At 42.6% G+C, this 137,317-nt stretch overlaps 1 protein-coding gene and 1 long non-coding RNA gene across 4 annotated transcripts; one reads left to right on the plus strand and one right to left on the minus strand.

Annotated features, from left to right (window-relative positions):
• Positions 1–37,205: 37,205 nt before the first annotated feature.
• MTCL2 (microtubule crosslinking factor 2) lies at positions 37,206–104,429 on the plus strand. Of its 3 annotated transcripts, none has more exons than XM_075846051.1 (15): positions 37,206–37,887; positions 52,822–53,046; positions 55,913–56,071; positions 64,157–64,210; positions 68,436–69,668; positions 74,872–75,000; positions 78,969–79,094; positions 80,532–80,762; positions 83,410–83,499; positions 84,987–85,139; positions 89,285–89,530; positions 92,977–93,036; positions 94,662–94,732; positions 94,994–96,434; positions 96,607–104,429. In XM_075846051.1, exons 1-15 carry the CDS (start codon positions 37,408–37,410, stop codon positions 96,751–96,753), a joined length of 4,845 nt encoding a protein of 1,614 aa, XP_075702166.1. In that variant the 5' UTR covers positions 37,206–37,407; the 3' UTR covers positions 96,754–104,429. The 3 variants fall into 3 exon arrangements, with proteins under 3 accessions (XP_075702166.1, XP_075702167.1, XP_075702168.1); XM_075846052.1 differs by having other exon boundaries at positions 96,657–104,429; XM_075846053.1 differs by lacking the exon at positions 74,872–75,000.
• On the minus strand, positions 43,616–53,403 carry LOC142666118 (uncharacterized). Its single transcript, XR_012851640.1, has 4 exons — positions 53,281–53,403; positions 51,430–51,531; positions 49,457–49,660; positions 43,616–43,888 (listed from the first exon to the last, which is right to left on the minus strand). It is a non-coding gene; the product is annotated as an uncharacterized LOC142666118 (long non-coding RNA).
• Positions 104,430–137,317: the final 32,888 nt, after the last annotated feature.

Raw genomic sequence — 137,317 nt, forward strand, 5'->3', positions numbered from 1 at the left:
GTACTTGCTTTGTATTTCCGCAGCGTAAACATACGATGCTGAAAACTCTACAATGTATACCTAAGGGAAAAATATTCAGCAAAAACTAAAGAAATCTGTCTGAATTACGGAATATTTTTCCCATAGGCATACGTTGTAGTTTTCCGCAGCATAAGAGTACAAAGCAAGTATGCCACTGGAGAATGCACCCGAACTACAATATAACAGGGATTGAGGCAGTTGTTAGACCTTTCAAATACACCACATGGTATCATACGGTCAATATAAAAAGGTAAATTGGGTCCTTTGGAGTTGCCAGTTGACAACTTATTTGGAACTGGTTCTAAACATCCTTGCAGACAATGGATGACCTTGTTTGGGTGCCCACACAGTGGATTTTTTGCAGAATTCCCTATTGTAAGTAGATTTAGCAGTAATGCATATTTATTTCTATTTAGTGGCTTAGGTGACATTGGTGTTCGCAGTGTGCTGTCCCCATTTTCTTGTATGCCGAACACAGAATGTAGATATTAACTCTGCCTGTTTGTAAAATATGGGATTGACTATTTTGCTACGTCCTCATGGTATGGATTGACTATTCTCATATTTCTGCCCGCCCCTTTTAAATTTTTTTAACCAAAACCCTGGTTTCCACAACTTTTTGGTTCCATTTGGGGCATTGTCATGTCCTAGTTGTATGTTTTTAGGATTGGAAACGCTTTGAAATCCTAAAATAACAAATAAAAAAAAAATAAACCTGCCAAGGACATATGTAAATACGACATAACTATATAAAAAGGGCAAGACCTTAAATATTGGCATCATATTGAAGTACAGAATTTCCTGTTTTCAAAGCTCTAAGTGTAATAGTCAGGGAGTAGAACTTGTATGAACCGGGGGACGGACGGACGGGCACGCGCACTCTTTGAATTTAGCTTGGTCTACCTTTGCGCAAGTCTTTCTTTGGTCTTCTATTCAGTTGCCCAGCTGGTCTCCTGTCCATTACATGTCTTGTTTTTCCTTAGGAGGTTTATAATCTATTCACACAACAAAGTCGGTGTTCATTAAATCCTTAACTGTATCTATCAGGAGCTGAAGTTACTTATTTAGATTAAGAACATAGTCAAGTGTTACAATAAGTTTAAAGATAACAGGATGGATAATATCTTATTATATGGCCATTCTACCACAGCATTTTTCTGTATGGATCTTCAGCCAGTGTTGCTTACGAGACCATTTTGCTCATCCATGTTCATAATCCACAGAAGAGCTGCTAAGAATTACCTTGTTCTGTTTCACTAGTCTGCCAAAATGTGGACATCCCGAATGTATCAACTGGTGCAGAAAAAGAATGACAAACTGAATGAAAATGTTACTTCAGACTAATTTACTACAATATTTAAAATGCGACAAATCCAATAGATTATTTGATACAATCTTCAGGTTTCTTCCAAATAAAAACAAAACTCATAAAAAAAAAAAATTAATAAGTCAACTGTAGACCCTCGTCAATTTTCTGGAAGTCCATTTCATATCACTTAAAGGGGTTTTCCAGGACTTTTAGGCCGGATTCACACGAGCGTGTGCGTTTTGCGTGCGCAAAAGGCACTTAACAGCTCCGTGTGTCATGATCATATGGTGCGTGGCTGCGTGATTTTCACGAAGCCGCCATCATTATGACACTCCGTTTGTATGTTTGTAAACAGAAAAGCACGTGGTGCTTCTGTTTTCATTCATACTTTTCACTGCTGTTGCGCGAATCATGCTTCCGTGTGGTGCGCGTGATTTTCACGCACTCATTGACTTCAATGGGTGCGTGATGCCCGAAATACACACAAACGGACATGTCGTGAGTTTTACGCAGCGGACTCACGCTGCGTAAAAATCACAGACTGTCTGCACGGTCCCATAGACTAATATAGGTACACGTGAGGCACGTGAAAATCACGCGCGTTGCACGGACGTATATCACGTTCGTCTGAAGCCCTTAGATTGATGGCCTACTCTTAGGATAGGTAATTATCAGATCAGTAGGGGTTCAACTCCTGGCAACCCCCCCAATCAGCTGATTGAAGAGGCCGTGTCGCTTTGGGGAGCAGTGGGTTCCCTTCATTATTTTCTGGGCACAGCTCTGTACATTTGGTAGTAGCCGTGTCTGGTATTGCTGCTGTGTCTCATTCGTTTGAATGGGACTGAAAAGCAGTGAGCTGCAATACCAGGCACCCCACTACCAAATGTATGGGGAAGTGCTTGGTAAACAATGAAGGGAACGTAGTCCTTGCTGGAGTGCCACGGCCACTTCAATCAGCTAATCAGTGGGGTATCCAGGAGTCAAACCCCCGCTGACGTGATATTGTAGGCAATTCTAAGGCTAGGCCATCCATATCAAAGCCCCAGAAGACCCATTTAGGGAAAGTTAGTCAAAGAGTTTTATGTAAAGTATGGATTCTCCTACCACTGTAAGATAGTGATAAACTAGGTCAGCCTCAAAGCAATGCATTCTATGAAAAACTGAAGTTTAGAAGATAGTAGTCGCAGGTTCTCATTGGTGTTGCATTGATTTTCATAAAAATAACATTTGCAAGACCAAAACACCACTTTCATGGGCAAGACCCATGTACACTACGACCCCCGCAGCCACGGTCCCAGAGATCAATTCTTCGGAATGTGAGCACCTAATACAGATGTGGTCAGGGTCTGGATGCAGCAACTCAAGATAAATGAAGCTTTACATGGCACCCAATTACATCAAAGGGTCATTTGTGTAATGCACAGATGTGCTAGGTTCTTTCCACAGCTGTTCACTAATAAAGGGGGATCCTCCTTATAGTAACGTGCTTACACATTATCTCTGACGCACAAATGCTGAGACAATGCCTGTAAGTTAAACATGGTGCATGTTTATTTGTTGAAGAAAACCAATGCACACACAAGATCGGAGTTCATGGATTAGTCTAAATTTGTTCAAGACTAGGTTGAAAGTTGCAATGGATGCAGCATGCAGTTTGCAGCTACACCCATAGACCTTTATGAGCAGTCCCTCCACCCTTTGTTTCTAAATGGACTAAAAAAAAAATAGCAAACATTACATCAATATTTAACATCTTTACAGCTATGGCTTTCAAGAACTGGTGTACAAATCTGGGGCAATAAAAACAGTCGCCCTTCTGGTACCTTACCCCGGGCCCTCATCACCAGAGTTCTGCAGCCTACACAGTATGGACGCTGCAGAACAAGTGGTGCCGGCATCTATTTCTCTATGACTTAATCAAAAGTTTGATGACATTATTAACTATTATTTCTATTGTGTTATTATATTCCGTGATAATTTACAATGCATAGGAACCAATATTAATTTCTTAGGAAAAACTACTCCCGCGAAGATGTTTTAGTTTTACATAGGTGTCTCCTGTTCTTTCTAATGACATGTTTATTGCTCTGCAGATGGAGTGAGTGGGAGAACTGACATTTTATTATCAGTGAGGTTATTTTTATGCATCCTTGTAGGATATAAATACTACATGTGGCATCCTGGACTGTGGCTTACACTGTGGACATTATACAGATTAGCTTGACACATCGACTGATAGCGCAATGTGCTCCTCAAAGATACAGCTGGTGCTCCACAGAAAAAGAGTGCCTTCAAGTGTTGATAGTTTTAAAAATCTGCCATATGTGATTACTTACAGTATATACACGCATGTATATATTGTGAGATCTTCTATATAACTTTCAGGTCCTTAAAAGAGGATTAAATGGTCAATATGACGCTAGTTTAGTGGCGCCGTTACAGTGAGACCCTTACAAATGGCAGCCATCTGGTTTTAGTCATGAAAACTTCTATTAAAATACTACATGACCTATTATGTGCCGGCAACTCTTTATAGATTCTATCCCCTTGTATCCTCAAGTTTCTTTAGGTGGATGTTCAGGCAGGGGTGACTACTTTCCATCCTGAGGTGGCCAAACTCTGGAAGAGCATTGCCCACATGATATTTGCACTAAATAAAAAAAATAAATCACTCCCCCCCCCCCCCCCCCCTACGATCCGGATGTTGGGGGAAAATAAGCCCCTTGTGGTTAAACTCACAAAACTGATAGCTCAGCATGCTGCACTATTGTTTCCAATAGAACCACGGACACCCCGACTGAAAGACGGCATACAACGGAATCGGCGCTTCCGGTATTTTCATTGTTCTGCTCCTCTGACGGAGGAGAAAGGAAAGCCAAACGCAGATGTGAACAGGCCCTTGTTGTTAACCACCAGGAGATACATAGAAGCCAGTGGGCTTATTCTATTGTGTTGGAATGCATCAGTTATTGAGAACGGACACTAGTCTCACGGGAGGTCCTGCTGCTTGCACTTGTGCTCTCCCTTATTGCCATAGCTGGTACTTTGCATCTTTTTCTTATCAAATAGATTCTGTGAAAGCTGGGGAAATTTACCCATAAGGGCCTGTTCACATCACCGTTCATTTCCGTTTCGGGGTTCCGTCGGAGGCTTCAGTCGGGTGAAACCCACAACGGAAAGTAAAAGTGAAAGCACAGCTTCCGTTTCGGTCACCATTGATCTCAATGGTGACGGAAACATTGCTAATGGTTTCCGTTCGTCACCATTCCGGCAGGTTTCCGGTTTTCCGACGGAATCAATAGCAGAGTCGAAGGTCCATGCGTTTTACGGCTCCATACAATCTGAGACGTACGAAGATGTAAAACTGCACCCATACAGGTTTATGGGCCGTTTTTGTACCTCCATATGCCTCCGATTTCATATTTTTCGTAGAAATTTGACAAAAGAAAAATGGCGGCATTTTCCATCAGATTCCAAATAGACATAAGTATGCTATGCTAGTAGCATCTCTGTATGTACGACACCCAACAGAGCTTGTAGTGCAGCACACAGGCCACACGGTCTCCTCACATTGCTGTACAGGCAGAACTGTGTGCACATGAGGTCACACCACCATCTTCTTAAACGTGTCTTGTCCCAGGTGGAGCATAGCCTGAATAAAGTATGTAGAGGCCCTGGGGCAAAACATTGGAGCTCCCCTCTTTTTTTGGTGCAAAGGAAGGGACCCGAGCTCTTAAAACAGATATGATACAGCTACAATATATTAGACAGTAGAACAATCACAATAGTCTTTCATAAACTACCAGAGTGCACTAGTAAGAGTAACTTGCAGTGTTCAAGTAATCCCATCATAGGGTCTGTTCACACTGAGTTTTTTGGCGCTCATTTTGACGAGAAAACAGTTTCTGAATCAGCAGCAAAAAAACAAAAACTTCCGAAATCGCCCCCTGTTGATTTCAATGGTAGGCAGAGAATTTTTTTTTCCCGGGACGGCTTTTGGCCGCTCACAGAAAAATAAAAGTGGCATGTCCTTTCTTGCTGCTCTTTTCTGAGCGTTTTTTGCCCGCGGTCCTTGCGTTAGCTTCAATGGCCGTGGGCAAAATACAGAGCGAGAAAACTAGGAAAAATAAGTGCAGGCAGTTCCAAATCTGCCTCAGAATTCCTGTGAAAAAACTGTGCCCAAATAATTGTCCTGAGGAGGGCAGTGAAGGGTACCTGGGCAGTGGAGGCCCCAGGGAATTTTCCCTTATATTCCAGCTCCAAGTTGAGTTGTGTATTATAGGAAATAATGTACCAACTACAACAAATTCTTACAAATATTAGACGTCACTTAAAGGGGTTGTCCACATTCAGCAAATTGTATAACTTAATACTACAAAAAATAATTTTCCAATATACTTTCTATATTAATTCCTCCCAGGTTTCAAGATCTTAGCTTGTTGTCATTAAGGAGGAACATTTATTGTTTACTTTCAGAGAATAAAATTCTGTCCATGGTCATGTGATGGACACAAGGCCAAACTGATACAAGGGCAGGATAAAACACCAGTTCCCAGCAAGATGCAGCCAAGCCTTAAAGAGGCTCTGTCACCAGATTATCAAATCCCTATCTCCTATTGAATGTGATGGGCACTGCAATGTAGAGAACAGCAAAGTTTTTTTTTTTTTTAAAACCATCATTTTTGCCCAAGTTATGAGCAATTTTATATTTATGCAAATGAGCTTTTCAATGGACAACTGGGCATGTTTTCTCGTTTTACCAACAGGGCGTGTATTGTGTTTTTACCAACTGGCCGTGTATTGTATTTTTACCAACTGGGCGTTGTGAATAGAAGTGTATGACGCTGACAAAATCAGCATCATACACTTCTCATCGTTCCCACCCAGCTTCTTTCACTGCATACACACAGCGTAACGTCACCCACAGGTCCTTCAACCTTGGCGTCGGACAGAGAAGATACATCGGCTCCAGGCGTCCAAAAGGTTAATATGCTCGTCTCTAGGGAGTTTGCTATGCTTACCTGCACATGGTGATGCTGCTGCAGATTCAACTCTACCCTCTGACGCATGGAGCTGATGTGTCTTCTCTCTTCCGACGCCAAGGTTGAAGGACTTATTCAGACGTTGCAGTTGGGGTGCGGTCAAAACCCCATCTTAAAAACAGAGGCGGTTGTTTTTTATACCGCAGCCACTTCAAAAAACTGACCAAATTGCCGTAAAAATACATGCAGTGTTTGCTTTGTTAAGGTGGCTTTAACCGCAGCCTGAGGCCTTATTCACACGAACGTGATTTTCACGCGCGTCGCACGGATCTATGTTAGTCAATGGGGCTGTTCAGACATTCCGTGATTTTCACGCAGCGTGTCCGATTCGTAAAACTCCCGACATGTCCTATACTTTTGCGTTTTTCGCGCATCACGAACTCATTGAAGTTAATGGGTGCGTGAAAATCACGCGCAGCACACGGAAGCACTTCCGTGTGTCTCGCGTGATTCGCGCAACAGTAGATCAAGAAGTGAAGGGAAAAATAAAACCACTTCATTTCTTTTTCTAAACATCAAAACCGTGTGTCATAAAGATGGCATATGCGTGAAAATCACACAGCCAAGCAGCAAACACTTATGACACACGGAACTGCAACGCTCAAAAAAATGCAGCATTTTTTGCGCGGAAGATACACAGGTGCAAAATACTGATTAACATCCACTAACACACCCGCTTAGTATTAGGCCTTGTTCACACAGTGCAGATTTTATACAGATTTTGCATGCATTTTTTAATCCAGAATCGGATCCAAGAGACGCGACTTTAAGGCCTTCTTTTATATACACAGGCTTGGTGGGTATACAAGGTGCGCGACAGGCTGTCTAAACTCATATCACTCACTCTTGCCATGGGTAAAAGGGAAAATTTATCAGAGTTGTAAAAAGGGATGATTATTGGCCTTCGGGCAAAGGGTTGCAGTATTTCTCAAACAGCGCAGTTTGTGAACGGTTCACGTGCTGCTTTGGTAAAAGTGTATCGTGAGTGGACAAATGGCAGCACGGGAATAATGGACATGGAAGCCGCAGAGCACCATGTGCAATTGATGTGAGAGGTGAACTCTGGCAACAAAGGCGAACGAGGGCCGAACGACACGCTACAATTGGAGCAGCTCACCGCGAAAAATCAACCAGGGGGCTATCAGACGTGTGTCTAAAAGAATTCAGCAAAACCTACTGCGTATGGGGCTCCAAAGCAGACGGATGGTGACTGCTCCTATGCTAATAATTGTGCATTGGCAAAAAAAGCTTCAATTTGCACTGCAGTATTGAAATTTTACCACCAATGATTGGCAAAGGGCTGCCTTCTCTGACAAGTCTTGTTTTCTGCTTCATTGAATGGATGGATGTTGGCGTGTCAGGCGAGAAACATCAGAGAACATAACACCCTGCAACCATTGCTGGAAGAACACAATCTGGTGGCGGCAGTGTTATGGTCTGGGAAATGTTCTAATTTTTTTCATGGCATCCTCTGGGCCCACCATGTGGAAGGAACTCTGCGATTTGGGTATGAATCCATCGTTGCAGTTCACATCCACCCATACATGTGGTTTGTCTTTCCCGGGGCAAATGGAACCTTCCAGCAAGACAATGCGACATGTCACACGGCTAGAGATGTCGGACACTGGTTGGAAGAGCACGACCAAGACTTTTTTTTGTTGTGTTCTTGCTGCGATTTTCACATAACCGGGTCAAAATGCTGCGGTTTTGCAGTACTCGCGGCAATAAACCCTGATTTGGCTGCACTATGTGTATATATATATATATATATATATATATATATATATATATATATATATATATATATATAGGCCCTTATTTATTAAAACTGTATAAAAGAATAACTGGCCTTTTTGCCCAGAGCAACCAATCATAGTGAAGATTTTAATTTTCCACAGTAGTTTAATAAATGAATGCTGCACTATGATTGGTTGTTATGGGCAAAAATAAACCGTTTTTCTACTAGGCTAGGATCACACATAGTTTTGATACAGCTTTTGGGCTCAGGTTTGAGTCAAACCCAGGAGGGGATTTACAAAAAAAAAAAAAAAGGATGTATTAGTAATTTCTTTATACCTTCCGTTCCTTTTGGATCGGCTTCTGGGTTTGGCTAAAAAAAACAAAAAAAAAACAGACTGAACAAAATACTGCCACAAAACCTGCAAGTGTGATCCTGGCCCTACACAGTTTTGATAAATGAGGCCCACAGACATTTTGTTGTAAGATTTTTAACTATTGAGCTGCATTTCAGAGGAATACATGCACTACTACGAACTGCAGTAGTCACTCGATAGTTAAAGGATAACTAAACGTTTGACAAACTTCTGATATGTCTTAGTGACATGTCAGAAGTTTTGCTTGGTGAGGGTCCAAGCACAGAGACCCCCACCAATCGCTAGAAGGAAGCGGCAGAAGCCGTTTCATGTGTACCGCTTTTTCAAGAAATCAATGTATCAGAGCACGGGTTCAAAAGAAAGTCTATGAGCCCATACTCCGATACATCGGCTTGCAGGAAAAAGTCGAACAGACACGAAGCGGCTGAGTGCTCACACGAGCGCTTCTGCCGCTTCGTTTCAGTGATTGGTGGGGGTCTCAGAGCTGGAACCCCCACTAATGAAAACTTCTGACAGGTCACTATGACATGTCAGAAGTTTGTCAAAAGTTTAGTGACACTTTAATATTAGAAAATCAATACAAAAAGCCTGTGTATGAGCCCCTAGCCTTAGGCCACGTTCACACATAGCGTAAACACTGAAAAAAAATCCAACAAATTTTCTGTGCAGAAATTCCACCGCATATTACAGTTTCTCAACAAACCTCATCCACGTGCTGCAGAAGAATCCTGCACCAAAAAAAGTGCAGAAATTGACTTGTTGCATGGATTTTCAATTTGCAGCATGTCAATCCAGGACTATTCAGGAGGGGACAGACGCTAACTGTTATATACAGATAAGGCTTAGGGTATGTTCACACCTTATTTTCGGGCCGTAAGCAGCAGAAAAAAAATAAGCAGAACGCCTCCAAACATCTGCCCATTGATTTCAATGAGAAGAAAGGCGTTCTGTTCCGAAAAATACCCGTGAAAAAGTGCATGTCACTTAAGCCGTTTTTGGAGCTGTTTTTAACTGACTATAGAAAAACAGCTCCAAGAACGGCCGTAAAAAAAGACCACAAAAACCACGAGTTGCTTTAAAAAACGGCTGAAAATCAGGAGCAGTTTTCCCTTGAAAACAGCTCTGTATTTTAAGACATTTTTTATTAAGCGTGTGAACAAGGCAGCACAGCTCTAATGTGACCATAATACTGGCACCCAGAGGTACATTCACACTAGGCAGTAAGGGCAGGGCAGCAAAGACAGGAGTTTAGAAAACCACATCAAAAACTGCATGTATTTGCATTTCGTTTTGTGGCGTTGCCATAAAAGGGACAGCGCTCTGCACCGCCATCACTGCCACATAGAACACTAAGCAGCCTCATGGACGATAGGAGAGAGTGGCTGCTTATAAGTATTATACGCTACCGCCTCCATATAACCTGCTCTTGTATAGTATGTGTGACCTCTTAATTTCAGCAATATTTAGTTATATCTTTAACCCATCATGATAAAATACAGCTAATGCGATAGATTTACCTGCAGCCCTATGTAACACTACATATAACATACAGGGATAGCACAGAGTACAGATAATGATACGTTTACCTGCAGTCCTATGTAACACTACATATAACATACAGGGATAGCACAGAGTACAGATAATGACACATTTACCTGCAGTCCTATGTAACACCACGGCGTACAGATAATGATAAATTTACCTGCAGTCCTATGTAACACTACATATACCACAGGGTAATTCACACACAATCCCTCTCACATGTGTCTTGAAGCACCAGCAGGTTTCTTCTCCAGAATTTAACTCCTCTTCTCCTCAGTGATTGGCTGCCTCTCAGGTGTTTGTCCCCACCCCTTTTGATGATTGTCCACCTGATTTATTTACATATGTATAAGCTTGGGCCCTAGTCACATCAGGATTTTGCTCTATGTGTTGTGTGTACATTGGGGAAGCTCCCAAGGTCCACACTAAAGCTGGGTTCACATGACCTATTTTCAGGCATAATGGAGGCGTTTTACGCCTCGAATTATGCCTGAAAATACGGCTCCAATACATCGGCAAACATCTGCCCATTCATTTCAATGGGTTTGCCGATGTACTGTGCCGTCGACCTGTAATTTTACGCGTCGCTGTCAAAAGACGGCGCGTAAAATAACAGCCTCGTCAAAGAAGTGCAGGACATTTCTTGGGACGTAATTTGAGCCGCTTTTCATTGACTTCAATGAAGAACAGCTCCAAATTATGTCCATAATGGACGCCTCGCAAAACGCGAGTACGAGCAATTACGTCTGAAATTCAGGAGCTGTTTTCTCCTGAAAACAGCTCAGTAATTTCAGCCGTAATTGACGTTATCGTGTGCACATACCCTAATAGTCTCCTTAGAGCCCTATTATCCAGACGGAGGCCAAAATGTGTGTCCTTTTGGCTTTGATTGGGCTGCTTTACCTTACTACGCTATTCCATACAATGAGAACTTGCAAAAAGTATACAATGTGGAATATGTGGTTTTTTTTAATACATGGGAACCTTTGGGTGGCATATGCTTCTGTATGATAGACGTCACAGGCATCTTTTTGATGTATACATAAGGGTGCATTTACAAGAGACGATTTTGGCCACGCAGTAAAAACTGTGGCAATGCGATTTGGTTTTCACCCGTGCGTTAAACACGTAAAATAAATGTGTTTCACCTGTAAAATTTGCAGAGAAAGCGTAGAAGAAATCCGAGGCTGACGTTAAAAATGGAAGTTTTTTTTCCACGCAGATTAGCCTATTCAATTTTATTCAATTCTTATTTTTCAACGAGGCAGTTTGCAATTCAGCAAACTAAAACCTCCATCTAACCAACGAGCCGGCTTCCCATTGAAAGAAATGGGAGGCTTTTAACAAGCGTTTTTTCACGCTGATTTTCACGTTGGAATCAGGGTGAAATTTCCACTATGTGAACAGGGCCTAATAGTCTATGGGTGACAGATTCCTGTGACTAATGCCTAACAGTGTCACTCGTCACCCATAGGCTATAATGGTATCCATTTAACGTATACATCATGAAAAGGGTCAATAGAGTTCATGACGTATCCATTCAACGCATAACCTATATTTACCGTATATGTCGGGAGGTTTTTCCAGCGTATATGCTAAAAGTAGGCTAAAATAATCTAATGTGAACATAGTCTGAGAGTGGCACTTAGGGTGTATTCACACGCGCAGGTTTTCATCTGTTTTAGGCCTCATTTACACGAGCGTATTATACGCGCGTGCGACGCGCGTGCTTTTCACGCGTGTCGTACGCACCTATAATAGTCTATGGGGCTGTTTAGACGATGCGTGAATTTTGCGCAGCGTGAGTGCGTTGCGTAAAACTCACGACATGTTCTATATTCTTGCGTTTTTCACGCAACACGCACCCATTGACTTCAATGGGTGCGTGAAAACAACGCATGCCACACTGACGGTCCTGCGTTGCATGCGCGAAAATCACGCAAGAGCTGTCAAAAGGATGAATGTAAACAGAAAAGCACCACGTGCTTTTCTGGTTACAAACATCCAAACGGAGTGTCAAATTAGAGATGAGCGCACCGAACTTCACCGGGTTCGGCCGAACTCGTTTTAACCGAACCCGGCAAAAAATGTTCGGGTACGCGACGTCAGGAGACAGTCACTGCCCACGGTGCTGAAAGACTTAAACTGTTTCAGCACCATGGACAGTGACTTTCGATCACAATATACATATACGTGTAAAAAAAAAAGAAGTTCTGACTTACCGATAACTCCCGGCTTCTTCCTCCAGTCCGACCTCCCGGGATGACAATTCAGGCCAAGTGACAGCTGCAGCCAATCACAGGCCAAGCACAGGCTGCAGCCAATCACAGGCTGCAGCGGTCTCATGGCCTGCCGCGTCATCCTGGGAGGTGGGGCCGGATGACAAGAGAGGGACGCGTCACCAAGGCAACGGCCGGGAGACCGGACTGGAGGAAGCAGGCAGTTCATGGTAAGTGTGAACGTCTTTTTTTATTCACAGGTTGGTGTAGATTGTGATCGGCATTCACTGTCGAGGGTGCTGAAAGAGTTACTGCCGATCAGTTAGCTCTTTCAGCACCTTGGACAGTGACGGGCGTCGACTACCTCATCTCTATGATGGCGGCTGCGTGAAAATCACGCAGCCGCGCATCATACACGGATGACACACGGAGCTGTCAATTGCCTTTTGCGCACGCAAAACGCAGCGTTTTTTTGCGTGCGCAAAACGCACACGCTCGTGTAAATGAGGCCTAATTCACATTTTTGATGTTGCAGTTTTTGAAGCCAACCAGTTATAGCTCATAAAGGGAGAGAACGTTTAGAAGACAGATTCTGCTACCCCCCCCCCCCCCTATTTTGAATCCGCTCCTGGTTTTGGCTTCAAAGACTGCATTAAAGAAACCTGATAAAAACCTGCACGTGTGTATACACCAGAGCGGCTCTTCTGAGATGTGGCAGAATAAACTAATTTGCAGTCTTGGCCTGGTGACAGATGTCATCAGAGAAAAATAATGGGAGAGATTTAAACAAAATGCAAGATCTAGGCATAGGGGTGTAGTTTAATAAAATGTGCCATATTTATTAGCGCTGTGTGTACTTTTTTCTGCACAAAATACCTATGTAAAATACACAGGTCATGATGAGAGTAATAAAAAGTCAAGTTTATAACAGGTCTAGCAAGTTGTGCCAAATTTATCATGCCCAGTACGCCATTTTGATAAACTCTGCACAATTAGCATTTTTGCCATCACGTACAATTATGTATTATCTTGGGGGGACTCGACCAGAGGATACCCCCCTCTATGACATTCATTTGAGGGCATTCATGAGACAACCCCTTTAAATGCATTATTTGGCCATTTCTACGTATATTTATATTAAAATGTTCCTCAAGTCAAATACAAAAAACTAGATTGAGCTTCTGAAGCATTATCCTTTAGGCTGGGTTCACACGACCTATTTTCAGACGTAAACGACGCGTATTATGCCTCGTTTTACGCCTGAAAATAGGGCTACAATACGTCGGCAAACATCTGCCCATTCATTTGAATAGGTTTGCCGACGTATTGTGCAGACGACCTGTAATTTACGCATCGTCGTTTGACAGCTGTCAAACGACGACGCGTAAATTGACTGCCTCGGCAAAGAAGGGCAGGGCACTTCTTTGCAACGTAATTTGAGCCGTTCTTCATTGAACTCAATGAAAAGCAGCTCAAGATATACGAGCGTCACAGACGCCTCGTATATTACGAGGAGGAGCATTTACGGCTGAAACGACGCAGCTGTTTTCTTCTGAAAACAGGCTGTCATTTCAGCCGTAAATGCCTGCTATCGTGTGAACATACCCTTAGGGTATGTTCACACGACAGCCTCCGTTACGGCTGAAATTACGGAGCTGTTTTCAGGAGAAAACAGCTCCGGAATTTCAGACGTAATGGCATGTGCAGGCGCTTTTCGCTGCGTCCATTACTGACGTAATTGGAGCTGTTTTTCTATGGAGTCAATGGAAACCGGCTCCAATTACGTCTCAAGAAGTGACAGGCACTTCTTTGACGCGGGCGTCTTTTTTACGCGCCGTCTTTTGACAGAGGCCCATTCAAAAAAATGACCTTCGGCACATAACAACGTAAAGCCCATTCAAATGAATGGGCAGATGTTTGCCAACGCTTTGGAACCGTATTTTCGGACGTAATTCGAGACTAAAACGCCCGAATTACGGCAGTAAATAGGGTGTGTGAACCCAGCCTTTGTGTGGTCTTTCTCTTGTAAGCTTTGCCTTTCGTGCTCCAGTCCTCTGTTATCAGCTTCTGACATAAGACTCTGGGGCAGATTTACTAGTGTCTGTGTCTAGAATGTGTCAAACAACATGCCAAATTTCAACACAATTTGGCACATTTAATTTTAGACTAATTTAAGACCAGATGTTTGCGCCTTAGGCCTCATGCCCAATTCAGGTTTTTTTCGTCAGGGTGCTATCCGTTGTTTTTTTTTTTAAATATCCTTTTTATTACCAGTTTTCACATTTTCTTACAAACATTTCTCGTAACAGTTACATCATGAGTGCGCAGCACTCTACTGTCATGGAATTAACTTGGAATTAAATTCAACATAACATAACATATAAACATATAAACATATGAACATGGCGTAATTGTCTATCTTCAGATGGACCGAAAGCATGACTTCCCCCAACCCCGACACGACCTAGGTCATTAATAAGTTTCTACTCATCCTTTTTTCCCCCAGCTGATTCAGAGTTGCAACCCCCCTAAAGTGCCTGCCAAGAGCTGTGTACAATACCACTTTGTGTACTGGAAGGGCCTAACAATTTCCGCTATTTCGGCTGCTGTACATTGCGATTCTATGAATATTTGCCACTTATCAAATAGCTTCTTGGTTCCCGTTTCCTTCCGCCTTTCCACCTCCACCCTCTCAAGAACCAATAACTGTTTCAGCCGCGACACAATCATTTCTAATCCCGGCGTGCCTGCCTCTAGCCATTTACTCAGGAGGCATCTCAAGGCTACCAGTAGAACCGTGTGCACCAGCACGGGAAGTGATCTCACTCCTCGAACACCCTCTTCCTCCGGCGGCCGTGCCTGATGGAATAGTAGCGCTTGCGGCGTCATTGGGAGATTCGTTTTCCAATGGTCCTCAATATATTTCTGTACCATCCCCCAAAATCGTTTCGTATGTACACACCCCCACACTCCATGCCACAAATTCGTCAGTGGTTTATTGCACTTGGGACAACTTGTAATGCGGTCAGGGAAGGATTGTGAAGGCAGAATATTAAAGCCATATATAGCTGAATGCATCAACTTAAAATAGGTTTCCCTCCAGCTCTCATTTATCACACTCTTCCGTACCGTCTCCCAACCCCCCAGTATGATCTCTCCTATACCTGGATCCTGAGTCCACCGTTCCCAGCTTTTAAAACTAATCCTTCATTGCGGCCGAACAAAACCATCTCTCAGTGCTCTATACAGCCCCGAAATGGTCGCCCTCCCAGTTGTTGGACCTATGACCTCATCTAAAGTGTGCGAGGTAGCTTCCTTGCTCAAATCCCTGAGCCTGGAGGTGCAAAATGCTCGTACCTGAAGTACTTGCAAAAAATTGACCCTCCCTGCTATTTGTCTGAGTTTAGTGGTGATTTCCTCCCCAGTTAACCACCTCTTTTCCTCTGTGTGCATAAGATCCCCTGCATTTCCCATGCCTACCCTCCCCCATGAGGCAATTCCGTCCCCCTTGTCTATTCCCGGTAAAAACTCTGGATGTCCGCTTAACGGCATATATTTCGAGACCAGGTGAGGCAGCCCAAACTGTTTACATACCACTTTCCAAGCTAGAACTGTATCTCTCAATACAATGGAGGTTTTGAGACGGCACGGAAGAGAAGCAACTCTACAATGTAACAAAGCTTTTAGGTTCCAGGGTGAGGCATACTCCCCTTCCAGATCTAAGTTGGAATAATTGCTTGTCTCATGAAGCCAATCTACTACATGGCGAAAAAGACAGACCACGTTATAACCCCTGACATTCGGAAAGTTCACACCCCCTTCTTGTTTACCCATCATAAACTTGGTAAGTGCTATGCGCAGCCTTTTTCCTGCCCATATAAATTTAGTGAATGAAGCCGTCAGTTTCGAGACATCCACATGCTTCAATAATAGAGGAAGTGTTTGAAAGGGGTATAGCAATCTGGGGAAACTAACCATCTTAATCAGATGGCATCTTCCCAGGAGGGACAACGGCAATTGGCCCCATCTAGTGAGTTCCGTTTGTATTTTTTTAATTAACGGGGGATAATTTAGGCCATACAGAGTGTCTGGTGCCTTCCCTATTTTGATACCCAGATAAGTAATGCAGTGCTCAACCGGTGATATCCCGCAACCCAAGGATTGCCAAAAGGTCTTAGGCAATGGCCTGCCCAACTCCAGCAGTTCGCTCTTAGCTATGTTGACTTTATATCTCGAGCATTGTCCAAATTCCTGTAAAAATTGAAAAACCTTCCCTAAATGCTCTTGAGGATTCGACATAAAAAGTATGACATCATCAGCGAACAGTGCTAATTTCACTGCACAAGACCCTACTTGAATGCCTCTGAACATATCCGATTCCTCCAGGTATCTAGCCATAGGTTCCAATGCCAGATTGAATAACAGGGGTGATAGGGGGCAACCCTGTCGTGCTCCTTTATGTAATTGGAAGGGATCTGATAGGAACCCTGAGGAGTGAACACGTGCTTGCGGGCTATTGTAGACTCCCTTCAGGAAGACCCGGAAGTCTCCCTGAATGTTCATTTTGTCTAGCACCATCCCCAGCCATTCCCATTGTATGTTATCAAAGGCTTTCTCTGCGTCTAGCGCTAAAAGTGCCGGCCTGGTACCTGGCTGGGGATCATGCCTGACTGTTTCTAGCACCGTCAACACTTTGCATAGATTCGTCACTGCTGCCCTGCCCTTTACAAAGCCTACTTGGGACTTTCCCACCAGTATGGGTAGATACATAGCCAGCCGATTGGCCAGAATTTTTGTGAGCAATTTCTGATCTTGGTCTATCAGCGAAATGGGACGGTACGCCCCCGAGTCAAGAGGATTCTTCCCCTTTTTGGGTAGCACCTTTATATGCGCTACTTTAGCCTCTGCTGGTAAAGCCCCCGTGCCTAGTAAAATATTATAGTATGCCACCAAGGTAGGACTGATTTCCTCTCTCAGAGATTTAAAAAACTCCCCTGTGAATCCATCCGGACCCGGGGCCTTTCCGTTAGATAAGGTCTTAATGGCGCTCCAGACTTCCTCTAATGTAATCTCTGCGCTCAAGTGACCATTTTGCTCCTGGGTGAGCCGTGGTAGCTTCACCTTCTCCAAAAATTCCCTCCCTTTTTGGAGATCTATGGGTGTTTCTGAGTAAAGGGCTTGGTAGTACTTACTTAATATGGTATTGATTTTTTTTGGGTCTGAAGTAGGAGTTCCATTTGATTCGTTAAGTGTTGATATGTGCGACGGTGCATACCTCCCTTTTGCTAATCGCGCTAATAATTTGCCCGCTTTATTGCCGAAACGCATTAAATCGGCATCAAATTGGGACCGGTAAATACTCTCTCTTTTGTCTAACCACTGATCAAACTGTCGCTTGGCTTCCCTCCATTCCTCCCCCAATGGCAGTGATGGAGAGTGTAGAAATGCTGTGTATGCACACCGTAATCTGTCGCTCGCTGCCTTGTATCCTTCGGTCGTCTTACGTTTAAGATTAGACATATATTTGTAAAGGATCTGCCAGGCACTGCTTCAGGGTTAACTCCCAGAATTAATCAGTCAACACCTGAGTGTACATCCCTGAGACAGACACCAGCTTCCTCCACTCAGGCTGGCAGGCTTAGGAGTGGGAGAGCCTATCGCAACCTGGCCAGACTCAGCTAGCTCCCGCCCTCGGTCTATTTAAGCCTGCTCTTCCTGTCCATCTGTGCTTGTGAATTCTTTCCCTGAGGTTTCCTGGCCCAGCTACAGCTCCTGCTACTTTTTGATCCTGCTCCATACAGACCCCGGCTTACCGACTACTCTTCTGCTTTTCGCTTTGTACCTCGCACTCTCCTGGCTTGACTCGGCTCGTTCACTACTCTGTTGCTCACGGTGTTTCCGCGAGCAACTGCCCATTTCCCTTGCTTGTGTTCCCTTGTTTGTTTGTCGTGTTTGTCATGCACTTACTGAGCGCAGGGACAGCCGCCCAGTTGTACCCCGTCGTCTAGGGCGGGTCGTTGCAAGTAGGCAGGGACAGAGTGGCGGGTAGATTAGGGCTCACTTGTCCGTTTCCCTACCCCCCCCCACCATTACAAATTCACAAGCCCTATACCTAGTCTACCCTGGTCCCTGACACCATTATGGAACCCCGTGAAACCCTGGCTCAGCAAATGCAGGGTCTCTCCCTACAGGTCCAGGCCCTGGCTCAGAGGGTCAACCAGCCTGAGACTACCTTGGTAGTTCCCCTCACCGCACCCCTTGAACCCCACCTCAAGTTGCCCGACCGGTTCTCAGGTGACCGGAGGGCTTTTCTCTCCTTTCGGGAGAGTTGTAAGCTTTACTTTCGCTTAAAGCCTCACTCCTCAGGTTCTGAGAGCCAGCGGGTGGGTATAATTATGTCCCGGCTCCAGGAAGGGCCCCAAGAGTGGGCCTTCTCCTTGGCTCCTGGCGCCCCTGAACTTTCCTCCGTTGATTGTTTCTTTTCTGCCCTCGGACTTATTTATGACGAGACTGACAGAACTGCCTTTGCCGAGAGTCAGCTGGTGACCTTACGTCAGGGTAAGAGACCTGTTGAGGAGTATTGCTCTGACTTTCGGAAGTGGTGCGTAGCTTCTCGGTGGAATGACCCTGCCTTAAGGTGCCAGTTTAGGTTGGGTCTGTCGAACGCCCTGAAAGACCTGCTAGTTAGTTATCCCTCTTCTGACTCCTTAGACCAGGTTATGGCTTTAGTGGTACGACTTGACCGACGTCTCAGGGAACGACAACGTGAACGTTTATGTGTTTTTTCCTCCGACTCCCCCATGATGCCTCCCGAAGTCCCGTTGCTTCGTTTCTCCCCTAAAGACTCAGAAATACCTATGCAACTCGGGGCCTCCGTGTCCCCTCAACAACGTAGAGAATTCCGCAGGAAGAATGGTCTCTGCTTCTACTGTGGGGATGTCAAGCATCAAGTAAACAACTGTCCCAAGCGTAAGAATGCTGCCAGAGAGCTCCCGCGTCTAAGTGATCATCGGGGAGGTCACTTGGGCGCACAGGTATTTCCCGTAAATATGAAACGTACTAAGATATTGCTTCCCTTTCAGGTCTCGTTTGGTGGTAGGTCTGCTACCGGCAGTGCCTTCGTGGATTCAGGGTCCTCTACTAATATCATGTCTGTGGAATTTGCTATGTCTCTCGCTATGCCTCTGATTGATTTGCCTAAACCTGTTCCGGTAGTGGGTATCGACTCCACTCCTCTTGCTAATGGTTATTTTACACAGCATACCCCTGTTTTTGAACTCCTTGTTGGCTCCATGCATTTGGAGCAATGCTCTGTACTATTGATGCAGGGATTATCGTACGATTTGGTTCTAGGTCTTCCCTGGTTGCAGTTGCATAATCCTACGTTTGACTGGAATACTGGGGAGCTAACCAAATGGGGTAATGAATGTTGTACGTCATGTTTTTCTGTTAATTCTATTTCTCCCCCTAAGGAGGTGAATACGCTACCCGAGTTTGTTCAGGACTTCGCTGATGTTTTCTCTAAAGAGGCCTCCGAAGTATTACCGCCTCATAGAGAATACGATTGCGCTATCGAATTGGTACCAGGAGCTAAGCTTCCTAAGGGTAGGATATTTAACCTTTCTTGTCCCGAACGTGAAGCCATGAGGGAGTATATCCAGGAATCCCTGGCCAAGGGTTACATTCGTCCCTCTTCTTCTCCGGTAGGTGCTGGCTTCTTCTTCGTAGGGAAGAAGGATGGGGGTCTTAGGCCATGCATTGACTACCGTGGCCTGAATAAGGTCACGGTAAGGAACCAGTATCCCCTTCCTTTGATTCCTGATCTCTTTAATCAGGTTCAGGGGGCCCAATGGTTCTCTAAATTGGATCTACGGGGGGCGTATAACCTTATTCGCATCAAAGAGGGGGATGAGTGGAAGACTGCGTTTAACACGCCCGAAGGCCATTTCGAATACCTCGTCATGCCCTTTGGGTTGTGCAATGCCCCTGCGGTCTTCCAGAACTTCATAAATGAGATTTTGAGAAATTACCTGGGGATATTTCTTGTAGTGTACCTTGATGACATATTGGTGTTTTCCAGGGACTGGTCCTCCCACATAGAGCATGTCAGGAAAGTGCTCCAGGTCCTTCGAGAAAACAAACTGTTTGCCAAAATCGAAAAATGTGTATTTGGGGTACAGGAGATACCATTTTTAGGTCAAATCCTCACTCCTCATGAATTCCGCATGGACCCTGCCAAGGTTCAGGCTGTGGCTGAATGGGTCCAACCTGCCTCCCTGAAAGCGCTACAGTGTTTTTTGGGGTTCGCTAACTATTACAGGAGATTTATTGCTAACTTCTCGGTCGTCGCTAAGCCTCTTACGGACCTCACTCGCAAGGGTGCTGATGTCCTCCATTGGCCCCCTGAGGCCGTCCAGGCTTTTGAGACCCTCAAGAAGTGCTTTATCTCGGCCCCCGTGCTGGTTCAGCCCAACCAAAGGGAGCCATTTATTGTGGAGGTTGACGCGTCCGAGGTGGGAGTGGGGGCCGTCTTGTCCCAGGGTACCAGCTCCCTCACCCATCTCCGCCCCTGTGCTTACTTTTCTAGGAAGTTTTCGCCCACGGAGTGTAACTATGATATTGGCAACCGCGAACTTTTAGCCATTAAATGGGCATTTGAAGAGTGGCGCCACTTCCTGGAGGGGGCTAGGCACCAGGTAACGGTCCTTACCGACCACAAGAATCTGGTTTTCCTAGAATCTGCCCGGAGGCTAAACCCGAGACAAGCTCGATGGGCGTTGTTTTTTACCAGATTCAATTTTTTGGTTACCTATAGGGCCGGGTCTAAAAATATTAAGGCGGATGCACTGTCGCGTAGCTTCATGGCCAGCCCTCCTTCGGAGGAAGATCCTGTTTGTATTTTGCCTCCAGGTATAGTCATTTCCTCTATCGAGTCCGATTTAGTCTCTGAAATTGCTGCTGATCAAGGTTCAGCTCCTGGGAACCTTCCTGAGAACAAGCTGTTTGTTCCCCTGCAATTCCGGCTAAGGGTACTTAGGGAAAATCACGACTCCGCACTATCTGGCCATCCAGGCATCCTGGGTACCAAACACCTCATTACCAGAAATTATTGGTGGCCTGGTTTGCCTAAAGACGTTAAGGCCTACGTCGCCGCCTGTGAGGTTTGTGCCAGGTCCAAGACTCCCAGGTCCCGACCAGCGGGCTTACTGCGTTCGTTGCCCATTCCCCAGAGACCTTGGACACATATCTCCATGGATTTTATCACCGATTTGCCTCCATCCCAAGGCAAGTCGGTGGTGTGGGTGGTGGTAGACCGCTTCAGTAAAATGTGCCACTTTGTGCCCCTCAAGAAACTACCCAACGCCAAGACGTTGGCTACCTTGTTTATCAAACACATCCTGCGTCTCCATGGGGTCCCCGTCAATATTGTTTCTGACAGAGGGGTACAATTTGTTTCATTGTTTTGGAGAGCCTTCTGTAATAAGTTGGGGATTGATCTGTCCTTCTCCTCTGCCTTCCATCCTGAAACCAATGGCCAAACGGAGAGGACTAATCAGTCTCTAGAACAATACTTAAGATGTTTTGTCGCTGACTGTCAATTTGATTGGGTTTCTTTCATTCCCCTCGCCGAATTTTCCCTTAATAACCGGGTCAGTAACTCGTCAGGGGTCTCTCCCTTTTTCTGTAATTTTGGGTTTAATCCACGGTTCTCCTCCGTTTCACCTGGTTGTTCCAACAATCCCGAGGTGGAGGTCGTTCATCGGGATCTGTGCACAGTCTGGGCCCAGGTTCAGAAGAACCTAGAGGCGTCCCAGAGCATACAGAAGGCTCAGGCCGATAGAAGACGTTCTGCTAACCCCCTGTTTGTGGTCGGGGATCTGGTGTGGTTGTCATCCAGGAACTTGCGTCTCAAGGTTCCGTCCAAAAAGTTTGCTCCCCGGTTTATTGGGCCGTATAAGGTCATTGAGGTCCTCAGTCCTGTCTCTTTCCGGCTGGAGTTACCCCCGTCTTTTCGTATACACAATGTGTTTCATGCCTCCCTCCTGAAACGCTGCTCCCCGTCCTTGGCCCCCTCGAGGAAACCTCCTGTTCCCGTCCTCACCCCTGAGGGGGTGGAATTTGAGGTGGCCAGGATCGTGGACAGCAAGATGGTCCAAGGCTCCCTCCAGTACCTGGTCCATTGGAGAGGATACGGGCCCGAGGAGAGGACTTGGGTACCCGCCCGGGATGTTCACGCTGGGGTATTGGTCAGGAGGTTCCACCTGCGTTTCCCCAGTAAGCCAGGTCCACTTAGAAAGGGTCCGGTGGCCCCTCATAAAAGGGGGGGTACTGTAAAGGATCTGCCAGGCACTGCTTCAGGGTTAACTCCCAGAATTAATCAGTCAACACCTGAGTGTACATCCCTGAGACAGACACCAGCTTCCTCCACTCAGGCTGGCAGGCTTAGGAGTGGGAGAGCCTATCGCAACCTGGCCAGACTCAGCTAGCTCCCGCCCTCGGTCTATTTAAGCCTGCTCTTCCTGTCCATCTGTGCTTGTGAATTCTTTCCCTGAGGTTTCCTGGCCCAGCTACAGCTCCTGCTACTTTTTGATCCTGCTCCATACAGACCCCGGCTTACAGACTACTCTTCTGCTTTTCGCTTTGTACCTCGCACTCTCCTGGCTTGACTCGGCTCGTTCACTACTCTGTTGCTCACGGTGTTTCCGCGAGCAACTGCCCATTTCCCTTGCTTGTGTTCCCTTGTTTGTTTGTCGTGTTTGTCATGCACTTACTGAGCGCAGGGACCGCCGCCCAGTTGTACCCCGTCGTCTAGGGCGGGTCGTTGCAAGTAGGCAGGGACAGAGTGGCGGGTAGATTAGGGCTCACTTGTCCGTTTCCCTACCCCCCCCCACCATTACAATATTGCATGATTTTTCCTCGTATTACCGCTTTAGCTGTACGCCAATACAATGACGGTTCCAAGCGATGCGATACATTATCCCCATCAAATTCCATCCACCACCCCTTAAGCTTCTGTATAAAGCCCTCATCCTTTGCCAGAAAGGCGGGAAACCTCCAGATAAAATCCGTTCCTCTAGCTACTGTGTCGGCCAAGGTAATGGTAACCGGAGCATGATCCGAAATAACTAGATCTTCAATCGCCGCTTCACGTAAACGCCGCGATAATGCGTCACTAACTAGCAAGTAATCAATATGCGACCATGACTGATGAACATGGGAGAAATGTGTATATTCCCGCGCATCTGGGTGAAGACTCCTCCACGCATCTATTAGGGCCGTGTGTCTTAAAAAGTCGGGCAAGATCTTATCTCTATTTCTCTGCGAACTAGTCCCTGCGCTCCTATCCTCCTTTGAAGATCTTACAGTGTTAAGGTCTCCCCCTAGAATCAAAAACCTAGTGCGATCCTGCTGGAGTTGGGATTCCAAATGACCAAAAAAACCAGTGTTAATCGTATTTGGGCCATACACATTATGAATACTGACGGTTTCCCCTGCATGCTCCATCACTAGATCGATCCAACGGCCCTCGTCATCCCGCTCCTGGGACACCAGTGTAAACACAAAATTTTTATTTACCAAAATTATAACTCCCGCCTTACCCTCCCTTGCCGACGAGCCAAAAACCTGACCCACCCAGAATTTTTGCAAATACTTAAACTCCGGCTCGGTAAGGTGAGTTTCCTGCAATAGGGCCACATCTGGGTGCAATCTTTTCATGTGTCGTAAAAGTTTGGTCCGTTTCTGTGGGGATCTCAGCCCTTTAACGTTCCAAGAGACTATTTTCATGTTATTGGGCCGTGCATAAGATGAGCTAAAGTGCCTAAAAGTCGTGCTAAGTTCGGGGAGTCAGATCTGTCTTTTTCCAAGAGCCATGTATAAACATTAACAACATAACCAAAACCCGGCTTATAAGCCAGAACCAACAAGGCCAACCGGCCCTTATCTAACGAAACCCTCAAATCACCTGCGGCAAGGGTTAGCAGCCCCTTCATACCCACTGGTGTACGTGACTTCACTTTTTTCTGTTATGTCAGAACACGCCCCTCCCTCCCCCTCCCCCCCCAGACCTGCACATATGACTCCTTCCCTGAGGAAGTAACACCTGCCCTTGCCCCCTCATTACCTCTTTGTCGCCTGTGCACACTCTTATACATTCCCATATCATCAATTTTAACAGCCTAGCGTCCGTTTGGATTATATCTTCATGACTTTTATGCAAACAGACTTAAAATCACATATCCACATGAATCTTGCTTCGCCTCAAGGTTTCCCTACCTTCTTTTCCCATATCTTCTATCACAATTTCCCCCAATCTGCCATCTGTGACAGATACAGCTAATCCCTTGCGTGGGGGAGGCATTGTCTCATTCCCGGTCAATCCCACCCACAAGGAAAAATCTCAGAGCCTGATCTAACTCCCTCACTGATCTTCTGTAGTGAAAATGCAGGGAAATACCAGAGTGCATACATTTCAACCTTATAACCTTGTAACATTATAACAATATGCCAGCTGTTGACCGGTACAGAGTGCCGTATACTACCGCCAAATATCTCCCTCAAAACTTTCAAATTATCTGTAAACTTATCTGTATCTGGTCGGAATCTGCAATTGGTCTACAGCGTCCACAAAATCATCATCACATCAGCTTAAATAACATGTGCTGAAAAGATCTTCGTCCGTCAATCAGGAGACGTAGATCGGGTGCGGTCCCGCGTACGCCTCTGCGGTTTCGGAGAATCCCCTCCATTTCCGGCTCGACCCCCCCGGGATCTTCCAGGTGTGGGCATTAAAGCTTCTGCCCAGGTTCGCTCCATATTTAGTCGGTTCCGTTTGGCTTCTCTCGACTTGCGATTCGGACTGTGTACTGGACTGTGACTCTCCTCTTGCTGTGGTCTGTGCCTACAAAGCTCCGTAAGTGTGTCCTCCGCTTCCTGTGGCGTGGTGAAAACCTTGTTCCGCCCGTTCTCTTGAAACACCCGCAAGATGGCTGGGTACTGCAGGTTAAAACGTATTTTCGCTTGGAACAGCGCGGTGCAGATCTTGCTGAAAGCCCGCCTTCGTTTTGCAACCTCCGCCGAGAAATCCTCAAAAAGTAGCACTTTCATGCCCATTATTTCCAAGGGACGCGATCTGCTGCGGAATGCTTTCATAAGTGCCACCTTATCATTGTAATCCAACAGCTTAAAGATTACTTGTCTGGGACGAAGCGAACTGTGGTCGTCTGTTGCTGGGAGGTTTCTGGGGTCCGGCCCCACTCTGTGCGCCCTCTCCACCCGGCAGGGACGGGGAAGACCTAAAGCTTCTGGCAATGTCCTCTCACACACTCGTTGCAAATCAGAAGATATCACCGCTTCTTTCAGCCCCACTAGTCGCAGGTTGCTCCTCCTGGAGCAGTTTTCCAGATCCTCCACCTTGTCCCCCAACTGCGTAGTAACAGACCGCACCCCTCTGAGTTTGGATTGCAGACGCTCATTTTCATTCTCCAGCAGCGTCATACGCTGCTCTAACTCATCAGCTCTGATAGTGACTTGTGCCAGGTCCGCATGCACGCGGTTTAGGGAATCTTGCACCGTTTTTTCCAGCGCCTTTTGCAGGTCTGGCGCTATCTGTTTGGCTACTTCTCGGGCCAGGGCTACATAATCAATGGCTGCAGGAAGAGCAGACATTATGTGCTCTGTCGGGCTTGAAAGCTGGGACTGATGGTGCTGCAGCTCATCTTCCTGTGTGTATAGCAGGGTCGCAGTGGCGGGAAGCGCCGCCATCTTACCTCCCTTTACCACGGCCGCGGCTGAATCTTCCATGGCTGGCTTCTGCGCGCTTCTGAGGAGGTACCTGTCCATACAGGCACCACCTGTGATGATTCCGTGTGCAGGGCTGGTGACTTCACCGCTGATTGTCGTCGCCGAAGCGACTATTGCAAGCAGATAGGCTGGACGGGAGCGGGAGCTCAGTCACTCGCGTCCTGCATCCCCAGCGCCGGAACCGGAAGTCTATCCGTTGTTTTAACAGATAGCACCCTGACACATTCATTTCAATGGGGCCATGCACACATCCGTTGTTTTAAAGGAACCATGTGGCCGGTCCGTCAAAAATAAGACAGGTACTACTCCTGCCCATTTTTGACAAAACAGTCTCGGCCTTTTCATTGATTTGGTCAGTGAAACAACAGACTGCACACGGAAGCCATCCTTGTGCGGCCCGTGTTTCACGTAACCGTCATTAGCAGCCGTATAACGACCGACGGAAGTGTGCATGCAGCCTTACTAGAAGCTTTTAAAAGTGTCTAGAAAAGGAGGTGTGGCTTCGTGGGAAGGGGCGTGCCTTAAAATGCAGCAAACAAAAACTAAGCCAACTAAGAGTTGGTATAAGGAGAGTAAGTGTCTACCAAGATGCACCAAATTTATCATGAAGTGTGCACCACTGTGATCAATTTAGCGCATCTTCAGACTACCTGGTCTAAATTTATGCCGTCTAAATCTTACACAGCTTAGTAAATCTGCCCCAATATTTGCTGTCAGACATACTAGACCTCAGTCACCCAGTTAAATATCTCTGAGGGCAACATGATGTTCTCCTTAAGTTGGTTTTTGCGATGTTCTTTTGCCGCAATATCAGTAATTGCTGAAACACCCTGCCTTTTTTTGCAAACTGTCACATTTTACGTCGAAAGTTATCGGTTGAAAAAATACAACAATGTTGGATTTTTGTATCTAGAATTGCTGCCGCACAAAACATCATGTAACAGCATGTACGCCATAGGTTGAATTTAGCGTTAATCCAAGATACCTTACTGTGATATACAGCGATCAAAAGTGCGATAACCTTAATGCGCAAAATCGCCGTGGAGCCCTGGTAAAGACATGCGTTATTGAATAAAAGTGTCACTCCTTTCTATTTTCCCTATTTAAAGGCCATGTACACTTTTGAAATGCTTTTGTTTTTATAAAAATGTATATCAGTGTGATTGGTGCAACTTTCTAAATACTTTTTATTAAAAATAATTTTTACTCTTTGATATGCAGCTGCTTTGTATCCTGTATACAGAGCAGCTGTATCGAGCGTTGAGACCTGAATCCGTCAGGTCAGAGAGACTGACGGGTTCAGTGTCAGCAGGTCCTGCATGTTTCCATCTGTAATCGATCACATCTAAGTTCTGAATATAGCTGTGATCGGTAAGGGTATGTTCACACGTCTTAACAAATTTAAGTCTGAAATTACGGTGCTGTTTTCAGGCGAAAACAGCTCCTGAATTTCAACGTTTTTGAAAGTACTTGCGTTTTTCGCGGCGTCCATTACGGACGTAATTGGAGCTGTTTTTCAATGGAGTCAATGAAAAACGGCTCCAAAAACGGCCCAAGAAGTGACATGCACTTCTTTGACGCGGGCGTATTTTTACGCACCGTCTTTTGACAGCGACGTGTAAAATTACACCTCGTCTGAACAGAACATCGTAAAACCCATTACAATCAATGGGCAGATGTTTGCAGACGTAATGGAGCCATCTTTTCAGGCGTAATTCGAGGCGTAAAACTCCCGAATTACGTCTGAAAATAGGCTGTGTGAACATACCCTAACAGCTCCATCCACCCGCTGTCACTGAACCCGTCAGTGCCGCTGACCTGACGGATACAGGTTTCAGTGCACAATACAGCTCTTATGTATACAGTATACAAAGCAGCTGTATCTCAAAAAGTTAAAATAATTTTTAATAAAAAGTATTTATAAAGTTGCCCCAAACACACTGACTTTTATTTAAAAAACCAAAACGATTTCAAAGGTGTACATGGCCTTTAATGTACCATTATTAGTCAATGACCAATGAGATTCTCCGATCCGAACCTGTAGTGTCAGGTCCGTATTTCAGGGTATCTTCCTTTCCCCTGTTATTTCACACCGAATAACCACCTCTGTAAATTGAAAGCTGAAGGCATGCCTGGAAAGAAGTACACCACACAGACAAATGTTGGTAGGCATCTTTCCCTCAGTCCAGCAGGAAGCGAACTGACTTTATTCAGAACAAAGAAACATAGGAAAAGACACATGCCTCCTCCCTAGGGATGTGGGAGTGCCCAAGCCCCCACCGGCTTCTCAGACTCACTCTTCTTGCATTCCAGGGGGCGGTGTCTTCCATAGGTGTGTCCGACATGAACAAAGAACTTAATATATATCAGTATATTACACAAAGAACTGAAATGTATATACATATGTGTGAGGATAATATTTTTGCAAACTATATACATGGTAATGATCCCTGACAGTAGCTCCTTGGTACCTTTACAACAGAGTTGGATAATACAAGCCAAATCCAAGGAGAATACTCGATGATAAACGCAACACCAGAAAAATAACCCTGTTATCACACAGTATTTCCAGAGACAATAGATACAAGAATAGAGGCCCAGGAGCGGTATGTGACTCAGTGATTTTATCTCCCACTTTTATAGGATCTCGGGTTACATCAGTTATATGTGCTCCTTATAAACTGCTCTTATATTCTATGTAGCTTATGCTTGAGGGTATAACCGTTTCTTAAAGTCTTTCGTTAGTGTGGGTGTTCTCCAGGATCCGTGAGTTTTCTAGGGGCTATTTGTAATTCATTCCATATAAGATGAGTAAAAACGTCATCAGTGGGGTAGATTGACCAGTCTTTCTAGTGTGAGAACCTAGTAGAGTCCTATAGTCCCAATAGCTCCTGACAGCGCACTTACAATGAGGCGGCTGTACCGATCTACTGGCATATTCATTTTGTGAACCCTGGTCATCATTGGTATTGTTTAGTAGTATACCCAGTATCTGCAGATGGTCATTGGTACAATGTTCGGCATCAGGTGTTGAGTGGTACATTGGTCATCCTGAAACTGGTGGAGTAGTCTTTGGTACATTATGCAGCCCAATCCTTGGTGATCGAGTGTTTACTTTGTAATGGGTGAGTCCGGCCAACCTATGTTATCCCATAGGGTAACATTAATGAGAACCTGTCACTAGGTCATATAAGTTGAACTGGTTATCTGACCTACATAGCGCTGTCTCCCTGATTCCAGCGCTGTTTTTTTTTTTTCTGGACCCTCCCACTCCAGAGATATTTCCCACTGTTGTATTGGCTCCCTATATGCTAATTTGTAGTTAGTCAATATGGTGTGAACTACCCTCAAGCTGCCTCGCGCTGATTGGTCAGCATCAGAGACAGGAAAACTAGCTCCACCCCATTGGCTAACTACAGCAAATTAGAATATAGGGAGCCAACAACAGTGGGCCATACCTCTGGAACAGGGGGGGGGGGGAGAAAAAAAAACAGCCCTGAAATCAGGGAGACAGATAACCAGTTCAACTTATAGTGACAGTGACGAATTTAGGTGCCATTGAGAGGAGATTTCCTAACAGTTGTTCGGTCTGGCCCCACTGCTTTCTCTAAAAGGAGTCTTGACCTATACTAAATATTTTTTTTAATTCCTGGTCTTTTCCCTTATTTAACATTTATCACCATCTCCAACACTGTACACATAGGGGCACAGGACATGTGCCATCCAAACTTAGTAGCCTGATCTTTTGTATCCACTATGACCCTTTTAGCTACTTTACTGCAAACCTTTCCAGGCAACCTTTAATTATGGAGATAAATGGGTTAAACTGGGAACTAAAAATACATGAATACATGCTATGTAACCAAATGCTCGCAAGTACAGATGTTCAGGTCATGTAACAACAAGCAAAGCCTCCTACTTGTCGCTGCTTTTCAGAACTTCTATTTGGTCACAAACCTGATGAAAGAGTTTACATTTTTTTACGCTAGAAAATCTTCAGGAATTTGCAAAGCACAATAGAATCTGTACAATATTATTTAGAGTGGGCTTCCAGCGCAGGTGACTGCATCAAAGTGTGCAAACAAAGCCCGTCATTCCGTCATCTTATCAGCGTCCAGTCAATTCAAAGATGGATGGGTTTCGGAATAACTTGTTTAGATACTTACTACTGAGACATGGGAAAATTCATACAAAGAATTTGCTTCACTTGTGGGAGCAAGGCTGACATCTGACATAATATTTTGATAGGATAGATACATAAGCAGTTTGTTGTGCCCGCGATCGCCGACACACTGTACTCACGGGCAGTCACGACCGCAGGACACTGAAAGCTTGCCGGCGTCTCCCTCCCAGGAGACGCCGGCACACACGGCTGCACTGTTCTGCTATTGCCTCTGGGGTGCATCCCCAGCCTTAAAGTGCCAGCACATGCACCAGTAAATTGTTCCATACCTAATCCCCAGCTCACCCTGGACTACAAGGAGGACTCTGCCCTTTTCCTCCTTGTCTGAGCGTTGTTGTGTCTACCCATGCTCGTTATTGCAAATGGTCCCTTAGTTGTATCCTGGTCCCATATCCTGTAATTGTGTGTTGTTCCTGAGCGAAGTCTATGTTGGAGTTGAGCTCATCCTCTGTGCCACGTGTCATCTGCCACGCCAAGTATCATCTGCCACGCCAAGTGTCATTAGTGCCAAGTGTTTGCTACGCCACGAGTCTGCTATGCCGAGTGTCTACCAAATCAACTATCCAGGTACTCTTTTCCTAGAGACTGGTATTGACTATACTTTGGCCAGCTGCTACTCCGATACGACGGAGCGGCCTAGTGTGTCCACATAGCCCATAGCCGTGACACAGTTTCTGTAACATACTCATAATAATCCCTACTGTAAAGGATCTGCCAGGCACAGCTTCGGGGTTAACTCCCATAGGTAATCAGTCTGCACCTGAATCTACGTCTCTGGGACTGACTCCATCTTCCACCACTCAGGATGGCAGGCTTAGGAGTGGGAGAGCCTATCGCAGACTGGTCAGACGGAGCTAGCTCCCGCCCTCTGTCTATTTATACCTGCCTTTCCTGTTCCTCCTTTGCTTGTGATTCTTCTCGTGTGGTTTCCTGGCCCAGCTACAGCTCCTAACTATTTGATCCTGCTCCATACTGACCCTGGCTTACTGACTACTCTCCTGCTCTGCGTTTGGTACCTCGTGCACTCCTGGTTTGACTTGGCTCGTTCACCACTCTGATTGCTCATGGTGTTGCCGTGGGCAACTGCCCCTTTCCCTTGCTTTGTATTCCCTTGTATGTTTGTCTCGTGCACTTACTGAGCGTAGGAACTGCCGCCCAGTTGTACCCCGTCGCCTAGGGCGGGTCGTTGCAAGTAGGCAGGGACAGAGTGGCGGGTAGATTAGGGCTCACTTGTCCGTTTCTCCTACCCCCGTCGTTACACCTACACTCACTATGCTTACTGTAACGAAAAGCTATATGACTATAAAAATTTATTTTTTAAAGTGAAATTATTTATTTGGCAGAATTGTATGGCCGTCATTTAACCAGTATGTGAGCTTTCAATGAGCACGTACCTGGGTTCGAGACACCAACCCCGGGAATCAAGCTGATACAGTGGACCTTATTTATCAAAACTAACTGAAAAACAACAGCCTTGTTGTCTAAAGCAACCAGTCAGAGCTCAGCTATCAATTCTTATAGGAGTATACCCAACTGATACATTTATCGCATATCCACAGGATACGCTATAAATGTCTGATAGATGCAGGTTCCATCTCTAGGACCCACCTCTATCTTCAGAATGGGGGGGGGGGGTCACTCGACCCCCTCGTCCCACCTGGTGAGGCAGCTGCTGCATCCGGGTGGAGAATGAATGGAGACGTGGCCGTAGATGTACACAGCTCCTTGTTTTTCTACCTACAAGAGTTGTGAAAACAGCTGAGCCAGCCTCTCCAGGCGGGACCGGGATCAATTGACCCCTGTTCTGTTGAAAGGTGCGAGTCCCAGAGATGTGGATTTGTTTCCTGAAATGTTCTTTTAATGCTTAAAGAATAAGTGTCATTTTATAAAACTTTTGATATGTCAAAGTGACATGTCAGAAGTTTTGATCGGTGGGGGTCCAGGTGCTAAAACCCCTATCGATCGTTGAAACTAAGGGGCAGAAGTGATGAGACGAGCTCTGTGCTTCTTCAGCTGTAAGGGTTTGTTCACACGGCTTATTTTCAGCCATTTTTCGGGCCATAAAAAGGCTGAAAATACGGAAGCTGAATGCCTCCAAACAAGTGCCCTCTGATTTTAATGGGAAAAACTGCGTTTCGTTCGGACGGGGCGTATTTTTACGCAGCCGTTTGTAAAAACAGCGCGTAAAAAAAACCCAGTAAAAAGAAGTGCATTTCACTTCTTAAGCCATTTTTGGAGCCGTTTTTCATTGTCTCAATAGAAAAACAGATCCAAAAACGGCCGCAAAAAACGCATTAGAAAATGCTTGATGCTTAAAAAACGGCTGAAAATCAGAGGCTGTGTTCCCTCGTATTGTACAGTTGTTTTTTGTTTAGCGTGTGAACATACCCTAATGGTATAATTTCAGCTCTCCTCGAAGAGGCTTGATTAGCTGAAGGAGCTCATACAGTAGAAGTCTACGAGCCGGTCTTCAGCTAAACGTCTTTTCGAGAAGAGCTGAACTTATACGATTACAGTCAAAGGGGCACAGCGCTCGGCCGAGCACTTCTGCTCCTGCTTTTCAGCGATTGGTGGGGGTCTCGGCACCTGGACCCTCACTGATCAAAACTTCTGACATGTCACTATGACATGTCAAAAGTTTTAGTTTCAAAGTAATTTATTGAATTACAACACAATTCGGATATACAATAGGCAGTTTACAAATAATAAGTCAGGACGTCACGCAGGAAGTCAAATAAACTATATCCAGCAGGGTATATTATGTAAAGGAACGAGATAAAATTCAACATTATGAACATGGTGTCCGTGGAGTATGCAGGAAAAAAACCAAAAACATATGTCTGAAAACTGAGCGAGTCACATGGGCGGGTATAGAAACAGCCTTGGGGTAGACCAAACCATAAATTCCCGATAATAGGCAAAGCAAAGAATAAGGATAGGGACCTGAGAACTCCTCCACCACACATTATGTCAAAAGTTTTATGAAATAACGAGCTAGGCCCCATGCACACGAACTTATTTTTGCGTCCCCAATTCACCCGCAGATCTGCGGGTGATCAATGGGCCCATGCACACGACCGTGGTTTCCACGGTCCGTGCATTACCCAGGAGCCTGGACCGCAAAAAGATTGGACATGTTTTATTACGGCCGAATGTTACGGTCCAGGCTCGTTGAAATGAATGCACATGGCAATGTGTACAGCCCGTGATTTGCGGCGGCCGCGGGTGACACTCAGCGGCTGTCCGAGCCGCAAGTCACGGCCCGTGCACACCACTACGGTTGTATGCATGAGGCCTTAGTCTTTAAAGCATGGTGAGGGATTTATTTTACCAAGATGACAATACTGGAATTATCTGATCCCATCTAAGACCTGTAAAAAACAGACAGAATTATTTGGGTGGCGTCAAATAGTGTAATAGCGAAATGAATGTGACAGATGAAACAAAACCTACTAAAGACTATAATTGTCTAATCCTAAAATAGGGTTATTGTGATGTTACTTCCGGTCTTTAAGCCACATTTTACTGTGTCACTGCGGGCAGTTCGACTTTGTGCAATATCTTCTTTTGTATAATTCTTTAATTGTCATGACTTTCTTGGATGCATTAGTTTTACTATAGGAAATGTAGTACAATGTAAATCCTATACAAATTTTAACATTTTCAGACAACCAAAACGGGAAAGTGTAATGGCGTGTATTTCTAAGCCAAGTACCCCCTAGCAAAAGAAATTTCAACCAAGTGCATAACATCCTCTCAAATACAGAGCGGTATAACTGGGAATCATCTAGTATTAGCAGTGAATGGCATGATCTCTTCTAGATGGCAGAGGGAGCTGTTGCACCAACACATGTGGCAGGGAAGCGGGCAGTCTCCCTTTTGTTCCCTAGACTATATGTCAGCAAAACAACTCACTGTGCATGTCACTTGCGGGCAGCTGTACGTATGGATCTCACAGAACAGCTAGCGCTTAGCAGAGCCGCACCACTGAATTGTACAAGGAAGAATATTGTGTTGTAAAATTCTATTTTCTGCATTCTGTATGGAGGACGGACATATAATGGATCAGATCAGGCTGTATCACCAGGGTGATGCCCGGCAAGTAATACGTGAAAACTGTGATCAATAAACAGCACGTATGATGGTGGCATTACTGTCACTCATAGCAGCTTATTACATAATATTAATAAAACAGAAGCCACGGGCCATCTCTTATCACTAGAGCCTGCAATCTACCATACCTACATAATGGATAAACACAGATTAAGAGAGAACCAGGTGCATGCTGCTGGGCACTGCCAGGTTGTGTCGGGCATTGTTCAGAAAAGTACAGGTAAACTTACATAAGGGTGGATTTACACTTTGCATACTTTTTGCGGAATTTTGGTTGCGGAATCTGCACCGAAATTTTGCAACAATGTACAGTACAATGTTAGTGAATGGGGTTTTAACAAACCCAATTCACTCACTGCGGAAAAAATCAGCGGCGGATTCTAGGCATTCACTATCTGTTGCAGAAATACCGCGGATTTCATTTATTGCAGCTAAATTCTTCCTCAAAATTTGGTTTGGATGTTTCGGTCACTTTTACACCATGAGTTTTAAGTGATGAGTGAACCCAACCATAAATACGTCATCTATTTGTAGCCTATGGCTCCTGGGCTCGATGCAAAATCTGTAACAGTACCCCAGCTTTTTTTTGCCATTTATAGTACTGCTGATTATTTATGTGGCACAGGGGCTTAACCCTCACAGTTAAGCCCCTGTTTTTGTGTCAGTGTCATCTGGCCCTCATTGATATGCAAGCGTAGAACTATAGCAGTCATCCATAGACATGGGATCTATCCATTGGTGGGAGACATGTGAAAAAAAACCATCTACCCTGCAGACACTGTTAGGGTATGTGCACACACACTAATTACGGGCGTAATTCGGGCGTTTTTGCCCTGAATTACGTCCGAAAATAGTGCCTCAATAGCGCTGACAAACATCTGCCCATTGAAAGCAATGGGCAGACGTTTGTCTGTTCACACGAGGCGTAATTTACGCGCCGCTGTCAAATGACGGCGCGTAAATAGACGCCCGCGTCAAAGAAGTGACCTGTCACTTCTTGGGGCGTAATTGGAGCCGTTATTAATTGACCCTAATGAATAGCAGCGAAAATTAAGTCCGTAATGGACGTGGCGTTCAAGCGCCTGCACATGCCGTTACGGCTGAAATTACGGGGATGTTTTCAGGCTGAAACATCCCCGTAATTTCAGCCGTTACGGATGCCCTCGTGTGAACATACCCTTAGGGTATGTGCACACGACCTCTTTTCAGACGTAATGGAGGCGTTTTACGCCTCGAATTACGCCTGAAAAGACGGCTCCAATACGTCGGCAAACATCTGCCCATTGCTTGAAATGGGTCTTACGATGTTCTGTGCAGACGAGCTGTCATTTTATGCGTCGCTGTCAAAATACGGCGCGTAAAATTACGGCTCGTCAAAAGAAGTGCAGGACACTTCTTGGGACGTTTTTGGAGCCGTTTTCTCATAGACTATTGAAAAACAGCTCCAAAAACGGACATGAAAACGCAGCGAAAAACGTCTGAAAATCAGGAGCTGTTTTCCCTTGAAAACAGCTCCGTATTTTCAGACGTATTTTGTTAATCTTGTGAAAATACCCTTACTGAATATAAGGCCGAATTCAGACGATCGTAGAATACGTCCATGTCACGGCTGCTAAAACAACGGCCATGTGTATTTTAATGGGGCTGTTCACACGGACGTTGAAGAATAGAACATGTCCTATTTTGTTCCATTTTTACAGATCCCTCGATAGACTCAAGTCTATGGGGATCCATGAAAACGGGACTCGCACGGGGGCATCTCAGATGTAAAAAAATGCAGTTTTTCACGTTTGAGTTTCCCCACAGTCGTCTGAATTCGGCCTAAGGCTGGGGATCCACTGAACCATATCACACGCAATGTATTGCAATGAGATCGCATGCAATGTGCTACCCCTGATAGTAATAAGTAGGGGGGAGGGTTTTCAATAGATTTTATAAGATTTGCAAAAAATCCAACACTGTTGCAGACATGACATCACATAGGCACATGCAATGTCATACAATCCTACAGGAATACGCAAGCTATCCTAATGCGGTTTCCTGAGGCACATCGACCATTGTCCACGTATAATTGACTTATAACGTCTTTTTCACACAGTGCAGTTTTGCCTGCAATTTCTAGGCCAAAACCAGAATTGGATCCAGAATAGCAAACCCATAATGCCTATCTTTAAGAAAAAAATAAAATAAAATATCTGTTCTGGTTTTGGCTTAAAAAATACATGCAAAATCTGCAGCAAATCTGCACTGTGGGAACAAGATTCAGACATGCTGTTTTGATGCCGTTTTCGGTGCCATAGCCAGGAGTGGATAGAAAAGGAAGGAATATTATTAAGGAAAGACTTAGGGTACCCACTCATGTAGCATGTTTGTTGCAGATTTTACGCAGGGAATCTGCGTGTGTTTTACGTGCGGACTTCATCCCTTCTAGATTGAAAAGGGTGAAATCGACTGTGACCGTTTGTAACAGAATGAGTGCGTTTCAGATTTGAAAATCTGCAACATATTTTGATTTCTGCATGGAAAATGTTTCGCAGCATGTGGATGAGATCACACAAATGGCTGGTAATCCACTGTGGATTGTACATGCGCAAATGTGAAGCTTGTCTGTGTCTATAGACATGTGCCCCCCATATAAACTATTCAGCTTCTTCCCACACTGAACATGACCCAGCTACTTCCCACGACCCCCAGTAGACGCCACTACATCCCCCATCATGTATGATGTAAACCTCCCCACATGCAGCCGCCCGCCACTCACACAACACACACTCCGGCCTGCTGCTGCTGCAGGATGTGCCCCCTCCCTGATCTAGGCCGGTCCTCTGCTCCAGCGCCTCCCCCTCCTCCCAGCAGTAGATGAATCCGATGCGCACAGCAGACACATCAGCGTCCGTTATATGGGAGCGCACACCGGGCAGTACCATTGACAGTCCCGGGGAAGCAGGACGCCCCAGCCGCAGTGTTTACATCGTTTGTCCGGGATTGTAGCGCTATCAGCGGGAGCGTTATATAAGTATAGACTCGTGCTCTCGATCTCCCGGAGCTGACCGGGGCAGTGATGGAGCCGGCAGGGCCCGGAGGGGGTGCTCCTCCCCCGGTACCCGAAAAGAAAAAGCTAAACCGGGCTCCATCCCCGGCTCGGCCTAAGGATCTAACCGGGTGGTCCTTGTCTAGGACTCGTAGATCTTCCCCGGTGTCTCTTAATGTTATACCCCCAGGACCTCGCCGCCCGCTCCCTTCTCCGGGCACCAAGAAGCAGGCGGCTCCCACTGCCCGAACTGGAGGGAAGAGTAAGATCCCAGCGGCTCTAGGGATCAGGCGGGGGACGGACAGCAGCTCGGAGGGGTCATGTGCCTCAGAGGAGAATAGCAGCAGCCGGGGGAGCAGCGAGGAGGGTGGGGTGTCTGCGGCCTCCAGCCGCCTGCCTCTCAGCACCTCCTTGGCCTTCTCTGACCTGACCGAGGATTTGTTGGACGGGGGCACTGAGAGCCTCCTGCGGGAGATGGAGGAGCTGCGCTCTGAGAATGACTACCTGAAGGTGAGGATCCGCAAGGGCGGGGTTAACAGCTGGAGGGAGGAGTCAGCTAAGAACACAAACATCCACCCTTATAATGCCATGCATCTCTATTACTGATTGTAAACAAGGCTAACACACTGTTGCCCATTACTAACTTCCCATTACAGTTTGCCCATGGCCACCACTCCACCTTCACACATTATGCGACATCCAAGTGGCAGACTGGTTCAAAAAGTGAGGGCAATGGGCACAGTCTCTATTCAGTGCGGCTATGAATTACCCTTTCATCACAATGGGGGCTTGCTGTTTCAGTGCCGCTCATGCCTATGGCATCTCCAGAGCAATATCGCTGCTGATTAGAAAAGCCGTGGCAGCAGCCCAAGTGTCATGGGACATAGAAGTCAATGGCAGTAGTGTGAATGCAATGGTCATAGTTATACGCATATGTATAGGTTAAGCACGTTGTATAATGGTAGATATGTGGTATACGTTAAAGGGATTCCACACTTTGTCTTCTCTTGTGGTCATGGTAAGCCTTGTATGTGTTCTGCACAAATTCAGGTGTGTTTTCAGAGGGAATTGGGGAAGCATTGCCTATGAATGGAAGATTAAGATTTTTACTTTGGTTTCAAAATACGGAAGTCTCCAAAAGTGCAGACTCCTTTAGTCATGCTGGTGGTCTACACTAGTTTTTATTCATGAGTCACAATGAGACTACTTGCTGTCATGGACATGTGTCTTGATCTACCATTTACTATCCATATACTTGTATGAGGTTATGTTGCCTCTATAGATAAGGCTGTGGATCAGGGTAAGGGCTCGTCCACACTCTGCGGAATTGCCACAATTTTTCCAGACGGAATTTCAGACGGAAAAAGTGCAGCAGAATACAGTAGCCGCATAGTGGATGAGATTTAACAATAAATCTCCTCCACAAGCTGCGTAAAAATTCCGAACAGAAATTGACCTGCGGTGCGTATTTTTCGGACTGCAGCATGTCAATTCCTGCTGCGGAAAGTGTGCAGAATTGCTGCGTTTTTCAGAGGAGATGTCACCATCTCCCAACATTGTGAAAAACGCAGCTGTTTACGCACCATTTTCTGCGATAAAAAAAAACGCAGGAAATGGTACGTTTTTGCCGCAGCGGAAAGTCCCTGACTTTCAACGGAACTGCTGCAGAAATTTTCTGCAACAATTCCGTTGTGTGTGTGAACAAGCCCTAAGAGTTGGACGACATGACTGCAGGGAGTTGTTTGGATTCCTCAGGCTTGTTATATCAGCTGTCGATGGAGACTTTGCACCAGGTGTTCCCCAATAGTGTTTTCTGAGGACAAGTGTGAAAGTTTATACCATGTTTGGAGTTTGAGAAAAAAAGTTGTAATGTTGGATGTTGGTGGGCACCATGCCCAGATAGAAGACAGAATGAAGAGGTTGGCAGCGCATTGTTGCCACACCATGTGTGTGATAGCAGTGTGGTGAGGCTTATGTAGCCTGGTGTTGAGGGAACTACAAGACCCAGGGTATATGGTTTGCGCTACTGCAGCATTGTGGCTTCTTAAAAGGGAACCTCCACTTTTAGGGATGGTGGTTTCCAGATGGATGCTGTCAAAGAGAACCTTTCACTACCCCAGACCTGTGCAGCTGAGTGGACCATGTTATAGGCGCTGCTGCACAGACCCTGGGGCACTTTAAACTACCTGTCTAGCTTCCTACGTTTTTGAGATATAGGTGCCCTAGGACTTAAAGAGAAACTGTCACCTTTCTGGACATGACTGTTTTGGTAAATAATTGCATTGCCCATGAAATAACAATTCTGGAACATATTCTCTTATAACTCTGCGTTCTACCGTTCCCCTGTTATTCCTCCTAGAAATGTTTGAATAATATGACAACTGGATGTTCGGCCCCATGCACATTACCGTAATTACGGATGAAATTGCAGACCCATTCATTTCTATTGGTTGTGGACACCTTTCCCTATTTACGGATGTGTGTCCTGGCCTTAGAAATGATCCACAAATTATAGAACATTTCCTATTCTTGTACACGTTTGTGGCATGGACTCACCTATAGAAGTTTATGGGCAATTGCTGACGGCTACGGATGTGTATCCGTAGCCGTCGGATCCGTGTTTGCGAACAGTAACAACCCTTACGGTTGTGTGCATGAAGCCTTACCAGTTAGGGGACACATATTGACAATGTCCAATCATTGCTGACCATAAGACCGTGTAGGCACAAGCACCTCTGACAAGGGGAATGGTAACTAGTGGCTAATTTATAAACTCGTTAGCGCATAATCACGTACATGCACGGCACAGAATGCAGCTATTCGCGCATTCCGCCGTGCATGTACGTGACGGAGATCGTGCGGGAACAGAAGCTGTGTCTGCACGATTGCTGCGTGAGCCCGGCTGTGATGGACAGCCGGGCTCCTGCTGCAACGGCTAGGATTAGAGAAACCTCCAACCCTGGCCGTTTAACACCTTAAATGCCACGGTCAATAACGACCGCAACGTTTTTGTTTGACAGGGGGATCTGCGGCCCGCATATGCAATCAACATAACAAAGGCACTCAGGCCAGCCCTGACTGTATGCCTATTAGGCCATGCCAATGGCATGGCCCAAAAGATTGCCTGTCAGTTTTACACTAACAGGCAATAATGCCTTGGTATACGAAGTATACCAAAGCATTGTATAAGCGGCCAGAAGATCGCATGGTAAAGTCCCCTAGTGGGACTAAAAAATAAATAAATAAAACATTTTAAGTATATTAAAAAAATAATAAGAATTACAGTAAAAATTAAGCTTTTCCATAAAAAGTGGTTTGATTTACTAGAAGTACGCACACACACACACGCACACACACACACCCGTATCACCGCGATCGTAATGATCCGAGTAATAAAGTTAACTCATTAATTAAACTGCCACGTGAACACGGTAGAAAAACGTAAAATATTTTTTTTTTTTTTTTTTTACATCCCCCTTCAAAAAATTAAACAAATGGTGTAAATCTAAAACTCGAATAACCATATTGGAATAGCTGGAATTCAATTCTCGCTCTAAAAAAAAAAAAAGGAATAAAAGATAAGCAATATAATATATACACCCAAAAATTGTGCATTTGAAAAAATACAACTCTCTCAAAAAAAACAAGCCCTGATACGTCGACATAAAAATAAAAAAGTTACGACTCTTGGAATGCAGGGAGGAAAAAATGAAAAAGAATGCTTGTTAAAGAGGCTCTGTCACCAGATTTTGCAGCCCCTATCTGCTATTGCAGCAGATCGGCGCTGCAATGTAGATTACAGTAACGTTTTTATTTTTAAAAAACAAGCATTTTTGGCCAAGTTATGACCATTTTTGTAGTTATGCAAATGAGGCTTGCAAAAGTCCAAGTGGGTGTGTTTAAAAGTAAAAGTCCAAGTGGGCGTGTATTATGTGCGTACATCGGGGCGTTTTTAATACTTTTACTAGCTGGGCGCTCTGAAGAGAAGTATCATCCACTTCTCTTCACAATGCCCAGCTTCTGGCAGTGCAGACACAGCGTGTTCTCGAGAGATCACGCTGTGTCGTCACTCACAGGTCCTGCATCGTGTCAGACGAGCGAGGACACCGGCACCAGAGGCTACAGTTGATTCTGCAGCAGCATCGGCGTTTGCAGGTAAGTAGCTACATCGACTTACCTGCAAACGCTGATGCTGCAGAATCAACTGTAGCCTCTGGTGCCGATGTGTCCTCGCTCGTCTGACACGATGCAGGACCTGTGAGTGACGTCACAGCGTGATCTCTCGAGAACACGGCTGTGTCTGCACTGCCAGAAGCTGGGCGTTCTGAAGAGAAGTGGATGATACTTCTCATCAGAGCGCCCAGCTAGTAAAAGTATTAAAAACGCCCCGATGTACGCACATAATACACGCCCACTTGGACTTTTACTTTTAAACACACCCACTTGGACTTTTGCAAGCCTCATTTGCATAACTACAAAAATGGTCATAACTTGGCCAAAAATGCTAGTTTTTTTAAAATAAAAACGTTACTGTAATCTACATTGCAGCGCCTATCTGCTGCAATAGCAGATAGGGGCTGCAAAATCTGGTGACAGAGCCTCTTTAAGCCCGAAAAATAGACCTGGTCTTTAAGGGGTTAATAAATAACTGGAATAACAGACGAATGGTACAATGTAGATATTAGAAAATATGCTTCAGAATTATTTCATGGGGAATATTTACTAAAATCGACCTGTCAGGACAGGTGGCCGGTTCTCTTTAACTGGGGCTCTATTATATAGTTATGTCAGAATATATCAGGGAATTGCCTAAAAAGCTATTTCCCAATAAAATTTTAAAGCAGCCGGAGAGCTGTCTGATTCTAAAATGCAGGATTCTAGAGCATCTGGTCGCCTTGCCAAAGTACTTTGTGCTGTAGAAGTCTTAGGCCTCATGCACACGAACGTGCTTTTGCAGCTGCAATTCCCCCGAAAATTCACGGGTGAATTGCGGCCCCATTCATTCCTATGGGGCCATGCACACGACCGTGGTTTTCACGGTCCGTGCATGGCCCAGGAGCCCGCACCGGGCTCATTGAAAATAATGGGCACGGCCTGCGATTTGCGGGCGGCTCGCGGCTGTCACTCCGAACCCGAAAATCACGGCCGTGCACATGGCTACAGTCACGTGCATGAGGCCTTAGGGTATGTGCACACGTAGTGTTTTCAGGCGTATTTCTGGGCGTTTACGCCTCGAAAAACGCCAGAAAAAAGGGAAGCAGAATGCCTACAAACATCTGACCTTTCTTAAAAAACTTCTGAAAATCAGGAGCTGTTTTCCCTTGAAAACCGCTCCGTATTTTCAGACGTTTTTGGTTAAGCGTGTGAACATAGCCTTAGGTATATACGATACTGATTCTTCCCAGTACTATATAATTCCTCTATTACTTCTTTTTAATAACCTCTGGCTTAACCCACACTTATTGTCGGCCTTTCAACAGCGTCGTTCTAATTATCAATTGTTTCCGTGCTTCACTTTACAGAGCTTTATTTCCCCTGTATACTCCTGCCTGATCCCACCACTATGTCAATCTTATCAAGGCCTCGTGCACATGACCGTATCATAGATCCGTGTTGTACAGATGAGTAATACGGGGCCATACTATGCCTCCAACTTTACTGGGATGAACACAGAGTTTTTCTCTTGAATTTGAGATGAACATTATGATCGCACGATCCATTGCATGTCATCTTACAGAGGTCTTCTCCCCCGGAAGCATTTCACTGCGCCCACCAAACATGTCATATTTGCACAATTGTGATCAAAAGTTTTTTAAAACGTATCCGATAAAAACTTGACTTAATCTAAAGGACCCAGTTGACCTTATCCGGTTATGTTGGCTCCATAGGTTCATAAATGTTACCGTTGCGGCATTGTTGAGCGTTTGACTTTGGCCCCGTTAACATTACGTATGGGCCACTGGTCGGAAGTATAAGTGAGGAGAATGTGACTTATCCCGCTGTATAGCCATACAGTGGGATATGTTGCCTATAGGACCACATTGCAAAATAAAAAAACTTATAATATAAATATATATATATATATATATATATATATATATATACATTCACACACACACACACACACACACACACACACGTTTGTTTGGAATAGCATATTTTACCACTGTATTCCATACCTCAAAAAACAAGGTTTGCCAACCCATAGTGGCTCGGCGTATGCCAATAGGATGCACGCTTGGCATATGACGGGTGAATGGGGGCCTATGGATTTGTTAGGTGTTTGCATCGGGAGCTTTCCTGGAGCATATGCCGAACCTTGGGCTTCTAACGTCATTTGAGACGTGTCTTGTGACAGCTGTAGACTCTGCACAGGGCGGCTTTGTACTTTTACAGGTCTATTACGTTATATTGTACAACGTGTTGGATGATGTTTCTACTACAGGATTAGCGGCCCATTCCTCCCGTCTTGTGTTCTTCGTTTTTGCTTGCTTCGTCGGCCACGTGTGTTCTGATTGGATAGAAAAGTTTGCAAGTTGAGCCAGAGACCCGACACACAGGATGTTCTACCCCCACTTGGTGCTTTCTATAATAATTGCTTCCAGATGACTTCTGTAACTTGGGACAGCGTGCGACCCGACATTCTCACACAGTCACTCTCTGTCTTGTTCATAGTTCCATGAAGTCACCCGGAAACTACTGTAATTCCAAGTGTAATGTATAAATATCCGGCGTTTTATTAGCAGATGAGCTAGATGGGGCTTTGTCTAGTGTAGAGTGCGACATGTTGGGTTGTTTAAAATAAGTAGAAGCATCTTCTCTCCAGAGGTTTATGTGAGTGCTCCCTGGCAAGCTTGTGCGTGCTTGTCTGTATTTACAGGGAATACACTGGGCAGGTGGGCACTGGTTTAACGTCCCGGGCAGCTTAGTATAAAACCTAATTAGTCTACTGACAATTCTGTGACATGGACGTCATATAGCCCTAGGAAAGTATTGTGATGATGATCATGCTATTGCTGATGTTCCCTAGTGTCATTTCAGATGTAAGATGGTGTATAGAAATAGGCATAAAAGTCTTTGTACTGGTGGCCTGGCTTCCCTTGGCACCTCTACGTTGTTTGTGTTCTCTTACAGCAGAGTTGAGGAGCCATGTTGCCAATGTGCTGCTAGTGTATAACTTGGAGGTTTCTACCTATTGGTGTAGTTCATATATAGCTACTAAAAATTCAATATTGGCTACCGGAATGGCTTCAATGGCTCCTAAAGTTCACAGTAATTGCTCCAGGTCTGATATTTTTTTCCACTATTGCCAGTTTACCAATGACCTGCTAGAACACAACAGTGATCAGTGTTTTAATCTTCTCTATAATGCGGAAACTAAAATGTAATACCAATTTTAATTGGCATGGTCCAGTTACTTAAATAGGTTTTCTCAAAATCATAAATTTTCAGCTATCCACAGGATAGGTGATCATTTTCTTGTCGCTGGGGGCCCCACCTCTGAAACCCCCACCGATTGTGAGAACGGAGGTACAGAACCTCCGTTCCTCGTTACTGCTCGACCGCAGTGTGGAGGTCGATCGTGCGCACTTCTGCTTCGTTCAAAGTCTTTGGGAATTACGGAAACAGCCGAGTATTGTACTGTTTGGTCATTTTCATTGACCGTAAATGGAGTGGTGGGCGCATGCTTGACTGCCGCTCCGTTCAAGCTCCTCCTCACTGCGGGGAGTGCAGTGAGGATCTGGGGTTTTGGGACCCCTGTCCTCACAATAGGTGGGCCCCCAGCGATCAGAAATTCCACAGGATAGTTGATAACTTATAATTTTGGGAATACCCCTTTTAAAAAAGGAATCATTCTAAGGTTGGATTTACACCGCGTTATTCACTCTGTTTTTTGTTTTTTTTTCGTGCCCAGCAATATTTTGCTGTGGCCAGATGTTACTTTAAATTCTATGATAAAATGAGAGCCTACATACAGTGTTTTGGTTTGTGACATTTTTGGGTTCAGTGGCGTTTTTTTTTCCAAAACGCAGCATGCCCTCAGTATGGTGTATTTTTTCTGCCGTTTTTCTCCATAGGCTTCTCTATAGAACTTTAAAAACGCATGTACAAAAGGACTAAGTAGGAAATTCCACCACAAATGCATGTAAAAAGTGTTACATTTAAAACATGCTGGTTCATGCAGTATATGGGTATGTTCACACACTTAACAAAAAAACGTCTGAAAATACGGAGCTGTTTTCAAGGGAAAACAGCCCCTGATTTTCAGACATTATTTGAGCAACTCGCGTTTTTCGCGGCCGTTTTTGGAGCTGTTTTCATTGGAGTCTATGAGAAAACGGCTCCAAAAACGTCCCAAGAAGTGTCATGCACTTCTTTTGACGAGGCTGTAATTTTATGCGCCGTCTTTTGACAGCGACGCGTAAAATGACAGGTCGTCGGCACAGTACATCGGCAAACCCATTGAAAGTAATGGGCAGATGTTTGCCGACGTATTGGAGCCGTTTTTTCAGACGTAATTCGAGGCGTAAAACGTCTCCATTACGTCTGAAAATAGGTCGTGTGAACCCAGCCTAAGGGTATGTTGACACAGGGTGTATACGCTGCGGGGAAGTCCGCAGCGTATATGACCTAAAACATGTAGGGAATTCCGGCCAAATATTTGCACTAAATGATAAATAAAAAAGACCTATACTTACCTCTCCGGGCATTTCCATAGCATGTGACCTCTGCAGTGGTCAGATGGGATAACACATCACCACAAGGTGCCACCTGGATACAGAGCTACCAGAAGAGCAGGTATGTGTTTCTATGGCAGCGCCACAAGAGTTAAGTATGTTTTTTTTTTTTATCTTGCGCAATTTGTCTCAGTACGGATACAAAAACCCTGTGTGGAGGATGCCTTAGGGCCTCATTCAGACAGCAGTATTTAGGTCAGTATTTTGCTTTAGTACTTGGAAACCATAACCAGGAACCTACACAGGAAAAAAGTATAATGGAAAGATGTACCTCTTCCATGTTATGGACTCGCTCCTGGGTTTGGCTTACTAATACTGACGCATAGTACGGCCCCGTGTGAATGAGGCCTAAGTCTGTGTTGAGGTGAATCGTTGCATAGGTGAATGTTTGGATGGTTTATACAGAGTGCTGTCTCTATCGCACTCTTGTGACTAGAATTTTGGGACTTTTGATCGAGTCTACTAGAGGCGAGCACCAGACCTCTTATTACTTTACCACAGTGACAGGGTTTTCTTTTCATCAGTTATTTAAATCGGTTGACCAAATAAATGTTCATATGTTCTGACGTTTGAAATGATAAAAGCAGTGACTTGGTGGGCACCTAGTCCGAAGATTGGAGGGCCCATTGATCCTAATGCTCGCCCCCAGCAAAGGCTGAGACTATATATCTTTAAGGCCTCGTTCACGTCCGTGTCGGGCTTCCATTCATGGGTTCCGTTCAAACTTTACGTCGGAGGAACCAATGAACGGAAAGCCAAACGGAAACCATAGCTTTCATTGATTTCAATGGTAATGCTTCTGTTGCAATTGGTTTCCGTTCCGTAAGGTTTCCGATTTTTCATTTTTTTGGGAAACCCTAGCATAGTCGACTGTTATTGTTTCTGAAAAAAAATAAAAATGGAACCCATGAATGGAAGCCAGACGCTGATGTGGCACATCCTCATATGGTGGCACATCATTCCTGTGAGCGGGTACATGGACCACTGTCCACGTTTTTATTTTATACTACTCCTTAGGGTATGTTTACACTGAGTTTTTTGCAGGCTGAAAATTCTGCCTCAAACATCCATCTGCAAGTTTGAGGCAGCTTTTGATCTGCATGCATTCCATTTGCCATGTTTTTCTCTGTTTTTTGTCCGCGGTCATTGAGCTCCACGGGCAGAAACGTGGCGAAAAGCGATTTCTCTACTTCCTAATGATGTCAATGGGAGGTCGGAGACGTTATCGACCAAAGATAGGGCATGTTTCTTCTTTGCCTCGCATTGAAATCAATGGGAGGCGATTTTGGCTGGTTTTTTTGGCGCGGTTTCCGCATCAAAAAACATATGAACAGGGCCTTATATTGCTGAATGTAAATAAATCTTGGAGTATTCCACTTCTAGTCTCTGCACATGACCTCGTGTTCTTCTGCTCATTCTGGCAATCCTGCTCCCTTCCTGGACTTTGTATAATGACTCCGTATACTTGGAGGCTTCCATCGTACTCTCCTCTTTCCTCTCATTAGTTAGACATAAGAAGGGGGGGGGGGGGGGGGGTTTGCATTTCTTTTTGTATTTACGCTATAGACTGTACGGCATTTTTGTTGTCATTCTCTGAATTGTTCTATTTATTTCTGGAGGTCGGCAAGAAGTCTTGTTTTTGTCTTTTGTGGTGTTCGGGGAGGTGACCTCTCTGCTGTCTCCTTTTTTTTTTTTTTTTTGTAAAGTCAAAGCAATTAATTTTTTCCACTACTTTTAAGTGATGCTTTTTTTTTTTTTTTTTTGGCCTATGAACAATTTCTGTTATATAAAGGTTTCTAAAATTAGACTGCATGTCTTATACATTGTAGGGGATGCAAACAAAAGTGAATCTATGTTTATTTAAAGTTCCCCATGGTGGCCCTGCAGAGCCGAGCAGGCTACTGTTGTTGTTTAAGGTCCTTTGCTATATGTAATAATTAATATGCCCACCGATCAGCCAACGAACGAGCAAACGCTAGTTTGCTGACTGATCGGATCTTTTATACTGGCAAAAAATCATCGGTTGTTGGCAGCAAATTTCCATGTGTAAACAGGAATGTATAACTGTATGTTCCCAAACGATTGCATTAACGATCGTCCGGGCACATATAGTGCTCTATGATCGCTCGATGTAAATGAAACTAAACGAGTGCCAATTGACTTGCCATATTGTCAGTCATTGTTGGTTACAGGCAGAAAATCTGCCATTGAGAAGGCCCATTTACTTGCGTCAATAATCGGGAACGAGCCTTCCTCAGACCGATCGTTCGGCCGATTTAGTGAACCGTGTAAACATTCGCTCGTTTGTCAGCTGATCACATCATTTATACAGGCTATAAAATAATCATTGTCTGCAGCGCATCTCCCCATACAAACAGGGGATGTGCTGCTGACAATTCTAATCTGATGGCGACCCAACGATCGTATTAAAGGGGTTGTCCAGTCCCAAAAAAATTGAAGGCCTATCCTCAGGATGGGACATCAATATCTGATTGGTCGTGGTCAGACTCCCAACACCTTAGTCGATCAGCAGTATTGAAGGGGCCGCATTGATTGTACTAGCGCTGCTTCCTCTTCATTTTCTTTACAGCTCACGCTGCGAATCGCTGACACACTCGTAGCAGCGGTTCACAGTATTACAGCCGTCTCCCATTGAAGTGAATGGCAGAAAACTGTAATATTGTGAACCACTGCTACAAGTGTGTCGGCGATTCGCAGCGTGAGCAGTGACGTAAATGAAGGGATAGGTGGTTCTGGAGGACATTTAGTGGGTACAATTCCGCCTTCATTATGGCATAAGATAAGCAAATGTGAAGGGGCTTGACGAGAATAGAAAGCATCTTGGGGCGTGAATAGGTTTGGCATTGAGGTTACAAATGATCAAACAGGCTTCGTATTACAGGGAAATGGCTACCAGTAATAACTTGGAGTGCAGTGAGTAATTTACTGTTGCAATAAGTCTGAAATCTGAGTTTCTCCTGCGTTATTATGTCGGCTTTGGATGAATGCCCCGTCTGCTTTTTTGAATGTCTGCCCAGCGACCAAGCATGTATCATTACAGTTTTCACCACGTTTTTACATGTTTTGGCTTTGACTGTATTTTCATATGATAAGCGGCATCTATGATCAGGTTTGTTGAGAAACTGCAGGATAATATCTGTTTGTGTTAGGGCTGCCGGGAAGCCGTTCAGAGGCTGGATGGGGGGGGGGGGGGGGCTACTGGTTTGTTTATATAGATTGAAGGCCTCGCTTAGGAATAGTCACATCTTCTCTACATTCCATACAAAGCCTCAATATTTCTAGTGTGGATGGATTATACATTAGTTCTTGATGGGTTGTACCTTGTGGTCTTCATAAAAGTAACCTTGTCATGTGTCCGAACCTGTTGTACGGAATTATAATATATGTATTTGTCTCCCAACAATTCCTCGCAAGGCTACGCCGTTCCAAAACCTATGTGGGCTTGAATTCATGGCACCCTTCATCCTAATCTTCCACGAACAGAATATTGCTTCTGTAGTGAAGACTGAATATTAAGCAGACCGCTGAAGAAGAAGAAGAAACAAAGATAACTATAAGAGGGAGACCGATATGAGAATATTTAGTGTTTTTTTATTTGTCTAAGCGGGAATGATCTTTAAACTCTATTTTTCTTGTTCAGATTTACAACGGATTGATATGTATTAGTTGTTATCCATTGGCAAACAAATAAAAACGGTGAGATTGGCCCATCAATCAATCTGTAAAGTGTTCCCCGGTATTTTTAACTATTGGAATGGTTGCTGAAAATGGAATATACATATACGGAAATATTTTTTGCATGGAGAAAATGTCCCCACCATTGTATAAAGCACAATGACTCGCCTTACATCGATGGGGTGTCCTGGGTTTGGACCTGACCAAGAATCATATCTGCATGGCGTTGGTATGTTCTTTCCACGTTTACCGATGGGTTTAATTGACTTACCATGAAATAGACCCTAGTGAATGTATCTGAGGGAAATTATATTGTGAGCCCCATTGGTGACAGAGACTTATGTGGATGAAGAAAATCTGTAAAGCGCTGCAGAATATGTTAATTCTATATAAGTAACGGTAATCTATTCTCCCCCCACTTCATTTCTCAGCAAATGCTATGATTTAATGGGGTTATCTTACGTTAGACGTTTATGGCCTATGTACAGGATAGGCCATATATGTCTGATAGATGCGAGTCCACCCTCTGTGACGCGCACCTATGTGGAGAACGGAGGTCCCCCGATCCCGTCCCTGCCTGGCATAGACTGTGTGGAGAGTTCGATGGTAGTTCCGGAAACCGCGTAGCACAGCGAGTTATGCTGTTTTTGTAAGCCCTGCCGCCTCTCCACACAGTCTCTGCCTGAATGGGGCAGCCAGCAGCCGCCTCACCAGATGGGGCCGGGGGACACCGTTCTTGAGAGATGTGTTTCTCAGAGCTGGGACCCACATCTCTCAGACATTTTATGGCATATTCTGTGGATATTCCATACATGTCTGTTGTGTGGCAGCCCCTCTAACTTAATCAAAATTGTAAAGCATGTCTAACAGCTGTACCCATTTCTACTTCACGGGGACGTGTTCTGGATCCTAAAAAGGATTAATTGGGATGTCTTTGTAAATTTAAAGCCATTTTGCGCAATATGCATCATATTTGTATTTTGTAGCTGAAGTTACATTAGTCTTCTAAATGTTTCCCACTGTATGATTGGATGACGGAAGTCAGGGCCCCATAACAAATAAAAATTCCTTCACTCCTGGCGCTCACCCCTGGCCACTGCCTGCAAAGCCAACACATATGCTAACCTGACCTGTCATTTTCACTTGGGGTAAGCGCAGTTAGGCTATGTTCACACTGAGTTTTTTGCAGCCAGAAATTCCAGACTGAATTTTGAGGCAGATTTTCATCTGCCTGTACGCCGTTTGCTGCGTTTTTTTGCAGTGTTTTTCGCTAACGGAGACTGAGCGCCGCGGGCAAAAAACGCTGTGAAATACGCTTTCTCTGCCTCCCATTGATGTCAATGGGAGGTCAGAGACGTAATCACCCGAAGATAGGGCATGTCACCTCTTTTTTTCCTGCGAGGCGGTTTTTCGGCTCACAGGAAAAAAACACCTCCGCCTCCCATTGAAATCAATGGGAGGCATTTTCGGCCATTTCTTGGTGCGGTTTCTGCGTCAAAAAACGTGTCAAAAAACTGTGTGAATTGGCCCTTAAGCACCAGGTCCCACTTTTTGGTACCGTTGACTTTTCGGAGCATTTCTGCTGCAAACTACAGTACATTAAATTAAAATAATTTACCTTTCTATTAAGCAGAGTTTTTACGGGATACATCTTATACATGACTGGTCACTTTGATGGTTTCAGGACAGTGACGGTTCGGAGGATAAATCCATGGAGAGCCTGCAACAAAACAGCAACGTTTTGTAATTCCACTTTTTAATTTTGACCAATGGGTGTAACCATGTTTGCTGCCAGTGAGTTTTTGGAATTCCAGTCCATTTAGTGAGCGTATCATAGTATGTTCTCCTCCCTGTGCTTTATGTAATGAGGATTAGATAAATACACAGCGGATGGGAAGTGAATGTGTCAGGCAGATTGGACATGTTGCTTTTCTTTGAATTATTAATGGAGTATTCAACTTGGTTTTAGTGTGTTGCCAAATCTATGGTAAAAAGAGCGTTCCTGTCCGGGAGGTGAGAAGCTGTTGGCCTGTGTAGGACAGCTGCCTTGGCCTCCTCTCAAGCTGTCACTTCTCCTATTCTTGCTCCTACTCTGCCATGCGTGAAGAGCCCCTTCCTGACCTCAGACGTTAATCTCTTTGTGGTTGATCATAGTGCTATATAGAGGTCAGGTGCCCGGGGAAATGGCTCGCCAATGGACATGGTAATGCGGTGTATAATGTGTGAATGTAACATGACTACCGTTCTGTATCACATATTGGTGATTTATGTGTTATTAAAAAAGCTGAATATGTGATAACTAGTTTACAAGTACCACTTTTTTATTTTTTGTTCATATCGTTTTTATTTATTTTTTGGCTTCCTAAACTTAAAATGGCGAATCTGCAAAAGTTGGAAGCATTGATCCACTCATCAAAATGATTGAATACATACAACCTCAAATAAACCGCTTGGCTTGGATGATGCGTAATTCTACTTGTTAAGAGGTTGTGTAGAAATGGGCACATCTATGAAGGATCAGGGGGCTACATGTATGAAACGAGTGCTGATGGGAAGCAGTGGAGTTGTCAGTGGCTTCTTCCATTTTCTACGGGCCTGTTCACATCTGCGTTGGAGACTCAGTCAGGGGCCTCTGTCACAGATCCGGACCAAAATGCCGGAAACATGTTTTTTCAGTACTCTATTATTTTCCTTCAGTACTCTATTCGCACTGAAATAATCTTTTGGACTCTATATTGCCTCCTGTTGGTGATGTGTATTTCTGCTGGATCTGTATGGATATTGGGATGGCTTTCCACAATAACCCTAATGTCGTCCTATGCTCTTATTGAGATATACATAACATCCAGACATAGAGAACTGTTGGTAATGTCATGGCTTTTTTGGCGCACCAAAATAATTCCCCCCCCCCCCCCCCCCCACTAAATACTTGGCAACTACTTGCACTATTATCGGTTGAACTACATGGACTTCTGTGCTTTTTTTTTTAACATTCTTATTATTCTTGCAGGATGAGATTGAGGAGTTGAGGTCAGAGATGCTGGAAATGAGAGATGTCTATATGGAGGAAGATGTATATCAGCTCCAAGAACTCCGGCAACAGCTGGAGCAGGTGCACAAAACCTGCCGAATTCTGCAGTACAGGCTAAAGAAATCCGAGCGCAGGGGACTGCGGGTGGCACAGACCGGACATGTGGATAGTGAACTCATCAGTACCCTCGAACAAGATGTCAAGGTAATAATCATAAGTAATTGTACATTAGTCCGGAGCATGGATCCGCTGCAAAGTATCTGAGCTCTGGATTTAGTTTTTTGATCTTTTATAAATAATTATAAAAATAATAATTTCACGTGACTCTCCATAACCACGAACGTTGAGGGGAAAAATGACTGGCGTCTATACCACTAAAACAATAGTTTATAGTCTTCTATCTTTTTACATTGAAAACAATAGCCTTTATGAATTTACCCCTTGTTTTTGTTTTCTATCCCGCTTCTGCTGCAGTGAAGTCCACTTTGTGCTTGCTCTGGGGTTGCCATGGTAGCATCCGATTTCTGTTCCCTCCATACACAGAAGAGTTGGTCTGTTAAATGTAGGTTACTGCATCAACTAGGAGATCGGGAGGGAAATCACAAGCATGGTGTATACCGTAAAGGTTACTTCGCAAATCCACACACGAAGTACAAGACAATAATATATGTGTGCAGCCATGACTATGCTGATGTTTCTGTCCTAGCTTATCAATGAACACACAAACCACAAAATTCAATGGGTAACGATGGGGACAATAAGATTTAATTACACGACACATTGATACATGAGGCCTCGGTGTTGTGCCGTTCCCTTGTTCTGCACTTGGTGAAGAGCTACTGTACATCGGCCTCTAGTGTATTGCAGGAAGCAGAGGCTCTCCCCTGGTTGCCTAGCAACTTTGAGCAGGCCCGGCCTGTGTTTACATTGCTGACTCCAGCCTTCCTATTTCACATGGCTCTATTTTCCATTATTACACTACTGCTGCCAGTTTCTTCTCCTTTCAAACAAAGACGCTCAGTATTTAGGAGGCCGGTGGTTGTGAGACGTGCCGTAGTGAAGGGGAGGAGGTTACTACCAATAAGAAATTCGCTTGGTTGCATGTTTTGCGCTGGCACTTGGGCATTTCTTATACGTAGAAACTTGCATTTGAATGCCCAGACCCTTATTTATATCTTATGAAATTCTATGAAGGCATGGGATATAAAGAAACATGGCATTAATAACTCATTATAATAATCGAAAAATTCCCAGTCACTATATAAGTCCCCAAGTCGTTTGTCATGTTTAATTCCATTCAGCAGTTTCTCAGTAATATTCGTTCCTTTCCTCCTTTTTTTTTTTTTTTTTTTTCCCCTCACAAAAAGGTTGCCGTAAGGGTTGTCCCTGAGCTTTTCCGATTAGCTTAATGGAGACTGTTCGGCTAGGCTTTGTTCACACATTGTGATTTGATGCAGATTTTTGAGCCAGGGCCATAAGTGGATCCTGAAGGAAGAAATTTAAGATCTTCCTTTTAAATTTTCCATTCCTTTTTGAAACAACCTCAGGCTTTACCTCAAAAATCTGCACCAAAACCTGCAACAAATTGTGATGTGTGAGCATAGCCCTAAAGTCTGACATTTCTTGCTCCTTTAATTCCCATTTATAGTCTCTCCTCTCAGTCAGGGCTCTAGTGGTCTCCTGATTGGACACTGGGACCGTCACTCAGAGCAGGGGGAGTGGCTGGCAGTTTTCAGTGAAGAGGCTGCCACCGTGTCACTTGCGACCGTGGCGCCGGGGACATTAAAATGGTTTACTTGGCTAAAGGGAACATTGCAATTGTGTTATGGAATTGCTTTTTTAGCAGTCCACATATATAGTTGTTAAAAAAACAACACAAATCAAAATATATCCCCCTATTAGAAGACGTGTATGTTTTGCAAGGGCAGGCATGGCGACGTATCCCAGCATAACTCAGCAGTTTACCATTCAGGGACATGGGAAAGTCTCCCATCTTTTCCAGAAACTGAGAAGTTTCCTAAAAATAGGGAAGGGAGTAGAAATGACCCAGCTGTGCGCGCGCGCGCGGAGAATGTCACTTGACAATTACTCTACAGCTGGAGAACTGGGATTGCAGTGTATTTCATCATCCATGAGCTGAGCGCCAGCAGGAAAGCCCAATGCTCCTCCCGCTATGTGATGGCATTCCTTACACTGTCCAGACCCACAGTGTACTCTGAGCACACTCCTCTCTGTGTCTTGGTGTTAGGATTCTTGAGGAGTGGGCTGCTGATGATATGACGTCAAGGCCGTTTCTGACCTTTTAACTTACATCACTACATTTAGGATGGTGGATTTTGTTTTATTTTTTGTAATTTTTGGTTTTCTTTAGTTGAGTTACAATGTGAAGTTTGTACATTTGCATACAGCCTTGTTTCATACCCACCAGAGGACAATGAACAAAGAAAACATGCTTTTATGTAAAGATGAAAATGTGGCGATGACTCATGGAAAGTGACAAGCAGCAACCCTGTGGGAAATGATTATATGAGTTGCACTTTGCATATTATTTGTGGGTGTGCAATTGCTCTTTGCAGAACTGGACAGCACTGTCCGCTCATGGACTAGTTCGTACAGGGTGATCTTTAACCATGCCATTTATTGGAACCACATCTACAAAGAAATAAACATGTCTCTGCATAATGTTTACTCTGGTTAGAGGTAGCTTTAAAAAAAATTACATTGCTTCCGTAACTGCCATTCACTACTATGGGAGTTACAAAAACAGCGTAGCTCAGCGAGTTATGCTGTTTCCGTAACTCCCGACCATGTAATTAGGAAGTGACTGGGAGTCTGGGTGATCGCAAAAAGCTAGAACGGTTTTTAGGGGACCCCGTACTAGAGAGAGGTGTGGGACCCGCATATATCTGACATATCCACACATCCTGTGGATATGTCATAAATGTCCCTCATGGGAAAAAACCCTTAAAAGGAAAAAAAAAAAGTTTTAACGCCACTTCCAATGTGTTGGGAATTACAACACTATTTTATTTTTTTTTCTTTCTTGTTAACTGACTGAATCTTTTATCAGGTGGCCAAAGATATCTCTGTGCGTCTCCATAATGAGCTGGAAGCTGTGGAGAAGAAGAGGATAAAGTTGGAGGAGGAGAATGAGGAGCTGCGTCAACGACTGATCGAGACAGATCTAACCAAACAAGTATTGCAGAATGAGATGGACAAGTGTAAGGAGGTAAATATTTAATTCCAGATAAAGAGTGGAGACCAGTAATACTTCATAAAAATGTGGTTTACAAATTTCAATTCTTCAAGTAGTTTTGAAATAATAATTCCATATCTTGGGTCTATCATTATTAGCACAGAGTCTTCATATCTAACTGGACTTGCAAGGATCACATTGCAGCTTGGAGAGAAAAACAAAAGTAGCAGGATTAGCTTGTATTGTTGACATGACGGCCACTGTCCAGTTTAGAAAGGGTTACATTACGGGACTCTAAGGCCCTGTTTACACAGAGTATTTTGACAAGCTTCTTGGAGCGGAAACCGCTCCGCAAAACTCATCAAAAACCAGCCGAAAATGACTCCGATTGATTTCAATGGGAGGCGGGGGCGGTTTTCTCCCACGAGTGGTAAAACCGCCTCGCGGGAGAAAGAAAGGACATGCCCTGTCTTCGCGCGTTTACGCCTCTGACCTCCCATTGACATCAATGGGAGGCAGAGAAAGCGTATTTCGTGGAGTTTTTTGCCAGTAGCACTCAATGGGTGCGAGCGAAAAACGCAGCGAAAATCACGGCAAACAACATGCAAAAAGGACAAAAATCTGCCTCAAAATGCCAAACGGAGTTTTGAGGCAGAATTTTCCCCCTGCAAAACACTCTGTGTGAACGAGGCCTAACGATATTAAGACATGTAGAAATTTTGTCTCTGCCTTCAGCTCGATATAAGTTTGGCTTTAAGCTTAAAGGGAATCTGTCAACTGCTTTGAGGTCTCAAAACTGCTGACCGGGCGATATAGGGGAGGGGGAACGGCTTTGTTAACATATCTTTTTGTCTCGGTTATGCAAGTTGTATGACCGAGAAATCTATGTTCAATTTCCCCGTGATTGTGGTCACAAGTGCCACTGAGGCGTGCACTTGATGTGGTAGTGATACTGGCTTCTGCATGCTGCCAGTACCACCCCGTGCTCTTAGTGACTGCTCCTGATTGGCCGCTAGAGCCGAGAGCAGCACTTGCGACCTCCGCATCGAGCGGAATCCAATGTAGGTTTCTCGGTCATGCAACTGGTATGACCGAGACAAAAGGTATATTTACAATGCACTCCCCTATATCCCTTTGTCAGCAGGGCCTCAAAACTGCTGATCCAATTCCCTTTTAAGATGTCAGTAATTTGATACAAACTGGTTGATGGGCACATGCAGCTTGACAAACCTTCTGCAAAGGACTATTTTCATAGCAACCAGTCTCTTTCAAATAACTTGACTGTTCAGCTCAATACTGGATTGACCGTTTGCAGTTGGCAGAAGGGGAAAAAACGCTTGGTAGCAGCCAAGCCTTGCCATTCCCTACCTTCAACTGTATTATTAGATCACACTAACAAATTTATCTAACTTTTATCTACTTTCGGACCAGCCATTTGTAATCTATGTGGAACTGCCTCCCACATTTAGTTATCTGGTTACGGACTGCTACATTATTTTGTCTGTTTGCCATAAACAACTTGGAGGCAGATGGAGAAGGTACAATGTATCCCAATCAGATCAAATTAGAAGGCCAGAACTATTCTGCCCTAGAGTGTAAGTATTCCATTTCCAGCTTCCAGAGCAGTGCGATCACGTGGCTGTATGTCCTGCGTTTTGCTTGCAGCAATTGCTAGTAACGTAGATGTAAAAGGGTTGTTCATTTGGCTGAATGTATTGGTTTGAACAAAAAAAAGGGAGGTGGGTGGTTGAAGGATTAGATCATAAGCAGCTGGAAATTCTCTCCAGCGGTTCTCGTTTAAGTATGCAGAATTGTTCCGAGTTCAGAAATACACAAAGAGCACTTTCAAAAAATGCACCATGTTTGTAACATGGCAGAAAGCCAAGGGTAGCGAAGCCCGCCAGAGATCTGGAGGACACATTTAGCAGTTTTTATATCGTTGCCATTTTAGGAAGCTAGGGTGGGTAGAATAAATTTCCTGGTATGTTTCATAGTAGTACATTTTTGTTTCTAACGTGGTATACTCTTATGGAGAGAGAATTATAATAATAATAACCACTATTAACCCCTTTAGGACCAAGTCAATGTTAGTCTTAGGGGACCACACTAATTTTAGTTTTTCATCTGGAAATTCCAAATTTCATGCCCTTTGTTAGTTTTAGAAAAAAATGTATTGCCATAATTCTGTGTGCCTGTACATTGTGCTTGTTCAGTGATATATGCATAGGCACCTGTTGGGGCATATACAAGAGACCGCCCTGGAAGCCTTTTCCAGTAACCCTTGCATTTTCATAATCTGGGCTATGGATCACTTTGCCCATAGGGGTCTTTCCCTTGATCAGATCAGCAACCAGGTTTCTTCGCGTTACTGTTGAAGTGGTTAGTATAGTTTTATAGTATATAAAACATAATTTACAGTCCAGGAAAGATCTATAAATGTACAAACTAATGAACCGAGGAGAGACAGTGGCCCACAGTAACTAACTAATCCTGTCTAATGGGTAGACAGCATAGACTAGGCAGGCACAAAATGCTCCGACTTTATCATAGTGGTGCATGCCACATTAGAATTATAAATATGCATGACATGTTAGACACTTTTCCTTATACCCCTTTTTATTTGGTTTATTTTGTTCCACTTTTTGGTGCACACTGGCGCATTTTAAGCCACACCTCTTTCTGACAATCCACACCCTTTTTTTGCTAAGCCACACTCCTTTCGAAGCATTTTTAAGAAATGTCCAGTGAGGTGCAAACATCATGATTGTGCCAAAGTTTGGACGGACCGTGTGAAGGGTCCGTTAAAGAATACGATACGTCCCTATTTTTTTATTTTTTTTTACGCTTCATGCATCCCTCTATAGAGGGATAACGTGTCCCGCAGGAAACAGCACGGATGCACCTCGGACGTGAAAATGGGTAGCTCTTCATGTCCGAGGTTTCATACGCTCGTGTGAATCTAACCCAAAGCTGACCATGCCCTAGAGATTTTGTTTGCCCGAAAAACATTATTTTCGTGGCACAGTTGAGGGTGGCAGGCAACGAATGAAGACCGATACCCATGGAAAAGTTAACCTGCTGTGTTGGTCTTTGTGCAGTCTTGTAAAGTCATGGCAAATGACAGATCTGCTTCCCATCAATAGAAGCCCAGACCAGGCCACAGATCAAGAGATCGATCGTCAATTTGTGGTCTTAATTTATTGCTGTACAGACGCTGTTCCTTCAGGAGAAGAAGAGCAGAAATGCGAGAGAAATTCACGGTGTGCAGTTTTCACAGCCGCTGCTTACATTGCAACACCACAAAGTCTGGAGTGTGCGACAATAAACAGGAAATGTAGAACTTGGATTTCCCTAAATAGAATGGCAATAGAAAGTGACTATTACGTAGCTTGTAAACTCGTCTTCTAGCTGAACACTATGGAATAAGGCATCTTCAGGATAAACCCTCATGTGTGTGATCGTGCCGCATAGTTTCTTGTTTCTAGAAAATTGATAGACTCTGGATTTGTGAATAATTATAAACGTTTGTTCCAAAGGAGTGTTCTATTTCATATGCTTCTTGTGTAGCACAGGCTGTGGCTCACGGTGACGTGATGCTGGATCTTTATACTCTTGTCAAGTTCCGGCTTTGTCATCGCATTGTATAGAAGTACTCCGCACATATTCATACGTAGCACCAGAATTTATAGTCCCAGCTGCCAGGAAGAGGAAAATGGCGCAAGGACCCTGGATTGGACTATGGATTTTTACGTTTTGCTTAATTTACACTAACTTTTGGGATTTTTTATTTTTTCCCATTCATTCTAATCAAAATATCAAAAAGGAACAATCTGCAAGGAGTGTGGGGAATTGAACTTCCCTTTTAGTCAGTCAGAATATACAGGCTGTTTTATGCCAGCCTGTGCCAGCTGCTCTATAGATAGATTACAGGCTCTTTTAAACAGCACCTGTAATCTGTTAATTTACACGGCTCTGCAAGATTATCAGAACGCTCCTGATTGTAAAGGGAACTAATTTTATAAAAATATTTTTGTATAGGGAAGTATTTTGCTGCATTAATATATAGATTTTTGTTTAGAAATACTTCTCTAGCTGCTTGGCCTTCATCCCTGCAGGCAAGGGTTAACATACAGGCCTAGGGGCCCATGTTAAGAACAATGACAAAAATGTATTCTTTCTCTTTCAATCCCTGATTTGTAGCAGATAAAAAGTGGTTGTTTGCTTTATCATGGTGCAGCAAAGGTTCTTTATGTCTCGGTTTAGCGGCCTGGCAGTGTCCGCAAAACGGACCTCCCTTCCTTTTGCCTCCAGCAAGAAGATCATTAACTTTAAGAAATGTACCCACCATTCAGATAGCTGTAATCCATTTTCATTTCTGCTGAGATTGCAATATCCAGGATTACATATCGGCCATGGCATTGTTCTATGCCTCGGAGTAACACGTCTGACACTTGCTGTTTTCCTTTATACCATCCGGACGTGTTCGGGCCAGTGCGTGGAAGACAGCAGGAGGTAAACAGATCAGGAGGCAAGTGGCCTGGTGGCCTTGAGAGATGCTGTGAGAGCAGATGGTGGCTTTGTGAGATTTCACAAAGATAAATAATTGCCCCGCTCAATGTCTGTTATATCGGGATATTGAGCTGAGGGTTCTGTATATTCTCATGCTGTTTCCTCGGTTCACTGATGTAAATCAAGTTTCCGTGGACGGCTGTTGTAACTCCTGGGGGTGAGAACAATTGTCATTCTAACATGTTGAGGTTAACTGCATGACATATTGCCTTGGGTAAATGTGCAATGGTGTCTAAGACCTCATGAAGTCATAGAGCAGTAACCATCAATGTCAGAATCAGTTTGAAGTGTTTGGCTTACAAACCATGCAGGACCCAGTGCTTATATGCCATGTAATCCTGTATACCAACCAGTGTAATGTCATATTACATTATACATATACACAAGTCTACTGTTGACACTGAGTGCCATGCTCAAGCCCCAGTGCCCTGGTCTAGCGTAGTTTGCATACCAGTAACATATGGCACTGACATGGAGGATGCAAGGACTAAACCACTTTATCGGCAGTTTTGACACCTTAAAACGGCTGACCGGGTGATATGGGTGAGGGCATTTTAAAGTTAACTTTTTTTCTCGGTCATAACAGCTGCATGACCGAGAAACCGATTTTTGAATCCATGTGTGCAGCGGTTGTGAGTGAAGGCTCTAGCGGCCAATCGGGAGACCGCTAGAGCTGCCACTCCGGGCTTACAGTGCAGTGTAAAGGCCCTATTCACAGCCGCTGCAAAATTCCGCCTCACATACTTTTCAATGACTCTTCGATCTTAGGACGAAATCCCCTGATCCTCCCATTGAAGTCAATGGGAGGAGAAATCTGCCGCGTGAACAGTGCCTAACAGAGCTTTACAGTTGAGGAACAACTAGTTTAGATACAAGCAAAGAATGGGAAAAATATTATTTGGGTTAATACAAGGGATGTAGGATCGAATAGAATGTATACAGTTATTTCCCATAATAAGCGGCACCCAGCGTGTCTGGGTGCTGCTTATCTTTATATCACCATACAAAATATCTTACCGATTCGGCTGACCTGAACTGGAATGTTTATGATGTAGTCAGGGGAGATGGTCTATTGAACTCCACCATAACTATTATTTTACCATGGGTTTCCCTTCGGTATTTAGGGCTACTGATAGGGTAACTGGCTTCTTAAAAAATTGCCCCGTGTGTGTGTTTGTGTGTTTCTAAGATGGGAAAATAAGAGTGTGGAATATGTGTATGGTGAGGATCTCTGTACAGCACTGCAGAATATGTTGGCACCATGTAAGCAACCAAAATAAATGCATTTTGTGTATGGCCCTCTTTAAAGGAGTTTTCTGACCATCTACTTGTATGGCATATCCAGTGGATTCAGATCACTGGGGAACCACATAGCTGGTGGAGAAGAGGCTGCAAATGCCAAGTCAGGGCTTCTTGTCAGAAGATTTTGTGCACATTAACTTGAAAGATTGACTAAAAATATTTCTTAAACTTCCAGAAAACCCACCCCCTATATGTAAAACCTCTATGCCCCCAATAAACATTAATAGGCATTCTTGAGGGGGCAGATGGGCAATGTGCGGAGGGTGTGTTCACCGTGTGTAGGAGAGTGAGCTGGCAATAATATGGCTCTTCACGTGGTGCTCTATGTGATGTAAGACATCGCTTCAGGGTTCATTGAGTGACACATGATCTTTGTGTTGTATGAGACGAAGTGACCGTTGTCTGACATTATATCTGTGTAACATGGTGAGTTGTGTGGTTTCCGGCCTGTTTTTTATTTTACACCGCATGACCAGTTCAGTACGAAGCATCACGTGGGTATAATTTGCATATACGATGCACATCAAAATCAATAGTTTGTCCTGCCAATCTCAACCTTGTGACTTGTGTGAGGTGGCCTCCATATTTTCATCATGGTTGCTCTAATTTCTTGTATCTTCAAGTGCCCAGGTTGTCAGCCTACAGTACGTGTACCCCAGGGGGTACATGCCATGTCTCTAGGGGGCACTCCCTGTGTTTTAAATAGGTAGCAGAGCGTAAGATCATAGTCTTGGGGATTTCTAGATGTAATTTGTTTTAGTAGGGGGTACTCTGTTTTGGAACGTTTAGAAACCTGTGTCTATTCTGACTTCTCATAATTAAAGTTTATTTCTTTATTAAATTAAAATGCTAAAGAATTGTGTGTGTGTGTGTGTGTATATATATATATATACAGCTTCTTCAAATATGTGAGTTAGGACGTTAAAGCAGATCTGTCATCAGACTATGCTCCCCTATGTATTATAAAGCTACGTAGCGTAAACACGGACAAATTTCTGACCGGGTTTTCTGTGCGGCAATTCTGCAGCGTATTACAGTAGCAGCAAGGTGGATACAATTTCAACAAATCTCATACACGCGCCGCATTAAAAAAAAATACGCAGAAAAGTGCAGAAATTTACCTGCGTTTCGGATTCTCTGTTTGCAGCATGTGAATCTCACTTGTGAAAAGGGTCGGTTGGAAATACTGCAGTGTTTACGCTACGTGTGAATATACACTTAGGGCAGCAATGTATGAGGACGGATCCACTCTCCTCTTAGCCAAAATGGCACAGAAAATATTGTGCCATTTTGGCCGAGATTTAAATACCCTTTAAGGCCTTTTAGGATTTGATGTTTACAAAAATACTGGGTAGATCGAACAGAATCCGAATTAATTTATTCAAAATGGTGGATGTTACTGGTGACTACCGCTAGTAAAAATCTCAATAGCAATTTTTAAAAGAATCAAAGTATTCTTTGTTAAATTTACTACTTATAGTCGAAGAAGCTGAGACTTGTTTATTTGTTATTTCTAATGTATTTGTACTATAAAATAAGATTTTTCACTAATTCTGTTGACAACGGATGGAATTGTTTTTGTCTTTCCTTTCTTCTGATGGATTATATAGTGCAAATGTTTTGTTTTTTGTTAACTGTTTTGTTGTTATGTTGAAAACTTAATAAAAAAATTAAAAAAAAAAGAATCCAAAGTATTCCAAATACAATTATTGCTTGTAAATTAAATGAAGGTTTCTCTTTAATATTTAATTAATCTTGACGTTCGTACATAAGATTGTCTTTTGGCGGTTTTGTTTTAATATTGGCCCAGAAAAGCAGCGCCTTAATTAACACGAGGCGCTGAATTCATTTTGTTTTTGACACCTTCAAGTGTTTCAATCAGTTGGTGTTAGACACTCAGATTTCAGCTTGCACGCTAGAGAAGAGATCTGAGGAACACGCTCTCTAGTGCAAGCACCCGTTGACCAGAAACTGCTCGCTTCTAGAATTGCATAGTTGTCCTTTTTCACTTCATTATTTGTGGTTTGTGCAATTCTTTGAGCGCATATGTAACCCACCAGTCGCCTACCACTACATCCTCACGATTTTAGAAATGTTCACCCATTATAGTCATGTGCCTCTGTAAGTAGAAGGAACCAGATGGCAACCGCCTTGGGTTCTGGCCATGTGTTCATGAATGTAAGAAAAAAATGTTTGTGCTTTTTTTACTTTTTTTTTTTTTTTTTGACTTTTTATTTGTATTTGCAGAATTCTTTAAAAAGGAGAAGATCAGGCAAATTGGATAAGAAACCATTCCCTCAGGTAAGACGGCAGTAGATCATATATGAATGTATATAATGTATGTATACATGAACATACAGAGACTTTGAAGTGGTTTCTTGTGATGCTTTGAGTTTAGTCCCTCACATCTCCTGCTTGGTCACATCATGTCTTGTGTTGCTGAGGTCGGTGATGATAGTCCGAAGAGGTCTATGCGCCAAATAACCTTACAACTTCCGCCATTGAGATCATACATGGGCATAACCTTATTAAAAAAGGGGTTGTACAAGATTAGAAGAACATGTTTTTTTTTGTTTTTTTCAAAAACCGTACCACAACTATCCATGGGTTGTGTGTGGTATTGTGATGGAGCTGAGCTGCAATACCAGACATAACCCATGGACTGGTGTGGCGCTGTTTTTGGTAGAAAGGAGCCATGTTTTTCTAATCCCGGTCTACTCCTTTTATCATATTTGACAAGCGTGACTGGTGCATGTAAGCACATCACTTGTGTAATACAGCCATCAGAATGAAGAGAACCAGCTTAATAATCTTAAACTCTAGTGCTGGATATCCACCGTAGATTTGTGGCGTAATACCTGGGAAAGCTCCTTTTGCATCACATGAATCGCATATAGTCACGTACAAGAGATTCCACCAACCCAAAACCCCCCCACTGACCATTTGTCAAGTTGTGCAAGTTAACAGTGAAGTGTATCCACAGGAAAGTATGTAAAATACTGTAGAGAGTGGCTTTGTCCTACGTCATTCCTAAATTGTAGTCTACTGCTGCTTTGTGGGACAGACGTTGCGTAGGGTCTGCACACTAATTATGTAGCGCCATTTGTTCCTATAGACTGCTGCTGCATATAGTCGTCTTCTGCCTCTAGCCATGGGGATTATATGTGTGACTTTGAATAGCCACTTAGGCCTCATTCACATGACAGGGTTTCCCGTTCATAAATCGGCCGGCACCCGGCTGCATTAGGAATAATAGACCCCTAATGGGGCTATTCACACGACCGATTTTTTTTGTCGGCCTGGAAAACCGGCCGTCAAAAAATAGGACATGCTCTATCTTCGGCCGGGTACCCGGCCGCCTGGCTCCCATAGAAGTCTATGGGGCCGGGTAATACACGGCCATCACCGGGATGTGTCCCGAGTGATGGCCGGGTTTTCCGGCGCTTGCGCTCTATCTCCTCCTCCTCACAGCGCAGAGTGCATGTGAGGAGGAGTTGATGCCATTCTGACGAATGGCTGTTCGCTGTACACGGTGTGGCAGGGCCGGGGTGTACAGCACGTGGAGGGAGCGCTGCGCTGGCTCCCTTCCCCTGCTTGTTTTAAAAGCGCCCTGGCCCGGCGACACCTTCCATGGCGCCGCTAGCAGCTGCTGCTGCTGCGGCTGCTATTACTGCAGCGACGCCACTATAGCAGAGCAGGGAGGTATCTCCCCGCTCTGCTATGTGCTAGCCGCACTTTAGCTCCTTGAAGGAGCGGAATCCCCATGTTTTCGGGGATTCCGCTCCTGGACAGAGCGCTTGATGTCTCCGTCCATATCTGGGTAGTGACATCAGGGGAAACTCCTGAAGCGGAATCCCCGAACACATGGGGATTCCCCTTCAGGAGTTGCCGCTGATGTCACTGTCCAGATCTGCCCGGCCCGGCACGGATGCAAAACTTTATGCAAACCGGCCGGGCAAAATGGCCGATTTTACCGGCCGGCACTCGGGCGGGACCCGATCGTGTGAATCCCGCCTTAGACACCCTGAAAGCCACATTAAGACAGGGATTTTGATCTGATTAACAGGGGCAAAATGTATTTTTTTTTTTTTTTGGTGCTGCACTAAAAATCTTGGCTTTTTATGTGCCAGGTCTTGGTGCACTGCCACCAGTCTTCACATGTTGAAAACCTGAATGCCATGATGGATTACATGCTTTCGGTTATTGGAGTCTTGCCAGCCGTGCCTGAAAGCGTCTGAACAGTTGGGTGACTTTTTTTATCACCAGGATAGGTAGATGGTCGTCCTTCTGTTTCAGAAAGATTTCTACTGTAGATTTATGGTGATGTATTGCTAGATTATTCTGTGACTAATTAAAAAGTGTCTTACTCTTTTCGTTACAGCTAAGAATTTTTTTATTTTTTTTTGCATGTTTGAATATATTCATTTATGCCGGATCATTAGTATTCGACTCCCGCATTAGAATCTACATCTCAATAGCGCTTTGATTAAGGCTTCTGCCTTCGTTAAGAAAAATAAAGGGGGGCTTTCAAGCCGTTCTCTTGATTACAGTGTAAAGGCATCTGAGAAGGATTTAATTTTCAGGGGGGCTGGGGAATCGCAGACAAATGCTATTCTGTGCTGTGTACTCGTATGGCAGATTAATGACAGAGAGGAAGCTGTGTGCAGCGCACAGAGCTGCAGTCAGGGATAGCGAGCCATGGTCATAATATTTGTACAAGTTGGTACAAAAGGCCACTACATCTGTGTTTTCTTTAAAAGCAAGTTATAGGGGCAAACACACTGTTACCACAATGCCGTGTTGTCTTGGGTTTCGCTTGGTATGATTTTCCAGACCACCTGGAGCTGATTAGCGGATTCTGAATCTTATTAACAGATCACATAATTATTATGGCTGAGGCCAGTCACAAAGAGTGCCGCACAACATATGCCCCAGATGTAAGCAGCGTAAGCCGATAGTTACATATGCCTGCTATTGACTTCCGTTGGGGGGAAAAAAAATAATATACCACACAGTATATGATTTATTTTTTGCAGGACCCACCATGCATTACATGCTTGGCCATTCATCTAAATATACTGCGGAACAAGACCTGCCTCAGGTGCCAGGAGCCTAGGATGTTGGTGTTACAGTGAAGTCATAGAGCCATGTCCCGTACAACATAAAGACTTGTGGTTATATAGTTTGATGTCTACAAGACGCAGCTGTTTTCTAGTTACACAAGAAACACTTATCTCTCTCCAGAATATCCTGTTGTGCAGACATCCCAAACTGTGGTGAAAACCGTCATACAATCATAGAGCAGATATATAGTGGGTGACATACCCAGTTATGCCATGTCCCGTGTTTTCAAGACTTTAAATAGCCCACATTAAAGGCCAGACCTGCTTTCCAAAAGCCAAAATATTGTTTTCCCTTTTTATTCTAGGTCTAGCTTTTTCTCATGGCATTATGTGATTCACGTTTGTTTGAGTTTGTATTGATGGCACTAAATGAGCTTTAGCTTTGTAATATACATTTAATTTTTGGTTCTTTGAAACCTGCGAAAACGATTTACAAGACGTTATAAGAATCTATTTTACGGTAGAACTTTACTATGTGGAGACATCCTAATTATGGGAATTTTTGCTTTCTAATAACTTTTTTGCCTTTTGGGAAGATTTACTAAACAAATTGAGCCAAGAAAGTACATGGCTCTTGCCAAATTTATTATGTGTTTTAGACACATTTTGCACTTTCCTTGATGTCTAAAAAAAGGGAGTGGCTCAGAGAATTTGCAAAATGTTCCAAGTTTATCAACGACATGCAACGTATTGGTGTAAAATATGCCAGCCAATGGATCTAAAATGGATCTAAACTGCGTTCTGTCAGGTTTTAGTAACTTTTTGATGGCTAGATTTGACACTAAAAGAGGGGGGAGAGAAGAGAAATAGGATGGAACTGCTTTCCCATTTTAATTCCGTGGGTTTTGCTGGGCTCCTTCAAAGTTTTCAATGACGCAATTAAAGGGTAACTAAACGTTCAACAAACTTCTGACATGTCATAATGACGAGTCAGAAGTTTTTATTGGTTGGGGTCCAATCACGGAGACCCCCATCAATCGCTAAAATGAAGCGGCAGAAGCGCTTGTGTGAGCACTCAGCAGTTTTAGTTTCTGTTCGGCTTTTTCCGGAATTCAATGTAGCGGAGTACGGGCTTAATAGAAAGTCTATGAGCCAGTACTCCAATACATCGGCTTTTCTGAAAATGCCGAATAAGCGAAGCGGTTGAGCGCTTCTGCTGCTTCGTTCTAGAGATTGTTGGGGGGGTCTCAGTGTTCGGACCCCCACCAATCAAAACTTCTGACTTGTCATTATGACATGTCAGAAGTTTGTTGAACGTTTAGTTACGGCCTCCATTGCAAACAATTAACATAGCAAGAGTCTGCCTAGAATACATTTTATGTCAACCTTTCATGGACTAAAGTTGTATTATATTTGCAACTAAATCTAACCCAAACTTTTTTTTTTTTTGTAATCCCTTTTAGGAGGACAACGCAGATCTAAAATGCCAGTTACATTTTGCAAAAGAGGAATTTGCTTTAATGTGTAAAAAACTAACAAAGTTAGCAAAAGAAAATGACACCATGAAAGACGAACTAGTAAAATACAGGTCTATGTATGGAGACCTGGACAGCTCTTTATCTGTTGAAGAGCTAGCAAACTCCCCACATTCCAGAGAAGCAGAGTTGAAGTCTCATCTCAAACTAGTTGAAGAAGAAGCCAACATCTTGAGTCGAAGAACAGTAGAGTTAGAAGTTGAGAATCGAGGTTTAAGAGCAGAGATGGATGAGATGAAAGTTCATGCTGACAGAGAACAATTTGGTCAAGACTCCAGATTTGCATTATCAGCTGGAGAGTCTGGGGACAACTTTGTAGAGCTTAGAAGACATCTTCAGTTTGTGGAAGAAGAGGCTGATCTGCTTAGAAGATCAATGATGGAACTGGAGGACCAAAATAAACTGCTCATGAATGAACTAAATAAATATAAGTCTGACCATGACCTGGACATCACGTTGTCTGAAGACAGCTGCTCTCTCATTAGTGAACCTTCACAAGAAGAACTCACCACTGCCAAAATGCAAATTGGTGAACTTAGTGGAAAGGTCAAAAAACTTCAATACGAAAATAGGGTGCTTCTCTCAAATCTCCAACGTTATGACCTGGCATCTTGTCAAACTACAAAGCCCTTAATGGAAACTGATGCAGAAGCAGGGGACTCTGCCCAGTGTGTTCCAACATCTCTTTGGCGTGAGGGACCAATTGGAGGGGAAACGGATTCTACAGACTCAAAAGAACGTGCTGGGAAGGGAATCCTAAAATCTCCAGATGTTTGTAACCATTCTCTGTCCAGGTTACCAAAGTTTAAAGACTTAGACAGTCTCTGTGGCATAAAAGCACAAGTGGAAATAATCAGTAAAGCCATTGAGGTCTTAACATCTCACGCAAATGGGTTTCCTTCAGGTATTAAGCTCTGTACAGATAATGGTTGTGGAGACCTCTTGCTAAAGGAGGCCTTGGATAACAGTGAAGTAACTAGTGACTCCAAACTAGTTAATGCCATCCTTTCTAGACTTGTGGGGCTACAGCAGGAACTAAATTGCTTTACTAAGAAAGTAGATGCTCTAGGAGAGGTGGATTCTTTGTCATTACTACCAGACACAACCTGTCCAAGTACCTCAAAAGACTCCTCCAGAAAAGAAAACTGCTCTAGTTTACAGGTGAGTGCTACATACATTACCATGCAGAACCTTTCCCTTTTCCCCCACAACAGTAACTTCTTGACTCGCTATATCTTACCTGCTTTAATATACCTAACCTTTACCTGTATACTTAATACTGATACACCTGCTGCATGGCGATCACACTGAAGATAGTACGCTGTGCTCCGAATGTGCATGAATTCTAGAGGACATTTATTATTTCCATGAATACTAATGTCTTAATTAGTAGAATTTTTTATTTTTTCAGTGTAGATCACATATGAGCGGGAATGCGAGGTTAACCAACAGTGTGTGGTTGTGAATTGCACTGTTGCAATGGACCATGTCGTGTACTCACTAGAGCACATTAAGGGACTGAATGAAGCAAATGTAAAGAAGAGACAGGAGTCCAGTTTTAAGGGTCGATGAGCAGTTATGGTTTTACTCCCTTCCCCGCTCTCTTCCTTTTGTCAGAATGTCAATAGTGTTGCCTGAGGTATTTTAATGGCCTAAATTACATTGGAGCGAGGCTGTAAATTGAGGGCATTTCGTGATCACAGCAGCATAGACTTTGTTAGAGAAGCTTTAGAGCTCTCAATTGTTGTACGTATTACTGCAGAACTACTGTGATAGTGAGACCTTATAGTAGGAGTAGCTGAGATGAGCGGTAGCGTGCGACTGTAGCGCTTAAAATGTAAGCAATGTCAGCATAGTCAGCTGACGAGTATATTGAATAAGAGAAAGCCAGGGGACCGAATGTTCGAGCAGGGCAGATTCTAATTCAGTTATTTAAATAGAATTTGGTAAGAAATTGTATATATATTTTTTTTTAATACTATTTCTTGTATAAATATGCTGTGGAAGACACTTGAGCAGTCTTCTACACTGGGAAGATAGTTTGAGATTCTGAATAACTAGTAGGTGTGTAGTTTAATTTACAGTATTATTTGCGTCTATGGTCCCTTAGTGTAGACTTTATTAGCTAGTTGAATCACTCCATTAGTCAGTTTGAGAAAAAAAATAAATAGTGGCGGACAATAAGACTAGGGCTTTGTGGCGATCTTTGGCCATGACACAAGCCGCATGGCCAAAGATCGCTGTGTCTCACTTCCTGAATCACAAGTAATGAAAGTGAATGTGGCCGTGTTGCAAGTTACTATGACCTAACCATGTCGCGGCCAAAGTCGCCGTGTAGGCCTAGCCTAAAGCGCACTTCCCTATCTGGTATTCTCCATCTGTCCGAACCCCTAATGTTTTTGATTCCAGCCTTGACTTGCACATTTAGAGACCCGCATACCTAGTCATATTGATGAAAATTGCAACAAGTAGTCCACTAATATTCAATAATCTAAAGTCTTAAAGTGCTGGAGAACACTGCATGTAGATGGGGGTTCCTGGAGTACATTTGACATTTAAACTGTTGGAGGCTCCACATGAATCTCCAAACCCCCTTAATCCTACCGATCAGTAAAAACTCCTTGTTGGTGTCTAGTTGTTTTATATCATTCTATTCCCCAATCTCACTCCTTAGTAATTTATCATCAGCAAATCACTTAATATTCAGTTATTGAAAAGCCATGGACAATGGTGTAGCGTACATTATTTGATATAATCTGAGGTTCATACTGTCTAGTAAGCCGACATCTAGTAAATGTTCCTTTTGTGACTGTTCTGAGCCTGTGCTCCGCTTTTTATGATCAGGAGATTGAGGTATAATTGGTTTAGAGCAATAAAATCCTTGTACTGCAATAATAGTGTCTCAGCCCATTCGCTCAGACCCTTTGTGCCCTCAGGCTGAAGTCACAAGTAATTATTGCGTGCATTACACTTTGCAGCTCTTTGTTCTTCAAGGCGTGAAAGATTAGTTGGACAAATGCGTTGCTGGTATGGATTTGTTAACTGGGAAGGAGGTGGACTAGTATTAAAACAGAGTTAACCTGTGAATAAACATTTAATAAAACTTGGGCTGCCTGTAAATTCTCCCTACGCAATGCTCGGAATGAAGCATTTTTGCATTGTTGCAAAGTCATTTTCGTAAAGATCTTGTATGCAATTGTTAGTTATGAAGTGGCACAAGTGAGGTTAAACATGGTGACATGCCATACGTGAAAGTTGTAGTCTTTTTACTGACATCCTAAAATAACATTAAACCTAGAAAAAAACAATAAAAGTATGTAGAAGAAAATCTTGTCCACAGTGTGTCAGTGTTCAGGATATTCGGAATGCTCCTGAAACAGTCTTGTAGAAATTTTGCAGAAAACACTGGTATTTAATATTCCTAATTCCTTCAATTTTTTTGCTGCCAGACTGCTGGGGGGATGGTGCTTGTTAGGGGCAAGGCTATGCATGCCTGGTCTCTTATAGCGCAGAGCAGTGGGTAGGGCTCTTGCTGCAGCCAGTTGCCTTACAGCTAGATAGGGCGAATTTGAGATTTGTGAGAAGAGGCCGATCAGTTCCTCTCCTGGGACACATAGAAGAATTCTTTACATATTTCTCAGTTCTGATGGCATAATGACGCAGGACATGATCAAAGGAGAGGAAGATATTAAGGGGAAAAATGTCCTGTTTTTTTCCCATGATGAAACATCTGCACCTTATGCAAGAAATAACCTGATTCCTCTGACATGTTAAAACTATATTAAAGTGTAGTGTACCTCCAGCTATACCACACTTGTTCCCTACCACTCTCCTGGCGGGAGACTGGACAGCCAAATGACATCTCATCCATTACTTTATAAAGTGTCAAGAAGGATTTATAAAATGCATGTTATAGACCTTCCCATCATCCTTTGCAAGTCTAAGGAAAGCCCTGTATGGTTTCCTGTAATCGGTCTTCAAGGCCGGAGAGATGCAGAGATAATGTTCACCCTGATGAAATGCGCTCCTGGCTTTATTAGTATTGAGCGTTATGTTAGGTTGTCCTGTCAAAAATCACCCAGTGTTAATTTATTAAAAAACAGAAAATTGAGTCTGCAAATCCTGTGTCGTTTGGTGCCTTGAAAGAACAGCATGCAGATATAATGTATTCCAGGAGAAAAAATATAATAAAAAATTGGGACCTACAACATTGGGAACAGTCTTTTCCCAAACCATTTATTAGAAATCCTCATACTTCTAGCACCCAAAATATGGACTAATTCCTGCTGGATCATGGAGCCGCTGTAGTGCAATAGGAGGACTGATCACCCGTTGCTTATAATGACCTCAATAGCGTCTGCTCCTTTTGTATGGCAATATTTGTCTGCCACTTTTGCTCCTCGTTTGAACACATTACACAATGGCTTCATTTTACCCGAGAGACTGTCTGCAAACCTTGGCCTGTATTTCGACACCATATTGTGCAAATTTCCCAGGCTCATTTGTAGTTCTACACTCGTCTGTGGTTGTTTATACATTTAATTTTAATAAGACATATTGAAAACTTCACTTGCCATATTGGGTTTCTTGGAAGCAAGAAGGAGCGTATCCCTCTCTGCAGTGACAGATGTCTGCTCATTTCACAGTCCCTCACTGATCTGTAAAAGCAGCCCAAGCTGATGAGTTTCTATTCTTCTATACTTTTATACTGAAGTCTGCACCTTAAGTGCTGTGTTGAGACACAGGCCCCCTGGTTCAGAGGTGTAAATAGTGGATGACGGATGAACAGTGGACATGTGCTGAACTATGGCTAAATGCATGATGCGCAGATACAGGCAGCAGGATCATCTGTATCTGCGTAGGACGCATTCTGCACAGGCGCAGACGAGCAGGAAGCTGTTGAGGCGGTAATGTGGGTAAATCATATGACCGATGCCATCTTAAGATCTATGGGCAGGATCATCGCTGCCGTCCATTGTTTACACTTCGGTAGAGCAGGGGATCTTCAAATGCAGCACAGGGGTAAACAATTGGGGTAGTTATGGATGCCTCTGTCTCAACACATCAGTTTAGGGTATTTTAGAGATTTTTGGAGAAAGTAGCCAACTCCTTGGGTCTCTTGCACACAACCGCATTGGTTTTGCCGTTCGCAAAACCACAGGTCCGTTGTGTGTCACCCGGACTCGTGAATCAACAACAATTAACCAGTATCGGTGAATCCGCAAATCCGCACTGTAAAATGACATGTCCTGAGTTTTTGCGACCCCCCCCCCCCCCACCTCCCGCACGGATCAGTGTAAACTGCGGTAGTGTGCAGGGGGCCATAAAAATGAATGGGTACGCAATTTATCCGCAAAAATGCGGATAAACTGCTGTCACAAAAGCACAGTTGTGTGCATGAGGCCTTGAAGTTGTATCGTGAGCTTCTTGCTAAACATCCAACCAGACTGGGAATTGAAGGCAGTAGCGTGACGTCCCTCATTCTACTCATCCTTTGGTTCTACTTATTTGGTGAGAAATGGAGCAGTATTGGTGACTCGGTTGTGAGCCTTCTTTCACATTGTTTTGCTGTGAACAGGCACTGCATTGCCCTTCATCTCTAAATCAGGCAAGGAATTCTAGATTGTGGCAAGTCCGTGGCTTAGGGGGTGTAGTCAACCATTTCCATGCCTGTAGTGTATGGAGCAGTCTCTGCTTTCAGGGTAACCAGCTTATTTGTCGTGTGTGAGGGAAAGTTAGGACATAGTTTGCTAAGTTCCTGCACATCAGGTTTGTTTAATAATTAGAAACCATGGCATCCAAATATTCATATAAATTGTAACGTTACCCATTGGACCAAAATGTGTCCGTACCTTCTAGTATTTGGGTTCTAGGACGAGTTGCAGGACATTTAGTAAGGAGTGGTTGTGGGCGTATTAAGCGCACGCTCTTTTTACCCAGAGCTCTACTTTCCTGCATGGCGCTAGATTTCAAAGCTAATCGTCCTCTACCTCCTGCTCCCTAACCCTCGCTCCCTTGTTCACTGCATGGGCACCATAACCGGTGTTTGCACATCTTCTTCCCTTCTTTTTCTCTTCCTGTCTTTTTTCCCTAACAACCCCCCAGCCCACGTGTCTACTCATTGCGTGTTTTCTTTTCCTCTCCACCTTGTCTTTCTCCTCCGTCGCCAAACTCTTCCTTCTGTTCCTCCTTTTTTTTATTATGTAATTTTTTTGTTTCTCTTATTCCATTAATTTTGTTTATCATTTGATACCCTTTTTTATTTCATATTTTGTCTTTTTATTTCCTTTTTTTTAATGTTCCTTTTTACTCCTTCCCTCCGCCTTTCTCGTTCTGTTCTTCATTAACTTGCCCATGCATGCAGCAGCCTGAGTGTAGGAACTGTCGAGAGAAGGAGGGGACTCTTTGGGAGAAGACCGAAAACGACCATATTGACCAGACCAAAGGCCATAAGAGCTATCAGCCTGAAGACAATGAGTCATATGCGGCAGAGGTAAGTCTATGGTAATCCTGGAGTCTGATCCGTTTCAATGATTGGCACGATTAAGACAAAGGAGTACGTTGACATTTTCACTCTGGAAAGTACTGAAGGTGCATATAACATACATAGATTTGTGACACGAAACAGACACATTTTTCCGACCATTGACATAGAGGCCTATTTTACTGGAATAGGTATGGGAAAAAAAAGTTGCCAACATGACACACATTATATCCTTGATGTTGTGATTCAGTCCTTTTTGACTATTTAGGTTCTTTTCACATCACATTTTAGCCCTACATATAAGGTATACCTCATGGACTTTTCAATAGGTTTTCAGAATGAATATCATTATATTCTATGGGTTACAGGTGCCTGTGACCCATTGGCTATAATGGTATCTGTTTAACGTATACATAATTAAAAAGGCCCATGAGAGTTAGACGTATAATAGGCTATAGATGATGGATACCACTGTTCGGCATCAATCACATCCTATGTTTAATGCTTGTCGGAAGCTTTTCCGACGTATGTTCTAAATGTAGGCCAAAAAATGTGACGTGAATACAGCCTTACACTTTCTACTATGCCTATTCGCCGTTGTATCATATTAAAAATTGCTAAGCAAAATGTGACTAATTTTAGTATGCCATTGTTCTGGAAAAATATCTATAGGTGTCCAAAAAGGGCATACATACGGGCACAATGAGGTGAACAATAGTACATAGGCTGAGCCAAATAGTTACTTGTATGGACACCAGGATATATACATGGAACAGATTAAATAAGACGCTTCTGGTTCTGGCAAGCTGAAACATGTATGGACGTCTGGGTACAGGTTCAGACACTACAGGATCCCTTGTGAATATAAGATCAGGCAAGCTAAAACTTGTATAGGCAAGCACAGACTCACAGAAGTGTAATGCTAAACCATTAAAGCTGTATACAAGTATGTGCCATAGGTGTACATCAGGCCTATCGCACTAATGCCAGTCTTTCCATGGTATAACTCTTTCATTAAAGGGTGCAGGTATTTATGATCTTATGTAAACTATGGCAGTCGGTCTGAGTCTTGCTTTCATGAGTTTTAGCCAAAATATGGAGGACAGATTCTGTATACAGTCTTAGATGTTGCTTTTTATGGTTTATGGGGATAGCTGGTCTAAATTCTCCCAACCCATCATCACAAGTTACATACAGTATTCTCTGGACTATTAAACGCGTGCCCTAGTTCTGTATCTGAATACCCTGGCAATGGCAGAGTGGCTTGTTGGCACCTCTCCTGGCACCTGGTGGGGCACACGCACTGTGCAGATGACTATACAGCCATTTCTGGCTGGGGAGAGGCTGACTGAATTGCTAACAGTCCAGAAAGCAAACCCTGCCCCCATGATAACTACTTTGTCACACATCTCCAGTTTCCAGGACCCCCACCTTCCCATACCTATGTGTAACTTATACCAACCGCTCATCATGTTAAGTTTTCTTCTCTACGCTGTGGATTTTAGGTTTGGTTCTCCTTTAAATACGTTGAATGTTCATGAGTGCACTAGGGCTAGGGCGGAAAATATCTGACTGTTGCCTCAGTTTTGCACGATGTACTCCCAATGATTCTTTCAATAGCTCGACTCTTGATGATGGAAATAAGCGTTCATCCATCAAAACATTCACGCCCGTATCTGCTCAGCAACAGTGATGCATGTATCCGATCAGAATAGTACAAACCTGAGCATTGGCTGTATCACACACTGCACTGCCTAGCAACTCTTCCCTGGTTGCCAAGCAACCGTGTTACTATCAGTCGCTGGATGGAAATATTCACCAATCTGCTTAACAGCGCTTTTTTTTTTTTTTTTTTTTTTTTTTTTAACTATTTCACTCTCCACATTCATTCTATCTGCTTTAATTTTGTTGGACTGTCTATATACCAGTAACCGTTTCAAAACAACCAGGATAGTTACACATTTAATTTCATTACCTTATAGGGGGGGTGCAAGTTGAATGGTTCCTTGATCACAAACTGTCCCCCTGCCGGGACTCCCAATAATCTGTGGATAAACCTCGCTCTAAGTTTACAGTTTCCCTGCAGCACCACCACAAGGAAAATTTAAGCATTACACAGTGCCCATTTAAATCTATAGGTTATCTGCGTAATGCAGGACAGGACAGGTCCTCCAGCGGGGGAGACACTCTTTGTCACCGTGCTCCATTTTGGCCAAGAGATGAGGGTCTCTCTCTATTACCGCAGATTTCACTAATCGGGTATATGAAATAGAGTTTTCTAACGCAGACAATCCCATTAAAAGAAAATGGTACATGCTATGTTGTCTAGACTAGAAGGGTTGTAGTTAGTGATTCCTGTATTGGATCGGTTGAGAGTGGGCTTCTAAACCACATCGGTTTCTTTGTCGAACATTTTCCAAAACCAAATCCGAAAACTATACATTTGTCACCAAAACATTAAAGAGTTTGCAACAAGGTTGTCTTGGATCTAAGAAAAAAAACAACGAAATTTCCCCTCAAAACAATGACTGCCTTGTACTTGGGCTGTGCCTAGTATAGAAGCTTATTCACTTGAAAAGTGCTGGGATGCAATACCAGACACAACCTTTGCGATAGTCGCACTGTTTCTGGGAAAAAAGCATTTTTTTTTTTTATAATTTCACACAACCAATTAATGACCGCCGTATAGTGTTTTTATGGCGGCCGTTCAGGGCAGTTCTTCTGAAGTGCCAACTTATCACATCGGCACTTCCTCTGAAGTTTTCCCGCATCGTGCGGGGATCCCCTGAAGCCCGGGCTGTTGCGAACAGCCTCAGGCTTCAGGGCAACAATCGGAGACCACTAACAATGGCCTCAGATCATATTTAACCCCTCAGAAGCGGCGCTCAATAGCGGCCGCCGCATCTGAGTGGTTTTAAAGGGAAGGGGCTCCCTCTCACCCCTCTGGCATCCCGCGATACAATTGCGGGGTGTCAATGGTTTCTATGGCAGCCAAGGGCCTAACAAAGGCCCCCAGATCTGAATCTAGTGACTGCCAGAGGCATGGCCTAACAGATGCCTGTCTGGTTTACACTGACAGACAATAATACTCTGCAATACAGAAGTATTGCAGTGTATTATAAACGCAAACAAAAAATCGCATAGTGACGTCCCCTAGTGGGACTAAAAAAAGTTTGAAATAAGTCCCCCAAAAAAAAAGTAAAATCCCACTATTTCCACTTACAAAATACTTTATTATGAAGAAAAGTTAAGTTAAACATATTTGGTATTGTCGCGTCCGTAACGACCCAAACTATAAAACTATTGCATTATTTAACTTGCATGGTGAACACCATACAAAATAAAGTAAAAAAACAATGCCAGAATTGCTATTTTCTGTTCATCCTGCCTTAAAAACTTTTTGGGGATAAAAAGCGATCAAAAAGTCGCATGTACTCCAAAATGGTATTAATAAAAACTACACGCCTGATCATGCTATCTGTCCCCTACTTCTTACTAACGTATATTCAGTAGCTTCGCAAGATCCATGGGTCAGATGGATAGAAATGACTGCAGGATCAGACTACATAGGGTTTGTTTGAGGTCTGTTACCATGGAGACACATGTCTACATAATGGCTTTAGACACTAGACCGCAGGAGGTTTTTTTTTTGTTTTTTTTTAATCCAGACAATTTATGTATTGTAGTTCTAATTATTAGAAATGGTTTACAGCCATCTTAATACACCACCTGCATTAGGCTATTGAGCAACAATATCACATAATGACTCCTACCTACCAAGACACACAATATGCTTCATTATGTGAATAGGCCGGTGTAGGTGAGTATTACAAGTGCTTGTTAGTATTGACGGTAAGCACTACTGATTTTACAAAAGTGATTGTCTCCAAAAGGAGATCTGTCTTAATGGCATGGAGGCATATTCATTCAAAGAATGCCACATTGCAAAGTGTTAACACTGTTTCCTTTCAATGTAGATTAAAGACCTGCAACTGGTACTATCTGAAGCCAATGAGACCATACAGATCCTGCAGGAACAGCTGTCACAGGAAAGACAATTACGGAAAGAAGATGAGGATGTCTTCAACCAGAAGATTGCACAGGTCACTGTCTGATGAACTCCATCATCATTCTATCAAGTCTGAATATAAAATGAGCCTTTGAATACATGAGTCTTCCAGCAAAGATCACCGTTCTGTCAGTAGAGACCTCAAACATTTGTAACAAATTTCACTTATAAAAAAAATTAAAATTATAATGAATCTTCCGTTATCAGTTTCCCTACCCCAAAATTTTTACTTACTCCTCCTCATCTGCTCTGTTTAGGAGTCTTTCCAACCATCAGGGTGTTACGGACAGATATCGTGCGTGTGCGTGTGTGTGTGTGTGCCTATAGGGGACAGGAGAGACCTGAAGTCTACATAGCAGGATAAGGTCTGAAAATCCCATGTGATTGCTGAAGTTGAGGATGGCTTCTGGCTGGAGCCCCTTTTGAAGAAAAAAAAAATGGCCCTTCTATTGGTAATTAAAAGGGAATTCCCAAAATGTATTTATTCCCAATTATTACCTATCTATAGGATAGGTGATAAGTATCTGACTGCTGGGACCCCCACCGGTCACTAGAACGGGTGTCCCAAGCCCAAGTTTCATCTCACTGGACCCCTCGTAGTGAGTAGGAGCTTGAATGGAGCAGAGGACAGGCATGTGCCTTGCCGCTCCATTCGCTGTCTCCGAAATTCCCATAAACTTTGAATGGGGCGGCAACATGCATGCTCGTACAGTGCGCCAGTCAAAGTTCTCCTCACTGCAGTCGTCTACTCAGCAGTGTGGCCCCCATCGATCAGACCCTTCTCTTTCCCCTGCTTTTTAGTCCAAAACAGAAGAGGTTTTGAAAAGCTCCAGCATTTATTTTTTTTTGCTATACTTCTGCTAAAATTGCAGCGAAAACTGAACAAAACCGAAATATGTGAATACAGCCTTGGGTGGCATTTACCTCGCGCGTTTATTTTACCCATATTGCCCCTGTATTAACCTATGTAGCAATTGTTCGATTTTTATGATCCCGACACTTCATGCTCTTCTTATATTTCCTGTAATTTGTAGTATTGCTTTTTCTTACATTTCACATTAAATAGGTTGCTGAGATGTAGTGAACTGTATATAATTACTAAAATTAAATCTCAGATAAGCAATGTAGTAATGCAGCAGAGTATGGCACTTATTTGAAGCGGAAGTCATGACGCTGTTATTGATCCTTCATGTAACGTGTCGAAACGGCGCCCAGTGGACGCCATTTGACTTTTATAATTGATTCCGTCGAGAGTAACAACATTTTGACGACAAGAATGCTATGGCTGTCGTCAAGTGACAGAACCCAGACGAAGGCTCGTAGCGTCCATGTGAACAAAGCCTATGATGGCCTATATACATCATGCAATAGTTGTTTTTTTTCTTTTGTCTTTTTTTTTTTATTTTTGATCAAGCTTTCCTGAGTTGACCTTACTTATTTGAGTTTTCGTGTTTGTAAATCCCGTTTACAGCTGAAGGAGGATCACCAGAAGTTGCTTTTGAGACGCGAGTTTGAGCTCCAGAGTCTGGGCCTTGAGAGAAGGTTAGAGCAGAAGTTCTGGAGCCAGGAGAAGAATGTGCTGGTACAAGAGATGCAACAGTTTAAGCAAAGTTTCTTTCTGACCTTCATGAAGCTCAAATGGTTTCTTCAGCGGTGGCGTAAAGGCAAGCTCCTCCAGAGTGATGGAGAAGACTTTCTGGAGGCAAGAATGATTTGTTCACTATAAAGTATATAGAATCTTTGGTGATCATTGGGTTTATGTACAGCTCATTCAGTCCGCAATAAGATCTCCATCCTCATTCTCAATTCAATGTACTAACATTGATTTGTGTTGGAAGAATTTTCTTCTTCAGGACGTACAAATTTTGCCTAAGGGCAAATTTCGTAGCTTTATCAACCACGCTCAACCGTTTTGTATCTGGTATAAAATCTTTAACAACTCTTTGCCTCCGAGGCAGCCTGTCTTTTTTTGTTTTTGTTTTTTTACACCCTGCATGTCTCTACCTATAAATCCTAGAACTCCTATATCATTCTTATAGTACAGATTACTGATGGTTTATTTTTCAGGGTAGAAGGTGCGCTGACATGTGGAATATTTGCATTGCCTTTACTACATTTTAAGCCTGTGGGAAAAATTCAGACTTGTATAGGTTTTTACGTTTCAGAATTTTTTACATACGTTGTACACGGTTAAGTTGTTGTTTTTGTGAATGATCTCTTCTGAAGTTTTAAAATCTATTCTCTACAGCAAAACTAAATAGAATATTGAATTTTATTAGGATAAATTATTACTTCTGTTAAATTTCACCAATCCTTTGCTGCGTTTCAGCTTTGATACCTTGTAGTCTTAATTAACCAAATGTGTTTTTTTTTAATCTGATATGAACAGAGCTACTGTACGTTCATCCCCCATCCCCTGCTAGGATGTCTCATTACGGGATTGTTCTTGAGCTAGCTAATAGGCTTTCTTATGTGCCTTTTAAGAATTCTACGGCTAATGGATATTGTCATGCTAAGTAGCTGGGTAATCACAACATGCCACCCTAATACCAGTTGATGCGTGTGGATGCTTGTGATGATGTGTACGGTGCCAACAAAGCTGAGAGTAGAGGTTAGAAACACAGTCGAGACCTTTTCTAAACAGTGGCTTAAAAATATTGGGTGATAATTAAAGTTGCCAATGGGTATACTCTCCGTAATTAAGATATTGTAACAAAATATCCAAGCTGTTTAATGTATTGTTCAGCCTACCAGAGGAGGTGATACTTGTCACATGATTAATCTTTCTTCTGCCCAGTCACTGTGATCTATATATAAACCAGACTGTATTTGTCGGATGAGGCTTTTACAGCTCTCGGTGGGGAGCCGTTCGCTCAGGGTGGCGATGCGGCCTCGGGCGTTGTTTTCTGGTTGTGACAGCAGCTGTTGTGGATGAATCTCTGCATGTGACTAAACCTATTTTCAAGCCGAGCTTTACCACTAGACAACATAGCCAGGACTCGATCAGACTAATGTGGATTACATAGACAAGGCAGGGCCAATCTGATTATCTGATGCTCAGAGAATTACAGGAAGGCAGCATATGCCATTTAAACAATTGCAGAGACTAATTATGTGGTGAATGGGTTAAAGAATCAGCGCCACTGAAGAATCCTCCACAGTCGAGAGACATTTGTAGGGTCAATCTTGCTGAAATGGAATGAAATCTTTATAATAGGGGCTTGTTCAGTGGGTTCCGAGGTTAACGTCCCTTTTCTGTGTGATGCATTCATATGTACGACACACCGTGTTCAGGGGTACTTAAAGTTACCATTAGTCTCTATAGATAATATGCACTGGAGGATAAACGAATTCGAGGTCTCTTTTATATTTATTGATTTTGACGTTTTCAATACATTTAAATCACATTTTTCCCCTTAAGAAGGACCTGAAAGCTCTACTGACATGTATACAAGTTTTAACCAAGACAGACATGAAATACCAATTCTGGAACATCCTTTCTTAGAACTCTGCATTGTTGATCCTCTGTTATTCCTCCTGGAAATGTATGCCTAAATTGACAACTGGGCGTTACCTTGCCATTGGGGTGTGTCCCTACACAGTCTGACCCTGTCCGCACTGGTTGTACAAGTATGGAAAGCTGACAGGTCCTGAAATAAAAGAATCACTATTAATTACAAGGCCCCTGACTTGACCTCTCCTCCAGGCTGTTTTAAAAAAAATTTTTTACCTGTTATATATTTTTAGGGGGAAAATGTACAAGCAATATGGCCACCGTGATGGCTCCCGTGGGCATTATCGTCCAGCTTTCCCAACCTCCTGAATGGCAAGTCTAGCTATGCAGTGTATATAATTTGCCCCTATATGGCTGCATAAGTTAGATATGCCACTTCGTAGTCTGGGAACACTTGACCACAACTCCTATGGGGTGTAAATGGGGGTAATTTACGGTCACATTAGTTTGAAAGCAGAGAGACATGGCAATGGCTAAGGGACAGCTGAATAGAATTTGTAACGACATGAAAGAACAGGACAACTCGGACTTGTATTCACTTGGGATCATTTTGCTCCGAGGGAAATGTTCTTCTAATGGACAGAATTGTGTCGTATGATTAAAGACCGCTATCCATCTGCAACTGTGTCATCCCTTTTCAAGTATATTCCTGTTGGGTGGGAATGCGTCAGAGAGCTTTCTGCCGCCCCGTTATTGACTTATGGGAATATACCCTTATAGGCGTTATTAAAGGAATAATGTGGTTACTAGGATACTTTTAAGATGTTTGCTGGTGTAGATTAAAACTTTCATAGAATTATTTTAAAATATTTTTTTTTATCTTTTTGCGTTTTAGGTAAATAGTCTAAAAGAACTGTATATGCTGATTGAGGAGGAAGAATTAAATCTCCCATCTTGCGATGGAGAAACATGGCCGCAGAATATGGTAAATATTAAAGTTTTGTACTATTAACAACAAATGTGAACCTCTGTGGTGTAAGGGGCTGTTCACATCTGTGTTGGAGGCTCCATAAGAGTCCGTGATTTTTGCTGGACATAGCGCAGCATGCTGCGCTATTATGTCCGGCAAAATGACAGAAACCATGTTGGATGCCCGACGAAACCCAATAAAGTCAATGGGTTCCGTCCGGCGCTGTACTGTGCTTCCGGTATTTTCGTTGCTCTGCTCCTATGATGGCGCAGAGCAACGGAAACCCAAACACAGATGTGAGCCTAGCCTAACATAGTCAGTAAGGTTTAATTAACCTTTTTATATTGGTATTGTGTTAAGACAAACCTGTTCTTACTCTAAATTTGGGAGAAGATTGTGTCGGAGCAGCCTGGGTTTGGGAGAGCTAAAGGTACTCTAAGAAATCCGGCCTCTGAGTCCAAATCATAACGATGCATCGGAGCGATCATATAGACACGGAAGTTCATCAGTATCACATGTGGCGTTAGCTCTAAAGATTTAGGCCATGTGACGTTTATTTATACACAAAAAGCCAATACAAGTCTAATCAACGATAGCATTCATATATGATTTAGTTGCATCCCAGTAATAAAATTAGCTTAACAAATCACATTAAAATATCACATCATAGTATATGAATATTACTTGCATAAAGAAACTACAGAAGCTTCTCTATATACGGCCTCAGGAAATGCTCTTGAGCCCCCTCCAATGGAATTAAAGTTCCAGCTTCATTAATTTCGCACCTGGAATAGTTGTTTTTAGAAAGTGGAATTAGATAACTCTTAAGTGGCCGGTGCAAGGAGCTATGGATGGGGACGAGTGGTCGTTACTCCGATCATTCGTCCTCATACATTATTATTATGTCGGCTGTGCTTCTCCCTGTTTACACAGGGAGTTGTGCTGCCGACAACGATAATATTTCACTTTTTTTTAAACTATACTATAAACTTCAGTCTGTAAATGACGGACCCAAAACCGCTATTCACGAAGACTTTCAAGGTCTGACACATGTTTTCACATAATTATTAACTCTCTATTCTATGGATTTTCCTACTGATGGATATACTAAAACCAATCATTATTAATTACTCCAATAATTGTGATTGGCGTTGTCACTATCACATCATTTGCCCCATCTTTAATGTGAGAAACCGTCAGCAATATAAAACTACCATAGTGCAACTAGGAGGACCCTTGAACCTATGACAGATGCTTCACCATACATAAGCATGCTAAATTTGGACGCCAGTTTACAAGGCTGTGAACGGCTTTGATAACTGGTCGGTAGAGTTTGTATTTCACCCTGGTAAGAAAACAAACCATGTAATGGCAATGAGAACAGCAATATCCTAATACTGGTCATCCTGGACATGCATTCTGCAGACCTCTTGTTGTATAGGGACATTCAGGAAATAATAATTAAAATACCTGACCAATGGACCCGTTTTTCATTTTCCAAGACCATAGAGTCCATGAAAAGCCTTTCTGACGTTAAGAAGATCTTGAAAGACCTTTGCAATGAGTTGCAGGAAGAGAGAACAGGAATGAATGAGCTTCAGCAACAATTCGCAAGAGCAAAAGCCGCCTGGGAGATGGAGAGAACTGAACTTAAGGTTGGTCTCGGAGAACGCTGGTGTGTGGATAGCGCTTTATGCACTTATATTTTACCACCTTTTTCTGTCTAATTTAAAGTTTATATAGATGTGGATGTTGCACTTTTATGGGTCCTGTGTATGGGATCATTGTTTTCACATTTAAACATGTAGCTAGGCTTTCCTTTACGTTGTTTCAATATTCACTCCACTGCCCTAGCCCTGTATACCCTGATCAGGATTGTGTTAATACTGCAGAAATCAGTTTTTTTCATTCATGTGCTGCCACGTATTGTACTAGCTGTTAGCCAGTTACTTGTACACAACAAAATAATAAAGCACGTTTTATCAAATACCTTAAAGGGGTATATTCATCTCAGATGTTTATGACCTATCCACAGAATATGCTATTACCGATAGATATGGGTACCTTCTCTGGGACCTGCACCTATCTCTAGAACAGGGATCCCCCCCCCCCTCCCAACCTGGAGCTGATGGCGCTGGGCTCCGTCCCTGGTTTTTCCATAGACAGCCGAGCAAGTTTCGCTACGCTGTTTCCAGAACACTCCTATTAGTGAATGGAAGTTACGGAAACAGCGTAGCACAGCGAGCTGCATTATTTCCAGAACTTGGAAGCTACAGAAACAGTGTCTCGCTGTTCTACACAGTTTGCAGAACTCTCATTCACTTCTAAGGGAATTCCGGAAATCGTGCAGCAAAACGCGCTTGGCTGTTTTTAGAAAAAACAAGTCACCTTGTAAGGTAGTGTCCGGAACCCAGCGACCGCCGATAGGAGGATGAAGATCTGAGGGCCCGGTTCTAGAGATGGGTGAGGGGCCCAGAGGTGGGATTCGCATGTATCGGGCATAGGATATGCCATAAATGTCTGAGATGGGTATACACCTTTAATGGGAGTCCCTATTCCTATTAAATGTAACATGCAAGAAAGTAAACTTCTGTTTTAAAAGAGCACAAGACCCACTGCTTCCTAGATCGCTTATAAATGTGGAAGCTGATATCAGCCAGAAACAGATGTAAAAGTTTCCAGAATGGGAGATATGGAAGAGAAGGGAAAACTGGTGATCATGGGCGTAAACGGCTTTGACAAGCTGCATAGTCATCCTGAAATGGCTGCTTACTGAGAACAATAGATTGTATTCAGCTTTACATAGTAGTTGAACGTCAGACGGTGTCCCTTGTAAGTATAAGAACTTGCCATACGAGCTTTCTGATGTGACTAGAAGTATAGTCCGTATATGATCCCCATCCTGCTTGCTCCATGGTCTGTTTGAAGGACTATAATACTGTCTTGATTTTCTTTGTGTATTACTGAAATGTAAATCTTAAGATGTGAATATATAGAAAATATTATATATGACTTGCCTAGTATTTATATATTAATATCATCAGACAAGTGCGTTGTCTATGGGTTTGGAAACCCTTTATTAATTCTTCAATTTCTTTCCAGTGATTTACCTTTTGCGTTCCCTTCTTGTCGTTGCATTAATTAATGTAATAAAATCTGCAATATTTGTCAATTAAAGAATGATTATTAAGTGAAATCTTATTGTGCGGAGCGTGCATAGACCAGTTGCTGTCTTCTTCCCTGCACTTCCTCCCCACACTGGTGGAAGTTGAGGAGCATTTCCTTGTCGTTGTCTTAACCTGTTCCTGAATCTATGTAGCGTACCTTCAATTTGGCTTTTCCAGCACACTTCTTTCCTGGATGTGTGTTTATCCCCTTCCAACGCCACCTCTGTGTCCCTATGGCATTACCCTTTACCACTGCTTCCTGCCTACATTACCAATGTATTGTTCCTCTTCCAGCTATCCTAAAATCACACGCACAGTATCCCTTTAAATCATAGCTTCTCATTCCAAAATAACTGCTTCCGCTAAAGACACTGAAAGCAAAACTACCAATTATGTCCTATAATCGTCTCTTTTCTGACAGCCGCTGTAGGGAACGCTGGGTGCTTCACCTGAAACAGGCAGCCACTTATGTGTCCACTTGGTCTAACTAAACACCATGTTAGCTTGTGAATTGGACATACAGACTCATCCCTACAAAAACACTTAAGAACGCCCTGAGTTATACGCTCAGTTTTTAAAGGGTTGGTCGAGATTAGAAAAAAAGGACTACTTTTTTTCTAACAAATCAGCGCCACTTGTACTAAAGTTCAGCCTTATTCACTTACATAAGAATGAGCTGCAATACCAGACACAGCCCATGGACAAGAGTGGTGATATTTTTAGGAAAAAAGGCGCACCTTTTTGTCTAACTTGGACAACCCTTTTAGGCCTAGGCTACGTAGAGACTTTTTGTAGGGCAACTGATGGAGTGACTGCTATAGTCCACAAAATTGCATACAACTCAATGTATTCCTTTGGACTGCATCTGTAGCCCAATACTTAAAGTGAATCAGTTGCACTACAAAAAAATCTCCTAATAGCCCAGACTTAAATCATCTTCTAAAGGCTCCAACAGCTGGTATTTATGGGCAGCTTGCCCATCTCCAATTTCTATCTACAGCTAACATATTACCATCCTACTGTAGAAAATGAATAGAGATGTATAAACTTATCCTGTTGGCATTGATAAGGACGGTGCTCATCCTCCTCCGTGCAGCCATGGTCCCCAAAGTCAGAGTTTAAATACGAACATTTGGCACGTTCGCTAGTTTAGTAATATCATGTATAGAATCCCTGTCAAAATGTGGTGCTTTCCCCATACAGTGGGCATACTGTGCCAAATACCCTCGTGTATTGTTAACGTTCAGCGATTAATACCTATCTGAATGTTTTACGAGAATAACAGCTTGCGAGCGGCAGCTTGCTATATTATTAATACATGTATGGATGCTAGTTGTGATGCTTGCCAGCTATATAGTAAATCCTAGATCCTTAGTGAGTGGGAAGACATTAGTCTGTTATTGACCCTGTGTACTGGGCTATTCAGGCATGTGTATTGCATGGCTCACCGACCAGGGAGTCACGGAGCCACTTCTACTGATGGTCACTCATAGTCCGGCGTTGGTCATGGGTAAATTATCTGTTGATATGTGAGAGAGTATGGAAATGTGATAGTCATTCCAGGAGTAGGAGAGGCCGGAAACGTGATCACTGCCTTACAAGAGAAGTAATTAGGAAAATGATAGCCATTCACGAAGTGGGATAGATTCTGTGCATGATGGATTTCATGGGGGGACGGAACTGGGTTATAATCAACAGCTGTGTAAACCCTCAGTAGTACTCCATGTCCCTTATTGCTTCATGCGTTTTGGATAAAATGACATGTAGTTTATGAAAAGTGTTAAAATAATATGCAGTGCCAGCCATGTAAACTTTGTCATTATAAATAAATACTTCTTTCTATTCGCAACCAGCATAATTCAATGTATAACCGACACAATGTAACTGTTTTTTAAATATTTTCTTGAGCTATGTCCCCATACTCCATAATAACTCTCTTAGGCCCCATGCACATTCCCCCGAAAATCCACAGGAGAATTGCAGCCCCATTCATTCCTATGGGGCCATGCACACGTCCCCGTGGTTTCCACAGTCCGTGCATGGCCCAGGAGCCCGGACCGCAGAAAGAACAGACAAGTCTTATTACGGCTGTGTTCTGCGGTCCAGGCTCATAGCAAATAATGGCCACGGCCTGCGATGTGCAGATGACACTCCGCTGCCGGCTGACCCGTAAATCACGGTCGTGCACATGGCTACGGTCGTGTGCATGAGGCCTTATGTTGTCAACCCCTTTTTGTTCGTTGTTTTTTTTTTTTCGTTTTTTTTATCCCCCCTCCCCCCAAGTACAATGACACAAGCTATGATGCCCGGAGATTTATACAAGGCCTATAGTACACAGGCATTATAATAAGCCTTATTGTCAGATATTTTACCCTTTTAGCAATTTTTGCTATATTGGTTGTACACAGTGCCTAATGCTAGCGCGTTCTTCCAAACAACTTTACATGAGACAAATTTACATATTTTAACATTCCTCCGGGAAATCTTCTTTAAATCCATGTTTTCTAAAGGAAGAAAGGCTTCTGATTTGGGACCGTGTTGAAAATAATCACATTATGTCACATGTCTGTTTTTTGTCCTATAATTCACGCCAGGCAACCACCAAAAAAACTAAACGCTGTTCTTTATTGTAGCAGGAATCTGTGAAACTTGGTGCAGACAGGGCTTCACCGGATATTAAAGCCGCTTTAAAACGGGAGAGAGAGGATCACCAGCATCTTCTGGCCGAATCCTACAGTGCCGTCATGGAACTCACAAAACAACTGCAGGTCAGCGAGAAAAACTGGGCACAAGAAAAAGAGGAGATTCTGACTCGCTTCCAGGAGGAGCGTAAGCAGACAGAAGAGCGAATAAAAGAATGGCAAAATAAACGAAAACAGGTGAGCGAGAATGACGGGGTTATGGTTGGCGTTGTGTTTAAGGCGTCCCACCAAAATCACTATACACTTTTGAACAAAAATTAAGATATTACTTTTTACACACGTAGTTAAACATTTTTAAACCTCAACAAGTATTACTGTACCTTTAAGACTGCAGTGATTGAGCATTAACCCTTTCCAACTCTCCCTGTCTACTACTTAGTAGTGTCTGCGGAGAGAGGCCAAGAAGGTTTGAATACCATGTGGCAGGACATTACATACAGAAAATAATCATTGGGCTGACTCGTACCCATAGTCATGCTTTCATGTGAATCAGATAGTTTCCGGTTTCCTATGTTGGCAACTCCTTTTGTGAATTATCAAAATGGACAAATATTTGTAGTGTCACAAATGCAGCTCCGCAAAGGATGAGGTAGCGGCTTTACATTTATTCCATCAGATACTTGAGATCAGCATCTATTAAAGGGGTAATCTTTTGTATAATGTAAAGTTATAAAATTTTCTAATCTGCTTTCTGTGTTAATTCCTGAGTTTTCAAGATCTCTGCTTGCTGTCATTCAATAGGAACCTTCATTGTTTACTTTCAATTGATAAAAAACTTGTCCTCGTCGTGTAATGAAAATGCCAAAGAATAAGCTTTTGTTTTATGAAACCGTACTACCACTTTAAAGCCCATATATGTGCAGATTTCTGCCAGACAACAGATGGAACAAAGATACTTGCAGAGTAGTACTTTTATTTTTGTGTGTATTGGTTTGATCTTCAGTAACCAGTTGAGATAGAAGTCTTCAGATTAAGATGGAAAATCACGGTACCAATATTAGTGTGCCCTGTTTGGCCACCTTTAGTAGTGACTGTATTTTTTTTCCCTTAAACCATTTTCATTAAAATTCATATTGTAGTACCACACTTCCTCTTTAATTTCAAAGTTTTTTTTTTTTTTGTGTCAAGGTATTTATTTGTATTTATATCTGCTTCTGGGAAAGCTGGGTGACCTTCCCTGTGAGATCTCTAATTGCAACCATATTGGTTAATCACCAAGCTTACCCAGAATGTCAAGTGGTAAACGTGCACAACTAGGTAGTATAACTCGAGTAACAGAGGGGCATCAGACCCAGAGGACTGGAATAGTGTCCTATTGGTCACCACACAGTTTAGTCATGGTAACATTTTCAACAACCTGACTGAAGTGGAGAACTCAAGGACCCATTTTATTTGGGTTTATTTAAGGCATTATGTGCTTGAAGTGTCTGATGTTGCTTTCTATTGTTTTTTATTTCCTAACAAGGTTAATGCGTCTCTGTTCGTGCAGCTCGGGGCCGCCGGGTGGTAACACTGTTCCATATGTCTGTGTAAGCAGATGGCACAGACTCTATAGGAACATACTCTGCTAATGTTCAGGAGGGTTATACAGTAATGAATAATACATGCCCACTCCAACGATGTATTCAGCCAAGGAACTTAAGAGAGCACTTGTTGCCAGTACACGAGATTCTGTGGGATGAGACCTTAATGCTTAAAGGTTATTTTCTCCAATTTAAAAAAACAAAAAAACAAAATCCAATTAAATAGAAGTCCTTGAGCTGTCGTTATCTGTTAAGTTAATTCTGGATGACAACCACCATATACAGCCTTGCAGTAAATGGGTGCTTACTTTACAGCTCCTGCAGATCATGCTCCTCGAAATTTGTTAATTCATAAAAAAATTTTAACCCTTTGTAAAAGCATCTTTAGAGGTACACCTTCATAACCCTGTAATCTGATCCTACTGTAATTCTCCCCTCTCTTTATCCTCCGTGTATTGCTAACCTATCAAATGTATGTAAGAGGTATAGGACAGATGAAAGGGGGCATGATTGCATGATCAGACTACAGAGTGTTTGTTTGTAGTCTGTAACCATGGAAACACATAGATCTGCATAGGTGCTGGAGAAAAACATCATTTTTAACTTTGATACATTGAAGCAATAAAAAAAATGGTTGCAAAAGTATACATGCCATTGAAGACGAGTATTTGTTAGCGCTGGCTACACTATCCTCAGAATTTGGTTAACAAGCAATTGAATAATTTCCCAAAAAACAAATGACTTGTGTGTATTGACTAAAATTATAAATCTGTCCGTATTCTACATATATAGCCTCCGCTGCAATGAGGCTAATCCCCATTTAGAAATCCTCACGGCTCTTGTCTTTTCCATGTGTTGGTATTTTCTACCCAGCAATAACCTAATTTGTAGTGGATTAGTTTTGTGAAACCTACGGTTGCCTAAATATATTTAAATCCATCAATCGCCAGAGGCAGGAATGGAACTGAATCCCAGCACTGCATGATGTTAAATTCTCCACGGCTGTCGAATGGAATAAATTGTGTCTGGTATTGTGGAGTTTGCGATAGCCCATTACTGTGCCGTTCTACTTATCCTCTCTAGTACTAGCGGCAGCGGGGCTCAATAAGACATTTTACACCTAATTAGCAGAGTGCTCTGTAATGAGAAAATAAATTTCATGGTGGGGGCAGGGAGACCACTCTTCAATAGAATAGATTTATATTAACGGAGGCAGAGCACCATCTCTAAAACGACACATTACAGATCACTATTCAAAATCTGCTAGAATGTTTTTATGTAAAGAAGCAAATTTATAAAGCCAAACCTGACCTGTAAAGTTTGCTTTTAATTTAAATGACACAAAACATTAATACACCTGCAGAGCGCATACTGGTAGTTTGCAAAAAAAAAAAATAATTTTAGCAAATCATGCGTGCTGATTGCTATGAACTGATTTTTTGTTTTACAACAAAAACATTCTTATTTATAGCACAAAAAAATGGGTCTCGTCCACATAGCTTTATTATGGCTTCATAGAACCTGCAAGTAGTAAAGAACTGTTAAACCGCACCCAAGAGCATGGAGGAATACAACGGTTTCTTCTGTTGGATTGCGTACAAATCCAACAGAAAAAAATTGCATGTTGTATTACATAAGTCTATTCCTCTAGAAACGGGTTCAAGGGAAGAATAATTTGATAATGCGGAGCTGAATGGAGGCACCATCTGACGGCACACAGAGCGCCTACTGCTCCGTATTAGAGACCTTAGACAAAACAGCCATTGTCCTGCATGGAATATTCTCTGACATCTACCATTTTAAACGTCACAATTGTATCGCTCGGGTCAAATTCCTAACAAGTCAAATAAAATTTCCAATAGATTTTAATGTGTAAAAAAAAAAGACATACAGCCCCATTGGGTCGTTTAGGTGCAGTTTTTCAGTTCTTTTGCCATCTTCAGTTAAAGCTGAGATCTGCGGTAGCAGTGACCCAAGTCATTTTACAAATTCTCAAGACAGTTCGCAAAACATTTTGTTTGTGATATGCCATAGAATAAAACATGGAATATGAGTACATGGATACAGTCACCAGCATATTCATTTATGGTCATTTTTCAGCAGGAAGAGGAGTCTTGGGTGGGAAGAGGCCCAGAGAGGAAGAGTGGATGCTGGAAGGAGGTATGGATCTTATGCATCTTGTATAAGAGATTATCATCATCAAATATAGAGAAGATTCTAAAAAAAAAAAAAAACTTTCATTACTTCAGACCCATTCATGTATTTCACACTATTTAGAATATTACAGGGGCAAATAACTTTAACGTCTAATACTACTTTAATATAAAAATAAGGATTTATTTTTTTATTTCTTAAATGGCTCAAATAAGCCATTTTCACTGCAGTCTAATGCTGGCCATGTACATTATATAGCTGTCAACAGAGTGTGCGTGTATTATGAATCGGGAGAGGGGGAGTTGCCACTACCAGATACCTCAAGACACGGTGTTGAAATCCAACCTCTCGATCCTTCTCTCCCCCGACATCTGCCGTGAGGGGAGTTGCGAGGCCTCCATACACACTGGCTTGTTGGCCGAACCTGCCGAAATCGTCAGGTTCATCTGAGATTAATCGGTATATGGCCAGCTTTAAGAAAGAAGTAGCTGCAAAGACAATACAGATATACCTAAAGGTCCCTTAAACACCATTTTATTTTATTGTACAAATAAATCCAGATTCAATAAATTCACCTGTGGGTACTCAAGAATGTACATTTCTGCTCATCCCATGTAATATCAAATCAACAGACCGTAACGACCGCAAACAACCATGTTGCCTGCAAACCCCTTGCCCTGTATGTATCTCCACTATCCTCCAAGAAGACATATGGCCAAACAATCTCCTGTGAGATATGGAGAAAGTCTGAACACCTCCTCATTGTCTTGAGGTGGCTGTCAGAGGCAAATCGGCACATACTAAAATCAAAATGACAAGAAAATAAAAAATTATAGAAATTTCTTTAAGTAAATTTCCACCTTGTTAACACTCTATCATTTTTAGGTCCTCATCATAGGCTAATACATTTATTAGTATACTTTTTCATAGCCGTTTCAGCTGTTTTCTTATTCAGCGCACCAAATCTATGTAGACCTAAATTTTAAATTCTGGGTACCTGCAGCGACCACTAGGGGGAGCTTAGTGTGTACTGTTTTATTGAGTTCAGTATGCAGTAAGTGGCAGGATGCATCATAGACCTCGGTCTATGCAGTGGATTCAGAGCTCTGTATAATAAAAAAACAAAACCGCACTCTGGCCTCTATAAAGATATATGAAGAAATGTCATTCAACACAGAATATTGGACAAAAAAAATGTAGATATAGGTAAATAAATAAAAAAAATATAAGTTGTATGATGCACAATAAACTATGGTACAAAGTGAATGTGACCTTGAAAGCTGTCACTGCTGTCAATTCACTGGAAAAATGCTTCACTTGTGGTAAACGACCATAGGATTGTCAAGGGAATAGGTTACGATCAGTATGAAACAGTTGTTCCGTACAGTAACCCAATACATTCCTTCAGCTGCTGGACATGAACTCCACTTCTACTCTATATATTCAACTTTTTTCTGAAGGCCTAAAAGGCTTTATCAAGTCATGTTCTGTACCCCATCCCCCCCATTATGTCACTTTACATTAGAAGACTGCTAGATCTAGCTTTGTACTGTAATGTAGACAGGATCCTTTGATCTCCTAAGCTCTAGAAAATGAATATTTATTAATGGGTAACACTTGCTTTGTTCTAGGCACTCAATGACCAGATGCAAGATAAAGATATTGACTGTGACATAGATGCCAGCGGGACCAATTTAAAAAGGTAAAGATGACTTGTTCCCGTCCTCTGTAAATAATCACCAGCGTGTGTAACATTATCATTCGAACTTCATTCTAGCATTAGCAAATACAACATATTGAAATGTGACATCCCTTCATAGATGAGAACATTAGACATGAAGACCTGGTGTAAGAACTGCAAATGAGGACTGATCATCCTTTCCTATAAACTAGAAATGTGACATGTAACTTGACCTACTCCATTTTTTTTTTTTTAATGTATGTTTTGTTTTTTAATTCGCAGAACAAAATCTGTGTCCTCAATGTCAGAATTCGAAAGTTTGTTGGATTGTTCACCTTTTCTTCCTGGACAAACACCCCTTGATAACCCCGGGAACAATAAAGGGATGGAAGGTTTTATTTCTTCTCAACTGCTAACTAATGGTTCCATAGACTCCGATATCAATCAAAAACACTGCCTGTATATGAATGACAAAACCTTGTCTGACCACTTTGCTAAGGACAATTTGGGTATCTCTTCTTGGGATTATACTTTGAGTAAGTCTGGGAATAGTAGAGAACCTGGTCACAAGCAGATACAGAGAAGTTACACTGCCCCAGACAGGACAGGCATTCGAATTTATTACAGTCCACCCATTGTGCGAAGACTAGGTGCTCATTTGGTCCAAAATAAAGAAAAACTTATGGTTGAGCCAGGATTCCTATTCACAATGGCAAAGCCTAAAGATTCAGAAAAGATAGAAAGATTTTCTGGTAATTCTTATATTCGGTGGTTGTGTAATTTCTCCAAGAAGAAGTGTGACGTTTTGGACAAGGATGCTGTTAAGGAAACACAACCTCCGGTTCCTGCATTTCCATCTTCATTGGGGGATTTGGAGATATCTGGAAATATGAGTGATGACATGAAGGAAATCACAAATTGCGTTAGGCAAGCAATCCGCTCCGGTTCGTTAGAGAGGAAAAGTAAAAGCACATCAAACCAGACTGTTGGCCTCTCTACCATTGGGGTCCAGACTACTCGAATGATAAACATTGGTCTTCAAACTGATCTATCTAGACCAAGTCTTCATGTAAAGAGCTGGTCACCAAGAGGTTCCTCTCTGCTGTCTACAAGGAGCAAGCACATTTCCACATCATTGGACAAAGTCCATTCCCGTATTGACCGCCCCTGCTGTTCACCCAAGTTTGGCTCTCCGAAGTTGCAGAGAAGGTCATCATCTAAACTAGATGCCTCTAAAGATAGAAGCCTGTGGAATCTCAATCAGAACAAACAAAACGGTTCAGCCTGGGCAAGGTCTACAACTACTCGAGACAGCCCAGTGCTCACCAACCATTATGATGGCTCATCCAGCGTGTTCAATGTAGTGGATCATGCTGGAAGTACAGAGTGTCTGTACAAGGCCGGCGTAGCTGAAAAGAATAAGGCAGAAGCCTCTAAATATGGCATTGTGCAGGAGTTCTTCAGAAACGTGTGTGGCCGTAGTGGTCCGAGTTCTAGTACAAGTACTGAAAAGAAAGAACTAGAGGAAAATCACAAGAGACCTGATAATCATGACCATTGCTCATCTGCTGTATGTCATCAATCCTACAATGTTTCTAAACTGCTGAGCAAGAAGACCCCAAGACCACACGTGCCTGACGAACAGAAGTCTTATGTCTCAAGTCAAGGAGCGAAAGATGGAAACTCCAAGGACCCGGACGTAATTTCTACAACAGCAACTGAAGTAAGTGGTACCCTTTGAGCTCTTGCTGGCTTTCCTAAATTTATAATCTGTTCTCTTTGTAGTAGTGAAGCCAGAGAAGATGTAGTCATTTTGATCACTGGTGTGTTTCACTATAATAACATGTAGACATACCATATTCATCATGTTCATCTTAAAATCCATTTCCCTGCAGGATTACTCCTGTAATTGCAACTCACATCCTGTCACATCCTGCTTCTCCAGACCGTCCCGAATCAGCTCGCGCCAGACTCAACCCAGGTGCCAGCTCCACCAAGAACCAGCTCTGTCTGAGGAATATCCAGGAACCGGTTGCAACTGAAGATGAAGCTGTTTCCACTGCCTGCCATCCACTGTAAAGTTTGAACCCAGAAGCAAGATCACCGCAACTCCTAAAATAAGCTGATCATGCCTTCAATTCTGTACATAAGTGCATAGGATAGATTTCAATTGAATTTATTGATCTGCTGGATGCTAGTATAGCACTTAACCCTTGAAATCCTTGGTAAAAATGTACCTTAAGTAGGTATGTATGAATATACTGTACTCTGGATACTTTATGTTTATGTATAAATGCCAAGATTGCTAGGATCTACTTTTCTGCCATAAGGACCCACCACATGTCTGTCACGTAATACACGCTGTTTGGTCTTAACCATAGCTGGACAGGTTTATGTCCATTATTCATACCGAACTCTGAATCATTCCTTTTCTTGCACAAACCAGTCCTTATATTTTCACATACCTTAGAGGCATGGTGACCGCACTGGCTGCAAAAGTAGATTTATTTTTACAATGTTCAGAAATCAAAATATTGGACAATACTTTTAAGGGATCAGATTCTTGGAATTATTTATTAAATAGCAAAGAAAAAATAAAATAAGGCAGTCTAGATGGTAAAATAATAAAAAAAAAAAAAAGGCTACAAAATTTCTGTAGTTCTTATAACAAAAAGGGGTTGACCGTATGCCAGTGACTGTGCCAATGACGCATCAGTCATATGGGTAAAGAAACCTTTTAATTTTATTGTTTTATTTATGGCTGGTGCTTTTACTGGGGGGAGCAGAACAGAACTTGCATAATATTGTATAACAGAACCTGCCATGTTAATAGGAATATTCTGTAGATATGAATATTTAATTCTCTGAAAATATTTGCCATGTGTATATAATGTGTGTATATACATCTCCGTTCTCCTTGTCATTCTGAAATGCACTGTTTTTTTTCTTGTTTTTTTGTATACCTTTTTACTTGTTTTATATATGTTCTTTCCTGGATAAATACACATTAGTAGATTAGTTTGAGAATTGTTCTACCCACACCCTCATATATGGTATGTGGCTATTTCCGAGTCCTAAAATAATGGCAGAGATGGTAGAGAAAATCCTGAGACTGCCCATAGGCTGAACAGCGTTACTTCAGTATAGCTTTCAATGCAATACATTCCTCTATGCAAGGCACAGGTAAAATATTAAAAATAACAGAAATCATGTCTGTTTTCTGCCAGAAACGGCGACACCCTTGTCATGGTCGGTGTCTTGTATTGCAGCCCATTCAGCGGAATAGAGCTGAGCTGCAATACCAGACACCGCCTATAGACAAAAGTGGCGCTGTTCTTGGAATAAAAAAAAGCTGTGTTTTACTAATCTCCTACAATCTCTTTGAGTAAACTTTTTTTAAACTACATTTATCATATTAACAATCATACGCTTGATCATTTAGTCCTGTGGTGATGACGTACATAGTCCAGTTATTGGTCTGATCATTGTGTCCGGCTGTTAGACTGTCGATGACAAACGTAAATAAGTAGCAGCATGATCTGATATGAGTAGTTGCTACTCTGTGTGGTTTGTTGCCTATGTCCTCAGTCCACAAGCATATTGTTCTCCTACCGTTGGGCTTGAGGGAAGCTCTGACTTTTGGCACTAAGGTGGCCATACAAGCACTTTGAAGGTTTATATTGTGCTGTGTCCAACCTACTGCAATTTTTGCAGCTGTGAATTATTTATTTTATTTTTTTAATTGAAGGAGTTCATTTAACGTGTTTGCAGCCATTGCATTGGCTAAAGCAATATTCAAAGCTATGAAATCCCTATGAAAGGATTGGGAGTTATTGGGTACTTTCTGCGTTATGCCACCACTTAGTTAATTTATTTTTGTTTATATTTAGTTTCAGCCACTTTGTAACTGACTGTGTTTTTTGTAGCTTTACAGCAGCTTTATATCCGTTATTTAGAAGTCTATTCTGAATTATGAGCCATGTAGTAGGGAAGACACCTGAAATCTTAGGGCCATGTATACGGTTCAATTTCCCAGTACCGATGAGATCTTGTCACGGCAATCTGTTTCAAATGAAGGTTGCGGGAGTATGGAGAATGATCTTTTGTACGCCCATATGTTTAGTGGTCCCCTACCACTACTCTACACATTCCTCTTGGTAAAGATAGCTGAACTGCCGCTTTGCTAGCCCATCCCATGGGAAGTATTAGACTTTACACTCCTTTCCTTGGTTATGCTGGATTACTCTGCCACTCCACATTCTGCTATGTGACAAACACTGCTATTTCTATGTATACTCTCCTATAATTGCTGGCTGGTGATGACAATTTTTATTCCGATTTAGCTCTTGATAATTGGGGCCACACTAAACCAAAAGCAAACATTCGTTTACACTACCACTTTTTGGGCTAAATCTTTATGGAAAATGTCCCATGTAATGTTAACTGACAATACGAATTTGCACATTTCCCTCCCTCACTGCACTGACCGTTCTTGGAGTTGATCACCTCACGTGCACTCCCTAGCTCCTGTAATTCTGTTGCATCATAGTTGCCATGTTTTGGTTTTTTTTTGGAGGTGAAAGGGGCAAATCTCAAGGAGACCAGTATTCTCTTCTGGATGCATATGGTTGAAGTATAACCTAAGGATACCCACACACGTAGCGGAGATTCCACAGCACTTGTGCAGCAAAATCCGCACTTGCTACATGCAGATTTTGTTGCAGATTTCACACTTTCTACATTGAAAAGCGTAAAATCCGCAATGAACATCCAGAACAGAATGAGTATGTTTGTCGATTTTGAAAATCTGCAGCATGGTCTGAATTCTGTGTGGAAAATGTTCTGCAGCATGTGAATGAGCTTTTTTTCAAGTCTCATCCACTTGCCTGCAAAAGTCTTCCGCTACAGATTTTCCGCCCGCAAATCCAGATGGAAAAATCCCCAAAACAAATCCGCTACATGTGCAGGGAGCCTAACCGTACCGCTATGTTCACTCCCAGTTGCTACAGGGAACATTTTGTGTTACATGGCAGTCATTCATGTGAATGACCGCCCATGCTATACATAAAAAGCCTGAGTCCACCTGAGTGAGTGGCACTCCGCGCTGGCTCATAGTTTCTTTGACTTGGCTGGTCTGCATTTCCGATGTTAAAGTGTTTATACTGTGTGCAGCTGGAGATGTAAAGATAAATTGTACAGCATTATGAAGTATGATAGCGCTTTAATAAAACAGCAATAAGAAAAGTATTCCCATTTAATTGGGAATATGTAGATTTTCCCAGTATAATACTAAAGATTAAATATTTTTACTTAACTGATCTGAGGCTAAACAGAGTAATTCACAATTTTCTGCTTGGTCCTAGTGTTTAGTAATCCGCAACCGTGTAAATAGTCACACATTGAATATTGGAGTGAGTCTTGGCAATATTATTTTCACCATGAAGTCCACTTTTAAGTAGTTTAATACACTAAAACACAACAGATCCTGGCATCTTAATGAGTAACACTAATGTTGGGCTCTAACAGACATCCCACGCAAAAAACATGTATACTGAATGGCATACCATTTATTTTTTTACATGGGAGCCTTTAGGTGACGTATGCGACTGTATGCCTATACAGTGGAATCTGTCAGATATGCATCTGGAAAGGCTCTCTATATATACCTCCGGTTTACACTGAAAACACAGTTTAGCTAGGTTGTAATATATATATTTTATTTTTTTTATTTTTTTTTCCATGAAGATTTTCCAAATTCTCTGTTAACTGAAAAAGTCCTGCCTGCTTGCAGCCACCACTAGGGGGAGCTTAGTAGCTTACTGCATACTGTTATACATTGGAAACAATAATAAAGCTGTATTCAGTAAGCTCCTAGACTCCTTTAGTGGTGACTGCAAGTTGCCAGCAGGTTTTTTGTTTTTTTTAACTAAGGCTGGGTTCACATCTGCGTTGGGATTTCTGATTTTGTATTGTCAAAAGAACCTGAAAAACAGAAACCCTTTAATTAAAACACCCATTGAGTTCAAAGGGTGTTTTTAAGCTCCATTTGCTTCAGCTCAATTCTGTTCCACCAGGATAAAAAGAAAGCCCAATGGTATTCAAGGGTGGACATTCAGTGTGGTGCTAGCCTTCTATTCATGATGCAGGAAAATCCATCTGATCCTTGCCAGATAAGTGACTCATTATGAAGATGTAAAATAATTCATATGTATCATTGACTTTCTATACCCGTGTTACGACCGTTTTATACATACAAGCACTCAGCGCACACACACTTGTATCAAAGAACACCTTATATTGTAGACCCGTATATAATGATATATACTCACCGTAGATCATTTGTATATCTCTATTGCTGACACTGCCACGTCATACCTAGAATAGATATGGTTGTATATACTTCATGGTTCTCATCACATAACACATTTTGTATTGGAGGAGAAATATTTGTCTTTTTTATTTAATCTAGAAAACCAAAATAGAGTTATTGGATTTTGTTAATGTTTGCAAATGGCCTGTAATGATTCTATTATGCACTCCTATAGGGAAGACTTGTTAAACACAACTTTAATCAGAGGGGTGCAATGCCATATAGAGGAACAGGCTGGCATAATTTTTTTTTTCTTTTGTAGCACGATATTACATTTACTATAGGCCTTGTTCACACAACTGTATTTGTGACTGTATTCAGGATCTTCCGAACACTCCGAGCAATGTTGGTCTGTACAGGGATACACATGGTTGTATTTAGAATATGCAGCATGTTCATGTTGCCAGTGTTTTCCCAGAAAAGAGAGACAAGTTAATGAGACCTGTAAAATGCTGACCTAATACAGAAACAACACTGAGCTATTCGGGCATATGGAAGTCATAAAGCGGGTTGCTGCACTCGGGAACCCCCCCCCCCCCCCCCCAATGAACCAGAGTGGAAAACGTCTAACAAATACTGGTTCTGGTAGACCCGGCCCACCCATTCATTTGAATGGCCATTATAAAATACTTTAAAGGGAATGTGTTGCTAGAATATTTAGTATATAAATGATGACACATTGTTCTACATTTTTAATTTTTTTCACAAGTCAGGAAATATTATAAATTAGATTCTAATTTATAACATTTCCCTGTGCTGGTCACTAGAGGGAGCAATTCCCAAAATTGCAGCATTGGCATGTGGTAAAGCACCCTCATTGCTTTATGCTGCAAAATTGGAGAAGACCCATTCACTCTAGTGTGCTCAAACAATCCCCCCTCCTTTATCCTGGCTAGTGCCAGGAGAAAGGAGGGGGTTGAATGTTCAAACCTCCTACACTGTGTGCCGCCATTTTTTGAGCGAATGCACAGTGTAGGAGGATTAGATACAGTGGTAATCACACAGTATAACACGAACATACACAAACATAACTTACCTGCTCCTGCCGCTGCCTCCGCTCCCTGTCCTTCTGAACATATGGACGGAAGCCGTGACCGGAAGTAGTCATCTTACTGTCCGGCCACATGAAAATGGCGCCGGATGTCGCTGTGCCGAAGAAATTCCGTTTGAACTGTGTGGGAGCGGCGCATGCGCCGTTCCCACACAGACGGCGTACACTATAGTGAATGGAACGGCTCCCGTTCACATTCTTTATGGGGATGTATGTGCTGTATTCCATCTCTGTATGTGTCGTTAATCGACACATACAGAGATGGAAAAAAAAATGGCAGCCCCCATACAGAAGTAAAAGAGAGAAAAAAGTAAAACACAAAAACACAAATAAAATGTATTTTAATAACATACTAAAAGAAATAACGTATAAAAAAAATTTTTTTTGACACCTTCCCTTTAAAGACTAAAAAACCCCAACATGTCACAGCTGGGGTTTAGTGTATCAAACCTGCCTGCATCAAAAATAGACGTTTGGAAAAGGGTATGTTCACGTGCAGAGTTTTCAGGTGCATAAACGCCTCGAAATACGCCTTGAAAAACGGTAGGTAAATGCCTACAGACATCTGCCCATTGAATTCAGTGGGAAAAACTGTTTAGTTCAGATGGGGCGTTTTTTTACACTGCTGTTTTAAAAAACAGCATGTAAAAACGCCTCGTCAAAAGGAGCATGTCACTTCTTGAGCCGTTTTTGGTGCTTATTCATTGTGTCAATATAAAAAACGCTCCAAAAAATGTTTTCGGCTACAAAAACTTGAGGCTGTTTTCCCTTGAAAACAAATCCGTCATTTTCAGCCGTTTTTGGTTTTGCGTGTGAACATACCCCGTACCCTAAGAGTTAGAAAGGTAAATTACAACTTACCAAAAGGAGTCCGGAGGCATTTGGCGTAATGCGCACATGAAGCCAGAGGCAGTACACTTCAGTGTGCTGTCCTCTGCTTCATATGCACATGCGCTCTATGCCACTCCCGGTCTTGTATCAGTAAATTGTACGTTACTTTACTAACTAAGTTGGCAATCTGAGCAGGTTTGTAACACTAAACCCCAGCTGCATAATGACAGGTTGGTGGTTTAGTGGCTCTAAACCGAGTGACCGGTTCCCTTCAATGTATGGGCAGGCGTAGCTGCTCTCGGCAATAACGGGTTAGAGGAGCCAGACCTGTGCGATCAGCTGAACACAGTGCTGACTTCTATTTAAGGAAGTGTTGTCTACGTATATATGAGAGAGTCTCTTTTAAATAGTCAATACAGAGATGATATATATCCACGATCTGTATTTAGCACTATATGTATTTGAAGATTGTGTGAATGAGGTCTTAATTATATTTTCATTATATTTGTATAGATAGAAATACAGATGGGAAAACATTGACCCATAAGGTTTCTGCTAGCAGACTGCAGAGTCATCGGGGTTGACAGGAGATGGCTCTGCAGACCAGTGGTTAGGCGTCACAGTTGTATGTCTTCACTGGCACTTATGTGACTATAAATCTCCCAAACATTTTTGCATACATATGACTATCATAAACTATTTGTGTTGTTTTCAGACATATTTTTAATTCCGCCCTGTATATAATATTTATTTTATTTACTTGTTTTTTCCTTTTCTTAAGCACACATACTTGTTAATTAGATTTTAACTAGAAGATGCATAAAGTGCAATGTTTGAGGTGGGGAAATGACATGTATGTGGTGTACCCACATGTCTATTATTTATGCATGATATTGGACACCATGAGATTGGACAGTTACAATTTAGGATGTAAATATTTTTACGGCTTTCTTCGAGCATTTGTCAATGATTTTTATCTTTCTTTTTTTTTTCAACTTTTTTAGATTTTTTTTTTTCCCTACTTTATACCAATGACTTTTCAGAGTTTTTAAACAGAAAATTTCTCAAGTGTTTTTGTAAATAGGTTTCTAACTCTGTGTTGTAATAGGTAAGATTAGATCAAACTCAAGACATTCTAAAATTGGAAGATTTCAAAGTATCCGTCCACTTGTATTTGTTATAAAGGAGATGGAATTTCGTACAAATTGTTTTACCTTTCAAGACCTGTAACACTCTAAAATGAAAACCCAGTTGTGTAGGAGTAAAATATCCACCCCATGCACCACTGTTGCCGAGGGGTTACAAAAATGTTTGTTCCTTTTTTTTATGTTTAATAGAATTGTCTCATGATGTAAAGGAGAAAAAAAACCTTTTTGAATTTGGTATCTTTCATGCCTTTTTCATTGCGTCTTTGTAACTGTGTCAATTAACTGTCACACGTCCATCAATTAAACTATTGAACTCTAGTTTACGTGTATTTCTCTGCTTTTGGCCTGCTTTGAATTGTCGGCCTTCTTAGGTATCTCGCTTACAAGAGCTGGACTCATTAAACTCCACTGCAGCAAATCACTATTGTTGACTCCAAGGTATGTCATAGTTTTCTGCCTTCAGGCTATATCACAACTACATGTATTTTGATCAGTGTTTTTATTTTTTATGGAAAGCTCTTTTAAAAGAACATTGATCTATTATATGAGGCACATAGGTAGCTTTTAATTGTTCAGTTGAGTCAATTAAATCATGTTGAGCGCATCACACATACTTGTTTTCCAAAGGCATAAAGGTATCCACCTTGAAAGCTATTCCAACAGGTTTGTCCCTACAGATCCGCCATAACACTTAAAGAGGCTCTGTCACCACATTATAAGTGCCCTATCTCCTACATAAGGAGATAGGCGCTGTAATGTAGGTGACAGTAATGCTTTTTATTTAAAAAAAACTATCTATGTTTACCACTTTATTAGCGTTTTTAGATTTATGCTAATGAATTGCTTAATGCCCAAGTGGGCATATTTTTACTTTAGACCAAGTGGGCGTTGTACAGGGGAGTGTATGACGCTGACCAATCAGCATCATGCACTCCTCTCCATTCATTTACTCAGCGCATAGGGATCCTGCTAGATCCTTATGTGCTGTCTTATACTTACACATTATCGATACTGAAGTGTTTAGACAGTGAATAGACATTCCACGGGATGTCTATTCACAATCTCTGCACTTCATTACTGTTTCTATGGTAGTTACAGCAGAGCAAAGCGTAATCTCGTTGTAACCTGTCATTTACTCTGAATCTCGCGAGATTACGCGTCCTCTGCTGTAACTACCACAGACAGTAACGAAGTGCAGAGCTTGTGAATAGACATTCCGTGGAATGTCTATTCACTGTCTAAACACTTCAGTATTGTTAATGTGTAAGTATAAGACAGCGCATAAGGATCTAACAGGATCCCTATGCGCTGACTAAATGAATGGAGAGGAGTGCATGACACTGATTGGTCAGCGTCATACACTCCCCTGTACAACGCCCACTTGGTCTAAAGTAAAAATACGCCCACTTGGGCATTAAGCAACTCATTAGCATAAATCTAAAAACACTAATAAAGTGCTAAAAATAGATTGTTTTTTTAAATAAAAAGCATTACTGTCACCTACATTATAGCGCCCATCTCCTTATGTAGGAGATAGGGCACTTATAATGTGGTGACAGAGCCTCTTTAAAGCCTTCGGCCTAATATTGTGTACGTCCCCTTCATGCTGCCAAAACCGCTCTGACCCATCGAGGCATGGACTCAACCAGACCTCTGATTTCCTGTGTTGTCTAGCACCAAGACTTTAGAAGCAGATCCTTTTTATCCTGTAAGTTGTGAGGTTGGTCCTCCATTGTTTTTCCAGCACATCCCACAGATGCTCGATTGGATTAAGTTGTGCGTAATCTGGAGGCCAAGTCTACACCTTAAACTCCTTGTCATGTTCCTAAAACCTTTCCTGTACAGTTTTGCAGTGTGGTAGGGGGCATTATCCTGTTGAAAGAGGCCACTGCCGTTCGGGAATATCGTTGCCAAGAAGGGATGCACTTGGCCGACAACAATGTTTAGGTAGGTTGTACGTGTGAAAGTAGCATCCACATGAATTTCAGGACCCAAGGTTTCCCAGCAGAACATTTCCCAGAGCATCACACTGCCTCCACCAGCTTGCCTTCTACCCGTAGTGCATCCTGATGCGATCACCTCCCCAGGTAAGCGACGCATATGACCCGGCCGTCCACGTGATGTAAACTAAAACGTGATTCCGAAGTCCAGGCAACCTCCTTCCATTGATCCATGGTCCAGTTCTGATGCTTGTGCCAATTGTAGGCACTTTAAGCAGTGGACAGGTCAACGTAGGCGGTCTGTGCAATATATCCTAATAGGCCATACGGCCACCATAGAGGGGTTTCTCTGCTAGGAGCAGCTTCTGCATTACCAGGATTAATGCAGCTATGTATTATGTGGTCGCCTATTCATTTACATGGAGATTATGTAATACTGTATTCTGGCTGCTGCAGGGGAAATGAGCGGATTCTTTTTTTCTCATCTTAAAGCCATAAGTTACTGAAACTTATGGCCAGGCTTGGTTGAATCTATGCGTATAGGGATGTGAAACATGATCCGGTTTCACAGACCAAATATTTATTTGTCCATCAGGGATGTATCAGACAGGTCATAGCCGTCATTTAATTTACAACTTGTTTTTTGTGTAACTGAATGGTGTCATTCGCGCGGGAGGAAGTAACCAGCTTCTCGTCCTACTTTCAATAGAAATCGATATAGATGGCAGCCTGGGGCATAAGTACATGAAAAGAAGGTAAGACAACAACTTTTAAGTAAACTAGTGTAACATTTTTATTGTAGACCCTGAGACCCATAACTTAAAAAGTTGTTGCCCTGAAATGCACTTTAATTTTAACGGGAAACAAAAGAAAAGAAACAGGATGATATGTACATTAGAAAATGAAGACCGTTCTTGTAGTCGAATGTACAAAAATAATGGAAACCACAATCCATTGTGATGAGACATGGCAGTAATTAGTTTTCTTTACCACATGGGCAGCATTGGTCAATAAATGACTGAGTTGGGCACAAGATTGTCACGAATACTCAGCACTTGGATATTAATTAGTCAAAATGGTGGAGCTTGTTGCCACCACAAAGTAGGGCTTTTAAAGGACTAGATATATGCAATGACTTGTAATATTTAAAGCAGCTGTAAACCTAACATATGTAAAATAAAGTAGGGATCATAGACGCAGACCCCTTCCCCTTAGTTCACATTCGCGTAATACGGTACGTGCGCTTTTTTATTTATTTTTTCCCATATTACGGACGCAACACCTGGACCTCCCGTGGTTCATGAGAACCGGAGTTAGAGCACCATAGACTTCTATGGTGCGCTAACTCCGGTTCTCTTTTTTTTTCCACAGCACTATCCGCATGCCTCAACCTAGACTGTAAATGCAGACATAACCGTGCAGCACTGAATCTGGCCAGTGATGCATTAATCCGCTATGGGACTATTTCTGCACATTGTCTATATGAGAACAATGTCTGAAATCACCACTGAAGTTCAACATTATACATTTTTGGTGATTATTTCATTTAATTATGATGATGATCAGGGGCAGACATCCATAGGGTCCTTCAAGGCAAACGGTCCGACCACCACCTTTTAAGTGTTCTTATGTTATACATATATCAAATTGGTTCAAACTTCTATGCTGGATGCATTTCATAATAGGTCTTTAAGGGTTGGAGCCCCATTTTTCTGAAACAAAAAATAGAATCTTCTGCTTTCTTTCACACACTAATAAATTAAATGATAAAATTCTGGCTGCCTGCACCTACCAGTAGGGGGAGCTCATTGCATACAAATTTTATACAGCTCCCAATAAATTCAATGGGTGCTTTATAAATTAGTATGCAGTGAGCTTCTTCTAGGTAGCCAAAATGTAAACTCTTATTTTTTATTTTTTTTCAATTTTATTTTTTATACAGTAACAAGCTATGGCATATCATTTAGGATACACCATCGCTTATCAGTAGGGGTCCTACTGCTTGTACCACTATGGTACTAACTCTTGACAAATCAGCTGTTGGGCAGCAAAGTGGGTATATATTTGTGGTCTGTTAGCCCCTGACAGATTTATGTAACAAAAACCCCAAATCTGCAAAAAATTATAAAAGTTAGCGAACACCCTTACTTTAGTGATATATTTTAAGTAGCAGACAAGACATTCAAGTATCTTATTAACAATCCACTGAGTCACAGGACACTGGGACCAGTTCTTTTAGAGAACAAAAATACAAGTCTTCGGAAAATGAATGATGCTTTATGTAGAAACCATGGTAGCGCAGACTCGCCATTCACTTGCTGTCACTGAACTCCAAGCTGTGCAACACACACAATACCGTGTCCTCAGGGGGCCTAGGACATCCAAGCTTAGGCTAGTTTCAATAGCTACTGGACTATACTCAACCCTTAACGTTCAACAAAGTACTGTGCATCTGACTACGAGCCCGGAGCTGCTGCTCATATGTTGTGCGGATTTTGTAGACAACCTGTTTAGTTAAAATGGGTTTTCCCATAAACCACATTCATCACTTATCCACAGGATAGATGATAAATGTCTAACCACTGCGGGTCTGATCGCGAGAAATCTGGGCTCCTAGTTCCCTGTGTGAATAAAACGGTAATGCAAATGAGGGACCACCGCTCCATTTACGATCTATGGGACCGACAGAGATAGCGGAGCACTGTATTCTGATATCTTTTGTCAGTCCCATGAACGACAATTTACACAGAGCACACTCCTATGTTATAAGTTCATTTTCTATGTTATGCAGCATCAAATTATACAGGGCATCTCTATAATACGATTACCGTACAGTTTAATTTATGCATGTCTATATGACATTTTGTCTATATGACACTACATGAAAGCCTGTGCATATAAAACGCACAGGCATCGCTAGCATGGATTTATACTAAACAGCCCTGGGGACCTTGTGTAGGCCCCAGGCTGACAATATAAAATCACCAGCCCTGTCGATCGCAATGGTGAGATGACAAAGGGTGTTGAATGGGTTAAATGGGATCTGAGTTTTCTCCAATCATGGGCATTCGTACTGGAGGGTCGCTGTAAATCACAACTACCCTCCAGCGGGTGATCATGCAGGCACAACTTCTGTGACCTGTGTGGTTACCATTACGGAAATGTATGTTGGCATGCAGGAAGGAGTTTAGGGCTTCACCTGCCACTTTTATTAAAAGGAATGTTCAACTTTTAAAAATCTTCTGATGCCTCCGGGACATAGAAGATGTGATCGATGGGGGACTGTGCCCCTTTGTTTCCTGACTCCGATCTAGAAATCTGTTGTCAGGATCTCCCATTTACTGCAAAGGGACTGTATGTTTAGTCTAGTGATCAGTGGGGCTCACCAATGACATCTGATATTTCTCAGTGACCTAACAGAAGACGTTTAGAGGAAAAACCTATATAAACAGTATATTTTTGGAATAAGTTTCACCTTGAATATGATGTGTATTTCCTTACTTCCTTTTTTTTTTTTTTTTTCTCTCCTTGGCTACCATGGTGGGTCCTTTTTTGAGTTTTAGGTTACTTTTAAACGGAACCACACACAAAATGAGTCCTTGCCTTTCTATCAGTGAGCGCTTCATTGTAAAAGACCCATTAAAATAATGCAACTTGTTACAGAATGTCCCTTCCCTGCCATTAACTAGTTGGATTTAACATGTATTACAAATGAGTAGCTAACGCTAAAATATTTCTGTACTTGAGATTAAGTGACGGATTTAATGTATTGATGTATCTCACAACATCAAATCACTGATGGGATTATTTGGTGTTGCTTTATTTAGATTTTGAGTATCCTTATTCCCATTCGGTCCTGTGCGCTGTGTGGTTCTTTGGGTCCGATTCCCACATGTGTCAGTGTGAGATTTGTTTCTAATCCAAACAGCTGCTGTATATCCTTGGAATTAATGGAATAGCCTTGTCCGTGACCCTGTGCTACCAGTGCAGATCTCTCTAATGCTCCTATTCAGCTAGTTAGATGCCGATGCTACCCAAGCCATACTTTAAATCCTCTGCATAGTGTTTTATAGTCAAGATCTCCTGCTGCGTCGCTTATAAAATATATCCAGACGGTATTTCTAAATCAACAAATACTGGGAGCTGGGATGCAGCCATTTGATAGTGTCACCTTGCAGAATGCAGATGATTTAGTTATCCCAGCCGGCCATTGCTGGTTTTTCACAAAACGCCATTTGTTAATTTCTACTTTTTGTATTCATCAGAATTATAAAATACAAAAACATGGGATTTTTTTTTTTTTAGTATAAGTCGCTGAGTTTATTGATATAAAACTAGAATGTACAATGCAGAACTCCATAAATATCATCTGTTGGAGCTGTCTGGGAATCAAGGTTTATCACTTAGCTTTCCTAGAAAACTATCTTTGCTGTGTGCATAAACCCTACGGGCCCATATTACGGACAGCTAGGAAATATCTGCCGCTATGTTCTCCCCTAACAATATTGATTCTAAATTCCTCTGTAATACGCAATGTGAAGTATAAAATGAGAAGTGCTGGATTGACCCATAGCAGACTATAGGCGCTATATTATAGATCTCTATAACACGGATCTGTAATACACCCATGTACATGAATCCTAGGATAGCGCTGGGTACAAACTAATTTTGCATTTAATAAAAAAAAAAAAAATGTATGTTATTTCTTCAGTTTGTTTTTCCAAGTTAAACACAGTATATTTTCTCAAATGACAGGGCAGATCTGGCTATATTTTTGCTCTTTATACATAGATTTATTTATGCTAGTGACATATAAAGAGAAATCCAGAAATTCTCTCTGTATCACAGTATGCAAATACCAATCCAATCAAACGGAAATCAATCAGAATTAGTAGGTAAATGGTTAATCCAAAGGTGATCTCTACGGACTCATGTGTTTATCATTACAACATGTCATCAGTCCGCTTTTTTTCTTTTAGTGGAGCCTAAAGTGACAAGTATAGCTGAACACTTTAGACGCCTCCTTTGTTTCCATTGTCTGTTATAGCTGCTTGAAAATGCAAAGTGTCGTAACAAGATCCAGTATGGTAAAAATAATCAGCTGTTTGGGCAGTGCCACCCTGGCTGGACCGGCAATGTTGCATCTGTCTGGGCTGACTTCTGCGTACCTCCTACTGGACCGCTGTAGTGACGTGTATATTCTGACAAGTATATTGGTTCAGTAGTGACGTATGGTGAAGAGACTTGGATCAGAAGAATGTCCCTGACCTTCCAAACTTATTGTAACATACAATAACAATTTGTACAGAAATAAATAAAGGATTCTAGAAGACTACCCAAGAAAGACTAGGGTAAAATCCTTATTCTTAAGACTGAGACTCAAAGACTGGTCCTAAATAAGGTTCATGTAAAGAAAAAAATAGTATAGTAGAAATCTCTGCTCTAAGTGCTCATTCAGATGAGCGTGTATCACGACTTATGTATTTCAATGGGGCCTTTCACACGACTGTTTCAACGTAGCGTGGGAAGGGTCCATGAAAAATAGGACATGTCCTATTTTACTGCGTATCCCTCCGCGCATCCCTCCGTAGACTTTAGGCTATGGGGGATCCGTGACCACGCGCCCCCTACGGATGCACCTCAGATGTGAAAAAGTCAGTTTTTCACGGCCGAGGTTGCCGATGCCTGCATGTAGAATTAAGCACATACAGGATTCAATAGTCATATCATCCTACCATCAGTCAAAGATAATAGTGTTCGAGTGCTGGTGCAGATGTGCGTTGAGGTCTCAGTACCGTTGCTATTACTGAAGAAACCATGAACTGTAGTTCCGTTATCTGTCTGTAAACTGATACTGACATGTAATTTGGGCATCCAGCAAGACAATGGTCAGCAAGCAAGGACTGCGTTTAGAAAAGTCTGATCGTCTTCTTTCTGTTGGCCACAACAGATACATTTAGCAGCTGATCTACAAAAGCATGCCTTCCAAGCATCCAATAGTTTGTATGGCAGTCCTGGATGGTCAGCACGACCTGTAACACAAAGTTTTTGACCCAGGAGAAACCATAAGTAGATTACTTCTACCGGAAATATTTCGACCTGTGAAAATACCTGACAGAAGAAAAGGGATGTTGCATATGAGAGGTTAGCGATTGGATTCCTGCTAGAGGACAAGAGGAGCATGGAAGAGATAAGTGTACTATCTGTCTGCTACTGTTATGGGGGCACTGTGAATGTCCGTATTGCTCCCACTTTTAGAACTGCATTTTATTTGCCTGTAACTGTATGTGGTATTTGCTGACACCTCTGAGTAATGCTGTGGCATCTGAAAAAACTGCGGCTCGCTCTGAACTCTACATATACCTGTCCCTCTTTCGCAACGCCAAAAGATTGGCGGTATGCAAATAATACAGAATAACACATCTACCATGTACAAACATTGCCACTTTTAAACGTTATTAGTGTAAAGTATAGTTTACCTATAGATCGAATATAATTATCTTGTATAGATCCTCTTGGGTTTCAAAACATTTGGAGAGATTTACTAATGTGATAGCGCCTAGACCTTGTCGTAAAATGCGGCACAGTTCCTGCGCATAATGTCTTATCAAGTTAGGAGTCCAGCGGGCAGTCCTATTCAGTGATTGACAGCTATTTCTGTATACATGCTCTTACTGGGAAGGCTGTCAATCATTGAGTGAGACCGCCCACTGGACTCCTAAGCCCAGCATTAGCAGAGGATTATTAAAATACAAGTTATAACTAATCTTTTCCCACAAAACTATATACAAATCTGCTCAGCTCCTCCTGCTCTATAACACAATGGCTGCAGGTTAGACAGCATTTTTAACGTGACCGGTTTCCTTTAACATTTACTTTCCCTTTGATGTTACTTTGCCAGATTAAACAAAAAGATAGCTCTAAAAATCCAATGAAGGAATTAGATATTTATTCTTCAAATAATAAAATCTCCCAAATTACCTTTTGGTTCAGTACTGGGGGTATCATTTCAGGAAGCTTATTGTTTTCATTTACCGAGTACTCGTGTCATTTTACATAGCAATCCTGGCGCCCACAATAGGAAAGGAGGAAACTTCCTGCATTATGTAAGCCCGTAATTACTGTTCTTATCCCTGCCTAGTTTTATGCCTAGAAGAATTCAGTTTTGGAGTGTGACACAGGAAATACTGGTGATTTAAAGGGTCGCTGCTAGTTGGTGTTACCCTTTCACTAAAAACATTCTGCCCCAATAATGCCACTAGATCACGATTTAACAGATCTAAAGTTAATGTTTTCTATGAGAATTTTTTTGGAATAAAATATACTTCCTACGTAGTTCCATCAATTGAAAAAAAAAAAAGACACAAGACATGCATGAAAGTACAAATTTGTGAAGACCCAATTGTGACTCTCAGAACAGAAAAACAAAAGCCCAGGTTTGCCTCAATGAGTGGAAAAAATTACCCTTTAGGACCCCAGTTGGAAAATTTATCAAGATCAATATAACGTCTTTCTCCCTCCTAGTTAAATATCATTCTCAATGACCAGTCTCTACCCTCCGTTCAGTGGCAGCGCTGCCTTTAACAAAAGACTGAGTAACCGGAGACCAACTGGTTGCTAACCATGTGCTGCCTAACAACCAGACTAGACTGTCAGTCACGACTCATATTTTCATCTCACCTGTAGAGGGGAGGAAGGATTGATTGATTTACCTATGGCTTATCCTTGTGGGATACATCCATAGGAATTTTAGTATGTATTCAAGCATAAGTTAACAAACCATGCCACCCTTTAACGCTCCTGCTGCTGCTGTCACAGCGATCTGGGGGAGGGGAAACCATTAAGACATATTATTCATATATTAAAAATCCTTTTATTGCAAACTCAGCAAAATAACACAAAGGATGAGACGTGATGAGCTGGTAGAAATGATCATATTCCTTTGTGTAGCCGTGAATACAGGGTTAATACACGCTGCGTTAATACGGGTTGTCATGAGAGTCCTCTTTTAGTGCCCTTTGATTTCAATAACCACAAAACATATGAATTGGAAGATAACTGGGATTGTTATTTCCAGTCTTTTTTTGAAGAGATGGGGTAAGATGCCAGGTTAATGCTACAGCAGGGTGCTAACGCAGTTCATTCTGCTACTCAGGCAGAGCTCTGGTTGCTATGGAAACAAATGAACTAGTTACTATGGAGACTGCTGACAGCGACCATACATCACGAACCGTAGAACAGAATACATACAACGGCGGCCAATAGAACACACCGTTGTTTTTTTTTCCCTGGATAAAAGGCAAGATGAAGGATGTCTTGCGAAGAAACTCTCCAGGAGCTCAGCGGTTTACTTATACGTGAATTAGAGGTTAATACAGGTCACATCGAAGGTAAAAGTTCTAATACATCTCCCTTCACGACTATGGACAAAAAAAATCTATATTTATTTGTGCATGTATATATGTAATATCTGTACGTATCTACAAATCAGACATTATCTATAGCAAAAATATTTTATAATAAAATAAATATAAAACAATAAGGCCCTGTTCACACTGGAATTTTGAGGCAGATTTTGATCTGCCTGCACGCCGTTTGCTGCATTTTTCGCGGCCATTGTGCGCCGTGGGCAAAAACGCAGCGAAAAACGCTTTCTCTGCCTGCCATCGATGTCAGTGGGAGGTCAGACACATAAAAGCCCGAAGATAGGGAATGTCGCTTCTTTTTCCCGCGAGACGGTTTTTCCGCTCGTGGGAAAAAAAACTCCTCCGCCTCCTATTGAAATCAACGGGAGGCATTTTCAAACGTTTTTTGCCACGTTTTCCGACGCGGTTTCTGCGTCAAAAAAGTGTCAAAAAATCCTGTGTGAATGGCCTAAATGTGGTATTTCCATTCACTTCATCGCAAGACAGAGGGTGTAATGTTGTGCTCACGTGTAATGTAATCTTGTATAAGGTTTTCTGGTAAGACATTAAGCTTTTTTCAGGGACCCCCCTCACTCTGATGCCCATTATACCTGTCTTTTTGAGATTGGGAAAAATGAAAGTATATGTGCACATTGCATCACTTTTTTTTTTCAGAAGCCCCAAAGTATCCAGCAGTGCCCTCAAAACAGTGCCTACCAGAATACCTCCACAAGTGTTATTAACTCTGCAACAGAGCCAGCTATTGTCCCGTACCAGTACCAGTCCCAGTCCCTGCCCCACACCAAAAACAGTTCACCCATAACATAGACAGCCATAGTGCCCCATAACCGTATCCCTAAGGCTTCGTTCACATCTGAGTCAGGGCTCCATTCATGGGTTCCGTCTGAGCTTTTTTGTCAGGGGAACCGTTTATCCCCATTGTGACGGAAACAATACCGTATTTAACTACGCTATTCATTTCGTCAAAACGACGGAACCCTTAAACAACGGTGACAAACAGGAACCATTTCAGTCCCTATCGAAATCAATGGTGATGTAAACGTATGGTTTCCGTTTGTTTCAGTCAGGGTACCGTTCGTGGGTTCCCTTGATGGAAAGCTCGGATGGATTCCATGACGCAGATGTGAACGAAGTCTAAGTGACCTAATACCATCCCTAAATATATACGTAATAGTTCTACCACAGTGATACTATCACCGCGCCAGCCACAATGCCCCTTAATATGATCTCCATGTTTTTTGCTGCAGAAGCGATCAATTACTGATTGATTCTGTCAGGACAGTAGGATGGCATCCTTGTACAGTGTATAAGTACTGAAAATCCAAGCTACAGAGGGATTATCCCTTCATGTTGTGCTTGCCTAAATCCCTCAATGACCTAGCTCTTTGCTGTTTAAAATAACGTTCTGTGCGATTTATTGATGCTATTGTCCTGTCCTGTTATGTGTCAGATACAGACCCACTCGCACTACAATTATAGAGCGGGGCTGCTACTGGAAGGTGGTATTCTACTGCCCTGCCCAGCGCTGCTGCCTTTAATGGGCATTAAATGACAGCATAAAAGCAGATCATATCACATGGAAAATTGATGCCCTCTTCTTACAGTAATGAATTTTATTTAGTCTTTTCTTAATTTAGTCTGTTTTTGAAAAATTGGTGAAAAACTAAAATGACCACAACTGCAGCTTTGCCAAGTCCTGCTGGAAAATGAGATCAGCATCTCCATAAAGCTTGTAAGCAGAGGGAAGCATGAAGTGCTGGAAAATGTCCTGCTAGACGCTGCACTGACTCCAGACTTGATATAACACAGTGGACCAACACCAGCAGATGACATGGCCCCCAAACCATCACTGACTGTGGAAACTTCACACTGGACCGCAAGACACTTGGATTGATGCCTCTCCACTCTTCCTCCAGACTCTGGGACCGAGATTTCCAAATGAAATGCAAAATTTACTTTCATCTGAAAACAGGACTTTGGACACTGAGCAACAGACCAGTCCTAGTAAAGGCTTAGGAAACCTTTGCAGGTGTTTTGTGTAGATTCGCTGATTAGAGTGTCACACCATGAGTCTACAATCTTCAACTTTAGCCCAATACTCTAATTTTCTGAGACACTAAATTTGGGGTTTTCATTAACTGTTCGCCATAATCTTTAACCTTAAAAGAAAAAAAAATATGCTGGAAATAGATCACTCTGTGTGTAATGAATCTATATAATATGAGTTTCACTTTTTGAATTGAATTACTGAAATAATTTAACTTTTTGATAATTCATTGAGAAGGACTAGTAGTGCCATTCCTCTATTCTTCATCCTAGAAATGTTATGAATAAATTGACAACTGCTTATTACCATTCGCCTTGTCAAAGGGGCGTGTCCCTACACAGTCTCACTCTGTCAGCACTGATTGGACATTGTCAGTCTGTATAGGACCCCCCCCCCCCCCAACTGGTAACACCCAGCTGGCAGTTTATTCATACATTTCTAGGAGGAATAACAGAGGCTTTGCACAACATAGAGTTCTAGGAAAAAATGTTTCAGAATTGTTATTTTAAGGCGAATACAAGTATTTACTAAAACAGCCCTGTTAGGAGAGGTGACGTGTCCTCTTTAAAGCTCCTGAGCCCCAAAACTAAATCTGTAACTGTCCCCCATCAAATGTGCTATTTTTGAATACTGGTGTCTTATGTGGTAGAGGGGCTCTTAGAGCCCCTCAGACAACAGAGCCCATGTATCACTGCTACATCTGTGCACCCCATGGCTACACCCCTGCTCTACAAATATGACACATCTGACGATATCCATAGCTTTTTATAGACAAATCCCACATATCTTATGGAAACAGATTGTGTATATGGATGAGAAGTACAAAAAAGATGTTTCCCCTGCAACCACCGCTCTATTGATATCAAACCATAGAACCCCTTTCGCTGCTTTCTCAGAAATGTTTACTTCCACAGTATGTGGCACACGATCATCAGCCCAGTGTATATCAGCTACCCCCTCGCTAGCTGCTATTACTGTTCACAACCGCAGACGTTCTTCCTCCACATTATTTCCCTTCTGTCCTTATTACTTTCATCCATCACTGCAAATTGAAGCTTGTGCATCGCAATGTTATACAGTGATGTAAGTGCGCCCCTTACTGGAATGTTGTTAGTATTACAGAAGAAGGAAATATATATATATATATTTTTTTAAAAGGCTTTATTTTCAAAAACTTTTGTTGTACAAAACCCGTACCAATATACAATCAATACAAAACAAAAGGCATTCAGAAAGGCATTAGTATCAGAAAGAAATGTTAATCCAGAGCAGATTCATTATATAACATATACAAAATAAATGAGATTATCTTCCCCAAGAGCCTAACTGAATCCAACTACCATACACAAACATTCATCCTTGCGCTCGAACCCCCCCCACCTCCCGCCACTGTCAAGTGACAAACCGCAGTCTCTAGAGTCTCCAACCACCTCGACCAAATTTTTCCGAATTTATCCGGACATTTCCTACTAAGGTAGAGCTTCTTATACATAGGTACATATTTATTTACTAGTTGCAGCCAGTGCATCAAACTCGGGCGTTCTGTGCTCTTCCAAGCCATAATTAAAATCTTCCGGGCACAAAACTTAACAAAGCGAAAGAATATCTTATCATAGTGGTTGTATATAACGTCATCCATAATACCCAAGAGGCACATCTGAGGGGTAAGAAGCTGCGGAAACTCATAATGGGTATGAAGAAATTCCACCACCTCCGACCAAAAGGGGGCAACTCTGGGACACATCCACACGCAATGTAGAAAGGTACCGACGTCTGACTGGCAGCAAAAACAACTATCCGAAGTCAATGCTCCCATCCGCTGAAGCCGAACTGGCGTGTAATAGATCCTATGCAAGAACCTAGACTGTATCAGAAAATCCCTTGCACTCACCACTGAATCAAAAAAAGAGGATTCCACCTCCCGCCAGTCCTCCGTCAAGGTAGGGACATAATCCCTCCATCGCAAGTCTATTTTTTATTTAATTATGAATCCCATGTTTTGTAAAAATAGTAAAGCAATATTTTTATGTAAAATACTAATTAAATTAGGTACATGAAATAGTTCAATTTAATTAGACGGAGAAGCCATGGCCAAACATTCAGATAAGTTTCAGCCAGAGTGTCTCAGGCTGAAACTGGTCTGTTTTGGCTCAATATATCGGAAATCAGTTTCTTTATTCGTTCCTATGAGGCCGACATTGAGCATCTCATAGAAATGCATAGAGAAAAAGACATCCGGTCCGCACTGTAGATGCTGTGGGAATCACCGAGCCGGATCGGGGGTCACATGGTCTAACAGAAAGACCGAACGAAGGCTCAAAATACAAAAATAAAGTGCTCAGTAAGTTTTTGTTTTTTTTACCTCCACTATAGTTTATGCCATCAAAATTACAAACGGAAGTGGGCAAAAGTGCTTCTTTAATGGGAACTTACCGCAAAACTGATAAACTATTTTATACTGAATACAGGGCATGAGGGGGTGGTGAATGACAGGGATTCACTTTTTGGTATTTTTAAAATCCCTTATCATGCAAAGCACTCTCAGAGCCTGTTCTAGGCATAGCTGCATATCCATTTTGTCTGAAGCGCTCATTGAAAGAGTAACTGTCGTTTCAGGAAACTTTTTGTCAAAATAACTTGTCAAAAATATTGATCGGTGGGGTTCATAGTGCCGAGACTTCACCAATCGCTAAAATGAACGGGCAGAAGCGCTCACCTGAGTGCTTTCCATCTGCGGCGGCTATCGGCAATCCTAGTATGCCTGAATATAGGCTCACGTAGACAGTCTATGAGCGCGGCTTCAGCCTGAATACTGTAAACTAAAAATAATTCTTAATTTTTTGGGGAAAAAAATAATCCTATGGCTGTGATCTAACTATGAAATATTTGGCAACTATAAATAACTGCAATAGAAATGTAATACATTTACAGAATTGCCACAAGGGGGCAGTAGATACTAAGGTAAATAAATGACCGTTTCACCAGAGTTCTCTGGACTTGCTCAGGGGTACCAAGAAAGACTGCAGTGGCAAGAGCTGTCGCTTTTTCAGTAATGCCATGTCTGGAAACAGTTGGCATGGGGGTGGGGGAGGGGGTTTCAACACATTTTTACACTGGAATGATTTGCCTACATCCAGTCAACACATTTTTGTACTGGAATGGTTTGTCTGATGGGGTAGAACTGGGAATCTCTGTCTTACATGTAAACAAATCATTCAAAGCTATCAAATATCTAGGACGCCCCCACAACACACACACACATCCCATAACAAGACCTGTCCAACAACTTTCTGCCCATAACATTGTTTGATGATGAATGAATTTGCGCTTATGGCAGTCTATGCAAAGTCTATGTAAACACGCCTGTCCCCGCACGCCTGTCTCTGTCTCTTTGACTGTTATAGCCTACAAAATTATACCACTGCTAAATGATGACTACGTAGCGCAGCCATACAGCAAAAGATACACTATATGGACAAAAGTATTGGGACACCAATACATTACACCTACAGGAGTTCTTGTGATGTGCGATTCTAAATCCATAGGTTTAGGTCTTTTCTGAATGAACATGCTCTTGGTTTGGCTTCGTACACTACATGGGAAAAAGTATTGGGACACCAATACATTACACCTACAGGAGTTCTTGTGACGTGCGATTCTAAATCCATAGGCATTAATATGCAGTTGGTCCCTTTGCAGCTAAAACACCTTCCACTCGTCTGGTTAGACTTTCTACAAGATTTTGGAGTGTCTGAGGGAATGTTTGACCTTTCATCCAGAAGAGCATTTGTGAGGTCAGACGCTGATTTTGGATGAGAGGTCCTGGTTCGCAATCTCTGTTCTAGTTTATCCTAGATGTTCAATGAGGTTGAGATCAGGGCTCTGTGCGGACCAGTCAAGTTCTTCCACACCAAACTCCCCCAACCATGGCTTTATGGACCTTGCTTTGTGTACTGGGGAACAGTCATGCTGGAACAGAAAAGGGCCGAACCCCAAACTGTTCCCACAAAATTGGAAACATACAATTGTCCACGATGTCTTGGTATGCTGAAGCATTAACCCCTTAGTGATCAGCCTATTTTAGGCCTTAATGACCAAGCAATTTTTTTAATTTTTTCATAGTCTCATCAAAGAGTTATAACTTTTTTATTTTTGCGTCGACATAGCTGTATGAGTTCTTGTTTTTTGCGGGACAAGTTGTATTTTTTAATAGCCCTATTTTGGGGTATATAGAATTTTTTTTATTAACTTATAACTTATTTTGGGGGGGGGGATAAATTTATGCCGTTTACCGTCTGATATAAATCAAATTTTTTTTACGGGGTTCACCGTGCGGGTTAAATAATGTAATAGCATTATAGTTGGGGTCGTTACGGAGGTGGCGATACCAAATATGTGTAAGTGTTTTTTCCTTTTTTTTTTTTTTTTTAATAAAGCACATTGTAAGAGGAAAAAGTGGGTTTTTTTATTTATTTTTTCACTTTATTTTTTTTAAATGAAACATTTTTGTTAACATTTTTACTAGTCCCACTAGTAAAAGCTTTTATAATACACTGCAATACTTTTGTATTGCAGTGTATTTGTGGCTGTCTATGTAAAACAGCACTCGGCGACCCCACAGTGTTGCTGTGGTGCCTAAGGGTATGTTCACACGAGGTCATTACGTCCGTAATTGACGGACGTATTTCGGCCGCAAGTACCGGACCGAACACAGTGCAGGGAGCCGGGCTCCTAGCATCATAGTTATGTACGATGCTAGGAGTCCCTGCCTCTCCGTGGAACTACTGTCCTGTACTGAAAACATGATTACAGTACGGGACAGTTGTCCGGCAGCTTGGCAGGGACTCCTAGCGTCGTACATAACTATGATGCTAGGAACCCGGCTCCCTGCAGTGTGTTCAGTCCGGTACTTGCGGCCGAAATACGTCCGTCAATTACGGACGTAATGACCTCGTGTGAACATACCCTAAATGCTTCCACTTTGTAATAAAATCACTCACAGTTGATTGCGGAATATCTAAGATTGAAGAAATTTCATGAACTGACTTTTTGCAACGGTGGCATCCTATTACAGTACCATCTTGGAGTTTAGTGCGCTCTTTAGAACGACCCATTCTTTCACAAATGTTTCTAAAGGCGACTGCATGGCGAGGTACTTGATCTTATATACCTGTGGCAATGGGACTGAATGAAAATTATGAATGAGTTAAATGATTAAGAGCTTTTGTCCATATAGTGTAGCTGTTGTATGATGAGACAATCTGCTTGTTAAATTGTATCACATTTAGTTAATAGCAGCTTGTCTAAAGCCCTATTATACCGGCCGATTTTGGCCCGTGCAGCAAGCGCCGATCAACGAGAACGCTCGTTGGTTGGCGCTCGCTTGCTCCTGTCACAAGTAGCTATGGATGGGTACGAGCGGTCGTTACTCCGATCGCTCCTCCCCACACATTATCATCATGTCGGCAGAACGACTCCGTTTACACAGGGAGATGTGCTGTCGACAACGATGATATTTTACTTTTTTAGAACGATACGATCATCTATGAACGATTGTTTGCCAGATAATTGCCCAGTGTAAACCCCCCTTAAGGGTATGTTCACACGTAGAATAAAGTGGCTGAAAATTAGAGCTGTTTTTGAAGCTGAAAATTAAGCTTCTTTTAATTTGAAGCTTATTTAGAAGCGTCAATGGAAAATCAGTTCCAAATTCAGCAGCATAAAAATAAGCCTCATGTGAACAGCACAGTGTATTTCTCATTGAAATCAATGGGAAAGTTTATGCAGGCTTATTTCAAGTGTATTTTGGAGCGTAAAACTAGGCTTTTCGATTTCAAAATCAGCATGAAAATAAGCCGGTTGAACATACCCCAAAAGATGTACTGCCAAAACAGAGTGTAAACCAGTCACACCTGGAGGTTTTTTTTTAGGTTTTCTCTCCCACATTTTCATATGTGGATAACATTTGAAATTCAAAAAGTGCATTTTTAGGCTATGTTCACACAGAGTATTTTGCCGAGTTTTTTGACGCGGAAACCGCGTCGCAAAAAACGGCCCGAAAACGCCTCCCATTGATTTCAATGGGAGGCGTCGGCGTCTTTTTCCCGCGAGCAGTAAAACTGCCTCGCGGGGAAAAAGAAGCGACATGCCCTATCTTCGGGCGTTTACGCCTCTGACCTCCCATTGACTTCAATGGGAGGCAGAGAAAGCTTATTTCACTGTGTTTCATGCCCGCGGCGCTCAATGGCCGCGGGCGAAAAACGGCGCGAAAATCGGCGTGCAGGGAGAGGAAAATCTGCCTCAAAGTTCCAAACGGAATTTTGAGGCAGATATTCCTCCTCCAAAATACTCCGTGTGAACATAGCCTTAAAGGTTTTCTGCACTTTTTGGAAACCGCAGTATGACCAGTCGCACCTTTGGCATTTTTTTCATTAGTGAATGCAGTCACCTTGTTTTCATACTGTTTTTCAATAAAAGCAGTCCTTGTAGTATTTCCTAGAGCTGCTTCTTTAAAAAAGAAAAAAAAAAAAGTGCCTACTGCCGATTAAGGAAAAACTCCTTATTCTCCAGGACTTTTTCAGCCAGATCACAGGTCGCGGTCCCCACATTAGTCATCTATTGTCAGGATCATAGCCAGGGTTCTACAACAGTTATTAGTCATGAAGTAGCAAGCTGGAGGATGGGGCAGAACAGAGACCAGGAGTCGATACCAGAAGTAGAACCACAGGGACCAAGTGACAAAACCAAAAGGAGATCTAGGAGCATAATCCTGGAACAAGATCAATAGTCGGGAAAAAAGTAAAAAAGCAATAGAAACAATAGCTAAACAAATGATGTTCCTTAATTTACAGACTAGTAGTGAAGGTTGGAGTCCTCTTTAAATAGGCCGCCAGGACCGATATCATGTAGGAGCACCGGTTACCCTAGCGACCTGATGCTGCCAGCCGTGCAGAGGAGAAAGGGCCGCGGCTGAAGACAGTAGCATTAGGGGAGTCGAAAAGATGCGCCACTGGAACTGGGGATGCTGAGTAACATAACCCATAAAAAAATAGACCCTATTGACTAGTGATTGGCTCCAATGGTGTTTTCTGCTTAGACCTTAGACCTAAACGTCATCCCAGTAGGCCGGCCTGGACTAAGAAGCACAGAATTCCAGGTAAGTATAAGATTCTTTTTTTTTTCTGAGTCAGGACAACTGCTATTTGTTGTGGGTTTTACCTAGCCATTGAATTCAATGGCGAAAACCTGCAACAAAAAAGCAGCGATTACGCATATACAATTGACATGCTGTAGATTAAAAAAACGCACTGCAGGTCAATTTCTGAGCATTTTTTCTGCATATCATTGATGCAGCATGTGGTTGAGATTTATTCAAATCTCATCCACTCTGTTGCTACTGTATCATGCTTTTTTTTCCGCAAGAAATTACATTGCAGAAAATCTGCGGTATTTACGCTTCGTGTGAACTTACGCTATGGCATTATTCAGACGAACGTGGGGAAACTTGAACGTGAAAAACGTCAGTCCGCGTTGCCTCAGTGCGGGTCCCGTTTTCACAAATCACCTTAGATTTGAGTCTATGGAGGGATCCGTGAAAACGGAAGAAAATAGGACATGTCTATTTTTCAACGGACCCTTTCACACGGTCTGTTGAAACAACGGCCGTGTGAACGGCCCCATTGAAATACATGCGTCCGTGTGACGGCCATTGTAATGTTCGTCGGAATAAGCCCTTAGGAAGAAAAAAAGTAGTTTTTTTTCCTTTCGAATTCCATGAGAAACTAAAAAAAAAAGAAAAAGGTGGCATGATCCATCGATTACTATGCTTTTAGGGAAGAATACGTTGCCTCATGAAGACCCATAGGGACTCTTTGAACCACTGTACAAGCTTCATCAGCTCTGATGCAAAACACTTCTTAATATTCCTGTTTGGACATCTTTGGAGAAGGACTGCTTTGAAGTGGCGGTAACTTGACGTAATGGACTCCTTATATGTACCTGCTGAAACGTAATGTCAGTGATGTCATCATCACTACAATGTACAGATAACTTGCACCACTAAACGAAAACCCTGTGATATCTCAAAAATAAAAGCAGTTCAAAACGCGGTATGTGAAAACATGTTTACTGAGGTAAAAATTGGCAATTTTTTCCATTGGCTTCTCTATATGACTTCAAGAACGCTAGAAAAATGCATGTTCAAAATCAACATTTTTTTTAAAAACACACTAAAAACGCTTGTAAAAAAATCAAAAATGAAAAACCCTTGAAGTTTTGGGCAGAAAAAAAATGTGTTTTTGCGAAGGCGGCCTTAGACTGGTGGCACCAAAAGGATAATTGCAGGGTAAGAGGTCACAGCAGTCTATACTTCACTTCTATTTCTAGTACTTCCTTCTTCCACGCCCCCCCCCCCCTCTGAATACTTCACTATTGCCAAGTAGAATATGAAAAAGACGTCCACAGAAAAATTACTTGCAGATAAGTAACAAGTGACTCCCGCAGTGTAGCTCCCCCTAGGACATATGATGCATGCAGGCTGTTGGTCCCCAGATGCATAACTTTACATTTATCTACATTAAACCTCATTTGCCAAGTGGATGCCCAAACAATTAGTGTGTTCAAATCCGCTTGCAATTCACGAACATCTTCCATAGTCTGAACTATATTACATAGCTTGGTGTCATCTGCAAAAATAGAAATAGTGCTATTAATCCCATCCTCTATATCATTAATAAACAAGTTGAATAATAGGGGTCCCAGCACTGAACCCTGGGGTACACCACTTATAACCGGGGACCATTCAGAGTAGGAATCATTGACCACAACTCTCTGGATACGATCCTTGAGCCAATTCTCAATCCAATTACAAACTATACTTTCTAAACCTATAGCCCTTAGTTTACCCATTAGACGTCTATGAGGGACAGTGTCAAATGCCTTTGCAAAGTCCAAAAACACTATATCCACAGCGGCCCCTTTGTCTAGGCTTCTGCTCACCTCTTCATAAAAACAGATCAGGTTGGTTTGATAATTTCTATCCTTAGTAAATCCATGCTGGCTGTCACTTATAATACTATTTTTTGTCACATAATCCTGTATATAGTCCCTCAATAGCCCCTCAAACATTTTCCCCAAGATGGATGTTAAGCTACTGGTCTATAATTACCCGGGGAAGACCTAGAGCCCTTTTTGAAAATAGGCACCTCATTTGCCATGCGCCAAGCCCTTGGCACTATACCAGTCATTAGAGAATCTGAATATTATGAAAAGGGGGACAAAATTCAACAAATTCAGTATATTATATTAGTTGATGTATCAACAGCACTGGCGCCGGCTACATCAGCTGCTCTTCCTTCTGTTGTACATACAGAGCTAAAGAACCCATTTAGTAACTCTGCCTTCTCTTGATCCCCCGTGACCAACTCCCCATTACCACTATCTATGGGTCCCACATGTTCAGACCTTGGCTTTTTTGCATTTATATACTTAAAGAATTTTTTGGGATTTGTTTTACTATCCTTGGCCACCTACCTTTCATTTTGTATTTTTTCAGATTTTATTAAGCTCTTTATAATTTATAAAAGCTACAGCTGTACCCTCAGATTTGTATTTTTCAAATGCCCTTTTTTTGTCATATATTGCCCTTTTTACAGAAGGTGTAAGCCATGTGGGGTTTAATTTTAGTCGTTTATACTTGTACCTATAGGAATACATTTTGCACTATAATTATACAAAGTGGATTTTAAGATCTCCCATTTATCATTTGTACCATTATTTGACATTAGTTCTTCCCAGTCTATGTCCTGAATTGCAGCCCTCATCCTGGGGAAATTGGCCTTCTTAAAATTAAGTGTTTTTGCCCTCCCAGCCTGTGTTTGTTTTTTACAGTATAAGGCCCCATGCACATGGCAATGCCCATAATCATAGGCCGTGATTGAGGACACGGCAAGCCGCGGAGAGCCGTCGCATTTTCGGCCCGTGCTCCCATACAATGTATGGGAGCACGAACCATAAAAAGCAAAAGATAGGACATGTCCTACCTTATTTGGTTTTAAGGCTTCAAAACTCTTGACAGGATCCACATACCGATTTTTTTATTTTTTTGTGAACAAGATTTTGTTTAGGTCATATTGTTTATTCTAAAACTGAAATACACCCCATCTGCCGCAAGCAATACCATACCGCAATGCAGTTTTCCATAGAAGATGTTGTAGGAATATAAACCATAGCTACCAATTGTGGCAAAACATGAAACCACATATATTGTAGATGTGTGGCCTCCAACAGCAGTCTGTCGCTGTTACATGTGATGGGATATTCCTCTCTGTACTGAAAATATCTTCCATTCTGTGGAAAAAACACAAAGCGCTGATTTAAAGATGTGCTGCAGCCAGACAAGATATCTGCAAGAACGCTGCCCCCCGGCAGTTAGGGAAGAAGGACGAGGTGAAGTGCTCACCTGCCCTCCTGGATGGTACACCCTATACCAACCTTGTATGCATTCTTAGGGTATGTTCACACGCGGAAGATTTGTTGCAGAAATGTTTGCGACAATGCGGTTGCATTGGATTTCTATATGCTCCATTCAGATCAATGGGAAAGTCGCAGAAATTTCTGCAACATGCGAATATACCTTTATACATCCTTCTCTCATTCTCCTACGCACTCCCATCATCTCTCCACTAATAACGCAGTCCGGGATTGCTGGGCACTAGGAACAGTCTACATTAATTTAATATGTAATGAATATGAAGCCCCTTCCTGTAATTGAAAGAGCGCCTACAAGCCAGAGCACTAGAACTGATTAAAATAAAATCAATACAGATTTCTATTTCAGGAAGCTTTTCATTTTGTTAATGGCTCAGGGTAATAAATAAATGGCAGCCTTCAAATGACCGGCAACATTTTGATGCAGATGGGAATGAGTAATATGAGGCTGCGGGAACAGGGGCGATCACATCCTGTCCCGTTATAAGGACACTGTTGCAGCTTTGCGCTATTGAAAGAGTTAAAATTTCACTGTGACTAAGGAAATGGCAAAATAACAAATCTCATCCACATTCATTGAACAAGTCTCATCCACACACAGCGGGAAGAATCCACTGAGAAACTGTTCCTGTTCAGAAATTAACCTGCAGCACATTTTTTTTTAATCTGCAGCGTTTCATGTTTTTCCCATTAAAAATAGCCATGAGTTGAGATTTTTCTGAGGAAATGCTGCAATTCCACCGAAAATCAATGAGAAAAAAAACCACTGTTTTTCTTCAAATTAATAAAAAAAAGCTTATACTTACCCCCAGCTGTTGTCATAGCGATGTGGTCCTCTGTTCTGAGCGCAGCCTGATCTCCTGGGATGATGATTCATCTCATGTGACTGCTGCAGCCAATCACAGGCTGCAGCGGTCACATGGACTACAGCGTCATCCTAGGAGGCCAGACTGCACTCAAAACAACTGATTCCGCAGCAGAGATTCTGCCCAAAAAAATCTGCACCACAATTTGGTGCAGTTTTTCGGAGCGGAGTTCCCTGCGAGTTGCAGAACGTATATGTTGTGGATTTTCTGCAATAGAATAAAATCCACAGTGGATTAAATTTTTTTTTTAAAAACGCAGATAAATCTGTCACAGAATTCCAAACCAAATAGTCCGTTATGGGGGGGGTTTTTGAGGAGCATATTGCTGCGGAAATGCTGCAGTTTCTCTGCAGGGATTTTACCTGCGGATTTACTTATTGATTATAGCAAAGTATATGTGCACATGCGGATTTCCAGCAGTTTTTACTGCGTTTCCGCTGCGTCAATGCCGAAAAAAACGCAACAACACAAATCTGTTACAGAATCTTGAGATTTAAAGTGTACATTTTCATTTTTAGTTCCCAGACCCCCAATTACCCCCAATGTGCTACAGATTTAAGGGCGTTTTTTGTTCTTTTGGAAAAATATAATTTTTGGCCGTTTTTTGGGCTGTAAACGCCCGAAAAACGTCAGAAGAATCGGAAGCAGAACGCCTCCAAACATCTGGCCATTGATTTCAATGGGAAAAACGGCGTTCTGTTGCGATGGGCCTTTTTTTTACGCGGCTGTTATGAAAAAAAGCGTAGAAAAACGGCCGTGAAAAAGAAGTGCATGTCACTTCTTGGGACGTTTTTGGAGTTGATTTTCATAGACTATTGAAAGCAGCTCCAAAAACGGCCGTAAAAAAACGCTGCGAAAATTGCGAGTGGCTTAAAAAAACGTCTGAAAATCAGGAGCTGTTTTCCCTTGAAAACATCTGTATTTTCAGTTTTTGAGTTTGTGTGTGAACATACCCTTACCCTTTAATTACTTAGCAGAGCTATGGCACCCTTGGCATATTCTAATATGTCATTATGTCGATAAATTGGGGGTCTGCGAACTAAAAAGTGAAAATGTACACTACCCTGCAGAGACGGAGGTGGGGAGAGGACAGGGATAGACGGTATATTTTCCAACGTGTTGCCCTCTTGCAAAAGGTGAAGGGTGCTGCCTGAGGTGACGTTCTCACTTTGCCTCATGGATGGTACACCCCTGGGGGTAAGTGACAGAGTATTATAATCATGCCCTTTATATCTTATCTACAATATGGGCACTCCTGCACATGGGAGGGACTGGGACATCAATACCTAACTACCTTACCACTTCATCTATATCTAGAAAATACTGCTCCTGGATTTCTGAAGTTTGAATCAATAAAGTTGAATGACTGGAGCTATTCCGATAATTCATCTCAAGCAGATTATTTGCTGAAAAGTCCCTGTGGGAATTTGGATGTCAGAAATCTACACAGACTAAACTGTGGTTATCGAACTGTGAGTTTGTGAGCAATCCTACTATAAACTGTAGCCGTCATCTTTCCTTAGTAAGCCTGGATTCACACACAGCGTTTTGCTGCGTTTTTCTTCTTTTTTAATGGGGTTTTTAACAGCATTTTTTTGGTGCGTCAGATGTTACATTAAAGTCTATAGTCAAATATGAAAAGCACTACGTACACTTTTAGTTTGTGGCGTTTTTGTTGCATTTGTGTGGTAAGTGGTATTTTTTTTTTAAAACGCAGCATGCTCTGAATGTGGTATATATTTCCTGTCATTTTTTTTTTTATAGGCTTCTATATAGGACTTCCGAAACGCCAGAAAAAAACTTATGTACAAAATTACACTATATAAAAAATGACACCAAAAATACCATAAGGAACGCATGTTACATTCTAACCCCTTCCCGCCGCAGCCATTCTTCGGATTTTCAGTTTTGCTTTTTCCTCGCCACCTTCAAAAAGCCATATTTTTTGTTATTTTGTTAGTTGTAGTTTTTCATTGCACCATTTATTGTACCATATAATGTACTGGGGAAATTGGGAAAAAAATTCTTTGGGGTGGAATGGAAAAAAAAACAGATTCCTCAATCATTTTTTGAGTTTCGTTTTTATGGCGTTCACCATGAAATATAAATATAAAGGAAAAAACGGATTGTTAAAAAAAAAAGTGTGGTGGCCATAATAGTGCGGTGACTATAAAAAATCAATTCTTGCAAGGATTCACACGAGCATGTTCAATCCGTGATATACGGACCGTATGTCGGCAGTATTTTCCAGACCGAACACACTGCAGGGAGCCGGGCTCCTAGTGTCATAGTTATCTATGATGCTAGTAGTCCCTGCCTTACTGTGGAAAACTGTCCCATACTGAAAACATGATTACAGTACGGGACAGTTTTCCCGCAGCGAGGCAGGGACTCCAATCGTCATAGATAACTATGACGATAGGAGCCCTGCTCCTTGAAGCGTGTTCGGTACCGGGAAATACTGCCGGCATACGGTCCGTATATCATGTACTGAAAACGCTCATGTGAATCCGGCCTAAGATGAACTTCGCTGTGATCGGTAACAGCTCGATCCCGCTGACACTGAACCCGTCAGTCCTGGGGACCTGACGGATTCAGATCTCAGTGCACGATACAGCTGCTTTGTTTACAGAATACAGAGCATCTGTATCTCAAAAATATTTTTTAATAAAAACAAATTATAAAGTTGCACAAAAACACTGATTGAAATTTTTATTTAAAAAAAATGCTTTCAATGGTGTACATAGCTTTTAAGCCTTGCCTATGGCAGGGCTTAATAGGAGCACAAAGATGGGAGACATGGAGGATTTAATTAGGCCCATCGTGCGGAAAGTGTTCTGCGGTGCAATTCGCAATTCCGCAGTATGTCAATTTATGCTGCGTTTACTGAGCGGAGATGTTTGGCTCATAGACTTAAAAAAGGGGAGCATAAATTCTGCAACAGACTGTGTTTTGTAGAGTGGAAACACATTAAACATTTTTTGGAAATCCGCAGGTGCACATATAGTTGACTATAATCAATGTTTGACACTAAATCCGCAGGTAAAATGGCTGCGGAATAACCTCAGCATTTCCACAGCAATATGCACAGCAAAAACTGCAAATTTCTGTTAATTGAATTACTTGCGTTTTTTTGAGATTCCGCTGCAGATTTTCTGTTACAGAAGTTCTGCAGCGTATCCTGTTTGTGGAAACATACATTAAGGGTTGGAACAGACACAGTGTAAATACTGCGGATATTTCGCAACAGATTAATTGCGGAAAATCCGCAGGGTATTACAGTAGCAGCAGAGTGGGTGAGAATTCAACAAATCTCATCCCCACACTGCGGTAAATATCCTCCCAAAAAAAGCACATAAATTGACCTGCAGTGCGGTTACTTCAACCGCAGCATGAAAATTAATTCAGCGGATACGCAACTCTTATGTTGCGGGTTTGACCATTGAATTCAATGGGGTGCTTAAACCCGCAACAAAGCAGTGGGTGTTGCGATATTTGCGGCGGAATCACAGCGATGCGCCGCAAAAATCGCAAGTAAGATTTTTTTTTAATAAAGTTATACTTACCCAGAGTTACCTGCTTCTACGGTCCGGCCTCCCTGTATGACGTTGCAGGCCATGTGACCGCTGCAGCCAATCACAGGCTGCAGCGACATGGCCTGCAACGTCATCCCAGGAGGCCGGACTACGCACCGAAAAGAGGGAGGGGGTAAGTATGAAAAAAAAATTATTTTATTTTTTGCAGTGAAAATTCCAATGGAAAAATGCATCAAAATGTGGTACCATTTTCCGGACGGCATTCCCTGTGGTGTTCAGGGCAGATATGCTGATGCGCAGAAGTGTATCCGCACTGAATACATTGTGTGTGTTCCTACTCTGAGGCTGGGTTCCCACGGGTCGGATACGCTTCGTAAAATTACGCAGTGTATCAGACATAGAACCTGTGGCACAATTTATCTGAAAAACCGCACCACATTGTCGTGTGGTTTTTCGGGGCAGTATTTCCGCTATGGAAGCAGTGCTTGAAAACAGAAAAAAAAAAGTTTATACTTACCCAGAACTGTAGTCATGGCGACGCATCCCTCCGTTGTCCGTGCAGTCCGGCTTCCTGGGATGATACTGCAGCCCATATGACTACTGCAGCCTGTGATTGGCTGCAACTGTCACATGGGATGAAACGTCATCAGACCCTTCTGAAAGAACAGAAGAAAGCATCGCTATGACATGCCCGGTTGATAACTATAAGCTTTTTTTATTCATTTTAAACCAAAAATAGTGTTTTGTTTTTTTGCGATTTTAGCAGCGGAATCGTAGCGTTTCCACCACAAAAGTTGCAACACTTGGCTATTTGTTGCGGTTTTACATCCCCATTGAATTCAATGAGGACAACCCGCATCAGAATAGCAAGGAAAGAAAACACCGCATAAATTGACATGTTACGGATTAAAAATCGCCACCGCAGGTCAATTTCTTAATGATTTCAGTGTGGTTTTTTTCCCCGCAGCGTGGGCATGAGAGTTTCTAAATCTCATTCACTTTGCTGCTACTGTAAATGCTGCAGAATTTTCGCTCACAATTTAGTTGCGGAAACTCTGCAGCGTTTATACTACAAGGAAGCCCACCCTAAGGCCGGATTCACACGAGCGTGTGCGCGCAAAAGGCACTTAACAGCTCCGTGTGTCATCACCATATGATGCGCGGCTGCGTAATTTTCGCGCAGCCGCCATCTTTATGACACTCTATTTGTATGTTTGTAAACAGAAAAGCACGTGGTGCTTTTCTGTTTACATTCATAGTTTTACTGCTGTTGCGCGAATCATGCGCGTCCCACGGAAATGCGTGTGATTTTCACGCACCCATTGCGTGATGCACGAAAAACGCAGAAATATAGGACATATCGTGAGTTTTACGCAGCGCAAAAATCACTGACAGTCTGCACGGCCCCATAAACTAACATAGGTCCGTGCGAGGCGCGTGAAAATCACGCGCGTTGCACGGACGTATATCACGTTCGTCTAAATAAGTCCTTATACTGTCTAAAACTGAGACCTCAAAAAAATAGATCAGTTAGGCCTTTGGGCTTATTCACACGACAGAGTGCAAACGCGGATGTGAAAAACAAATGTTTTTCACGTCCGAGTTGCTCCCATGCGGGAACCGTTTTCACGGATCCCTCATTGACTTGAGTCTATCGACGGATCCGTGAAAACGGAAGAAAATAGGACATGTTCTATATCTCAACGGACCCTTCACACCGTCCTGTCCGTTAAAACAACAGCCATATTAACAGCCCCATTGAAATACATGCGTCTGTGTGACGGCTGCTGTTTTAATGGCCGTCATACGGGCGTATACAACGTTCGTGTGAATAAGCCCTTTTTCAGACGAGCGTGTCGTTTTGTGTCCGCATTAAAATGGACCGTATTTTATGAATTTCCGTTCCATGTGTCGTATTCGTGTGCTTTCCGTGTATCATCAGTGTTCCTGTTTTATTTTTTTTTCCTAATTTCTTTAGCAACTGGTGAGTGAAAAACACGGGACAGCACACAGATGTTGTCCGTGTGCTGTCCGTGTTTTTCACGTACCCATTGACTTTAATGGGCGACATGGTCCGCAAAAAATGACCTAAATAGGACATGCAGTGAGTTTCACGCAACGGACACGCTGCGTGAAAAACCACGGACGTGTGAATAGCCCCATTGAATTACATAGGTCCGTGTGCTGTCCGGTTTTTTAACGGACAGCACACAGACGTGAAATACATTCGTCTGAATAAACCCTAATGCGCACATTCTGTGTTTAAAGTTGGCACATTTTGGCACGTCACTTTTCTCCTCTAGAGTGTTTTACTTTACACTTCTAGTGTTTTATTTTCTTTTTCCGTAGTTGCGATTTTTGCGGCATAATCGCTGCGAATACGCCGCAAATGTCGCAACACATGGCTTTCTGATGCGGGATTTGCATCCCCATTGTATTCAATGGGGAAAACCTACAACGAAAAAATGCAGCATAAACTGACATACTGTGGATTTAAATTCCGCACCGCAGGTCAATTTATGAATGGTTACACAGTTTTTTTTCGCACCGCGTGGGCATAAGATTTTCTAAATCTCATCCACTTTTCTGCTACTGTAAATGCTACTGTTTACGCTACGTGGCAACCCGGCCTTATACCTCCTATCCCAAGTGGAGTTTTATTACTTTCAGCCCCTCCGAAAATCCCACTATTTTTTTCCTAGAAGTATTCTACATATGGACAAGGTATTTGCACTGCTGAATGGCCAGAGGGAAGGACCGCAGCGACTACGACATTGCTCGAAGCACAACAACAAAAGGTCAGCACACTAACTTACTGCTATATACCTGCTAACCGGTTTTATTTTTGAACATATTACACCATGAAGCGCTGTTCTTTTCTTTTGCTTTGAGCTATTTTTTAACCTAATGGATTCCTATGGACTGCAGCTGTCGTGCCACAAGAAGGCATCAGAAAAAGTTCGAATTTTGAAATTGAGCTGCTCAAAGGTTATCGGTGCCATCCTGCTCTGGTTTCAAAGCAGAAAGTTTTTGATAATTAAGTGAAATCTGGAATTATTGTAGGAATTCCCTATACACGTAGCAGAAGTTTAAACTCTACTTTTGCCTGCACTGCGAGCTATTCTTGTGTCTGCCTGGTGAATATTTAACCATCATCAGACAATTAACAATTGGTGCCAAAATAAATGTAGAAGTACTGGCATTTCTCTCTAGAAAAGCAGCGGTAACCTTGCCCTTACCTGACAGAATGGCAAGCAAGGGATCAAAGTCAATGCCTAAAATTCTGACTAAATAAGTGGGGGGAGGTTTTGATTTGTAGTATATTATAATGGTCTGATATAGACAACCTTGCGTAAACTAGTCGATTAGTTGTGACTCTCTGTTCTGGAGAAGTCCGATAACGCTGTTTTTTGGCAAGCAATGGATGCCAATTTTATTGGGTGCAATATAATGCTTAAACGAACACTCCCGGTAAAACTGATATGCAGTGTTATTCCTAGTGCATAATTCAGGGATATTCTGCGTCATGCACCACCTCCCCAGGCCCTGCACTAGGCACATAGTTGCTAACATTTGAATTTTTTTCGAGGGACACTTAGGCCCTGTTCACACTGAGTTTTTTGGCGCAGATTATGACATGGAAACCATGTTGGAATCATCGCCTGAAACCGCCTCCTCTTGATTTCAATGGGAGGCGGAGGCTTTTTTTCCAGCTCGGGGTTTTAGCCACTCGGGCGGGAAAAAAAGCAGCATGCTCTTTCTTCCTGCGGTTCCGTCTCTGACCTCCCATTGAAATCAATGGGAGGCACAGAAACCGTTTTTCGCTGTTTTTTTCCCACTGCGCTCAATGGGCGTGGGCAAAAAACATAGCGAAAAATGTGCGTGAACCGTGGTTAGAAAGTGCAGGCAGGTCAAAATCTGCCTGCAAAATACTCAGTGTAAACAGGGCCTTAGGGTGTGGCTTCTTTGGTGGGTGTGTTTTATGGGGCGTAGCTTATCTGGTTGTGTGGCTAATGGGGCGTGGCTTTCTTCACGGAACTTCTATCAATTCAAATAAATGAACAAAAATGTCTGCACTAGTTTGGCTGACAACTACTATGGTGGCCGGTATCTCTCTCTGGTTATCTGGTTGTATACAGGCAGCTGATGTTTCACTTTATCACTAGTGCTAGGCGATACGTGCTGACCACTACTGGTAGCGTAAAGACCAGCATAGATACTGCCACACTACATGCCCCTTGTAGATGGTGCCCCACACTGCTCCCTGTAGATAGTGCCACACACATCTTCTTTTTAGATAGTGCCAGTGCCCTCTGTAGATAGTGCCACACACCCCTCCCTGTAGATAATGCCATACAGTCCCCCTTGTAGTTAGTGCCACACACAACTCCCTGTAGATAGTGCCATTGGAATTCCCTCTAGGACTAAAATACCCAACCAGAGTGTTGCCAACATATATGGACAGTAATGTCAGGGGCTCCCTCTATGAGCGGAATCCCTGGCTAGAGCATCAGCAATGCTCTGGCTGGGGATTCCACTCCAGAAGGAGCCCCTGACGTCACTGTCCATATACTGATAGTGACGTTAAGGGCTTCTTTCAGGAGCAGAATCCCTGGCCAGAGCGTCGACAAAGCTCTGGCTGGGGATTCTCCTACAGGAGGAGTGAATGGCAGAGCAGGGAGTGGATAGTTTCCTGCTCTGCCATAATATTCAACTGTATATTCGTCCTGAGGACACAAATACAGTTGCCGGGACACTTTTCTAGGACTTGGGACAGTCACGGCAATTTCAAGACTGTTGGCAACTATATAGGCATAACACACTTTATGAAAAACTCAAAACACCAAATGGGTATGTATATTAGGCAAAAAATTATATCATGAAATAACCATATTAGTAGCCAAAATATATTTCTTTAAATTTTAATACACCACAAAAATGATAAAAACATTTAAAATCAGCGCAAAAATGCTCTACAAGAATCGCTGGGAGGGGGGGCCACCCTGATTAGTGGCAAACAATAGAAACCCCCACTCACTCACCTAGACCCCTCAACGTGCGTTCAATATGAAAAATATTGAGCAAAATGTTGCATCAGATCAACGTATCCTGGTCCCGAACCATGAGGGGAAAAGGATTGAAAGCCCCACGAGTATCGCCACAATGTGTGGCCAGTGACGTCAGGGGTTTCTGAAGTGGAATCCCCAGGCAGAGTGTTGGCAATGATCTGGCTGGGGATTCGACTCCTAGAGGGAACCCCAAAGGCGCTACCTACAGGGAGGGTGGCTGTGTGGCACTACCAGCTAGGAGGGGGCTATGTGGCACTACCAGGGAGGAGGGGGCTGTGTGGCACTACCAGGGAGGAGGGGGCTGTGTGGCACTACCAGGGAGGGTGGCTGTGTGGCACTACCTGGGAGGAGGGAGCTGTGTGGCACTACCTGGGAGGGGGGAGCTGTGTGGCACTACCTGGCACTATAGAAGGCTCTAAATTTATGGGGGTACAAACTGGGGTCTTAACTTCTATATGGGGGAACAAAGTGACGTTATCTGCCATTTTACTGCCGCCGTGAGTTCCCCCACATAGGAGCCTACTAAGTCTGTGTCGCCCGAGGGCCGCCATAAACCTGGAGCCGGCCCTGGGTGGTGCCCCCAGAATCAGACAATTATCACCTATCCTTTGGATAGATGATAATGGTCGATTCTGGAAATACCCCTTTAATTATTGGTGACCCTCCTAAATATTAGATGTGACTTAAGCTGTCTCCTGATTTGCTGTTCCAGACATTATTTAGATCCGAGCGTGTCACTGCGCAGTGGAAATTAAACAGTTTTTCGGTCATGCACCTTGCAAAAGGTAACAATACATTGTCCTCCCCCAACCCTATATCACACTGTACTCCCCC

The sequence above is a fragment of the Rhinoderma darwinii genome, chromosome 13 (genome assembly GCF_050947455.1).
Source record: "Rhinoderma darwinii isolate aRhiDar2 chromosome 13, aRhiDar2.hap1, whole genome shotgun sequence".
NCBI lineage: Eukaryota > Metazoa > Chordata > Amphibia > Anura > Rhinodermatidae > Rhinoderma > Rhinoderma darwinii.

Coding starts and splice junctions, on each gene's coding strand:
- MTCL2 (XM_075846051.1), top strand. CDS start 37,408: ATGGAGCCGGCAGGGCCCGGAGGGGGTGCTCCTCCCCCGGTACCCGAA. Junction 79,095..80,531: donor TCAACCAGAAGATTGCACAG/GTCACTGTCTGA, acceptor TCCCGTTTACAG/CTGAAGGAGGATCACCAGAA. Junction 80,763..83,409: donor ATGGAGAAGACTTTCTGGAG/GCAAGAATGATT, acceptor TTTGCGTTTTAG/GTAAATAGTCTAAAAGAACT.